General features: G+C 44.4%; 1 protein-coding gene across 1 annotated transcript; it reads left to right on the forward strand.

Annotated features, from left to right (window-relative positions):
- Positions 1–51530: 51530 nt before the first annotated feature.
- On the forward strand, positions 51531–100436 carry BCL2L12 (BCL2 like 12). Its single transcript, XM_040327517.1, has 7 exons — positions 51531–51659; positions 66347–66530; positions 68759–69393; positions 73034–73183; positions 80832–80941; positions 95624–95893; positions 100324–100436. The coding sequence occupies exons 2-7, from the start codon at positions 66358–66360 to the stop codon at positions 100369–100371; spliced, it is 1386 nt and encodes a 461-aa protein (XP_040183451.1). The 5' UTR covers positions 51531–51659; positions 66347–66357; the 3' UTR covers positions 100372–100436.
- The last annotated feature ends 19653 nt before the right edge of the window (positions 100437–120089 follow it).

Below are 120089 nucleotides of genomic sequence, written 5' to 3' on the forward strand. Positions count from 1 at the left end.
CTGCCACACACAGCGTTTTGCTTTTAGGCCAAAAATTTTGGTCTCATCTGACCAGAGCACCTTCTTCCACATGTTTGCTGTGTCCCCCACATGGCTTTTTGCAAACTGCAAACTGGACCTCTTATGGATTTCTTTCAACAATGGCTTTCTTCTTGTCACTCTTCCATAAAGGCCAGATTTGTGGAGTGCATGACTATTAGTTGTTCTGTGAACAGATTCTCCCACCTGAGCTGTGGATCTCTGCAGCTCCTCCAGAGTTACCATGGGTCTCTTGGCGGCTTCTCTGATTAATGCTCTCCTTGCCCAGCCTGTAAGTTTAGGTGGACGGCCATGTCTTGGTAGGTTTGCAGTTGTGCCATACTCTTTCCATTTTCTGATGATGGCTTGAACAGTGCTCTGTAAGATGTTCGAAGCTTGGGATATTTTTTTATAAACTAACCCTGCTTTAAACCACTAGATTTTAGTTAGGGATATCAGAGTAAAGGGGGCTGAATACAAATGCATGCCACACTTTTCAGATATTTATTTGTAAAAAAAAATTGAAAACAATTTATAATTTTCCTTCCACTTCACAATTATGTGCCACTTTGTGTTGGTCTATCACAGAAATTCCAATAAAATACATTTACATTTTTGGTTGTGTAACATGACAAAATTTAGAAAATTTCAAGGGGTATGAATAGTTTTTTAAGGCACTGTAGATTTGGCTATTCTATGTATGGATAGATTCCGCCCAAATGAAATTACAGACAATCTGGTCTTTTCTTAACAAAACATGAATTAGGGATAAGGACTGGTGTGTTACAAAAAATGTAAAGGAATGACATTTTTATAAGATTTATTCTTCCCACAAGGGTGAGTGGTAGGGACTTCCATTCCTGACATTTAAGGGTTAGTTCAGCTGATATAAATAGAGAAGACCTCTTGCGCTACTGGTGAGTATATATAAAACCTGAGGGAACAAAAAACAAAAGCTGCTAAATCTAATGGTGTTCACTAAACACATAAGACATGAATGAATAAATACAAACGATCCTCTCACTGTGCAATATGGTGATAAAGTGCTATATAAAAGGCGGCTATTATATAATACACACGTGAATAAAATAAAATATATACAAGTGATCTAAAAAAATAAAGTGCTGCTGTGCAAATATAATGGCCCATATTCTCAAAGGGCTTACGACGACGCAACGCAATGTACGCCGTCGTAAGTCCTAATCTGGGCCGTCGTATCTATGCGACTGATTCTTAGAATCAGTAACGCATAGATATTCATTAGATCCGACAGGCGTAAGGCTCTTACGCTGTCGGATCTTAAATGCAATTTTTTTTTTGCCGCTAGGTGTCGCCTCCGTCGTTTTCCCCGTCGAGTATGAAAAATACGCGAATTCCTGAACGTACGCGCGGTCGACGCAGTGAAGTTACGACGTTTACGTTGGATTTGCGACGCGTAAAGTTGCCCCTACTATATCAGGGGCAACCAATGTTAAGTATGGCCGTCGTTCCCGCGTCGAAATTTTTAAATTTACGTTGTTTGCGTAAGTCGTCCGTAAATGGGGCTGGACGCCATTTACGTTCACGTTGAAACCAATGACGTCCTTGCGACGTCATTTGGAGCAATGCACCCTGGGATATTTTTTTCCTGACGGCGCATGCGCAGTACGTTCGGTGCGGGAACGCGCCTAATTTAAATGCTCTACGCCCCCTACCCGGCTCATTTGAATTAGGCGGGCTTGCGCCGGGGGATTTACGCTACGCCGCCGCAACTTTACAGGCAAGTTCTTTGTGAATAAAGCACTTGCCTGTAAAACTTGCGGTGGCGTAACGTAAACCAGATACGTTACGCCCGCACAGTTTTACGCCCATGTACAAGAATCTGGGCCAATAACTCTAAGGCCGCGTACACACCATCGATCCAAACCGATGAAAACGGACCGAAGTTCAGTTTCATCAGTCCAAACCGTCCGTGTGTACGCCCCATCGGTCTTTTCGTCCTTCAGACAAAAGTTAGAGAACTGGCTTTAAAATCGAACCGATGGAACGCTGACCGATAGGTCCAAACCGATGGTTAGTACACAAAAGCAACGGTTCAAAACCCACGCATGCTCAGAATCAAGTCGACGCATGCTTGGAAGCATTGAACTTTGTTTTTTTTCAGCACGTCGTGTGTTTTACATCACCGCGTTCTGACCCGATCGGTTTTTGGAGTGTGTACGCACATCAGGCCATCAGTCTGCTTCAGCGGTGAACCGATGAAAACGGTCCGTCGGACCATTCTCATCAGATGGATCGACACTGTGTACGCGGCCTAAATGATGCAAATGAACTGCAACTCAGTGCAAGAACTGTTAAGTATGGCCGTCGTTCCCGCGTCGAAATTTTAAAATTTACGTTGTTTGCGTAAGTCGTCCGTGAATGGGGTAAACCGCAGTGAAAATGCACTGTCTTACTGTGCCCTCCGCTTCTCCCGGTCTGCGCTGGCCTCAGTCACCCTAGACTTTTTTATTTGTAAGGTGAGAGTTCTGGGAGACTGGTGGAGGAGAGTCACCATGGTTCAATATTACAAATAGGAAATATTTTCATTAGGAATTTGGAAACATTGGAGGACCTACCCTCTCATCAAATACATGGGAAATTTTATTTATCTTCTGCATATACCATCATTGCATTATTGAACCATCTACTATTGTGTATATTGGTGCATTTTTGTGGCACTATCAGCACTTTTATGTAGTTTTTGCACTGAGTTGCAGTTCATTTGCATAATTTAGAGTTATTATATTTGCACAGCAGCACTTTATTTTTTAGATCACTTGTATATATTTGATTTTATTCACGTGTGTATTATATAATAGCCGCCTGTTATATAGCACTTTATCACTATATTGCACGGTGAGAGGATCGTTTGTATTTATTTATTTATTTATTCATTAGTTCAGCTGATGTAGTATTAGGTACACATTGTCTGTCAATTAGGAGGGAAGGGTATCCTGAATCTCAATCCCCAGATATTTAAATTTAGTGACCCAAGTCAAGGAATCTGGAAAGGGAAGGAGGGGGTCGGCTGGGACAAAGGAAACCGCAATGATTTGCTCCAGTTAATCTTGAAGCCTGAGAATTTACGAAAGCGGTCTATGAGTTCTAGAACTGCTTCAAGGGAATTGGAGGTATCACGTAGATATAATAGGGTGTTGTCTGTGTATAAAGAGAGTTTCTCCATCAAAGGACCAACCGGGAGATCTGAAATCCTAGACGAGGAGCCCAGGGGACAACTGGCAGGTTTCAAGATTACAATATACCATATAGCCAATCACACACACTCACACAAAACCTTTGTTTTACAAATAACATAACAACACAGCATTCCTAGAACACTATGGGCCAGATTCTCGTAGAATGGCGTATCTATGCGGCGGCGTAACGTATCCGATTTACGTTACGCCGCCGCAAGTTTTTCAGGCAAGTGCTTTATTTACAAATTAATTTATTCACTTGCCTGTAAAGTTGCGGCGACGTAGCGTAAATCGCGCGGCGGAATTCAAATTTGGCGGGTAGGGGGCGTGTATCATTTAAATGAAGCGCGTCCCCGCGCCGAACGAACTGCGCATGCACTGTCTGTAAAATATCCCAGTGTGCATTGCTCCAAATGACGTCGCAAGGACGTCATTGGTTTCGACGTGAACGTAAATGACACCCAGCCCCATTCACGGACGACTTACGCAAACGACGTAACTTTTTAAAGTTTGGAAGCGGGAACGACGGCCATACTTAACATTGGCTGCGCCTCATATAGCAGGGGCAACTTTACGCCGGGAAAAGCCTAACGTAAACGTTGTAACTTTACTGTGTCGGCCGCTAGCTAATTTGCATACTCAACACGGAAATCGACGGAAGCGCCACCTAGCGGGCAAATAAAAATTGCAGTTACGATCCGACGGCGTAAGAGACTTACGCCTGTCGGATCTAATGGATATCTATGCGTAACTGATTCTAAAAATCAATCGCATAGATATGACGGGCCAGATTAGGACTTACGACGGCGTACATGGCGATGCCCCGTCGTAAGTCCTTTGAATATCTGGGCCTATGGGTTTTGTAAAACAAAAACATGGTGCAAAGTGTATCCTTTCAGGCACCCTGCCTCTGTTTGAAATCTCTAGTGGAGCTATTTGTAGAGGGTGGCCAGTGATGAAGAGTCACTGCTTCAACTAAGTCACTTGTTTGTGCATGAATTAAAAATTTGAAACTAATTTGAAATTCAAATCTCCTACAAAAGGCCTTTTACAGGCCATGGTAAAAAGAAAAGAAAACCACACAACAAAGGCGCAAAAACTCTACTTGGATAGATTTCATACTATTTATGTGAGAGATTTACTATTTTACTATTTACCAGGGACGTGCAGTCAGGGAAGGCAGGTGAACACAAAAAAAAAAGAAATTACTCAGAACCCCCAAACATTTATATATTGTTTTAGCAGACACCCTAGGGAATAAAACGGCGGTCGTTGCAACTTTTTATTTTACGTAGTATTTGTGCAGCAATTTTCAAACACATTTTTTTGTAAAGAAACTGTTTCATGAATATAAAAGTAAAAAAAAAACACTAAAGTTAGCCCAGTTTCTTTTTTCTTTTTTGTATAATGTGAAAGATGATGTTACGCCAAGTAAATAGATACCTAACATGTCACGCATTAAAATTGCGCACACTTGTGCCGAACTTCCGTACTTAAAGTGGAGGTTCCATCAAAAAAACAATTTTGCTTTCAACTGTAGCTTACACCTAAAAAAGAAAAAAAAATTTTTTTTTACTCACCTGGAAATGCCTGTTGCTATGCGGTGCCACGAAATCTGCCTTTGAAACCACCTAGGATTCTGACATCATCTCCCTCTAATGCTCCTGGGAAATGTGTGTCATCATTTCCCAGGAGCGGATCGGCAGCGGATTGTAAAATAGTAAGTGACCGGATTTATATTATAAAAACACAGGATGAAAGGACATACATTTAAAAAATGCTAATTGTGGTTGGAACTCCACTTTAACCACTTAAGCCCCGGACCATATTGCTGCCTAAAGACCCAAGGGGTTTTTACAGTTCGGAACTGTGTCGCTTTAACAGACAATTGTGCGGTCGTGCGACGTGGCTCCCAAACAAAATTGGCGTCCTTTTTTCCCCACAAATAGAGCTTTCTTTTGGTGGTATTTGATCACCTCTGCGGTTTTTATTTTTTGCGCTATAAACAAAAATAGAGCGACAATTTTGAAAAAAATGCAATATTTTTTACTTTTTGCTGTAATAAATATCCCCCAAAAACATATATAAAAACATTTTTTTTCCTCAGTTTAGGCCGATACGTATTCTTCTACCTATTTTTAGTAAAAAAAATCGCAATAAGCGTTTATCGATTGGTTTGCGCAAAATTTATAGCGTTTACAAAATAGGGGATAGTTTTATTGCATTTTTATTAATTTTTTTTTTTTTACTACTAATGGCGATCAGCGATTTTTTTCGTGACTGCGACATTATGGCGGACACTTCGGACAATTTTGACACATTTTTGGGACCATTGTCATTTTCACAGCAAAAAATGCATTTAAATTGCATTCTTTATTGTGAAAATGACAGTTGCAGTTTGGGAGTTAACCACAGGGGGCGCTGTAGGAGTTAGGGTGCACCTAGTATGTGTTTACAACTGTTGGGGGGTGTGGCTGTAGGAATGACGTCATCGATCGTGTCTTCCCTATAAAGGGAATGACGCGATCGATGCGCCGACACAGTGAAGCACGGGGAAGCCGTGTTTACACACGGCTCTCCCCGTTCTTCAGCTCCGGGGAGCGATCGCGACGGAGCGGCCCCCCACCCGCTAATAGGCGAGGACGTACCTGTACGCCCATGTGCCTGTACGTGCCATATTGTGGACGTATATGTACATGCGGGGGTCGGGAACTGGTTAAGAATCTTCATAGGCAACATTTTCAAATGTTTTAGAGGTTACCTGTTTAGAGTTACAGAGGAGGTCCAGTGCTAGAATTATTGCTCTCGCTCTAGCGTTCAAGGCATATGTAACCTGTGTGTATCTGGCTCTGATACTAGCTAGATACTAACTAGATACTAGTTGCCTCACCAGCCACTGACCTCACCACATGTCCCTGCTATTTACCCAGGAAAGCAGTGAAAGAAATAAACATTTAAAACTCTTTTAGGACTCATTTATTACAATTGCTATAGTCCCCCCCAGTGGGATAGAGCAGCCTGCAGAAATCAACTAAATGGTAATCTTGCAGGGATTTTCTGAAATGCTTTAGTCCCCTTTCACATTGAGGCGCTTTAATGCTAAAAATAGCGCAAGCAAAGCGCCTGTCGGTCGTTAGTGAAGTTAAAAGCACCCCGCTAGTGGCCAAAAAGAACGATGGTAAAGAGCCGCTAAAAATTGCGGCACTTTACTGCAGACACCCGGCACTGCTCAGTGTGAAAGTGTCCTTAAAATGGCAAATTAATGGGCAGAATAACCCGAAGACTAATCGAGGATCTGGGCTTACATTAAAATCTCCACCCAATATCAGCTGACCTTCCCTCAAGGAGAAGAGGGATTCTTGGACAAAGTCCAAGAAGGTAAGCGGCTGGGTATTTGGGGTGTACACAGCTGTACAGGTGATGTTGCATTCTAAGATGGTGCCCTTAAACACATACCTGCCATTAGGGTCCGCCAGATGTTCAGTTGGGACAAAGGGGCAATGTTTATGAATAGCTATGGCCACCCCCCTGATTTATGGCGCAGTGAGTTACTCAGGTACCATAATTTATATAACTAAGTAGGGAAGCGAGGGACCGAGTCAGTGCAAAAGTGTGTTCCTTGTAAAAATAGTACATGTGCCCACAGGTGTTTCGTCTCAAGCCACAACTTACTGCGTTTTGAAGGGCCCAGACCACGGACATTGTACAATACGATTTTCAGGGAGGCCATGGTGAGAGAGGATTCAGGGGATCAACCAGGTCCCCGTCAGAGAGAGACCCACAGCATATCGAACCAGGAATCAGGGAGCACTAAGAAAACAAAAAACAGGGATAAGAACGTAAAAACTTAGAAACAGTCATAGCATAAGAAAGTGCATGAACATTCCACAAGTCAAGGAAACAGTAGAGGCCTGTGAGTAGCGTAAAGTCCCAAATACTGTGGACTGATGAACAGCAAGGCTTTTGGAGATACTTTTATAATCCTTTTTCAGCTTTATGCAAGTAGACAATTCTTAATCGTATCTCCAAAAGCCTTGCTGTTCATCAGTCCACGGTAAGAAAAATTGTCTATAAATGGAGAAAGTTCAGCACTGCTGCTAAGAGTAGCAGCAGTGCTGAACTTTCTCCATTTATAGACCATTTTTCTTACCGTGGACTGATGAACAGCAAGGCTTTTGGAGATACTTTTATAACCCTTTCCAGCTTTATGCAAGTCAACAATTCTTAATCGTAGGTCTTCTGAGAGCTCTTTTGTGCGAGGCATCATTCACATCAGGAAATGCTTCTTGTGAAAAGCAAACCCAGAACTGGTGTGTGTTTTTTATAGGGCAGGGCAGCTGTAACCAACACCTCCAATCTCATCTCATTGATTGAACTCCAGTTGGCTGACACCTCACTCCAATTAGCCCTTGGAGATGTCATTAGTCTAGGGGTTCACATACTTTTTCCTTCAATGATAGCAATCCATCCAGGCCCTGACGCAGCAATTGGGATGAGGTCCTGTAAAGATGACTGCAAGAGCACAGCGCAGACTGCTCAATGAGGTGAAGAAGAATCCTAGACTGTCAGCGAAAGACTTACAAAAGTCTCTGGTATATGCTAACATCCCTGTGAGGCCTCGTACAGACGACCGGATCTATCCGCTGGGATTGATCCGCGGATCAGTTCCAGCGGACAAATCCGGTCGTCTGTACGGCCTAGCGGATATTTTTCCGCGGAGATTCGTCCAGCCGATCGATTTCAAGCGGATAGAAATTTCTTAGCATGCTAAGAAATCTATCCGCTTGAATCGTGTCCAGCGGATTGATTCGGTCGTCTGTACAGACTCACCGGATCAATCCGTCCGCTCCCATCCCTCGAATGCGTCGTAATGATTCGATGCATGCGTGGAAGTAGTTGCCTTCCAGCGTCACGCACATCGCCGCGTCATTGTCGCGGCGACGGCACGACACGTCACCGCGGATGTATTCCGCGCGGATTTCGATCTGATGGTGTGTACAGCCATCAGATCCAAATCCGCCAGAGGATTTATCTGCTGGAAACGGTCCGGCGGACCGTTTCCAGCGGATATCCTCTGGTGTGTACAAGGCCTTAGTGAATCTACGATACGTAAAAAACTCTAAACAAGAATGGATTTCATGGGAGGATACCACAGAGGAAGCCACTGCTGTGCAAAAAAAAAAACATTTCTGCATGTTTACAGTTTGCACAAGAGCACCTGGATGTTCCACAGCAGTACTGGCAAAATATTCTGTGGACAGATGGAACCAAAGTTGAGTTGTTTGGAAGAAACACACAACACTATTAGGTGGATTAAAGTAGCCCGCCGCATCTTTGCGGCGGCTTAGCGTATCGTATTTACACTACACCGCCGTAAGTTAGCTAGGCAAGTACTGTATTCACAAAGTACTTGCCTGCATAGCGTGAATAGGCCGGCGTAAGCGCGCCAAATTCAAATGAGGATGTGGGGGGCGTGTTTTTTGTAGATTGATGTTTTTTACGAACGGCGCATGCGCCGTCCGTGTACATATCCCAGTGTGCATTGCGGCAAAGTACGCCGCAAGGATGTATTGGCTTCGACTTGGACGTAAATTACGTCCAGCCCTATTCACGGACGACTTACGCAAACAACGTAAAATTTTCAAATTTCGACGCGGGAACAACGGCGATACTTAACATTACTAGTCCAGCTATTTGATGGAATAACTTTCCGCCTGAAAATGCCTTACGTAAACGGCGTATCTTTACTGCGACGGGCGCACGTACGTTCGTGAATAGGCGTATCTAGTGATTTACATATTCTATGCCGAACGCAATGGAAGCGCCACCTAGTGGCCAGCCTAAATATTGCACCCTAAGATACGATGGCGCAAGCCGTCGTATCTTAGATAGGTTTAAGTGTATCTCAGTTTGAGAATACACTTAAACTTAGGTCGGCGCAGATTCCGAGTTAGGTCGGCGTATCTAACTTGTGTCACCAGGTGGGTTTAGTTCCCAAACTGCCACATGACGCCATTGTGGGAAGGGATTTCCCAAAATTCTGGGAACTCTGGGACTGCCCAGATTCCCCAGTAGGTGGTTCTTCTGAGTCTGAACCATCTACTCCAGAAACCAACAACTGTGAGGATTCTCCTGAGTTTCCATTCTCAGTATTAGCAGGGGAAACACCAGTCCCTAGGGAGGAGCCTGCTACCTCAAAAGAGGAACAGCGGCCGATAGGGTTTGATGACCTCGAGGTGCACAGAGAGAACTGGACCCCACATTGCTAAGAGCCTGGGAGAATGTAGTGAAGATAGATGGGTTAGTTAACCCTCATGAGAGGGTTGCCCTCCCTTACTTCATTATTGAAAGGGACCTGTTATATCGAGTGTCACAGAGGATAGAGGACACCATTGAGCAACTGGTAGTGCCTAAACCGTACCACAAGATGGTGTTGGAACTGGCTCATGGGCACATTCTTGGGGGACATTTGGGAGCGGAAAAAACCCGGGAGAGGATCACCCAGAGGTTTTATTGGCCTGGGATCACTAAAGAAGTGGAATTGTACTGCTCTTCCTGTCCAGTGTGTCAGATTACTGCACCCATGCCAAATTTCCGCAGTCCGTTGGTACCCCTGCCCATTATCGAGGTCCCTTTTGAGAGGATCGCCATGGACTTGGTTGGCCCCTTACTGAAATCCACTAGAGGGCATCAGCACATCTTGGTAATAATGGACTATGCCACCCGGTACCCAGAAGCGATTCCTTTCCGAAACACCTCTGCTAAAACAATTGCCAAAGAGTTATTTCAGGTTTTCAGCCGTGTGGGTCTTCCTAAGGAAGTCCTAACTGACCAGGGCACCCCGTTTAAGTCTAGGGTGACCAAAGAACTTTGTAAACTCCTGAAAGTGACCCAATTACGTACATCAGTATATCACCCTCAGACAGACGGGTTAGTGGAAAGGTTTAATAAAACCTTAAAACAAATGTTGAGGAAGGTGGTGGATAAAGACGGAAAGAATTGGGATTATCTGCTCCCTTATCTGATGTTTGCAGTAAGAGAGGTTCCCCAATCGTCCACAGGGTTCTCTCCGTTTGAGCTACTGTATGGGAGGCACCCTCAGGGCCTACTGGACATTGCCAGGGAAACATGGGAGAGTGAGAGTTCACCTCATCGAAGTGTGATTGAACATGTGGCCCAAATGCAAAACCGAATTGCCCAAGTGATGCCGATTGTGAAGGAACATTTAGCCCAAGCCCAATTGGCTCAACAAAGGATTTACAATCGTGGGGCCCAGGTCCGTTCCTTTGCACCTGGTGATAGGGTGTTGGTGTTGGTCCCCACGGTCGAAAGTAAATTCCTAGCCAAATGGCAGGGTCCATATGAAGTGTTGAAAAAAATGGGAGTGGTGAATTATAAAATTAGCCAACCGGGAAGACGAAAACCCGAGCAGCTCTATCACGTGAACTTGCTAAAACCATGGAAGGATAGAGAGTCCTTGGTCGCTAAGACTACCCGATTTTCTGCTCCATTTAATCTGGCTGTCCCTGAAGTTGGGATAGCGGAGACTCTATCCAAAACTCAGAAACAGGAGGTTAAAGAATTTGTGCTCCGTAATAAGGAGAAGTTTTCAGACCTGCCAGGTTGGGTCTCCGGAGTTGAACATGACATTATCACCACACCAGGGGATAAGGTCAAGTTGAAGCCTTATAGAATTCCAGAAGCCCGGCGAGAGGCAATTCGCCAGGAAGTAAAACAAATGCTTGAGCTGGGGGTGATAGAAGAGTCAAATAGTGATTGGTCAAGTCCCATTGTCTTAGTGTGCAAATCAGATGGAAGTTGGCGGTTTTGTAATAACTTTCGCCGCCTGAATCAAATCACTAAGTTTGACACCTATCCAATGCCCCGCATAGATGAACTGATTGATCGCCTAGGCACTGCCCGGTACATGACAACGTTAGACCTGACCAAGGGTTATTGGCAAATTCCTCTCTCGGAGTCGGCCAGGAAAAAAACAGCATTTGTAACTCCAGACGGATCTTTCCAATATCGGAGGATGCCTTTTGGGTTACAAAATGCTCCCACCACATTCCAACGCACCATGGATAAAGGGTCCAGAGGTGCGGGGTGCTGTGTAATGTAAAGGGGTCTAGAGGTGCAGGGTGCTTTGTAATGTAAAGGGGTCCAGAGGTGCAGGGTGCTGTGTAATGTAAAGGGGTCTAGAGGTGCTGTGTAATGTAAAGGGGTCCAGAGGTGCAGGGTGCTGTGTAATGTAAAGGGGTCCAGAGGTGCAGGGTGCTGTGTAATGTAAAGGGATCCAGAGGTGCAGGGTGCTGTGTAATGTAAAGGGATCCAGAGGTGCAGGGTGCTCTGTAATGTAAAGGGGTCCAGAGGTGCTGTGTAATGTAAAGGGGCCTAAAGGTGCAGGTGCTGTGTAATCTAAAGGGGTCCAGTGATGCAGGTAGCTGTGTAATGTAAAGGGGTCCAGTGGTGCAGGGTGCTGTGTAATGTAAAGGGGGTCCAGAGGTGCAGGGTGCTGTGTAATGTAAAGGGGTCTAGAGGTGCTGTGTAATGTAAAGGGGTCCAGTGGTGCAGGGTGCTGTGTAATGTAAAGGGGTCCAGTGGTGCAGGGTGCTGTGTAATGTAAAGGGGTCCAGAGGTGCAGGGTGCTGTATAATGTAAAGGGGTCTAGAGGTGCTGTGTAATGTAAAGGGGTCCAGAGGTGCAGGGTGCTGTGTAATGTAAAGGGGTGCAGGGTGCTGTGTAATGTAAAGGGGTCCAGAGGTGCAGTGTAATGTAAAGGGGTCCAGAGGTGCTGTGTAATGTAAAGGGGTCCAGAGGTGCAGGGTGCTGTGTAATGTAAAGGGGTGCAGTGTGCTGTGTAATGTAAAGGGGTCCAGAGGTGCAGTGTGCTGTGTAATGTAAAGGGGTCTAGAGGTGCTGTGTAATGTAAAGGGGTGCAGGGTGCTGTGTAATGTAAAGGGGTCCAGAGGTGCAGGGTGCTGTGTAATGTAATGGGGTCCAGAGGTGCTGTGTAATGTAAAGGGGTCCAGAGGTGCTGTGTAATGTAAAGGGGTCCAGAGGTGCTGTGTAATGTACACAATAGTGACAAAGAGATATTTAAGGATACAGAGGTATGCAGGGGGCACAGTGGGGTGTTTTTACATTTTAAAGTGGGGGGTGCCAGATATAGGTTCCGCCCCGGGTGCCAAATGCACTAGGTACGCCCCTGGTGGGCGGGGACATATTTGATAACGTCATATATGATAAAACATGTCAGAGCGGAGCCACGCACTGATGTCACTGCGTTAACGTGACCCCGGTAGCACGGGTGTACGTTTGTTTTTGTTTTTTCTGCCGGCAATTCTAAATCCGTTTTTTTCCGTGTATTGTGCTATATTTTTTAGTAAACCTAGCAGTTACGTTACTTCACTATTTAGAGCCTCCCTTCTTCTTTGCGGTACTCTATGTGATGCTGAGTCCAGGAGCAGATTGCCTTTTGGAGGGACAGCCACCTACCTGAGGATTTCATCTGGACGGGACACACATAATCTTGAGCCAAGTGAAGATCTGCTGGGAGTGGAGCAACGCATAGCCTCTGGGATTTCTCATCACAGGGTGGATGTTCATGCCTTCTTGACCTCATCTAACAGGGGGTCCAACAACTCTGGTAAAGGCACTCACTCACCTTTCTTCCTGGTGTGACCGTGAGGAGCAGTTTCTTTCAATCAACTTTCAATCAAATTGGTGGTGGACTTTTCTTTCACTTTATTACAGCTTTTTTAAAGGGAACTATTGTGAATTGGACATTCATATTTATTTAATGATTTTAGAAACATTTTTCACCAATCAGTTGGGATTTTGTGTGGTATATAGTCTTTATCCCCTGGAGGGGCATCGACCTCTATTTATTTAATTTATATATACCCACTTTTGCACAATTTTTCATGTTGTGTAGACTATTTAGCGCAACTTAATTTCCCTTTCTTTTCCACATTTTGTTACATGAATATCACATGTTTTTTTAGGTGTTGCAGCTCTGTTTATTGATTTCAATATCATCACATTTTTATATTCATCAATTTATTTCCTTAGCGCAGTATATTTTTCCTTTGTTGATTACGTTTATTATAACAGTTTGCAAATAAATACCATATTTATCTGCATATAACACGCACTTTTTTCCCCTTAAAATCAGGGGAAAATCGTGGGTGCGTGTTATACGCCGATCCCCGCATTCTCTGAGCGCCGCCGACATAGACCGAGCTGAGCTGATCCTACTGTGTACCCGGCTAGGCTCGGCTCCGCTCGCAGTCACGCCGGACTGCGAGAGGAGCCGAGAAAAGCCGAATACACAGGAAATCCGGCTCTGTATAGCTCGGCTGAGGCGTTAAATTTAAAAATACATAATGCTGCAGTTTTGGGCAAGGTGCAGATGGACACTTATAAGGCTGGATGGACTCTGTGCAAGGCTGCAGATGGATGCTGGACAAGGCTGCTGATGGATGCTGGGCAAGACAGCAGATGGACACTGATAAGGCTGCATTGATGGGCATTTAAAATGTAAGGCCCGGATTCAGAAACAATTTACGTTGGCGTATCTATTGATACGCCCTGTAAATTCTAGCATGCGCCGGCGTATCTTCTTTCTGTATTCAGAAAGCAAGATACGCCGAAATTTGACTAAGATGCGCCGTTGGTTAAAAACGTCATTTACGTGGGGTCACATTGAATTAACATAAAACACGCCCACATCTTCCTATTTTGAATTAGGCGGGCTTACGCCGGCCCTCATACGCTACGCCGCCGTAACTTAGGACGCAGGTTCTTTCTGAATACAGAACCTGCCTCACTAGGTTACGGCGGCGTAGTGTATCTGAGATACGCTACGCCCGCACAAAGTAACGCCGAGCTTTCTGAATCCGGGCCTAAAAAATTTTTCCTTAAACTTCCCTCCTAAACTTTTTTTTCCTTTAAACTTCCCTTCTAAGCTTGAGGTGCAGTGTATATTATTTAGTCTGTAGTGAAGTTATAGAGTCCACAAACTATTATATGTATATTTGAAAATTGATCATTCCTGATGTACTGACTGCCTATCTCATTTATTGAGGCCCTAAAATTCCAGAACAGTAGAAATATCCCCCAAAATTACCCTTTTTTGCAAAGTAGACAGTCCAGGGTATTTAGTAACCGACATGGTGAGTATTTTGAAGTTGTAATGTTTTGTCACAATTTTTTGTGCATTGTGTCTTTCTCAATATATGTATAGAATTTATCTGTAGCCCACAATTATTTACTTATTTTTTTTAGTAAATAATTCAATAAATAATAAAAATTAAAAGGCACAATGTATCCTAAATTGGTTTTGCCTTTCTCTAAAACTGTTACTTTGCTCCACCTACTGGTAATTTAATAGAACTGCATCTGTAACTTTTTCTAAAACCACAAATACAATATATTAAATAGTACAGTAATATTCTCTGCAGTCATATAGTTCTGTATTTTAAAAATATAATAAGAATATTTCAGAACACCCTAAAACCCATTGGGGAGCTTTCTGCGTGCTACATATTGGTGGTAAGGGGAAGGTTGGGGGGAAATAAAGCAATTGTGACTTTTTCCGGTAGTATGACCCCTTAAAAATGGCATGCGCCTAATTCAGGAAAGCGTAATTCTGTTTTGGGAAGCTTACTAATATGTTTGCCAGATTCAGTCCTTTTTACTGCCATCACTTTTACAATCTGTCGCTATGGCTGTGACAGAATCAGAAAGAATTATGACCCGCTCGCTGACAAGCAAACTGCTGGTAATTAAGACCGATTTTGAGTTGGCATACAGATGGATGCCAGTGCTAACAGCGGGGCATTTTGTATTGGGAGGCTTTCATGAATGTGACACTTCCTGCACAGGTTTTTTGGTTGCTAGAATGCCGACTGCCACCTTCCTAGCAACTGATTATTAATACTCATTCAGCTGCTAAATAGGAGATTCCCTGGCCCACAGCTAAATGTGTCAGCACCATTTGTTGTGTGAAGATACAACATGTCATAGATAATCTTTATGAATTCCACAGAATGTGTCTTCAGTACAAGTGAGGAAATCACAAGACATTTTTCAAGTGGGAACACTGACAGCAGTCAAGACATAACAGGGGTTTTAAGCAGTGGTGGACGCTCATGCCGGTCCACCCCCTAATCCATGCATCTGGCCCCTAATCTACATGCAGGGCGCCGGACGCATGGATTCCAATGGGGTATTTTATTTTTAGAAGCACATGATTACAGCCTGAGGCTCTAATTGGCTTAAAAAAGGGTGGCTTGGGGCACAGATTGCTGCCCCCCAAGGCCAACCAGTTGTGTTACATTAGCAAATGAATTTTTGCTAATGTCTTCCTGTTTCTCCTCCCCACCAATCAGGAAGCGGGTCCGAGACCCGATTGGCTGGGAGTCCTAAGACCCGATTGGCCGCAGGTCCTAAGTTCTGATTGGCCAGGAGGAGAAGCAACCACCCGGAACTCGGGAGGAGACGCACAGGGGGGAAGCCTGTATGGCGTAAGTACAGGGGCTGGTGGGGGGCCTGGCGGACGACTTGCGAGCGATGCGGTAATCGAGCGATGGGGAAGCGGTGCTTAATCGAGGGAGCGCCGGGGGGGGGGGGGGGGGAGGTCTGTACAGTTGGCTGGCTGGCTGGTGGGGGAGTGGGGCTGGATGGCTGGGGAGGCTGCGGGCCACCCCCCTTCCAAGAAAAGTGAGCTCTAGCCACCACTGGTTTTAAGCTTTCCTCACCCTATCCAAATGAATAAAGAATGTCAGGCGTTACACTTTAGGTTGGATTAGAAAGGCAACATCAACTGGCAGGATAAAGGCAGATGGGGAGTTTAATAGAGAAGAGTCATTTCCAACAAATAGAGCGCTCTGGAATATTACACATCTACTTAGATCTCAAAACCAACCTGCTTTACACCATATATAATTTCAGGTGTGCATTGAATATGGTATGAGCCCTGGTTCACACTGGGTACGATTTGGAACGATTTGAGATGCGATTTGACATGTCAAATCGCATCTCAAATCGGCGGCAATTGTCGGCAATGGCACTGTCCTAATCAGTGCGACGCCGCATCTGCGATTTCAAAAAGTAGTTCCTGTACTACTTTTTGCGATTTCGGGCCGCGATTTACATTAAATTGCGGCCGAAATCGCGGCAAAATCGTGGCAAATCGCGGTAAAATCGCGCATTTTACCGCGATTTTGAATTCGCAGCAGTGTGAACCTAGGCTAAAAGAGTTAGTTCACCTTGACCAAAAAACTGCCCATGCAGGTGAGGGGTGCCTATAGATGGGGGAAAAAAAAAACTTGCAGCTCTGACCAAAGTTGAATAATGCCTTTGCTATGGGTGAAGGCCATATACTTTCTGAAGCCTGACTGAAAAACTCCCTATCGTATATCATCCCATCTTGCTTTGTTGCTAGAGTGTTGATTAGAGACTCCTAGCTCTTATGCCACGTACACACGATCATTTTTAATGGTCTAGAAAAAATATGTTTTTTTCAACCCGATTCTTGTTAAGCCTGCCTTGCCTACACACGATCGTGAAAAAAAAATGCTTGTGCAAAGCGCGGTGACGTACAACACTTACGACGGCACTATAAAGGGGAAGTTCCATTCGGATGGCGCCATCCTTGGGGCTGCTTTTGCTGATTTTGTGTTAGTAAAAGTTTGGTGAGAGACGATTCGCGATTTTCAGTCTCTTACAGCGTGACAAATGTGCCATCTCCATTACGAACGCTAGTTTTACCAGAACGAGCGCTCCCGTCTCATAACTTGCTTCTGAGCATGCACGTTTTTTTTGCGTCGTTAAAGCCTACACACGTGAAAAACGATGCGAAAAAATAGAGCATGTTCTAAATTTTTAATGCCCATTTTTCACGTCATGAAAAAGGCTCTGGAGCCTATACACTATCGTTTTTAATTACATTAAAAAATATATATATATTTTTCACATCATGAAAAACGGGTGTGTGCACTGTTCACTTCCACTGAGCAGTGAGCTATTTCTCTGACTCAAACCACCTCACATACGCTTTCTCTCTGCTGGTGCAGTAGCTCTGAGTTCAGCCTTTGTGAGATCGCTCCTGTGATGTACATAAATAGCCTATACTTGTAGCAAGGGCATTTTTCCACTTTCCTCAAAGCTGTCTAGTTTGTTTTTTAATCTACATGTGCCCCTTACCAACAAAGGCATTTTTTTAGTACAGGTGAAATATACCTTTAAAGCGGAGTTCCACCTTAAAGTGGACTTCCGCTCATCAGATTCCCCCCCCCCTCCGGTGCTACAATTGGCACATTTCGGGGGGGGGGGGTAGGATACCTGTCAAAGACGAGCGCTCCGGTGCCCTGCATGTAGATTAGGGGCCAGATGCATGGATTAGGGGGTGGACCGTCAAAGACAGGTATCCTTCCCCACTTCCGGGAGTCCGGCCTGACTGCATATGGACTGCATACAAGACGGCCTGAATTCTCCTGGGAATTGACAAATATAAGTCTTTGTTGGTGTATAATGGAATCTGATACCACTCTTCATGCAAAAATAATTCCAGTTCTTGCAGAGATACTGAGGCAGAAAACTCTCCAAAATTGAGCACATTGGCTCTATGATATTGCGGTCTGGCTACTGCGGTGCCCAGGGAAGGTGCAAGACTTTGTCTGCATGCTCATCAAACCACACTTTGACAACACCAGCTTTGTGAATCTGAGCATTACTGTCTTGGTAAATGGCGCTGTCTTTGGGATACAATATCTGCACCATGAGGTACACATGGTTGCCCAAAATTTGTATATAGTCACTGGCAGTGACTATATCTTTCAAGGTGATGATGGGGCCTGCAAAATACCATGATATGGCTGCCCAAACCAGGATTGTACCACCACCATGCTTTACTGTTGGCACAGTCCTGGTCGTAAGCTTGGGATGGTGTCCAGCAGGGGCGCACTGACCATTCGGGCACTAGGGCACTGCCCGAAGGCCCCATTCCACTAAGGGGCCCCATCAGGGTTGCCAGCCCCAGTAAAACCAGGTACAGTATGTAAAAATCTGTGTTTTTAAAAAAATCCCAAGATTATAGCTGCCCCGCCTCTCCAGTACCTTTTCAATGTGTGTATGTGTATTCTCTGTGTGTGTGTGTGTGTATACTGTGTGTGTATATTGTGTTTCTGTGTGTGTATACTGTGTATGTATACTGTATGTGTGTGTTGTGTATACTGTGTGGCCCCATAATCTATTGCCTGGGGGCTCCATAATCTCCTATTGCCCGGGGGCCCCATAATATCCTATTGTCCGTGGGCCCCATAATCTCCTATTGCCCAGGGGGCCCCATGAGTTGTCCGTCCGCCACAAGTAAACACGTTATGGAACTTCTGGTGGGTCCTCTAGGATAGATAATTTTAGGTCACCTGGACCACTAGAACATTCCATAAATTCTCAGGACACCTATTTAACCACTTCAATACCAGACACTTAAGCCTCGTACAAACGCATGGTGTACGAGGCTTTGAGGTTTCTCTTTGAGAAAACTGCCCAGAATCTAGGCGAGAAAAATAGAGAACCTGCTCTCTATTTTCTCATTGTGATTCTCGGCAGTGTTTTCCTGCCGAGAAACCCGAGCGTGTGTATACTTACCTGTCTCCATGGAAACCCGTGCATGCTCGAAATTACTTAGACTCATACGCGGTAGCTTCCAAGGCATAGATAGGGTGAAGCAAGATGGCGGCAACAGCATCGAATGTAACAAGCGCATGCTTATTGTAGTTGATGACATTACCACGTTCGTGCTATTCAAAAGAACGGCGGTTCTTTTGAATCGTACGTCTGTACACTCAGCCAGCAAGAAAATCTTGCCAGGAATCTCGTCAGGAAAAAAACGTTGTTTTCCCGGAATCCCGGCCGTGTGTACAGGGCTTTACCCCCCTTCCTGCCCAAGCCAATTTTGAGCTTTCAGTGCTGTTGCTGTTTAAATTACAATTACGCGGTCATGCTACACTGTACCCAAACAGAATTTTTATCATTTTGTTCCCACAAATAGTTTTCTTTTGGTGGTATTTGATCACCTCTGCGTTTTTTTTTTTTTTGCTAAACAAATAAAAAAAGACCGAAAATGTAAAAAAAATAAAGTTTTGCTTTCTGTTACAAAATGTTGTAAATAAATACGTTTTCTCCTTCACTGATGGCCACTGATAAGGCGGCACTGACGGGCATTGATAAGGCGGCACCAATGAGGTGGCACCAATGAGCGGGCACTGATGGGCACTGACAGGCACCGACGATGGCACTGATGGGCCCTGATGGCACTGATATGCATCACTGATGGGTACTGGTAGGGGGCACTGAGGGGTGGCACTGATATGCAGCACTGATGGGCATTTATAGGCAGCTCTGATGGGCACTCATGGGTGGCACTGTCAGCATAATGCAACCACCTCCCAGCATTCATTTTGCTATAGGCCAGGCTGTAAGTGGTTAAGCATGAGGCTAAGGGGGGTCTTTGCCTTTTGCCAGAGGAATATCTGAAGAACAAAAATTAAGGCTGCAGCTGTTATTAATCCAGTTTGAGGTGTCTAGTGTTCTTTGTATGTTTGGAGTTTATGCCGCCTACCGTCCTATGTTGCATCACTTCTGCTTTCAACGCAAAACATGTCATCACTTTCACACCTGCAATTTGCAAATCGTGTCGTGTTTCCATAATTTTGTCCAACCCCTGTGTGTGTTTGTGTATATGTGAATTACTGCAATGCACTGTCCGTTGAAGTGTGTTGCCATATACAGTTAATTGCACCCCAATGTACTGCGACATAACTACTTTATTGCTTTATTACATACAGTAGGGCAAAAAAGTATTTAGTCAGCCACCAATTGTGCAAGTTCTCCCACTTAAAAAGATGAGAGAGGCCTGTAATTGTCATCATAGGTATCTCAACTATGAGAGACAAAATGTGGAAACAAATTCAGACAAATCACATTGTCTGATTTGGAAAGAATTTATTTGCAAATTATGGTGGAAAATAAGTACCGGTATTTGGTCTCCTCTACAAACAAGCAAGATTTCTGGAGCTCACAGACCTGTATCTTCTACTTTAAGAGGCTCCTCTGTCCTCCACTCATTACCTGTATTAATGGCATCTGTTTGAACTTGTTATCAGTATAAAAGACACCTGTCCACAACCTCAAACAGTCACACTCCAAACTCCACTATGGTGAAGACCAAAGAGCTGTCAAAGGACACCAGAAACAAAATTGTAGACCTGCACCAGGCTGGGAAGACTGAATCTGCAATAGGCAAGCAGCTTGGTGTGAAGAAATCAACTGTGGGAGCAATAATTAGAAAATGGAAGACATACAAGACCACTGATAATCTCCCTCGATCTGGGGCTCCACACAAGATCTCACCCCGTGGGGTCAAAATGATCACAAGAACGGTGAGCAAAAATCCCACAACCACACGGGGGGACCTAGTGAATGACCTGCAGAGAGCCGGGATCAACGTAACAAAGGCTACCATCAGTAACACACTACGCCGCCAAGGACTCAGATCCTGCAGTGCCAGACGTGTCCCCCTGCTTAAGCCAGCACATGTCCGGGCCCATCTGAGGTTTGCTAGAGAGCATTTGGATGATCCAGAAGAGGATTGGGAGAATGTCATATGGTCAGATGAAACCAAAGTAGAAATGTTTAATAGAAAGACAACTCATCGTGTTTGGAGGAGAGAGAAAGCTGAGTTACAACCAAAGAACACCATACCTACTGTGAAGCATGGGGTGGCAACATCATGCTTTGGGGCTGTTTCTCTGCAAAGGGAACAGGACGACTGATCTGTGTACATGAAAGAATGAATGGGGCCATGTATCGTGAGATTTTGAGTGCAAACCTCCTCCCATCAGCAAGGGCATTGAAGATGAAACGTGGCTGGGTCTTTCAGCATGACAATGATCCCAAACACACTGCCCGGGCAATGAAGGAGTGGCTTTGTAAGAATCATTATAAGGTCCTGGAGTGGCCTAGCCAGTCTTCATATCTCAACTCCATAGAAAACCTTTGGAGGGATTTGAAAGTCTGTGTTGCCCAGCGACAGCCCCAAAACATCACTGCTCGAGAGGAGATCTGCATGGAGGAATGGGCCAACATACCAGCAACAGTGTGACAACCTTGTGAAGACTTAGGCCCCTTTTACACTGGGGCGGGAGCCGCGGTGGCTGTATAGCGCCGCTAAAAATAATGGCGCTATACCGTCGGATTTGCCGCGGGATTCGCCTGCTAGCGGTGCGGTATTAACCCTGCTAGCGGCCGATAAAGGGTTAATACCGCCCACGATGCGCCTCGGGCTTTCAGTATGCAGTGCAGGAGTTTTTCAGGTGGTATAGCAGCGCTATTTTTAGCACTCTACTGCCTGAAAAACTCCTCAGTGTGAAAGGGGTCTTACAGAAAACGTTTGACCTCAGTCATTGCCAACAAAGGATATATAACAAAGTATTGAGATGAACTTTTGATATTGACCAAATACTTATTTTCCACCATAATTTGCAAATACATTCTTTCCAAATCAGACAATGTGATTTTCTGGATTTGTTCCCACATTTTGTCTCTATGATGACAATTACGGGCCTCTCTCATCTTCTTAAGTGGGTGACTTGCACAATTGGTGGCTGACTAAATACTTTTTTGCCCCACTGTATGCTCGGTATGTTGGTTTGTACAGTGCTGAAAAAAATCTGCATTGAAAGCCCAGTCAAAATGAATGGCCTGCCTAAGGCCGGGTTCACATATGTGCGACTAAGATTTCTGGCTTGGTGTTCATTGCGCTTCTGTTCACTGTTCAGGTGCGATTCAGGTCCGAATTTTTGCCTGAATTCACACCTGAACTGAACCCAAAAACTCACAGGACCCTTTTAGAAGCCGCACATGGTCCGCTCCAGACCTGTGTGAACCAGCTTCATTGAGAGCCGGTCACACTCGCATGTCATGCATATTGGATGCGGTGAAAACCGCATCCAATTTGCATGTATGTGAACCCAGCCTTACTCAGTACATGTTGTAGTGCATTGCATTATTGTGGAGGTGGAAGATGTGAGGGTTGAGGGTGATGAATCAGTCCTCTCTTACCTGGATCAGGTACAGTAGCTGATAGGGAAAAAACTGCCAGCACATAAAATAACACGATGACTCATTTGAAACAATTAAATTATAGAGGACACAAGGCAGACCTGCAACATGTTGATTTCAAGGAAGTACCTTAGGACACCCTACTATGAATCAGGAATTCGATCACTTACATTACCTTTGTACTTGTCACGTAACTGCACAGAGCATGTCACCATGAGCGATGTGTCAAAGTGTCTGGAGCTGTTGAAGTTAGTCTGTGTTGCTTTTGGCAAATGATCAAGAGGGCAAGAACTTTTTTTACTGTACTGGTGTCATAAAGAGCTAACATTGAGGGTACATATCTTCTGTGTATACCAGGTAGATTCCATATAAATATCCTGGCTCACCTTAATAGGGCGAGGAAGAGTAGTAAATGCAAGAAGGTCAATTCTGGCACTTGCTTCCTCAGGGGAAAGCAGGTTCTGATCCAGAGTCTAGTCTCAGGAGGGGTACTGCCCAGTGTCATCTTAAGAGCATTATAGACCCCCGGGCAATACAGTGCACTGGGGCCCTGTCTACACAATCACACACGAGAATTTACTGACAAAAATCATAAAATTTACTGGCAGAACCACATTTTTTACTGCCACTGCAAAAAAAGTACCTAAAATTACCGTTTTCAGTGCCGAACAATGCAAATGTCAGTATTTAAACTATAAACATATAGCTAGTGCTATTAGCAATGTGTTTAAGTTAAACAAAAGTAAAACAAAATAAAAAAAATGTCTTCATTGACATGAACGTTGGGTTACTATAACCCAGCCAGCACAGAGTTTCCTCTTACATCAGAGTCTGCAGGATTCCCCCTTACAGTGAAAGGGAACTCTTATGTAAAGGGGAACGCTGCAGATCATGATCTAAGGGGGGAACTCTGATGTGGAGGGGGGCTCTGGTGACCAGAGACCACCTTATATCAGAGTCCACTGCTTTCTCTTTCCCACTTACATCAGGGTCCGCAGACTGAGTTCACCCTTGCATTGTAAGGGGGATTCCTGCAGACTCTGATGTAAAGGGGAACTCTGATGTGGGGGGCACTCTGGTGACCAGAGACCACCTTCAGTAGAGTAAATACACTAAGGTAAGGTGGGTCACTAATATAGGAGGGGGAACCTTTATATCAGTGCCCCCTTACATTTTTGCATTCACTCCCCCCTTACATCAGCAACCCCCCGCACTCTTGGAGGACCGGATCTTCTCTGTGATTTCCGCAAACTGGGCATGGGCAGTTCTAACCCGTCACTCTCCACAATTTTTTTACTGGGGTTGCTGGGCAGCCGGTGGGGCCCCCCAGGCAAGCGGGGCCCCCGGGCAACTGCCCAGCGTGCCCAATGGAAAAGATGGCCCTGGTACTGCCATAAAATAAGGTGTCGCTTACAAAAATGTATTTACTGTATCACACAGTGTTATGTATAGAATATGTAGGGCAGTGTACATAGGTCAGTAATATGTTGGGCAGTGCACAGAGGTCAGTAGTATGTAGGGCAGTGTACAGAGGTCAGTAGTATGTAGGGCAGTGTACAGAGGTCAGTAGTATGTAGGGCAGCGTACAGAGGTAAGTAGTACGTATGGCAGTGTACAGAGGTAAGTAGTATGTAGGGCAGTGTACAGAGGTCTGTAGTGTGCTGGATAGTGTAAAGAGGGCAATAGGATGTATTGTAATGTACTGTACATAAGCCAGTAGTTTGTAGGGCAGTGTACAGAGGTCAGGATGTACTGCAATGTACAGAGGTCAGTAGGAGGCTAGTAGTAAGTAGGGCAGTGTACAGAGGTCAGTAGTATGTAGGGCAGCATACAAAGGTCAGCAGGATGTAGGGCAGTGTATAGAGGTCAGTAGTATGTAGGGCAGTGTACAATGGTCAGTAGTTTGTAGGGTAGTGTACAGAGGTCAGTAGTATGTAGGGCAGCGTACAGAGGTCAGCAGGATGCAGGGCAGTGTATAGAGGTCAGTAGTATGTAGGCCAGTGTACAGTGGTCAGTAGTTTGTAAGGCAGTGTATAGACGTCAGTAGTATGTAGGGCAGTGTACAGTGGTCAGTAGTTTGTAGGGTAGTGTACAGAGGTCAGTAGTTTGTACGGTAGTGTACAGTGGTCAGTAGTTTTTAAGGCAGTGTACAGAGGTCCGTAGTATGTAGGGCGGTGTAAAGAGGTCAGTAGGATGTAGGGTGGTGTAAAGGGAACAGTAGGGCAGAGAACAGGGTCAGCTTTGCACACATTTGCAAATATACTGTACATGCGTAAGCTGCAAATCCTCTTGACGGCACTCCAGTATTATATGACTCTTGAGAGCCTCCACAGTTAAAACACATGCATTATAATGGATGGGCAGAGGGCAGGTGAACCTGGAGGGAGCCCACCACTCCTTAAGGGCACAGGGGCACACTGGACACCCAGCATATAGCACAATGGCAGCAAAGGTGTCCAGTGGGCCCCCTCACCAGTTTTCCAACAGTACAAACAAATGGCCACTGCCCCACCTATAACTGTCTTCATCCAAGCCAGAGTAGAATGAAAACTCCTTGTACAAGCTTTAACTAGACACTGACAGAAGTCATAAAAGTACTTCTGATGAGAAAAGGTGTTTAGCAGTCTATTACCGCGTACAGACGATCGGACATTCCGACAACAAAACCGTGGATTTTTTTCCGACGGATATTGGCTCAAACTTGTCTTGCATACACACGGTCACACAAATGTTGTCGGAAATTCCGAACGTCAAGAACGTGGTGATGTACAACACTACGACGAGCCGAGAAAAATTAAGTTCAATGATTTTGAGCATGCGTCGAATTGATTCCGAGCATGCGTAGAATTTTTGTGCGGAATTTCCGACAGCAACTTTTGTTGTCGGGAAAATTTGAGAACCAGCTCTCAAATTTTTGTTGTCGGAAATTCCAACAGCAAATGTCCGATGAAGTATACACACGGTCGGATTTTCCGACAACAAGCTCACATAGAACATTTGTTGTCGGAAATTCCGACCGTGTGTATGTGGCATAAGATTACTAAAATAATTGCATTTCCATGTTCTGTGTACTCTGGGAGACCAAATGTAGTGAATGTAACGCAGTTAATGAGCATTTCGCAATACGAGCACTGTTTTTTGTTTAAATCCTGACTCGTTTTGCGAGTGTTGCCTCGCAAAATGAGCAGGATTCAAGCCACAGTGGTGTGCAGTACCACGTTCGGCCTGAGGTGGGGGGGAGCTGGAGCCAAGCAGAGCTGATCGGAGCCGTTCGGCTGAGTTCAGCCGAGCTGCCCTCGGGCCTTTCTGAGACTCTCCGGCACCCACCTACCTCTGGCCACATGCGGTATTGCATGCCATGATTGAAGTCAATGCGGAACAAGTTATTTTAGTTTTCATCGACTTTTATGGGGAAACTTGTTTGATATGCAAGTGCTTTGAATTACAGGCATTCTCCTGGAACGGATTATGCTCTTAATCCAAGGTTCCACTGTATTTGAGTATGATGCTACAAGCTTGACACACCTATTTTTGGGCAGTTTCTCTCATTCTTCTTTGCAGGACCTCTCAAGCGCCATCAGGTTGGATGGGGAGCATCGGTACACAGCCATTTTCAGATCTCTCCAGAGATGTTCAAGTTTGAGCTCTGGCTGGGCAACTCAAGGACATTCACAGAGTTGTTTCATAGCCACTTCTTTGTTATCTTGGCTGTGTGCTTAAGGTCGTTGTCCTGTTGGAAGATGAACCTTCGTCCCAGTCTGAGGTCAAAAGTGCTCTGGAGCATTTTTTCATCAAGAAAGTCTCTGTATATTGCTATATTCATCTTTCCCTCGATCCTGACTAGTCTCCCAGTTCCTGCCGCTGAAAAACATCCCCACAACATGATGCTGCCACCACCATGCTTCACTGTAGGGATGGTATTGGCCAGGTGATGAGCGGTACCTGGTTTCCTCCAGACATGACACTAGTCATTCAGGCCAAAGAGTCAAACCTTTGTTTCATCAGACCAGAGAATTTTGTTGCTCATGGTCTAAGAGTCCCTCAGGTGCCTTTTGACAGACTTCAGGCAGGCTGTCATGTGCCTTTTACTGAGGAGTGGCTTCCATCTGGCCACTCTACCATACAGGCCTGATTGGTGGAATGCTGCAGAGATGGTTCTTCTAGAACGTTCTCCTCTCTCCACACAGAAATGCTGGAGCTCTGTTAGAGCAACCATCCAGTTCTTGGTCACCTCCCTTCTCCCCCGATCGCTCAGTTTGCCCGGGCGGCCTGCTCTAGGAAGAGTCCTGGTGGTTCCAAACTTTTTCCATCTACGAATAATGGAGGCACCTGTGCTCATTGGGACCTTAAATGATGCAGACATTTTTCTGCACCCTTCCCCAGATCTGTGCCTCGATACAATCCTGTTTCAGAGGTCTACAGACAATTTCTTGTACTTCATGGCTTGGTTTGTGCTCTGACATACTCTGTTTACTGTGGGACTTTATATAGACAGGTGTATGCCTTTCCAAATCATGTCCAATACCCATAATTTACCACAGGTGGACTTCAATCAAGTTGTAGAAACATCTCAAGGATGATCGGTGGAAACAGGATGCACCTGGGCTCAAATTTGAGTGTCATGACAAAGGCTGTGAATACTTATGTACATGTGATTTTTTTATTTTTAATAAATTTGCAAAGATTTCAAACTTTTTCACGTTGTCTATATGGAGTATTGTTTGTAGAATTTTGAGAAAAAAAATTATTGAATGCATTTTTGAATAAGTCTGTAACATAACAAAAGGTGAAAAGGGTGAAGCACTGTGAATACTTTCCGGAAGCCCTGTATATTGGTAATCTTTAAATACAGAAACCTGGTGGTTGAGTTCTGCAGACACTTCAGTAAGATAAAAACCAATGGTGAGAGGTGGGTGATATTGGTGTAGCACTCACCCCCGAAGAAGCCGCTGGTAATTGATTGGGCCTGTACTCTGCTCTAACACCCCCAATAATTTGGTCTCACTCCCCTTGACACAGCTGTGGTGCAGTGCTGGTGTGAAACTCAATAATAAAAGACAGGTGAATAGACACAGACACAGGAGAATTAACAAGCCTCACAACAGATTGTGTTAAAGAAAAAGGTAGATTTACTAGAACAGGTTTTATCGTTAACATGGAACCACAATTGGTATACAATAATGAGACAAGTGGTTGTAAGTGGCAATCGCCTGAGAGCCACCTGTATTGCTTCAGCAGGAGTGTCTTCAAGTGGGACTAATCCTCAGGCAACAACCTCAGCACTGGGCACCTTCCCACTTCCAGCACACCATGTAGACACTATGAAACCCACTATGCGGCACACAGTATTTGGCAAGAATGATATATCACAGTATAATTAACTCAATATTCCCCCTACAGTCTCTAGTAAGTGGTAACAGTACTGCAAGGCCTTGCCGTAAGAATACAGTATAGTCTCTGGTCTTCTTTCTTCTGTCTTCTGCTAGCTATTGTGAGACAACGATTGTAATCCAAAGGGTTCTCTGATTCATAAAGCAATGTAGAACAACATAGAACAGTAGCTTAAGTTGTGAAAAGTATCTATGTACTCCTTCTTAGAAATGTACCTCCAACGGTAGTCACTAAATAATTAAATCAGGCTTGAGCCCTATGCACAGGTGACTCTATTGAACTGAACTGTTCCGTGGAACTACCAGTCCCAGCAACACTAAGCAATCAGTCTAGGTGTGTGAAAAGCAGTACAAAGTTCTGGGCATCAGCCCTCTCACCACACGAGGCTCAGACAGATGGATGCCTCCGCTCCACAGGATCTCAGTCTGTTTGCTGCAACCACACTGTCACGTTTTTCTGTTTCACAGATGACCGGGAGTCCTCAGTTACCTCCTTCAAGGGTCTCTGGTTCGACCACACTGCTGATCCAGCACGCTGTGGTGTAAAGCAGAATCACAGGCTGCTGTTCTGCTCCACACGATGTAGGCCCGAGCTCTATAAAACACACACATACAGAGCTCTGCTGGCAGGCCATGCGTCCCAGGCACAAGAGACCCAAGATGGCCACCACAAGGCCTTTTATATCCTACCCAGCATGCACTTCAGCCCCGAGTGTTCATGGGTAAGTTCTTTGCATAATATTTCACCGTGCTCTTGAAAAACAAAATAAATGAAGTCCATTTCTCGTTTTAGCCACTAGATGGTGCCAAGTACCAATTTATAGCATTAGTCATGAAACAACACTGCACAACATTAACATAATATTAAAAGGCAAAAATGCCTGCGCTACATTGGCTTTGTATTGTACGCCAAAAGGTATAAGATCTGGTTTCACTAAGGTTCACAAGCATGTGAATGTAAGCTTCGAGGGCCAGTCCACATAGCATTATTTGGGGGGGGCCTGATGGGGACACGTGTGTGGGGGCCCAGATGGGAACACGTATGGAGGGACCCGGATATGGATACATCTGGTGGATCCCTGATATGGACTCATGTGTGGGGGGGCCTGATGGGAACACATGTGTGGGAGCCCCCTATGAGGACATGTGTAAGGGGGCCCTGATATGGATGTATGTGGGTAAACACATGTGCAGGGGGGTTCTGATCGCAGCACAAATGTGGGGGGCTCTGATGTAGAAACCAATTTGTGGGAGACAAATGTGCTGGGAGACTGATAGGGACAATGATTTTTGGGAAGCCTCTGAATAGGACCAACTCTCCTGCATCTTAAATTGTATTCTATTCTGCTGCTGTGGATTCATGTATAAATAACAGATGTTTTTTGACCCACAAATGAGTGTAAAATATATGATGTGGCCCTTGAAGTGAATAGTTTGAAGACCTATATTCTGCAAGATCACATACAGCCTCAATAGCATCCTCTGTTGTAGAAACATCAAAACTTGCATGCATATCTACTGTATCTGTGGGTGGGACCAATTGGTAGGTACCTAAGGTGAAGAAAAAGGCACACCAAGTAGAGTGGCACAGTTATTATTTGGTTAAGTGGAAGTAACAAATAACAGGTGGAGAACAGCAGCAAGGTATTGGCCCAATAGTCTCAAGCAAGTTGATAACAGCGACTCACTGACACCGGGGTCACCGGTACTCTCAGCAATGTGATTGGCACAATGGAATAGTCCCGTGTGGTATGAACTTATTTTTGTATGGAAAATGTCATCTGGTAAGGATTGACCTAAGATTATATTTTTTCAGCGAACATACATTATTTCAATAGCCATATGTCATTGTTCTTTTTATATAAACATTTACTTTAGATGGCATGTTAAAATCTTTGTGAGTTAAACACATGTTTGGAGGGAAATGTCATTACAGTTCCTCAAGAATGACATCCTTCCTAATACAAGTGCAATGATATCACCTAAGGTAAGGTGACCAGATTTTTAAAATGAAATCCGGGGACATATTTTTTCTTTACTAGTAATGGCGGCTCTCTGCCCGTCGCCGCCCGCCTCACAGCCTCTCAAGTCTTACTCTTCGGGCCCCGGCTACTACTGGATGGGGAGCGGAGGAAGATCACTCCGCCAGGGAAGGCAATGAGATAATCAGGTGGCTGGCCAGGATTTGAGCCAAGGCAGAAGAACATGCGAGTGAAGCTGAATGGGCATGCACCCGAAACTGAAAAAATATTCCCTTCGATCCGACCAGCAAATGATCATCAGAAAGGGGCACAGATAATGGGAAAAATACACCCCCCTAAGCTAGTAGGCACGGCGGAGCGGGGGTGTGTACTGTAATTCTATTATTTTTTTTTTATTCTGCACTGACTGTCTTTGAAATTGCCCCTGCCTCCTATTAAATCCAATCTGGGGACAAAACCAGGGACAGACTTGGTCCGGGAACAGTGTCCTCAATCAGGGGACTGTCCCCTGAAACTGGGGATGACTGGTCACCCTAACCTAAGGAGACACTGGATTTGTTTGGGTCCTCCTCCCCTGTCTAGTAATGACCCTGCAGAAGAAAAATCACCCTGGAAAGGCCTCATAAAAAAATGTATCACCTCCCCAGCCACCCTCTATAAAGTCTCCTTCCAGGGATTGGCCGAGGCATGTTAAATATTTATACAGGACTTTGGACTCTCCCTACACTATATTTTGGAAATGACTCCCAGAAGCAAATAGAAGAGATCAAATACCCAGCTTTGGAAGCCCTGACCAGACAAAAATAATAGATCACTGCTACAGTGAAGCCAAAAACAAAATTTAGCCCACCAACCTAACTAGAGGAGGGTGCTACAGATGTTTGGGTTGAAAAAAAAAGGAACAAAGACTGCATCCCTATTTCTCTACCCTACTGGGTTCAGGTACTGCAATACAGCTTAAAAAGCACACCCCTAGACGGAGCCGGTGTTTGTCGGTGTGCTCTGAGACTGCTACCTGGGCCTGGCCACCTCTGAACAGGTAAAGGAGACCTCAGTTTTTTCCAGGGGCCCATTTGGGGATGAGCACTAAAATTTTCTAGCTTTTTTTGAAAGGATAAATAAGTGATGTTTCTGAATACTATACAGACTCAACAAGACCAAATGGCCTAATTTATTAACCTTTAAAAGTTTAAATTGTTTAATAAACAAGGCCCAGTCTGGAATCCTATCTATCTATATATCTTTCCAATCTTATCCTACTTTATTTTATTACTATTATTTTTTATTTATTTTTATCTTATCTTTTATCTCATGTTATCTTTTATTTTATCTAATCTAGTCTAATATTATAAAATATTATAAATCCCATCCTCAGATTTATATCATTTGAATTGGTTATTATATTTTGTATTCTTTTTATCTTGTGGTTTCAGAACTTGTACGACCAACAGAACACAAGGAAGGAAGAGTGGAAAAATTGTAAGAAAAAAAATTGTGCCCAGCAAATATTTTACAGATAAAAAAAAAATCTTGAGTACAGTGAAAGCTCGGATTGCGAGTAACGCGGTTAACGAGCGTTTCGCGAAACGAGCACTGTATTTTTAGCAAAATGAGCAGGATTCAGGCCAAAGCGGTGTGCAGTACCGCATTTGGCCTGAGGCAGGGGGGCAGGAGCCGAGCGGAAATTCTCAGAAAGACACAGAAATACTCCGTTCCCGAGCCTTTCTGATATTTGCCAAGGTAAGCCGAGGCGTCCTCGGGCCTTTCCGGCTGTTTCTGAGGCTCTCCGGCGCGCCCCCCACCTCTGGCTGCATGCGTTATTGCATGCCATTGAAGTCAATGCAGAACAAATTATTTTTGTTTCCATTGACTTCAATTTGATATGCAAGCACTTTGGATTACGAGCATTCTCCTGGAACGGATTATGCTCATAATCCGAGGTTCAATTGTATATCGCAATCACATTTACATCTGAGAAAGCTTTTCCCAGTGTATTTCATCACTTGTTTCCTCTCACACTTATGCAGAAAGTGTTATTCCCGTTCTAACAGGGCCATAAATGATGACTAAGTCTAACCCGACTGATAACTGTTACTGACAAATGTTTCAATCATCTTGTACCTGACTGACAACAATTGAATGTTTATACCAGAAAGCAATTTGATCCCACTTGTATGTTCAGGTATACAGTATACCCATATGATTTATCCGCAAAACAGGATTGGGTTATTTGTACAATTCCCAATTTAAAAAAAAAAAAAAAATTGTAATTTTATTTTACTTCATTTTTTAATTTTAACCCTTTATTTTACATATATATATTTTTTTATCACATTTATTTCCTATTACAAGGAATGTAAACATCCCTTGTAATAGGAATCACTGTGACAGGTCCTCTTTATGGAGAGATGTGGGGTCAATAAGACCCCACATCTCTCCTTCAGGCTTACAAGCATTAAATCGGTGAAAAAAATTCACCGATCTAATGCGGACAGCCGCGATTGCGGCTTTGTTTACTTCCGGGTACCAGGCGTGATGTCATAACGTTGCGCCCGGACCTCCGAGGGTCATAGAGATGACTGGTGACCATCTGGTCACCAGTCATCTCTATGCTTTCCCAAGGAACGCCGGCCGATTCGCTCTCTGGGCCCCCGATGGCACGGGAGAGCCCGGAGAAGCACCGGATGGCGGCGGGAGGGGGGGATGTCCCCTCCCCCCGCCTATAAGAACGATCAAGCGGCGGAACCGCCGCTATGATCATTCTTATGTTGCACAGAATCGCCGACTGAAGACGGTGATATCTGAATGATGCCTGTAGCTGCAGGCATCATTCGGATATCACCGCACAAAGCCGAGGACGTCCATGGACGTCCTCGGATGTCAAGTGGTTAAAGACGTTATCACAGGCATATTATAGACACCCTGAGGAGCAGTGATTTTAATGATGCTTGAGCCTAGGTTCACACTGCTGCGAATTCAAAATCGCTGTAAAATGCGCGATTTTACCGCGATTTCGCGGCCACGATTTTGCCGCGATTTCGGCCGCAATTTAATGTAAATCGCGGCCCGAAATCGCAAAAAGTAGTACAGGAACTACTTTTTGAAATCGCAGATGCAGAGTCGCACTGATTAGGACAGTGCCATTGCCGACAATTGCCGCCGATTTGAGATGCGATTTGACATGTCAAATCGCATCTCAAATCGTTCCAAATCGTACCCAGTGTGAACCAGGGCTCAATAAAAAAATAAAAAATAATGAAAAATTCCTCTAAATATTGTACCTGCTGGGTGTCTATTGTATGCCTGTGAAAACGTCTTTGAGAACCCGGGTCTTGCCCGAGGGAACATGTATCAATGGAAAAAAGTTTTAAAAACAATAGTTTTTTCAGGAGTCCTGAAAAAAACGACCGTTTTTTAAAACTTTTTTTCCATTAATACATGTTCCCTCGGGCAAGACCCGGGTTCTCAAAGACGTTTTCACAGGCATACTATAGACACCCAGCAGGTACAATATTTAAATTAATTTTAATTTTTTTTTTATTTTTTTTTATTTAAGCATCTTTAAAATCACTGCTCCTGAAAAAAACGACTGTTTTTAAAACTTTTTTTCCATTGATACATGTTCCCTGGGGCAAGACCCGGGTTCTCAAAGACGTTTTACGACAATAACTTGCATATTAAGCTTTAAAATTAGCGCTTTTGAATTCAAATGTTCGAGTCCCATAGACGTCAATGGGGTTCTAAATGTTCGCGTGAACGTTTGGTCTGTTCGAAGGTTCTGGTGTGAACCGAAATGGGGGGGTGTTCGGCTCATCCCTACTTTTGACCGTTGTGCACGTCTGATCTGCAACTACAGGAAAGTTTGGTTGAAGTTATTGTTGCCAAAGTAGGTTCAACCAGTTATTAAATCCAAGGGTTCACATACTTTTTCCACATGCACTGTGAATGTTTACATGGTGTGTTCAATAAAAACATAGTAACATTTAATTCTTTGTGTGTTATTAGTTGAAGCAGACTGTGATTGTCTATTGTTGTGACTTAGATGAAGATCAGATCACATTTTATGACCAATTTGTGCAGAAATCCATATCATTCCAAATGGGGTTCACATACTTGTTCTTGCAACTGTAGGTGGGTGTCAGGGGGTCTTATATAGAGGTAGGTGGCAGTTTTTTTTTACAGAGGTAGGTGTCCAGGGGTCTTATATACAGTATATCACAAAAGTGAGTACACCCCTCACATTTTTGTAAATATTTTATTATATCTTTTCATGTAACACTGAAGAAATGATACTTTGCTACAATGTAAAGTAGTGAGTGTACAGCTTGTATAACAGTGTAAATTTGTTGTCCCCTCAAAATAACTCAACATACAGCCATTAATGTCTAAACTGCTGGCAACAAAAGTGAGTGCACACCTAAGTGAAAATGTCCAAGTTGGGTCCAAAGTGTCAATATTTTTTGTGGTCACCATTATTTTCCAGCACTGCTTTAACCCTCTTGAGGAAGGAGTTCACCAGAGCTTCACAGGTTGACACTGGAGTCCTCTTGTTAGAGACCTTGCACTCCTCCACCTTCCATTTGAGGATGCCCCACAGATGCTCAATAGGGTTCAGGTCTGGAGACATGCTTGGCCAGTCCATCACCTTTACCCTCAGCTTCTTTAGCAAGGCAGTGGTCATCTTGGAGGTGTGTTTGGGGTCGTTATCATGTTGGAATACTGCCCTGCAACCCAGTCTCCAAAGGGGAGGGATCATGCTCTGCTTCAGTATGTCACAGTACATGTTGGCATTCATGGTTCACTCAGTGAACTGTAGCTCCCCAGTGCTGGCAGCACTCGTGCAGCCCCAGACCATGACACTCCCACCACCATGCTTGACTGTAGGCAAGAAACACTTGTCTTTAAACTCCTCACCTGGTTGCCACCAACACACGCTTGATACCATCTAAACCAAATACGCTTATTTTGGTCTCATCAGACCACAGGACATGGTTCCAGTAATCCATGTCCTTAGTCTGCTTGTCTTCAGCAAACTGTTTTTGGTCTTTCTTGTGCACTATCTTTAGAAGAGGCTTCTTTCTGGGATGACAGCCATGCAGGCCAATTTGATGCAGTGTGCGGTGTATGGTCTGAGCACTTACAGGCTGACCCCCCACCCCTTCAACTTCTGCAGCAATGCTGGCAGCACTCTAATGTCTATTTCCCAAACACAACCTCTGGATATGATGCTGAGCACGTGCATTAAATTTCTTTGGTCGACCATGGTGAGGCCTGTTCTGAGTGGAACCTGTCCTGTTAAACCGCTGTATTGTCTTGACCATCATGCTACAGCTCAGTTTCAGGGTCCTGGCAATCTTCTTATAGCTTAGGCCATCTTTATGTAGAACAACAATTCTTTTTTTCAGATCCTCAGAGAGTTTCTTTGCCATGTTGAATTTCAGGTGATGAGTATGTGAGAGTGATAACACCAAATTTAACACACCTGCTATCCATTCACGCCTGAGACCTTATAACACTAACAAGTCACATGACACCGGGGAGGGAAAATGGATAATTGGGCCCAATTGGGACATTTTCACTTAGGAGTGCACTCACTTTTGTTGCCAGTGGTTTAGACATTAATGGCTGTGTGTTGAGTTATTTTGAGGGGACAGCAAATTTACACTCTTATACAAGCTGTACACTCACTACTTTACATTGTATCAAAGTGTAATTTCTTCACTGTTGTTACATATAATAAAATATTTACAAAAATGTGAGGGGTGTACTCACTTTTGTGAGATACTGTAGAGGTTAGTAAGTGTCTCAGGGTTCTATATAGAGGTTGGTAAGTATTTGGAGGTTTTATATAGAGGTCAGTATGTGTCTGGAGTCTAATATAGCGGTTGGCAGGTGTCAGGGGGGGTGTGTCTTATATAGAGGTCCGACGCTTGAGCCCGCCACCGCACACCATTGCCAACAATTGGTTTAGTGTGCAGCAACTGGCTGTGGTTAGTTCCCAAGATGCTTGGCGCAATCTTCAAAAACTGTGTGCAAGTGTAACTAGAAGAATTGATGCTGTTTTGAAGGCAAAGGGTAGTAATTTGGATTTATCTTCTGTTCATTTACTTACCATTGTGTTAATTGATACAAAATTAACTATTAACACTTCTATTTCTGAAAGCATTCTTTTTCATACCTGCCTAAAACTTTTGCACAGTACTATAAATCACCTGTTTAACCACTTCAGTACTGGGCACTTTAACCCGGGGAAAATCCGATTGCCTCTCGGGGGATCAGGAAGGATTTTTTTCCCCTGCTGTAGCAAATTGGATAATGCTCTGCTGGGGTTGTTTGCCTTCCTCTGGATCAACTGTGAATATAGAATTGGGTATATAAGATTGTACGATTTTTTTATTTATTTTTTATGGTTGAACTGGATGGACTTGTGTCTTTTTTCAACCTGACTAACTATGTAACTATGTAACCCCCTCATAGCCTAGGCCAATTTTCAGCTTTCAGTGCTGAAAATGAATGACATTGCTGCACTATGAATGATAATTGCTTAATCATGCAACACTGAAACAAGATAAAAATGTTAATATTTTTTTTAAGACAGATAGAGCTGTCTTTTGGTGGTATTTAATCACAACTGGAATTTTTTGCTAAACAAATGAAAAAAGACCGAAAATTTTGAAAATTGTTTTAGTTTTTCTTAGTATCTTTTATAAAATGTTGCAAATAAGTAATTTTTCTTCTTCACTGATGTGCACTGATGAGACTACACTGATGGGCACTGATGAGGCTACACTGATAGGCACTGATGGGCAATGATGAGGCTGCACTGATAGGCACTGATGAGGCTGCTCTGATGGGCAATGATGAGGCTGCACTGATGAGGTGGTACTGATGGCCAATGATGGGCACTGATAAGCTGCACTGATAGGCAACAATGAGGCTGGACTGATGAGGTGGCACTGATAAGCTGTACTGATGGGCCATGATGGACACTGATGAGGCGGCACTCATGGGCACTGATAGGTGGCACTGATAAGCTTCACTGATCACCAGGGGTTATTGTAGAGCTGGGCAATTTTTGGCCCCCAAAAAAATCTGCGATTTAAAAAAAAAACAATTCTAATCAAGTTTTTTTTTCTCTGATGGACACCGTGCCGGTCCTAAAGAGCTGCGGGCAGGAGTGGCTTCAGCCTAGTCTGGCGCGATCCTGGGAGAAGGCTGCGGACTAGGCCAAAGCCGCTGCCTCCCCTAAAAAATCCTGCTCGCTGCGATCCTGGGAAAAGGCATCGACTTCGGCCTAGTCCGCGGCATCCGGCCTTTTCCCAGGATCACGGAGAGCTGCGGGCAGGATTTTTTAGGCGAGGCTGCGGCTTCAGCCTAGTCCGTGGAGCGCCAGTCCTATGAAAAAAATAAATAAATTTGTCCTCCCAACTCGATTCAAGATTCAAATCGATTTTTTTCCCTAGCCCTAGGTAATTGATGATCAGTGCCCTCATTATCAGTGTAAGCAAAGTACTGACAGCCTCGCTGGGTATCAGCTGTTCTTTCCTCAAACAGACGTAGCATGTGAGGAAAGGACTGCTGGTAACTGGCAAGTCTGTTTACACTCCTAGGGAGTACTTCTTACTGTAGGGGGGATGGGCTGTGTGTCACATGACACTGATCTCTGCTCCGAGTACACGGAGCGGAGATCAGTGTCATTGTCACTAGGTAGAGCGGGGAGATGCTTGTTTCCACAAGCATCTCCCCGCTCTATCTCTCCGTGTCCCCGCGGCGATCTAGTCCGTGGGACCCACGGTTGGGCTCACGGAGAAAGCGGCAGGGTTGCGAGCGTGCCTGCGGCGCGCGCGGCCACACAGCAGCATCCTAAAGGGGACGTACCTGTACGTACCTATGCCTGTCCGTGCCACCTTGCCAACGTAAATATACAGGAGGCGGTCCTTTAGCAGTTAAAGCAGAACCCTTCTAGTTTTTTCCTTCCCATGTATTATTTGCTATTTTTAAGTCTGAAAATTAGGTTAACAAAAATCTCAATTCTAAAATGTAATTAAGGTCTTTTCATGGGCGTCTTGCTTTCTGATCAATAGGGGATCTGTTCACCGATTGGAGCAGAGAGGGGCAGATGACAGGTCTGTGTCCTCAGTTTATGCAGAGTAGACATAGACAGACCCTGCTCTGTTCTATGGCGGCCGGGTGTAAACAGATTCCACTGTCTCCGATCCGGTCTCCCCACACGAAACAGGCCTTATCGGACCCAGAGGTAGGTGGGTGAAAACAGCCACAAGTCCATTTACACCTGCTGGTCTATAGGAATGCGTGGACCATCCAATCAGGTCTGCCTGAAAAACTAACAGGTGGACCTGATCAGATCACCCGAGTGAAAGGGTCCTAGAAAACATTTGCAAATTAAGAATGTTTTTTTTTTATTATTTAAAAAGGGGTAAAACAGAAACAGCTTTCATTTATAATAATAATAAAAAATAAATACTGTGAGCACTACCGTAAATAAAGAAATATTGTGGAAATTCTAATACTGCAACAATGTATTTATGAATGAAGTTTGTTTGCAGGAGGAGCCACTGTGGGTGCTTTGGAAACACGCCAATGGATTCAGCTGTCAAAATTAAAAGCTGGTTCTGTAATTATGCGGAACATAAATGCATGGGACAGCCTTGTTTGTTATTCAAAGTACTGTCTAACTGGTTTCGAACCAGCAGCCTAAAGCCGAGTACACACTATCAGTTTTTACACACTTCAGCCCCAGCGGGATGAATGAAAAAAAACTGAAGGGCTTGGGAGGAGATCCTGTACTAACAATCCAATGTTGGTACCGTGAACTCCCCGCTGAGCTATTGTGTTCTGACAGGGAGGGGGGGGGGGGTTGGTCAGCATTGGCTGATAGCACTGATGGTTTGGCTGCTGACGGCTCCCAGGTAGCAGCCCTCAGACAGCAGGTACTGGACACTGAGTACAAATAGGGCCTAGCAGCTAGCTTGTGGATGTGTTGCTCAAACACCTAGCAACCCACATGATAGCCCTTTATGACAGGCTCCCCATTCCTCTCCCCACCCCGTGATTCGTTGCACCACCTGTGAGTAAGGTGCAGCATGGTGTGGTGGGCAGTGAACACACAGGGGCAGATCCACATACATCTGCACCGTGCGCAGCGTATGTAAGATACGCTACGCCGCTGTAACTTACTTTGCTTTGAATCCTCAACGAATTTGCGCCGTAAGTTACGGCGGCGTAGTGTATCTCTCGCGGCGTAAGGGCGCGGAATTCAAATGGATCTAATGGGGGCGTGTTTTATGTTAATATGTCGTGACCCGACGTAAACAACGTTTTTTTAGAACTGCGCATGCGCCGTCCCTGGGGGTATCCCAGTGCGCATGCTTGAAATTAAACCGGAACCCGCCAATGCTTACGACGGTGCCGTCATTCTACGCAAATTCCTATTCGCGAACGACTTACGCAAACGACGTAAAAAATTCAAAATTGTACGCAGGAAGGACGGCCATACTTAACATTGAGTATGCCTCAGTATAGCAGCTTTAACTATACGCCAGGAAAAGCCGAACGCAAACGACGGGGAAAAAAAGCGACGGGCCGACGTACGTTCGTGGATCGCCGTAAATAGCTCATTTGCATACTCAACGTGGATTACGACGGGAACGCCACCTAGCGGCGGACGAAAAATTGCATCTTAGATCCGACGGCGTATGAACACGTATGCCTGTCGGATCTAGCCGAGATGCCGTTGTATCTTGTTTTGAGGAATTTTGAAATTACGCCGGGGTATCAATAGAATAGAGTCCAATAGAATAGAGTGCAAACTGGGAGTAAGCAATATATTGTAGAAAAGTTTAACACAGAACAATCAGGTCCGGTGGGAAGGCATGCCCATCCAAAGCCACTTACAAACTGTAACAACGGTGTATAGTCTTGAAAGATGCCGACAGTATCTGCAATGAGAAGTGGAATGCGGCCTGTCTAGTCCATACTCAAAGAAGTGGCTTCCTGGAGAGAGGCAGAGGTAGTCTCTGCATTGTCCCTACTTGTCCGGAACCTTTCCCTATATCTAAGCACTGTCCCTGTCAGACGGGGTATAGGGTTGCCAAACCCAAACACTTTAGCAGCGCACAGCAATTTTTCTAGAGTATAAACTATACATATATTTTGCAATTAAATAACATTTCTAATCATATGAAGTTAATCACAAGAGTCCCCCTTTACATCAGAGTCCAAAGAGTTCCTCTTTTACATCTCAATCTGCAGAGTTCCCCTTTTAAAACTAAATCTGCAAACAACTCCATTCAGCAACCCTGCTGGGAAGCCATCGTCCAGTCTGAATAATATGTCCGGGTTTCATGCACTTTGACACATGATTCCAAACCCGAACTGTCCGGGTGAATACCGGACAGGTGGCAGCCCTACCTGGGTACCTGTCCCTACATTAGCCACTCAAATAAAGCGTGCCAAATCTGGGAGCTGGCATCTTTAGGAGACTCTGCCTGACCAAAGATGACCACCAAAGTCACATGGGGCGCCAGCATCCAATTGGACAGCTGTTTCTCTGTGACCACAGGAAATCAAAGAGCAACCAAGTTCCTCACAACCTCCTTTCCCATCTGCATTGCTGCTTCGCTCGAGCACCAGCTCCAGAATGCAGACTGTACCTGCCTACAGGCCCAACGGAATCAGGAATCTGGCAGCTGCACACAGAGGACAATTCCCAGTGCTGGAATGTGTAACAGGTGGAGTGTGATCCAAAATCCATACACTAATATAAAGACCAATGCTAAGTTTACGCCAGTACAGTACAATTTAGCCCATGCATTTTTTGCCCATTCTTGCTTGCTACGTAAATGGCAGCCCATTCATTTTAGTGGGCTGCCCCACCTATGGGAGAGAAGTCCCTGACCCTTGCGGCTTGGCACACATGTTTTTCAATGCATGGGGGTGTCATTAGAAATCAATGGCACCCCCACTCGTATGCTAAAGACCTACATGTTTCTTTGTGTGTCGGGAAAGGGCATGATTTTAGGCATGTTCCCAACATGCATAGGGTTGAACCAAGCCTAATACTTTTGCCAGTTTACATATATCTAAAGAGACATTTTTTTGTCATCTGAATCCGATTGGGAATTTCCCTTTCTTTAGGCTAGGTTCACATTGATGTGTGGGAAAACATTGCATGTGATTCACACAGGAATCGCACTGCATTCTGTGCACATCACTTGCGATGTCTGTGCGGTGCGATTTCAGCCATACATTTTGTATGGCTGAAGTCGCATCGCATCTGCACCAAAATGGTGCAGTACCCTTTTTTCTCCCGCACCTGAATCGCATCACATGGGTGTTCACATGCCATCTGTCTCAGGGTGTCGTTAAAATAATTTTGACACCCGCAGCAGGATGCATGGACGCTGTGCGATCGCTTAGAATGCAATGCAAGGAAATGAAGTGAATCTCGCACACTGCATTAGTGTGCCCTGAGACTTACTGTCATATAGAACAGGAAGTGAGAGTAAATCTCCCTTTGTCATTTGGTCAAATGGGAAAAGTATGTTTCCCTACATGGGGACAAAGACAGCAATAAGGACCATTCTTTCCAAAAAAATATTAGAAAAAGTGTCTGGCTTTAGATACACTCTAACTAGTAAACATATTTATTTTGTTTAGTATATCATACCTAAACCTCCCTGGCAGTATGATTCTTTCAGATTTTTGGTGCTGAAAGCGGTACAATTGTTTTGCATGGAAATTTGGCGTTTTACATTGTAGGCCTGTAATTCTTAGGCCCCGTACACACGATAGAATCCATCCGCTGAAAAATCTCAGCAGATCGGTTTCAGCGGATAGATTCTATGGTGTGTACATTCCTGCGGATATTTATCCGCGGAAATTTCCCAATTCCAGCAGATAAAAATTTGTAGACATGTCTACAAATCTATCCGCTTAAATTGGCTCCCGCGGATCGATCCGGTGGTCTGTACAGACTCACCGGATCGATCCGTCCGAAGGGATCCCCCGCATGCGTCGTAATGATTCGACGCATGCGTGGAATTCCTTTTATGACAGCGTCGCGCACGTCGCCGCGTCATCGCGGCGACGGCGCGACACGTCATCGCGAGGGGATTTCGGCGCGGATTTCGATCCGATGGTGAGTACACTCCATCGGATCCAAATCCGTGGAAATCCTCGAGAGGATTTATCCGCGGATACGGTCCGGTGGACCGTATCCGCGGATAAATCCTCTCGTGTGTACTAGGCCTTAGGAATAACTCACTTAAATCTGTCCAAACAAGAGTCTAGTAGACATCCCGGGTATGATAAAGTTTGAAACACAAAATCATAAATTATAATATAATAAATAACTATAAATAATTATAACAAATAATATTGTAATTATAATAAAAATTATTCAATAATGTAATCAAATCAAAAACTGACATTTTCTCAGTTGCAGAATTGTCGCTGTCATTACTTTCAGTGTTTGATGACGAATTTCCCCACAAATCACTATCGCTCAATTCTGCAAGTGATTTTAATTTATTATCGCTGTTTTCTAGCTGCTCTAAAATCACTTTTATCATAAACGGACACTTTTTGGATGCTATGGACAATCTCCAGTTTACAGGCAGAAGGAACAGTTTTTATTATATAAAACTGCATGCAGGACACGGGGCAGACCACTAGGGACAAAGAGGATGTGTAATTATTTGAAACAGTACTGTAATCTGTAAGATTACAGTATACTGTATCTATACCAGTGTCGCCAACCGTCCGTATTTTTGCGGACAGTTGGTAAAAACGGGCACTTTTTTCCCCCATTCGTAAATGTCCGTGGTTGCGGGAATGTGCCAGTAAAAATAGCCGAGACCAGTTCGGCTTGGAACTGTGCATGGAGATTGGAGGCAGGGGGTGATTGGAGGCAGGGGGTGATAGTGGCTGCGGTGGCACCGCAAAGGGGGATGGAGGCAGGGGGCAATGGAGGGAGGGGGAGATTGGAGGCAGGGGGTGTTAGTGGCAGGGGGTGATTGGAGGCAGGGGGTGATCGTAGCACCGCAGAGGGGGATGGTGGCACCGCAGAGGGTGGGGGATGGAGACAGGGGTTGTTGGTGGCACCGCAGAGGCTGGGGGATGGAGACAGGGGTTGTTGGTGGCACCACAGAGGGGGATGGAGGCAGGGGACGATGGAGGCAGGGGGTGATTGGAGGCAGGGGGCCTGGGGGAGATTGGAGGCAGGGGGGAATTGTGGCACCGCAGGGGGGGTGAAGGCAGGGGGTGTTGGTGGCAGAGGGGGATGGAGGCAGGGAGTGATGTGACTAAATAATTTGCCCTTATTATATCAAAAATAACAAAAATATGTTTTTTTGCTGGTAGATTTTATCTGGTAGGTTGGCAACACTGATCTATACTGTGTTTTAACTTCCCCTGTATCCTGCAATGCAATCCCGAGTCTGGCTCGGAGTTACCGCTTTTGGTATGTAAAATTCACCCCGAGCCAGTCTCGGGAATACCGCTAGGCAGGTTAACAGGGGACACAGAGGAGGAAAGAGGGACAGGGGTATTTAACACTCAATGAATGACAGTCTTGTCACATGAGGGATCAGTAGGAATGTTAATGTTTTGCAAACAAGAAATACCATAGTTTCCTGTTAAACTTAACCTGTAATTTGCTCATCCCGGAAAAAGAAGTTCATTACCGCAGGTACTGTAAGCAGCTTGCATTTATCTTGTCTACCCTGTCTAGGCTCCTTGATCTGCATATCTCTTAAAGTGGAGTTCCACCCAGGAAAACAACATTTGCCCAAAAATCTTTAAAAAAAATGAAAAAAAAATGTATGAAAAAAAATTATACTCACCCGAAATACCTGTTGCTATGCGGAAGTTCGTAATCTGCCTCTTCCGTAGCCGCGGTCCGTCTTCTTCTTCATCTTCTCCTAGTGAATGGGGCGCGCTGCTTTCTGGGAACTGTGTGTGTTCTCAGAGAGCAGCCGCCCATTCACAAGTCGGCGCGGGACTCGCGCATGCGCAGTAGGAAATGGGCAGTGAAGCCGTAAGCCTTTACTGCCTGTTTCCCCTAGTGTGAATGGCGGCACGGGACCTGCATCGATCGTGGGATCGGCATTGGGGGGCCATCAGCGTGGGCAAGTAGGACAGGTAAGTGTCCTTATTAAAAGTCAGCAGCTACACTGTTAGTAGCTGCTGACTTTTAAAAAAAAAAAATTGCGGGTGGAATCCCACTTTAAAAGGTTAGTAAAGGAGAAAAAAAATTCCTTTAAAATAACAAACATGTTATACTTACCTCCACTGTGCAGTTCATTTTGCACAGAGAGGCCCCGATCTACATCTTCTGGGGTCCCTCGGCGGCTGTCCCTGGTCCTCCCCGCAAGAACTGACCACAGTCATGCGAGAGCTCGCATGGTGGTGAGTAATTGCGGGCACGCTCCCGTGATACAGCGAGCGGCCATAGCAGCATCAGACCCGCCATTTCTTCACTGAGAACCGAGCCACCGAACACCGCCGATGGCTCGGTTCTCACTCCTCCCCAATGTCAGTCAGCATCTCTCCTGCTCTGAGCCTCCATGCTCATCGGAGCGCTTAGCTGTGAAGGGGCGGGGAGCGGCTATCTCAGTCATGGCAGCTGGCAGAACCAGACTTCGGAAGTTGGGATGATGCGCCGCCTCGACTGATAACAGTGACATGTCACGTGTCACAGGAGTGCAAAATTAATTGCACTCTGTGACCCAGAGAAGAAGCCCAGCCTAAAAAGCTCAGGCTGGACTTCTCCTTTAAGAGAAGCGAGCAAAGTCCTTTCTTGTATTAAGAGAGGTATGGACTAAAGAGAGAGAGATATAATTGTGCCCCTGTGCAAATCATTAGTAAGACCTCATCTGGAATATGCAGTTCAATTTTGGGCACCAGTTCTCAAAAAGGACATCGGAGAACTGGAGAAAGTGCAGAGAAGGGCAACCAAACTGATAAGAGGCATGGAGGAGCTCAGCTATGAGGAAAGATTAGAAGAACTGAATTTATTCACTCTTGAGAAGAGGAGATTAAGGGGGGATATGATCAACATCTACAAATACATAAGGGGTCCATATAATGAACTTGGTGTTGAGTTAACAACAAAGCCTGGGGAAGGCCCAGGGAAAAACCAAGCCTACTTACCTACCAGCTTGCACTTGAGTTATTCACGCTAAGGTCATCACAGAGGACAAGGGGGCACTCTTTACGTCTAGAGGAAAAGAGATTTCATTTCCAAATATGGAAAGGTTTCTTCACAGTAAGAGCTGTGAAAATGTGGAACAGACTCCCTCCAGAGGTGGTTCTGGCAAGTTCAGTAGATTGCTTTTAAAAAGGCCTGGATTCTTTCCTAAATGTATACAATATAGCTGGGTACCAATATTTCTAGGTAAAGTTGATCCAGGGAAAATCAGATTGTCTCTCGGGGGATCAGGAAGGAAATTTTTCCCCTGCTGTAGCATATTGGATCATACTTTGCTGGGGTTTTTCGCCTTCCTCTGGTTGAAGGATTGTGTATATGGGATTGTATTTTATTATTATTATTTTTTTGTTGAACTAGATGGACTTTTTTTTTTATCTATGTAACTATATAAGAGGTGTGTCCTATGCCTACATACTTTTGCTAATAGGTGACCCTCAGACGAAGGTTGAACTTTATTTATATATATATATTTATATATATTGTATACAGTTTAGCTAGATCTCACTGCAGAGCGTTCCTAATAAACTACAGGCAGGCAGTTGATTCAGGTAGCTGCAGTATATTCAGTCAGAATACTGTATCCTGTGTGCAGTGTGCAGCTAAACCTCACTGCAGAGCGTTCCTGTTATTCTCTTCCTAATATACTACAGGCAGTAAAAAACAAAAACAAATTTCATTGACTGTTGTATGTTTTTTGAGTGACTGAGAGATGGATGTCTGGCTGGGCAGGGTCACAGGTGAACCACTACATTCGGAAACCCCTACAGGGGCATGGCTACACATACGATATACTACACTCTGTGTGAACGAGGCCTAACTCCTGTTTGTGTGACTGGCACTGTGGCCAGCCAGAGACACTGCACCACATGTTTCACCTCACTGAGTAGCCTGTGTGTGTGTGAGGGGAGAAGGTGTGCAAACACACAGGAAGTGCTACTGCCTGAGGCGGCCATGTTTGGTGCAGGGTGGAAAACGTGGCCCTGGGCAGGTGACCCACACATAGGGTTGCCAACTTTCTAAAATGGAAATAAGGAACGGGGGGAGGGGGGGCGTGGGCGGGGATGTTTTTTCCTGTGCAAAAAATAAGACAACATTTTAAGGAAGTGTAGTGCAAACAGGGCCGATCCTAGACGGGGTGCGAGAGGTGCAGTGCACCCAGGCGCCACAGAGGTGGGGGCGCTCAAGCGCCAGAGTGCTCCCCTCTCTCTCCCTCCTCCTCCATGTCGGTGTCCAGTGCCGCTCTCTCCGCCGCTGTTTCCTGGCTAGCTGAAGTCTGTCCCCCTTCATCCTGTCAGAGATCGGAGCGGCTCACTGTATCTGTTTGGGGGGGCGCAGCGCAGCATTTAGTGCCAGTGTCACTTGCGTTTCATGCGTCTTGTTGCGGCTCAGGGATGGGCAGCGGCTGCACGGTGATTGGAGGTGTCATGTGCGGTGACAGGGGCTGGGTTGTTCTGGTGGTCCCGCCTCTGCCTCGCTATGCGAGTCAGCGCCGTCATCCTCTCCTCCTCCGCGCCAGACTGGATCTCCCTTTTCCCCTATTGTGGCAGACAGTCTGGGACTGTAAGGAGGTCAGTAAGATTTATCTTATCTAGTTTGCAAAACCTGGAGAGGAACTTCCGAACCTTGAACACTACAACTTGTATTCATATACTGTATTGCCTTTTCCTCAGTTTTTAGGCATTGAATGACAAGGAATCATGTATAGTCTTTTACATGTAATATAAACACAATAACTTTTACTTGTAAGTGTATTGTGGTTGTTGATACTGAGATAGTCTATTTTTCTCTATTCCCAGTGGTAAACAGCTTTAGCAATTGTCTCCACTTCCCTCCTTTACCCCCACCTGTCCCCCCAATGCTTCTCCTGTCCCCCCACTTATCCGCAATGTCCCTCTGTCCCCCACTTATCCGCAATGTCCCTCTGTCCCCCCAATGCTTCTCCTGTCCCCCCACTTATCCGCAATGTCCCTCCTGTCCCCCACTTATCCGCAATGTCCCTCCTGTCCCCCACTTATCCGCAATGTCCCTTCTGTCCCCCCACTTACCCGCAATGTCCCTATGTCCCCCACTTATCCGCAATGTCCCTCTGTCCCCCACTTATCCGCAATGTCCCTCTGTCCCCCCAATGCTTCTCCTGTCCCCCCACTTATCCGCAATGTCCCTCCTTCCCCCCAATGCTCCTCCTGTCCCCCCACTTATTCGCAATGTCCCTCCTTCCCCCCCAATGCTCCTCCTGTCCCCCACTTATCCGCAATGTCCCCCCTGTCCCCCACTTATCCGCAATGTCCCTCCTGTCCCCCACTTATCCGCAATGTCCCTTCTGTCCCCCCACTTATCCGCAATGTCCCTCCTGTCCCCCCACTTATCTGCAATGTCCCTCTGTCCCCCACTTATCCGCAATGTCCCTCTGTCCCCCCAATGCTTCTCCTGTCCCCCCACTTATCCGCAATGTCCCTCCTGTCCCCCACTTATCCGCAATGTCCCTCCTGTCCCCCCCTTATCCGCAATGTCCCTTCTGTCCCCCCACTTACCCGCAATGTCCCTATGTCCCCCACTTATCCGCAATGTCCCTCTGTCCCCCACTTATCCGCAATGTCCCTCTGTCCCCCCAATGCTTCTCCTGTCCCCCCACTTATCCGAAATGTCCCTCCTTCCCCCCCAATGCTCCTCCTGTCCCCCCACTTATTCGCAATGTCCCTCCTTCCCCCCCAATGCTCCTCCTGTCCCCCACTTATCCGCAATGTCCCCCCTGTCCCCCAATTATCCGCAATGTCCCTCCTGTCCCCCACTTATCGGCAATGTCCCTTCTGTCCCCCCACTTATCCGCAATGTCCCTCCTGTCCCCCCACTTATCCGATATGTCCCTTCTGTCCCCCCCACTTATCCGCAATGTCCCTCCTGTTCCCCCAATTATCCCCAATGTTCCTCCTGTCCCCCAAATTATCCCCAATGTTCCTCCTGTCCCTCCAATTATCCCCAATGTTCCTCCTGTCCATCCAATGTCCCTACTGGCCCCCTAATGTCCCTCCTGTCCCCCCCCCCCCACTTATCCGCAATGTCCCTCCAATGTCCCTACTGGCCCCCTAATGTTCCTCCTGTCCCCCCAATATTCCTCCTGGCCCCCCACGTATCTTCAATGTTCCTCCTGTCCTCCCAATTTTCCTCCTGTCCCCTCAACATTCTGCCTGACCTCCCACTTATCCCCAGTGTCTCTCCCATCCTCCCAATGTTCCTCCTGTTCCCCCACTTATCCCCAGTGTCCCTTCCAATGTTCCTCCTGTCCCTCCAATATTCCTCCTATCCTCCCACTTATCCTCAATGTCCCTCCTATCCCCCCCACTTATCCCCAGTGTCCCTCCCATCCTCCCAATGTTCCTCCTGCTCCCCCCCATTTATACCCATTATCTCACTTATACTAAATGTCCAGCCACTCCCCCCACTTATCCCAAATGTTCCCCTCCCCCCACTTATCCCCACTGTCCCTTCTGTCCCACCACTTATGCCAAATGTTTCTCCTATCCTCCCATGTATCCCTAATATCCCCCACTTATCCCAAGGTGTCCCTCTCTCCTCCCACCTATCCCAAACATCCCCCCACTTAGCACCAATTTTCAAACTCTTCCCCAAGTTAGAAATTAGCACATTGCCAACCCCCCCATTTAACACCAATGCCCAATGCAGTCTCTGACCATCTACTGTACTATGTCTGCAGTCTCTGACCATCTCCTGTACTATGTCTGCAGTTTCTGACCATCTCCTGTACTATGTCTGCAGTCTCTGACCATCTCCTGTACTATGTCTGCAGTCTCTGACCATCTTTTGTAGTGTTTCTGCAGTCTCTGACCATCTCCTGTGCTATGTCTGCAGTCTCTGACCACCTCCTGTATTATATCTGCAGTCTCTGACCTTCTCCTGTACCATGTCTGGGGACTCTTTCTAACAGAATCCCCCTCTGTGTGCATCAGAGAGACTCCATCCAGGTTTCATTATTGTACACTCTCCCTTTATTTTCTTTATTGTTAAAAGATCATGGGAAGATCCCAGGGTAACAAAGACTTCTTAGGGCAGCATCCCTGTGTTTGAGTCATTGCCATAGAAACATGTGTAGAGGGGAGGAGTTTGTAAGATGACCACGCCCATGTGGGGGCGCCAGAAATATTTCTGCACCCAGGCGTCTGTGACCCTAGGATCGGCCCTGAGTGCAAATATCTTTATATAATTATACTTCCATAACTTTTTCTTTACTTTCCTTACCATTTTATCTGCTACTCTCCCCCCCCCCTTTTTTGCTCTCCTTCTGCTCTCCTTCCCCTTTTCTCTGCTATCCTTCCCTTTTCTTTGCACTTTCCCTTTTCTTTGCTCTCATGTTTTCTTTGCTCTCCTTCCCCTGTCTTTGCTCTCCTTCCCCTTTTCTTTGCTCTCCTTCTGCTGTCCATCCATTTTCTTTGCTCTCCTTCCCCTTTTTATTGCTCTCCTTCCCCTTTTTATTGCTATCCTTCCCTCTTCTCTGCTCTTATTCCCCTTTTATTTGCTATCCTATCCCTTTTCTTTGCTCCTCTTCCCCTTTTTTTGCTCTCCTTCCCCTTTTCTTTGCTCTCCTTCTGCTGTCCTTCCATTTTCTTTGCTCTCCTTCCCCTTTTTTTGCTCTCCTTCCCCTTTTTTTGCTCTCCTTCCCCTTTTCTTTGCTCTCCTTCCCCTTTTCTTTGCTCCTTCTGTTGTCCTTCCATTTTCTTTGCTCTCTTATCCCTTTTCTCTGCTCCTCTTCCTCTTTTTTAAATCTCCTTCCCTTTTCTCTGCTCTCCTTCCCTTTGCTCTCCTCCCTCTGCCCCTCTTTCCCTTTTTTCTGCTCTCTGTCCCATTTTGTTGTCTCTTCTTCCCATTTTATTTGCTCTCCTGATGCTCTCCTTCCTCTTATCTGCTGCTTTGCCTAATATCCCTTTCCTTTGCTCAACCTTCCCCTTTCCTCTGCTCTTCTCCCCTTTTCTCTCTTCTGCTTACCTTTTTTTCTCTTGTGCTCTGCTCGCTTTCTTGCAGCAGCAGCTAGTTTTCTTTCTTCTTCGTTTTCTTTCTTCTTCTTCTTCTTCTTCTTCTTCTTCTTCTTCGTACGGCGGGCGGGGAATGCAGGGAGGGGTTACGTCATGACGTCATCGGCACGGCATTGCGGAATTGGTCAGAAGGCGGAGGGGAGGGGACGCCGACGCACAGACAGTCACTAAATGATGAAAGTGACGAACACCAATAAGGTACCGCGGAATACGGAACAAAGTGTGTTCCGTATCAGTTTGATACGGAACAGCACTTGTCTGTTTAAAATACGGGACGATTCCGTATTTTACGGAACGGTTGGCAACCCTACCCACACACAACCCTCATTACAGGGTGCGGTGGTAACCCAAAGGCCTTGTTGAGACTAGCAGTTGAGCCTTGTGTTATAGCACTCCCTCAACCCCACTAAGCTGCAAATGGCAGTGAACTGGGATTTTCACATGCTGCAGTTGCAATCCTTCGCTTCATGTCCAGGACATAAATGAACATGTTGCGAACATGTCTGTCAAACGCAACCCATTGGAGTGACTAGGTACCACAAATGCCCGCAACTGTGTTTGTTCATCAATATTGGGGTTAAAACAGTCCCATCGCCTACCCACTGACTGGCAATTGTCTCCAGGGTCGGGACAAGGGGTGGCTGCCCTGGGCACTGTTGTTTTAAGTGTGGGGGGGCTGTAAGGAGATTTGTGTTGGGAGAGGCAATTTGGTGGGGTGGCGCAGGGTCCGAATTGTTAGTAGTTGGGATTTAGGGGATTTGTGTTAGAATGAGGGAAGAGGATTTGTGCTATGAGGGAGGATTTGTACTAGAAGAGGTGATATGGTGAAGGAGGGAGGAGAACTGTGCTAGAAGGGTACATTTTATTTTGGGAGGGTGGATTTGTGCTAGTAGGGGCCATTTAGGGGGTGGATTTATGCTGGGAGGGGTACTTTGGAGTAGGGGGAGGGAAAGAATGAGTACTTTGAGGGGTAGAGGATTTGTGCTGGGGGGTGACTTTTTTTCGGGGAAGGGTAGTTTGGGGGAATTCATGGTTATGAGGTAAGCATGCAAATAAATGCTCACTTTTTTGGGGGGATTTTTGCTGGCACATAATGCTCATTCATCTTGAATGGGGTTGCTAGGTTCTAGGTGACCTTGTCCCGGCACTGATTTTGTGTGAAAGGCGACCTGAACACTGATCGCTTTTCAGAGGCGTGGAGGTTTTAGATGCACGTCTATACCTAGCCATAAGGTATTGAAGAGTCTGGCTTAGTATGACAGCCAGATATCTAGCATTTTCAAGACACAAGTTCAGTCACAGTGGCCCCTGGATTTTTCTCAGTAGAACCTTATTGACAGAAAGCTCCTGGTGCTTATTATGTAGTACATGACACTCTGAGGGAAGCAGTCACTGACAATAGTATTTTCTGTCACAGGAGAGACTCTGGCAGGACTTGGTACAGCAAACTTTTCACTCCCCCTCATGACGTCACCGGCCGGGCCCTGCCTGTAACCTGACCGGGGCTGCCTCTCCCGGGACGGACTGCGCACGCGCACGGATGCTCAGCTTAGAGTCCTGGAGAAGTTTTCGTGACTCTTTGATGGTTTCGGTCCGGGAGTACGGAGGAGGAGGAGGCAGCCCGGGATCGGTGTGGAGAAGAGGTATGTACGGGACACGATTCTCCCGGTCTGTGATTGTCCTTTCCGGTATACTGCAATCTAACACCAGGGATGATCACTGACTTCATGTTATCAGTCGGTGTTTGCTGTGATCGGTAGTAGACGTGTGATCACCATTGACTGAGCTTGGAGCAACTGTGTATGGCAACCAATCAGCTTCCAGCTTTCATTTTAAAATGTAACAAAAGCAATAGAAGTTGGTTGCCATGGACAGCTGCTCCAGTTTTAGGGCTCATTCACACGTCAGTGTTTTGTGACCTTGCGGAAAAATCGCAGATTTATTTACAAGTTCACAAAACAACACCTGTTTGTTGTGCTTGTGTCGCTATTCATTGTTAAGGGCACCCTGAGCCCAGCAAAAAAAACGCATGACAGGACGCGCAGCAAAACGCACAGCTGAAAAGCTTGACCAGGTGCGTATGTTGCACGTATGGAAGCCTATTGAAATCAATGGACTGCCCTGTGCGTGTGGCATCACTAAATGCCAAATGGGAATGCAGACTGAGGGCTCGTTCACACTTGTGGCAGACTTTACCATCCCTCAAAGTGATCTGGGGTGGATTGCCTTTCAGAGAGTGGTTGACAGGTGATATGTCGCCGTCTGTTTTACCCCTGAAAAGGGCGCGCAACCACGCCACAACTTCCTGCCTTGCATTCATTTGAATGGGTTGCGCTTGGCGGTGGTGCTGCCCACTAGGGATGAGCTCCGGCATGCTCGCACAGTGCACGTGCAGAGCCCGCCAGGAAGTCTGCACGGCGCTGCACTAACCACAGGCAGGGAGACATTTCCCGATCTCTGTAGCCGAGCATCAGGAATAGGTCTCCCTGCCTGTGATTAGCGCAGTGCTGTGCTGACTTCCTGGCGGGCTCTGCACGTGCACTGTGCGAACACGCCGGAGTGCATCACTACTGCCCACTGAACGAGATGGGGTTTTAATTTTTGCTTTGGTGTGTGTACACCCTGAGCCAGTGCCGATCCTGACCTCCCTGGGGCCCTAAGCAAAATGACATGGCACATTAAAAATGAGAAGCGGGGGCGCTGACGACAGTGACATGTCACTTTAAAGAAAGTTGAGAAGCGGGGGGAGGGGGTGTTCTGCTGTTGGAAATGACCCAGCCAGCGAGTTTAGAAGCGGGGTGAGGGGGCGAAAATGACTTCTCACCAGGCGGGGGCCCTTCGCAGCTTTGCGGGGCCCTAAGCGGCTTGCATAGTGAGCCTATAGGGAGGATCGGCCCTGCCCTGAGCGGCTGCTTGTTCTTTAGGCGGGCTGTCAGGGGGCGGTAAAACCCACTGCCATAGGCCCCTTGCACACGGAACTGTCTAGAAGCAGTGCGCCCCACCAACTTTCACACTAGTGGAACTTATCATGCGACTTTGGACGTGTCAAGTTGCGCCCCATTCTTTTCAATGGCACACATTCAGATCGGTAAGACTAAAGTCCCAGCGATTTTGAAAAGATGCCTTCACTACTTTTGTGCGACTTTTGACAAGACTGTGGTCCAGAGAGTGTAAAGTCAGATCAAAGTTACACTGGAAATTGTGGGACTTTGGCGTCCGCTCAGCGGGAGATCTCTTCCTTTGATCTCCACTGAGCCAGCAGATGACAGGTCCGTCTCTGCTCACTGAGCGGGGAGGGGCCTGTCGAGTGCCGCTGATTCCTATGAAGAGGTCGGATGAAAACAGCATGTCCGTTTTCTTCAGATCTGATCCGATCCACCAGGACGGATGGTGAGCGTATCGCCATACGTCTGATTGTACCGGAGCTGATTTCATCGGACATGGTCACTGCTGACATCCGTCACTCCTTAGACCTGCACGGAGCGTCTGTTGAGGTCCGCCAAAAAAACGGACAGGCTGACCTGAACGGCCCGCCCGTGTGAAAGGGGCCTTAGATGGCAGATGGGGCTGTTTACATGCTGCAGCCGCAATGCTTCGTCCCTGTGGCAAAGTTCACTTGACTTGTAGTGATCAAATGCTAAGTAAGTAGAGGAGCGCTGCAAACACCCTGGAACCGCGTGCAAAGCACACCATTGAGGCACATTTTTCAGCACAGGTTCACATTGAGGGCGAGTTTGAAATTGGCAATGCAGGCCAACTTCGGGGGGATTTGACAGATATCTGTGCTTGTTCATGCACATATGTCTATTCAAGTCACCAAATAAGGATGAACTCCAGCGTGTTCGCATAGTACACGTGTAGAGCCCGCCAGGAAGTCTGCATGGCGCTGCCCTTATCACAGCCAGGGAGACATTTCCCGATCTCTGCAGCCAAGCATCGGGACAATGTCTCCCTGGCTGTGATTAGCGCAGCGCTGTGCAGACTTCCTGGCGGGCTCTACACGTGTACTATGCGAACACGCTGGAGCTCATCCTTATTCCCAAATACAGGAACTACTTTTGGTGATTCGGTGCAGTGCCGCAAAGTCGGCATCGCACCGATTTGGACGGTGCCGTTGCCAGCAGTTTGACATGTCAAAACGGCCCGATTTGAACTTGGGCTAAAATAGGTGGTGAGGAGGTGTCGCATCTCTTCCTCACCACCTATGAGTAGCCTCTGGAGAGCAATCAGAATGCACATCAGGCTTTGGAGGCAAGGGAAATTTAGATGCTCGTCTAAATCTATCCTAATTGTTATTTTTTTTTACAAATCCATTCTATATGTAGATTAACATCTAAGCGTTGCTGCAGGATGCATTCTATGCGGACATGGCAGCTTGTTCATTTGAATGATGCGGTTCCCAGTGCAGAGGCGATTTCCTGTGTGTGGGGTGCCTTTTAGAAATAACTAGGGTTGTCCCGATACCGGTATCGGGACCGATATCGAGTATTTGCGGGAGTACTTGTACTCCCGCAAATGCCCCTGATGCATGAATAGAATACTTGCCCCCGCCGCCGCAAAGCCGCCGCCGCGTTAATCAGCGTGCGGGGAACATTACAGCTTTCGTTTGAATAGCTGTATCCGCGCCGCGTATAGACACTCCCCCTTGCGCGGGATTGGACAGATGATCTGTCCAATCCCGAGCAAGGGGGAGTGTCTATACACGGCGGGGATACAGCTATTCAAACGAAAGCTGTAATGTTCCCCGCACGCTGAATAACACGGCATCGGCGGCATCATCCAGGTATGGGGGACATGGCTGCATTATGTGGGGGGACATGGCTGCATTATGTGGGGGGACATGGCTGCATTATGTGGGGGGACGTGGCTGCAATATGTGGGGGGACGTGGCTGCAATATGTGGGGGGACGTGGCTGTAATATGTGGGGGGACGTGGCTGTAATATGTGGGGGGACGTGGCTGTAATATGTGGGGGGACATGGCTGTAATATGTGGGGGGACATGGCTGCATATGTGGGGGGACATGGCTGCATTTGGGGACACATTTAAAAAAAAGTATCGGTATTCGGTATCGGCGAGTACATGAAAAAAAGTATCGGTACTTGTACTCGGTCCTAAAAAAATGGTATCGGGACAACCCTAGAAATAACGATAACCCCAGGAATCTCCTAAATTGCAGCACCCTTTTGCCTGCGGGTGGTTGCAGGTGGGAGAACAGGTGCAGTCCCTCAGCGGCAGCCACTTGCACCTAAGGTTCACATCTGTGCGTTGCTGTGGGGCACATTTGCATGGGCACAGCAGCCTATTTAGTTGAATCGATTGCTATACCTACGAGGAGCGGGGTAAGAGGTTCCCGGCCCTTTTCTGAAACCACAGATGCATGGAAGCCTTATGGTGCTCTGGCACCATGCGTTTCTGTGCATGGGAAAACACAATGCGTGGGATGCCATCAAGAATTAATGGCACCCATGCACGTTTGCTAAACTGCATCGAATTCAGACTGTGGATTCAGGAACACGTATGGTTTACAAACTTTACATGCATTCTGCAGTAGTGTGAGAACGGCCTTGGCTCGCATTCACACTAGTGTAGTGAGTAACCATTTGTTGTTAATGGCCCATCAAATGTAAATGCAAGAAGGGTGGTTTTAATGTGCACATGAGAATGTCCGTATGCGTTCAGGAACGTATGTCTGGAACGCAGAGCTAAGCACTTGGTCTGCAGGTAGCCTTCCATGGCCAAGGATGGGATTGTTGTCAGTCTCTGTGTGGGGCGGTAGCAGTTTGTTTTCAGCAGACACTTATTATTACTGTCTGTCTGCCTAGCTGAGCTGCCATTAGACTTTGTATCTTGTGGAATCCGGTTGGTCACATTCCTGTCATAGCTGGGGACTCTGGTAATTGTAGAACGCTGGCCGGCCACACACCGGCAAGAATTTAGTTCAAAATTTTTTATTTTCAAGACCTTTGTTTGGTTTTCCCATAGATAGTGGGGTCAAGTCAACAATTGTTTTTGGCCATATTGAAGCCTCATGCACACTAGGCTCTTCTGACAGGAGAAAAGCAGTGTTAAAAACGCGCCTAAGCCCAGGTTCACACTGGGCTGCGGGAATTGAAGGCGTGCGAGTTCAGCTGAACGCGCACAATTTCACTCCCACTTGTCGATCCCAATTTCGGCCGCAATTTCAGAGACGTCTGTGCAGGTTTATGCACAGATATCAATGTAAATTGCAGCCCGAAATCGAAAAAAGTAGTACAGAAACTACTTTTTTAAATCGGTGCAGCGCCGCAGATGGGACGGTGGCATTGCCGAAGGGCCATTTGAAGGAATTTGGGGCCTCAAGCAAAATGGACAACGACAGGGCGGGGTTGAGAAGCTTCGGGATGTGCTGCTGTCGGAATTGACACCCGAGTCTTTTTAAGTTCAGAAGCGGGGGTTGGGGATTCAGCCGCTACCGAAAATGGCTTCTTAGTTCATCCACCTTCCTCCTCCCGTGCAGCGAGTGAGTTGCGAGGGACGGGGTCCCAAGCAATTGGTTGGTTTGCCTGTCCTGTCGCAACGGCCCTGCATGATTGCCGGCAAATGCTGCCGAGTTGACAGGTCAAATCGTACCAATGTGAACCAGCTGTGTTTTGATGCGCTCAGGTGCATCAAGTGTTTAGGCATTCATTCATTTCATTGGCCAGAATTGTAACTTATTCTAGCTGCTGACTTTTAATAAGGACATTTACTTGTCCTAGCCACCAGCGATGTCGGCCCCCGCCGAGGCAGATCTTCGATCCTGGCAGCTCCAAGCGCCGCTATCCATCCGTACGGCTTCACTGCCCGTTTCCTACTGCGCATGCGCGAGCAGCGCGGCACTTTGTGAATGGGCCGGCTGCTTTCTGGGATACACACAGTTCCCAGAATGCAGCGCGCCCCGTTCACAAGAAGACACCGAGTGTAGGAGGAGGAAGAGAATCCGCCGCGGAGGATGAAGAGGCAGATTCGGCACTTCCGCATAGCAACAGCTATTTAGGGTAAGTAAAAAAAATTTTTTTTTTTTTTTAGATTTCTGGTGGAAATTTTTTTTTTCAGGTGGAACCTCTACTTTAAACGTTAAATGTGCCTAGCATTTAAATGTGTTAAGACGCATTGGAAGTTTTTTCTGCCCAAATGCTCTTTTGAACGTGATTTTGCCCCTGCCTGTAAACACTTATGTATCCATGTACACATAGGCTAACATAGAGAGGCGTTTAGTCCTGGTTCACACTGGTGCGATTTGACATGTCAAATTGTCGGCATTTGCCAGGAATGGCACCGCCCTAATCGGTGCGATGCCGCACCGATTTCAACAAGTCGTTTCTGTACTACTTTTTGCGATTTCAAGCAGTAATTTACATTGACATCTGGGCAGAAACCCACACAGATGTCTCTGGAATAATGGCTGAAATCAGAATTGACAACCGGGGGTTAAATTGTGTGAGTTCAGCTGAACTCTCACGGCTTCATTCCCGCAGCCCAGTGTGAACCTGAGAGAATTTTAAATAAAAAGGATTAGAGGTTCACAGAATTTACATTTTGGTGTAAATGCAAGTTTAAAAAATATATTAATAATCTTAATGGGTCCTGTGCACATACATGTGTTTTTATCCTTTTTTTATTCTTTATTTTTTTTATTTTTATGGATCTAAAGACAGTTGTATTGTTCTCGATGGGTCCTGTGCACATAGATGTGTAAACTTGTGCTGCATTCAGGAAAAAAAAGGTAAACTCCCTCCATCTGTGGTGCAGCGGTTGGTACATATTTTACACTGTACGCATGTAAATATTTGTGATTACTTTTACATGTGCACACTGTAGAGTTTATTATTTACTTTATTGGAGTACAACAATCTCCTGCATCCTGGCAATGGCAATTTCCTTGAGAAACCACCGGCGTCCTAGCAACAACATATTTTATTTTTTTGTAAGTTTACTGCCCATTACATGTCTGTAGGCATGAGTGTGTGTGTGTATATGTATATGTGTGTGTGTGTGTGTGTGTGTGTGTGTGTATATATATATATATATATATATATATATATATATATATACACACACACACAGGGCTTTTTTTCAGGGGGAACTTGGGGGAACTCAGAACTTATATAGACAATTATTTTATATATATATATATATAAAATAATTGTCTATATTTTTTTTTTAAACCTGTTGGCACCTACCCAGCGTTGTAATATTTTAGAAGCTGACCTTTTTATAGTGTTAGGTGCTGGCTGTGAAGTTGTCTTTACACCTGGTGTAGTATTTCTGTGTGGAAAGTTTGCTTTGCAACTTTTGTCTTTTTCTCAGAATCCAGTTCTTATGATAGTAGAAACAGGTTTACTGACATTCTTCTACGGTGCAAATGGGTGAAAAACAAATATTTTCGAGTAATCTGGCTCTACTGTTAGAAGAAAAATGTCTTGCACTGTATATTTTACTGTTTTATATTTCATGTTGACATAAAAAGATGACGTATGCATTTTAACTTGACTGAGTGACATGATCCCTATGACATTTCTGAAAATGACTGATCTTTCTGTATACAAATGGTTTTAATGGTCACACATGTGAGAGAATTAAAAGAAAATAAGGCCTGTAAAGCGACTTTAAAGGGGTTGTAAAGGAACATTTTTTCCCCCCTAAATAGCTTCCTTTACCTTAGTGCAGTCCCCCTTCACTTACCTCATCCTTCCATTTTGTTTTAAATGTCCTTATTTCTTCTGAGAAATCCTCACTTCCTGTTCTTCTGTCTGTAACTCACCTCCGTAATGCAAGGCTTTCTCCCTGGTGTGGAGAAAGCCTCTTGAGGGGGGAGGGGGCGAGCAGGAGTGTCAGGACGCCCAATAACACACAGCTCCTGTCTCTATCTGCAAAGTAGAGAGTGTCCTGACTTGCCTGCTCGCCCCCTCAAGAGGCTTTCTCCACACTAGGGAGAAAGCCTTGCATTACTGTGTGGACTTACAGACAGAAGAACAGGAAGTGAGGATTTCTCAGAAGAAAAAAGGACATTTAAAAGCAAAATTGAAGGATGAGGTAAGTGAAGGAGGACTGCACTAAGGTAAAGGATGCTATTTAGGGAAAGACATTTTTTTCCTTTACAACCCCTTTAAGCCCTCATTCACATTGGCCCGATTTTTTTTTATGCGATTTAACCTGTCAAATCTCATGACATCTGTGCATGAAGCTGCACAGACATCTATCGAGTAGCATCTGAAGTCGTGCTGATCTGCTACTTTAAAATCGTGCTACTTGAGTGAAGTGAAGTGTAGCATCAATGTCAACCAGGGCCAAGCACCCTTTCACATGGGCTGTCTGATCAGATCCGCCTGTCAGTTTTTCAGATGGACCTGATCGGGCCTGCAGTCTCTTCTATGGAGCAGCGCATGTCAGCAGATGCATGTCCACTGACACCTACTGCCATCCGATCCAGTCCTGTCCGCCAAAAACAGACGGATGGTGATCCTATTTTCCATCCGCCTGGAGGAACGGATGGGATTGCACAGGCGGTCTATTTCCATCCAAATGCCCCATAGAGGAGAGCGGGACTGTGCCTGAGTTCGCTTTGCACAGCGGAGTGGACAAGACCTGTCAATCGCCTACTCATCGGGGATCAGCGGAGCGATTACCCCGCTGAGCAAGCGAAATCCGCTATGTGGATGCACACGTGTGAAAGGGGCCTTAGGCCTCATGCACACATTGGGGTTGATTTACTGGAGAGTGCAAAATCTGGTGAAGCTGTCAATGGTAGCCAATCAGCTTCTAACTTCAGCCTGTTCACACGATAAGCCCACTCGGATCCGCCTGTCTTTTTTTTTAGGCGGATCCAAGCAGGCCACCCATTGACTCCTATGGGCAGGCGGGTGTCAGCGGAGATGTGTCCGCTGACAACCGTCTGCCATCCGATCCGCTCAAGACAGACGTATGATGATACATTTAGCCACCCGTCTGGCGGATCGGATGGGATCTGATGAAAACAGACATGCTGTCTGTTTTTCGTCCAATCTCCACATAGAAATCAGTGGCGCTCTGACAGGTCCCTCCCTGCACAGTGAGCAAAGACAAATCTGTCACCCACCAGGTCTGCGGAGATCAACAAAGCTAGTGGAGTCCGCAGAGCGGATCCGCCCCATGGGAAAGGGGCCTTGGGCTTTAACAAAAAACTGGAAGCCGATTGGTTACCATGCACAGCTACACCTCATTTTCCACGCTCTAGTAAATCAACCCCAGTATGTTTAGTCCCTGTGCATGAGACCCCAGTGTTTAGGTGCTGGAAGGCACAGGCCCTGCTTCTGGCAGCCTATAAAACTCTATGGGAGTCTTAAGGCTGCTGTAGCTGGACGGGACACCAAGCAATACTAACGTTTAGGGCAATTTGTGCCCAGGGAAGACTGCTGAAAATGCAGACTGTGTTCCAGGCATTGGTCCCTGGGCGCATGCTGCCCTAAACTTTTGTACTACTCAGTGCACCGTCCAGCTGTAGCAGCTCTCGGCCTCTCATGGAGTTCCACAGATTGCCGGCAGTGACGCTGGATGGTGAGCCTGTGCTTTCCACCCTCATCTTAATGCTGGAGCCTCATACATCGGGATTTAATGCCCAGTATGTTACCTTTCTTTCTGATCTTTATCTGTCAGTTATTATAATGCAATTCGATGGGTATTTATTTACTTTGGGCATATTTTCTGCTTAAAGAGATTCATATACACAAGGCCGAAAGCTAGCCATACATGGCTTGAATTTCAACATATTCCTGTAAGTCAGCCGAAATGTGAGGTGTGAGTGGCCATGCTGACATGTGGAAGCTTAAAGCGATTTTAAAATATTTTTTATTTTTATTTAAAGGATTGCAGGCAGGGTTTTTATACAGTAACAGAAGAGACCCTAGTGGCTCTGGACACAAGGCATTTACATGTAATCGCTCCATGAGCGATTACAAACAGCCTGCATTAGCTGTGGGAGCTGTCAGCCTCCCATTGCTTTCAATGGGTCTACTGGAGCTGCTAATCGGCTGGAACCCCCCGTCTCTCCTGTATGTAATCACTAATGGCCCCATTCACAGGTGTGAATAGGGCCTTAGCTGACTACAATATCTGTCTATGCAGCTACAAACTGTGCTATGATCAGCAGCTGAATGGGATAAGCTGGCATTTTAGTGCCTAGCTTCACATGCTGCAGAAAATAGCTTGGGAAGAACTCCTTAAAGCTTGCGGACGTGGGCGGTAAAAATAGGCAGTTGAGATGCATTTTTATTGACCTGCTCAAGGTGCACAGGCAGCTGGATTGGGTTGTAAACATGACACGCAGCAATTATCCACCCTGTCGAATTTAGCGAGGAGTACCGCCACTGAGTGGGACTTATTCAAGTGAATAGAGCTGTACTGCAACTGTGTGCATGTGGTTGCGGTGCGGGTTTTGCAGGGTTAAACCAGGAAGTGAGGCAGTGACATATTGCCGCCTCCACCACCTGTCGCACACCTTTTATAGAAAAAAAAAAAAAAAAGCAATCCACCAAGTATTACTTTTCAGAGAAGCAGCATAGGCTGCTGCAAGTGTAAACTTAGCCTATCTGACTGCCCAAATTTTTATTTATTTTTTGCAACAAAGACGCTAAGGAGTTCATTATGGTCATTGCTGAAAAACGGCTTCTGTGACAATATGGTCGGGTGAGCGAAAGCCGTGTCACAAGGAAAACTCTTTTTATTGGCTTTGCAATCTAAGTTCATATATCGGTTTAATCTTTATAGCAGTTTCGCCTGCACTGGTACCATAGACCTTATGGCTCTACTGTTGTAAAATAGTGGAGGTGTGATTGGGAATTTGTAACTGGCTCCAAAGGGAAATCACCTTTGTTGTAATATGATGACATCATCACTTTGTCTTGTTATGCTGCTTTTTCTACTGTATTCCTGTCCATGGGTAAAATTCTGATGACCTCTGCATATACACCTACAGTAACTGTCCAGTGCAGAGGAGCCCGCTTCTATATTGTTTTTAGGGGGCTGTTCCTTATCCAGCACCAGCATTATAGGACATTGAGCAGCTTTAGGCCTCATGCACACTGGGCCCCTGATACATGAAGTCCTGGATGGTGTTCAGGTGCAGTTGGAAGGTACAGACACACTGTCCTGCCACTGTTGCCGGCAGCCTGTAAAAATCTATGAGAAGCTGACTGCAGCTGTGGCTGGACGGTGCACCCAGTAGTTACGCTTAGGGCAGTATGCCCCCTGGGAAAAAATGCCCAAAATGCAGACTACTTGCTTTCCTTGCCTATGTCCCGTAGTGCATACTGTCTTAAAGCGGAGGTTCACCCTAAAAAACAACTATGTACCATGCCATCCAGCATACTAGCGTCAGCTACAGTATGCCTTTTTTTTTCTTTGCGCTGTACTTACAGTTTAATCGTTTCGTTTCAGACTCCCGCGGGAAGTAGGCGTTCCTATGAAGAGGGGAACATGATTGACGTCTGGCTATGGCTCTTCACAGCGCTATACTGGGCCTGCGCACAGACTAGGAGCTGACTGCGCAGGCGCCGTATATATCCGAGTCCTATTTCGGCTATTTTCGGAACGCGTGACGCGCCATAGCCGGACGTCAATCATGTTCCCCTCTTCATAGGAACGTCTATTTCCCCGCCGGAGTCTGAAACAAAACTAAAGGATTAAACTGTAAGTACAGCGCAAAAAAAAGGCATACTGTAGCTGACGCTAGTATGCTGGAATGGATGGTAGATAAAGAAAACAATTTTTTTAGGGTGGACCCCCGCTTTAAAAGCAAATTTTGGCGTTTTGTTTTTGTTTTGTATATATCGTACTTGCCTAGGTCATAGTTAGTCAGGTTGGAAACATGGATTGTGAAAATAGATACTTCCTACAAGAATGAGAATTAATCACTGTTATATAGTACAATGCCATATACCCACAGTTGAAGGTAAAAAAAAACAGAAGAGCATGCTCCAATTTGCTACAGCAGGGGAAAAAATCCTTCCTGATCCCCCGAGAGGCAATTAGATTTTCCCTGGATCAACTTTACCTATAAATGGTCGATGCAGCTTCAGTCCCCCGCCAGCTCTAAGCCTGAGAACAGAGCGATCAAACCCTGCTGATCACTCAGTTCTCAGAGCTCCGTGAGCAGAGAGCCAGTGACTGTCAGTCTGGCTCTCTGCTCTGGCCTCCCCACGCTCACTGAAGTGCCGGGCGGTGGAGGGGTCGGGAGCAAATGCAGCCGCTGTTCAGGTATTCTAATGTGGCCATCAGAATAACCGCTGCTGGAGATTCCTGCATCCGTGTTGTATAGCATGGATAAGGGAATCTGTTAGACCGCCTTCACACTGGCGTCCTGATCAAGTCCGCCAATCAATTTTTCAGAAGAACCTGATCAGATGGTCCATGTATCCCTGTGGACTGACCGATGTTTATACCAGAGTTGCAGGAAAGAAATTTTGCCCAATTTCCCCCATCAACACAAACAACGTTGATGCAAGAATCGCTCCTGCTGGGCCTTGTCTTCTCCCGGCAGGATTATTGCTAGTGACTATAGCAACCGCTAGTGATAATCGCAGATAAAACCTGGCATAGTGGTTGATCGATCAATTTGGAACATTCAACCTGCCCGTACATGGTTCGAATCTCTGTTGGTTGGAACCGTGTACGGCCTGCGTTGGTTTATGTTCGCTCGTCCCGATAATTCATGCGCCACCCAGCTTTGTAAATGCAAATACGTATTATATGGCCATAAATGTCACTCTGTGCATCTGTTACTAAAAACTACAAAGGTGTTACATTAATATTATGCAAACTTTTATGTTCAACGGTTTCGCCACAACAAGGAAGTATTTTCAAGAACAAATATGCAAAATGTATTTGCTGTCATCATGAAGTTGCACCCAGTGCCATTAATATTATCATTCCAAGTGCCAAGATTTATTTGCATGAGTCATACTATACCAGGGATGTTCTGTGATGATAATTATTGATCTGTGTCTCCTCCACCTGTGTAATAAGGGAATTTCGTAGGCCCAGCCAGTCTCTGGTGTCACTTATAGACATTATGCCATAATGGAAACATGGATTGTGCAAATAGATACTTCCTAAAAGAATGAGAATTAATCACCGTTTATAAATGTCATTAATAAACCAGTTTTGCCTGTTAAAGCTGAACTCCAGGAAATATCCTTACATTGGGGCTCCCCCGCACTACATAGGGTTAAATACTAGTCTCGGGGTAGAAAAATAAGCTGTAATGCTGGGTTGTGGACATGCCTCTGCTGTCCTTACTGTCCTCATATACAATACAGGACTATTGGTCCTCCATTGTATGTGATGATGTCACAGTGCGACCGCCAGCCACAGCACCTTAGAAAAGAAGTATCAGTGGGCCAGTAGACTTAAAGCGGGGGTTAACCCAAAAAAAAACATTACATTGAGCCGAGTTGTGAGAATGACATTAGGCTGTTTTTTTTTTATTTCCTTGCCGTACATACCGTTTTATCTATATCTTCACCGCGGCTTCCGGGTATGTAATCTGCAGGACTGGGCGTTCCTATTCACATGCGAATTGATTGACATGCTTCCCACCGGCGCATACAGCGCGTCACGAGTTGCCGAAAGAAGCCGAACGTCGGTGCGCAGGCGCTGTATAGAGCCGACTCGCATTCCGGCTTCTTTCGGCAACTCGTGACGCGATGTATGCGCCGGTGGGAAGCATGTCAATCAATTGGCATGTGACTAGGAATGCCCAGTCCCGCAGATTACATACCCGGAAGCCGCGGTGAAAATATAGATAAAACGGTATGTACGGCAAAAAACAGCCTAATGTCATTCTCACAACTCGGCTCAATGTAATGTTAGAATTTTTTTTTTTTGGGTGAACCCCCGCTTTAACAAGCAGTGCGGGGGAACCCGTTTCAGAAAAACAGGACGTGTGCCACTCCGGGCACCTTTTATAGATCTCTCCCATTGTCTCTGGCTGGAAATAGCCCGTCCCTGCTTGGTACACTAAATCCAGTAAGCAGAATGTCCCAAATGCCGCACACCAGCATACCCGACAGTCCCTAAGTAAAAGCAGCCTCAGCCCCTGCGTTGGGAGGCGTGGTCTGAATGGAGCGGGGCTGAGGCTGCTTGACTGTTGGGCATGTTGGTGTGCGGCTTTTGGGACATTCCTATTTTTTTTTTTTTTTTTTAACAAACGTTTTTATTTATCTCAAAAGGAAATAAATAATATGTATAAAAAGGAAAATAAGCAAAAAAATAAACAAAGCATACTGTAATAGATGGAAGAATTACATCCAGAGAAACAAATACATGTACCTTGGGCCTAGTTCCCTATCTGGTTTAGCAAATAACTGACAGTATAAATTGTCCTGGGGGGGGGATGCTAGTGGCGCCCAACATTAATTAAGCTTAGGAAGAGAACATCAAGATTGTCAGGAACTTGGATATTAACCCACGGCTCCCCATATCTTTTTGAACTTTAGGGCATTTTGGCTCGTATTTGTATGGGACGTTCTTCTAAAGGCCCGTACACACGATCAGATTTTCAGACGGGAATTGTGTGATGACGGGCTGTTGTTGGAAAATCTGACTGTTTGTATGCTCCATCTGATTTTCTGCCAACAAATCGATAGCATGTTGGATAGCATGCTTTAAAATTTTCCGACAACAAATGTGTAGTGTCGGATTATCCGATTGTGTGTACAGAAACTCCAAAGTACAAACACGCATGCTCAGAAGCAATGCTCACCATAACACAGCATTATCAGAAGTTGCCCAAATGGGGGAGCTAAAGAGCTGAAAAACCACGTAGTTTCGTGTTTGTTGTCTGACAATTCTTTGCTGTTTGTATGCAAGACAAGTTCATGGCCAACGCTCTTCAGACAAAAGTCCTACGCTTTGTCCGTGGAAAATCCGATCGTGTGTACCAGGCTTTATATTTATTGAAAGCAGTGCGGAGGGCTTAATGGTTTTATAATTGTATTTTTGCAGAATCTCTCCTAGATGCATATAAATGGCTGTGCACTGCTGTCCTTGGGTATATGGTGGTTCTATTGTAAGCACAAGTACAGCCTAAAGACATATGTGAAAATGACAAAGGTTACGATAACACCGCCATTGACCCAAATAAAGCCATTCAATTATTGTCGATGATGCACACTGCACCTAGGCGGGGAAAAGACGCCAACTTTTATATTGAACATACTCAGCCTCCCATGTACAAGGACTCTAAGATAGGAACAATTTGACAGTCCATCTGTAAGTGAGACCTTGCTATTATTGTGTCAGTCATGTAAATCTGTGTGTTTCTATATTTTAGTGCATTAATGTATGATGGATACAAGTGGCATACCTGCAGATGATGGCGGCAGCCTGATTAAGGTGAAGGAGGAAACAAAGTGTGTTTTGGAAGCCTTTTTAAAACGATCTCTCAGTCAAGATGAGGCGATACACCTAGGACATGTGGGGGGCGTATATCACGATCCTAAGAAGTACTCGCACAGGTAAGCCTATTACTGGATCTTGTTCACACAGCAACTACACAGACTATGATCCCAAATGTGCAAACATTTTACACCCCCTAGCAGGGAAATGAGGCTAGATGATTTGCAGTTGTGTAAGTGTTGTGCTTATAGTTATAGCATGCATTTTAGAAGAATTTGTACATTTTGTTTTTCAATTATAAAGTTAAATATGTTATTGTGGGGCACATTGCTTGCAGAGCACCTTGGCAGCCCCTAAGTCTGGGAAGGAGGGGGGGGGGGGGGTATTCTAATGTGTAAATACTAAATTTACCAATGGAAGTTAAAGCGGGAGTTCACCCTAAAAAACTATTTTCTAACATTACATTGAGCTCACTCTCGACATTGACAGTATGCCGATTTTTTTTTATTATTTTTTTTTTGCTGTACATACCTCGTATAGCTATTTTCTTACCCGGCTTCCGGGTAGTGAATGCCGCGGGAGTGGGCGTTCCTATGCAGCAGTTAGGGATTGACGTGATGACAAAAACTAACCCCCCCCCCCCTGTCGCATAAGGAGCGTCACGAGTTGCCGAAAGAAGCAAAACGTCGAGTCGACGCTATACGGCGCCTGCGCACCGACGTTCGGCTTCTTTCGGCAACTCGTGACACTCCTTCACTCCTTATGCGACTGGGCGGGGGGGGGGGGGGGTTGTTTTTGTCATCACGTCAATCACTAACTGCTGCATAGGAAAGCCCACTCCCGCGGGATTCACTACCCGGAAGCCGGGAAAGAAAATAGCAATACGAGGTATGTACAGCAAAAAAAAATCGGCATACTGTCAGTCGAGAGTGAGCTCAATGTAATGTTAGAAGATAGTTTTTAGGGTGAACCCCCGCTTTAAGCTTGGGCTTTCCCCCACCTGCTTCCTATGCATTACCGTGTGATTTGAAGGGCAGTCTCAATGACCAAGTAGGTGGTGCATTAGGTAGGACTCTGGCTCTGTCCATTCACATAACTGAAACATCGTAACTGGTATTTACGATGCTTCAGTTTATGAATGGAGAGGAGCTTCTGTCTCCTGTCCATTCATTTTCAGTGCAGCTGAGGCTGCTGAGAAAGGGACTGAGGAATCTGTGTCCTTGGTCCCTTTCTCTGTCTCAAAGGTATGATGTCAGAGGTCTGTTAAGACCCCTGATATCTCGCCAAAGCTCCCCAACAGGGCTAAAAAGAAATTGCAATAAATGAAAAAAAAAAAAATTGTAAAAAATAATAAATAAAAAAAGAAATAAAAAATACACTGACACCATCCACTCCCCCCCCCCCCTAAATAATAATACAAAAAAAGCATTGTAAAAGAAAAAAATACACATGTGCCACTGTCACATGACATTAAAAAAAGTATCGGTAATCGGAATCGGCGAGTACTTGGAGGGGAGAAAGTATCGGTACTTGTACTCGCTCTTAAAAAAGTGGTATCGGGACAACCCTAGTGTTTGGCCGGTATAACTTCAGCTTTCTGCCCCCTTTTTTCTGTTATAAATTTTTTTTAAGTTATAAATTCTGTTATAAATTTTGGACAGATGTACAGAAGATAAAACTGCAGATAAACAAGTAGAACTTATGTAGGAGGATTTATTTAATCTCTGTGTATCACATGAGGCCAGTCACTTTACTGGAAAGAAAATCGCTCCATTCTCCCAACAACACACAGTCAGTGTTGATAGAGGAAATCCCTTCCGCAGAGCCATTGTGTTCTCCCAGCGGGAAAGCCGTCCCTGCTAGGAGAACACAATGATTATTGCTGGCAGCTATGATAGCCACTAGCAATAATCGCATGAAAAAATCTCACAGGCTGGTTGTACCCAAGTTGATCAATCAACTTGGGTACATTCAGCCTGCCCATACATTGTTCGAATCGTATTGTCCTGCTGAACCGACCGATATAAGAACCATCTGTGGCCGGCGTAATAAAAAAAATCTCGACCTATGAAATTTCTCGACCGCGTCACTTCCAGTGCCGCTACGTCAGCAAACGGGGCTGTTCGCGGGGCTTTACCGTGCATGCACGACTTCACCGCTGCTTTATCGCGCATGCGCGGGCGCTATTTTCGGGTCCAGTGACGCAGGCGAGACTTTTCTTAAGTCCAGGATTTTTTTAGAACACTGACTTAAGTTGAGGCCTTAGGAAAAATAAACACTTTGTCATTTATGTTTGTTATTATTTTACTGAACTACTGAAAATAAGTGTTTTTGCATTCCTGATTAGAACAAATCAGGAGGAAATAAAAGATGACGTTACAAAAAGAGGCAAAAAAGTTGAACCCAGAAGAACTAAAGTGTCTGGAAAGGATAAAGATGAAAGGAGTCACAGCCTGACATTTAATGAGGCGCACTCTCACAACAATAGTGGGAAGTGGAATGACCTTCTTGATGAGATCAATCGGGTGGAAGAGACCAAGCATGGCTTCACAACTAACTTTAAGAAGCTCTTGGGAAAGCACAGTCAAAATAAGGAGAAAGCAACTACTCCAAAGGAGAAGAATGGAAGCTTGCATAGCAAATCCAGAGGTTCTATTGAATCTGTACTAGAAGATCACAGGAAGGATGTAGCTAAGGGGGATTCATTGAAACGCCCCAAATCGCCCAATCCTCTGCTTGCCTGTACAGTGGCGGCATCCACAATCTCTCTTTCTGATGAAGACCAAAAACCAAATGACATTGAATCTCATGAGAAGCAAGGGACTCAAAGAAAACTTAGTCGGCCTTTCTCTTTTAAGAAATTGAAGTTTAAGAAAAAGATAAAAGATGAAAGCTCAGCGACAGATACAGCACCAGTGCGTCCTAACTTCTTACCGGTGACGCCTTACTTCGAGTCAGAAGGCTCTCCTCATTACAAAACTGGTACGATTTATATATTTTTATTTTGTATATCTTTTATTTTTAGTTGGCACATGACTTATTTCCATCATTACATGGTTTCCCTGTTCTACTATATTACAGTAGTCAAAAAAGAGAAAAATACTAGAATGTAATACCAGAAATAATGCAGCGACCTCATCTTGTAACTCGTCAGTTGCAATTCATAAAAACTTTGTTCTGGAGTTTCTCTCCAGGACACTCTTTCAGACAATGCCTGTGCAATGTAGAGGATGTCACATTTCAAGGATAAGTTCATGTTGCGTCCTAGCATTAAAGGGGTTGTAAAGGTACGGTACAATTTTTTTTTTCCTATATAGCTTCCTTTACCTTAGTGCAGTCCTCCTTCCCTTACCTCATCCTTCGATTTTGATTTTAACCACTTGCTTACTGGGCACATAAACCCCCTTCGTTCCCAGGCGAAATCTCAGCGTCCGGCACTGCGTCGCTTTAACTGACAATTGCGCGGTCGTGCGATGTGGCTCCCAAACAAAATTGGCGTCCTTTTTTTCCCCACAAATAGAGCTTTCTTTTGGTGGTATTTGATCACCTCTGCGGTTTTTATTTTTTGCGCTATAAACAAAAAAAGAGCAACAATTTAAAAAAAATATATATTTTTTTTACTTGTTGCTATAATAAATATCCCAATTTTTTTTTAAAAAACTATTTTTTTTCTCAGTTAAGGCCGATACGTATTTTTCGACGTATTTTTGTAAAAAAAAAAAAAAAATCACAATAAGCGACTGGTTTGCGCAAAAGTTATAGCGCCTACAAAATGGGGAACAGAATTATGATTTTTTTTATTATTTTTTTTTTTACTAGTAATGGCGGCGATCTGCGATTTTTATTGGGACTGGGATATTGCGGCGGACGTATCGGACACTTTTGACACAAATTTGGCGCCATTCACATTTATACGGCGATCAGTGATATAAAAATGCACTAATTACTGTATAAATGTGACTGGCAGGGAAGGGGTTAACACTAGGGGGTGAGGAAGGGGTTAACTGTGTAGCCTGGGTGTGTTATAACTGTGTGGGGGGAGGGGGGTGACTGGGGGAGGGGACCGATGCTGTGTCCCTATGTACAAGAGACACAGATCGGTCTCCTCTCCTCTGACAGCACGTGGAGCTCTGTGTTTACACACAGAGCTCCACGTTCCTGCTGTCACCTACCGTGTCACCGACGATCGCGTGTACCCGGCGGACATCGCGGCCGCCAGGTACACGCATCGGGTCTTCGGCGATGCGTCGGGACAGTTTTTACCCGCCGCGCGCCACCCAGTGGCGCGCGCGGGTAATGCACATAAAGGCCGTTTTTAAACGGCCACTTGGCACTTGAGAGCCGCGCTGCGGACGTATTTCGTCTATAGCGCGGATCTCAAGTGGTTAAATGTCCATATTTCTTCTGAGAAATCTTCACTTCCTGTTCTTCTGTCTGTAACTCCACACTGAAATGCAAGGCTTTCTCCCTAGTGTGGAGTGTCGTGCTCGCCCCCTCCCTTGGACTACAGGAGAGTCAGGACGCTCTCTACGTTGCAGATAGAGAAAGGAGCTGTGTGTTAGTGGGTGTACTGACTCTCCTGTAGTCCAAGGGAGGGGGTGAGCACGACACTCCACACCAGGGAGAAAGCCTTGCATTACTGTGTGGAGTTACAGACAGAAAAACAGGAAGTGAGAAGAAAAACAGGAAGTGAGGATTTCATTGTGCAGATAAGTTAGTCTTAGACCCCCATACACACTATTTGATTTTCTGCAGATTTTTGTCTTCGGATTTACCAAAACCATGTAGTGAAGGGCCTGCCGGATTGCATATAAATTGAAACTTTTTTTTTTTTCAGTTTAAAATAAATTTATTGAAGAGCAGTACAGTACAAGTTAATGCCACCAGAACATCCTGGCAAAAATGAAATGCATACAATACATGTCAAAGTATTCATGTCAGGTAAACAACCATCACTTGGAAATAACTAGGTCACCCTCCCACTCCGTATACTAGCAATCACACAAAAACAGGTATCCCCGATAAGTGCACTTAGTTCTATTGCCCATCCCGACACCCCCTATGGCCACAAACTGTGCCGGGGACAGGCTAAATCAATAAATTCAGGAAATACACTCTAAAAGACAGAACCCGTCTCGCGGCTCCAGAATAACTGAAATCTCCAGAGTCGCGTGAGACAGCCGGTCCGTTTCTCTGTCCCCCCCCCGCGCGGCTTCCAGCTGTTTTAGTGAAATCAGCGGTGATGGGTGCTTGTAACTCTCCCACACACGATCACCGCTGACTGTCCCCGTATCCTCCTCCAGTCCCCCTCTGTTCTGCTGCTGTCCCCGTCCGTTTTCGTCTGTGTTCCCCTCCATGCTGCTCTGCCTGCTCGCCCCCCTCAAGAGGCTTTCTCAACACCAGGGAGAAAGCCTTGCATTACTGTGTGTAGTTACAGACAGAACAGTAAGTGAGGAATTCTCTGAAGAAATAAGGACATTTAAAAGCAAAATGGAAGGATAAGGTAAGTGAAAGAGGACTGCACTAAGGTAAAGGAAGCTATTTAGGGAAAATTGTTTTACCTTTACAACCCCTTTTTAATGATCAAAGAGAAGCTTTATAAGTACTGAAGGAACACTGCTTGTATGTCCTAAAGATAGTGTAGTGGTTATGGTGAATGGCTTTGGTGTGGGCTTAGCAATTCAGCATTCCCACGCATTTTCTGCAGGAAATGCATTTTCTAGTTTTAATTTTAATTTTATTCCGTATGTTTTTTGGCTCTGCGTAACTTCTGCATACTTTAAGCTATTAAGACTATTTAACATTTTTAAATGTTCAGCTCCTTCAGTTAATGATGGGACTTCAACTTTTTTTCTACTATTTATCCTTTTTAAAATATTAAGCTTTTAGACACTTTTTTTTTTAAACATGGAAGTCAATGATAGCATGTGACAGTTTTTGACGGGGGCAGTTTGACGGCAGTTTATTGGTGGTAATATGATGGGAGAAATTTGATGGGGGCAGTTTTGATGGTGGTAATATGATGGAGGCATTTTGATGGGGGCAGTTTTGATGGTAGAAATGTTATGGGGCAGCTCCTGCAAAAGGTAATTACTTTTAAAAAGATGCTAATTAGTGGGAATGCTGATTTTCACTTCAACTTTTTCTTACGGATTTAAGCTATTCATCCAGTTAGCTTTAGCTGGTCCAGGCTCTAGATTGATCCCAACTTTAATCTTGGGATCCACCCATATGCTTGAAACGACAGCTAGATCAGCCTACCAGCGAGCCAGCCGATCCCACCCCTCCACTGTCTGGTGCTCCTGGGGCAGAGCAGAGAGCTGGTGACTGACAGCCACCAGCTCTCTGCTCACTGAAGACTAAGAACTGATTAATCAGCCACCTTTGATCACTTGGCTCTCGGTGTACAGGTGGCAGGGGACAGATGCAGCATTGGTCTGATCCACCTAGGTGAGTATAAATGTTTTTTTTTTTTTTTTTCATACCCCGCACTTCTCTTTTTCGTAAAACTGAATTCCATTGCCCCAGTAGAGTGCTCAGACAGTAAAGGAGGCAGATGAATTTCCTGTTTATGTCAACAGTTTATTAGAAGGTTTAGTGAATCTTTGTGCATCTTTCACAGGTAAACTTGAAGACTCTGAGATATATTCTTTGGCTGCAAAGAAGCTCGAGACTTTGTTAAAACACAAGAAAGTGAAGAGCCCTTTGGAACCTCAACAACCTGTCGGGTATTCCGAAAAGGTTCCAAGGGCCCCTCCTGCAGCTGGCGCTGGTAAGATGATTTAATTAACCTGACCTGTTCTAATGTGCATATCTGCCTTCACCATACTGTATCTGCATATCCATTTCTTTCTTCCTACTGGTATGTTGCCATACAGGTCCATACGGGTGGCACAAAAGGCCGTTGACCGTATTGTATTGCCCACCCGACTTCTAAAATTGCAGCTGAACGGTGTAGTACACATGCCTTGCTTCAAGGCATTACAGCCGCTGCAACTTTAACTCGACTTTCACAGGTGACACTGCCTGTCAAACTCACCCATTGAGGTCACTTCTTGACAGTGGGCGATCCTTAGAATTTTAGGCGGCCCACAGCTACCAACCCCCCTCCTCAGCCCCTACTTCATACCTTTCTTCTATTAGAGGAAAATATCACAAGATCACCAATGAAAACCCCTGGATAGTAGCCCCCGCTGTCAATGCGCACTTATAGCGGCTTCTATGACGATCTTGTGAGATTTGTAGACTGCCAATAAACTAGTGGTGAACCCAAGGAAAGAAGCCAAATGCATATGGGAATTATTTTACATGTCAAGGGATTTAAAGTCAGTTTTGTGATTCAGGCACGACTGTAAGACTGTGACAGCAACCTGCCTGCTGATTAGACAGTGATGGAGAAGCAGTATACTGATGGGTCACCCTCTCCTTTTGTCAGCACATGTGCACTGACACAAAGCCTGATTGGTTCTGATATCCTGATATGAGTGATGCTTTACAGGGGACTGATGTCAAACCAAACTTGGGTACTTACCTTGCCTGCATTGAAAAATACATTTTTTATGGCTGCACAGTTTTATTAACTGCCATTTTCCTGGAATTCCATTTTAACAGGGGATAAGTGATTAGCGCTTCCGCCCAGCAGCACTACGGCTGTCAGTTTGAATCACAACCTGTGCATTTCCTGCCTGGAGTTTGCATGTTCTCCCTGTGCTTGTTTGGGTTTCCTCTGGGTACTCCAGTTTCCTCCCACACTCCAAAGATATGCTGGTAGGTTAATTTTGATCCTGTCTAAATTGGCCCCAGTATGTGTGTTAGGGACCTTGTATTGTAAGCTCCTTGAGGGCGGGGACCGGAGTGAATGTGAGATATATACATACATACATACATACATACATACATACATATACACACACACACACACACACACACACACACACACACACATATACACTCTTGTGCTCATACCCTGGCAGAATTTATGAATTTTTTGCCCATTTTTTTTAGAGAATATGAATGAGAACATAAAAAAAATTCTTTCATTCATGGTTAGTGTTTGGCTGAAGCCATTTATTATTTAACCACTTCAATACCGGGCTTTAAAACCCACCTCCTTCCCGGGCCTATTCTGCCACTTCTTTCCTACATGTACAAATCCTCATTATTTTGCTAGAAAATTACTCAGAACCCCCAAACATTATATATGTTTTTTTAGCAGACACCCTAGGGAATAAAATGGCGGTCATTGCAACTTTTTATCTTGCACCGTATTTGCGCAATAATTTTTCAAACGGCTTTTTTTTGTAAAAAAAATGGTTTCATAAATTAAAAAATAACAAAACGGTAACGTTAGCCCAATTTTTTGGTAAAATATGAAAGATGATGTTACGCCGAGTAACTAGATACCTAACATGTCACGCTTTAAAATTGCGTACACTCATGGAATGGCGCCAAACTTCGTTACTTAAAAATCTCCATAGGCGACACTTAAATTTTTTTACAGGTTGCCAGTTTAGAGTTACAGAGGAGGTCTAGTGCTAGAATTGTTGCACACGCTCTAACGCACGCGGCGACACCTCACATGTGTGGTTTGAACGACGTTTACATACGTGGGCGGGACTTACGTGTGCGTACGCTTCTGAGCGCGAGCTACCGGGGACAGGGGCATTTTAATTTTTTTATTATTTTTTCTTTTTTATTTTACTTATTTCTTTATTTTTTACACTTTTTTTTACATTTTTTTTTTTTTTTTTTTTTTTCAATCGCTTTTATTCCTATTACAAGGAATGTAAACATCCCTTGTAATAGGAATGTGTGTGACAGGTCCTCTTTAAGGAGAGATGCGGGGTCAATAAGACCCCACATCTCTCCTGCAGGCTGGAAAGAATGAGATCGTGAAAAAAAATTCACAGATCTCATTCAAACTAGCCGCAATTGCGGTTTGTTTACTTACGGGGACCCGGGCGTGACGTCATCACATCGCGCCCGGGCCTCCGACGGTCATAGAGATGACTGGTGACCAGATGGTCACCAGTCTTCTCTATGGCAAACATCCGGCGGACGGCGATCATCTCTCCGGGCCCCCGGTGGGACGGGAGAGCCCGGAGAAGCACCGGATGGCGGCGGGAGGGGGGGATGTCCCCTCCCGCCGCCTGTAAGAACAATCTAGCGGCGGAACCGCCGCTATGATCGTTCTTACGGTGCGCAGGATCGCCGCCGCTAAAAAATTATATCTCAATGATGCCTCCGGGTGCAGGCATCATTGAGATATCCCCCCCGCAAAGCCCAGGACGTCATATGACGTCCACCCAGGATAACAGGTCCCCGTTTTGGACGTCATATGACGGCGTGCGGGTGTCAAGTGGTTAACAACTGTGTTTACTCTTTTTAACTCATAATGACAAAAGAAACTACCCAAATGGCCCTGATCAAAAGTTTACATACCCCAGTTCTTAACCACTTAAGGACCGGACCAATATGCTGCTAAATGACCCAAGGGGTTTTTACAATTCGGCACTGCGTCGATTTAACAGACAATTGCGCGGTCGTGCGACGTGGCTCCCAAACAAAATTAGCGTCCTTTTTTCCCCACAAATAGAGCTTTCTTTTGGTGGTATTTGATCACCTCTGCGGTTTTTATTTTTTGCGCTATAAACAAAAATAGAGCGACAATTTTGAAAAAAATGCAATATTTTTTACTTTTTGCTATAATAAATATCCCCCAAAAACATATCTAAAATTATTTTTTTCCTCAGTTTAGGCCGATACGTATTAGTCTACCTATTTTTGGTAAAAAAAATCGCAATAAGCGTTTATCGATTTGGTTTGCGCAAAATTTATAGCGTTTACAAAATAGGGGATAGTTTTATTGCATTTTTATTATTTTTTTTTTTCTACTAATGGCGGCGATCAGCGATTTTTTTTCGTGACTGCGACATTATGGCGGACAATTTTGACACATTTTTGGGACCATTGTCATTTTCACAGGAAAAAATGCATTTAAATTGCATTGTTTATTGTGAAAATGACAGTTGCAGTTTGGGAGTTAACCACAGGTGGCGCTGTAGGAGTTAGGGTTCACCTAGTGTGTGTTTACAACTTTAGGGGGGTGTGGCTGTAGGACTGATGTCATCGATCGAGTCTCCCTATAAAAGGGATCACTCGATCGATACGCCGCCACAGTGAAGCACGGGGAAGCCGTGTTTACATACGGCTCTCCCCGTTCTTCAGCTCCGGGGAGCGATCGCGACGGAACGGCTATAAACGAATAGCCGCGCCGTTGTCCCGGATCGCTCCCCGAGGGAATCCGACCGCCGCAAGGACCCCCGACCCACGTCTAGGCAGGGACGTACAGGTACGCCAATGTGCCTGTACGTGCCATTCTGCCGACGTATATGTACATGCGGCGGTCGGGAAGTGGTTTATATCGTGTATTGTCCCCTTTAACATCAATGACAGCTTGAAGTCTTTTGTGATATTTGTGGATGAAGCTCTTTATCTTCTCGGATGGTAAAGCTGCCCATTCCTCTTGGCAAAAAGTCGCCAGTTCCTGGAAATTTTTGGCTGTCTTACAGGAACTGCAGGTTTGAGATCTCCCCAGAGTGGCTCAATGATATTGAGGTCAGGAGACTGAGATGGCCACTCCAGAACCTTCACTTTAGTCTGCTGTAGCCAATGACGGGTCTACTTGGCCTTGTGTTTTGGATCATTGTCATGTTGGAATGTCCAAATACGTCCCATGCGCAGCTTCCTGGCTGATGAATGCAAATGTTTCTCCAGTATTTTTAAAATACTAAAATAGTTTTGACCAAATTTCCTGTGCCTTTTGTAGCTCACACATCCCCCAAATCATCAGCGATCCACCTCAGTGTTTCACAGTAGGATGGTGTACCTTTCATTATAGGCCTTGTTGATTCCTCTCCAAATGAAGTGTTTATGGTTGTGGCTAAAAAGCGAAATTTTGCTCTCATCACTCCAAATGACTTTGTGCCAGAAGCTTTGAGGCTTGTCTCTGTGCTGTTTGGCGTATTGTAAGCGGGATACTTTGTGGCATTTGCAGAGTAATGGCTTTCTTCTGGCGACTCGACCATGAAGCCCATCTTTATTCGAGTGCCTCCTTATTGTGCATCTCGAAACAGCTACACCACATGTTTTCAGAGAGTCCTGTATTTCACCTAACATTATTTGTGGGTTTTTCTTTGCATCCCAAACTATTTTCCTGGCAGTTGTGGCTGAAATTTTAGTTGGTCTACCTGACTGTGTTTTGGTTTCAACAGAACCCCTCATTTTCCACTTCTTGATTAGAGTTTGAACACTGCTGATTGACATGCTCAATTCCTTGGATATCTTTTTATATCCCTTTCCTGTTTTATACAGTTCAACTACCTTTTCCCGCAGATCTGTAAATTCTTTGACAATTATTTTGCTTTCCTTATGACTCAGAATCCAGAAACATCAGTGCAGCACTGGATGAAAGATGCAAGGGTCTGTCAGGAGTCCAGAAACTCATTGACCTTCCTTTATTTATTTATATATATATATATATATATATATATATATATATATATATATATATATATATATATATATATATATATATATATATATATATATATACATATATACACACACACACACACACACACACACACACACTACAAGCAAACAGATCACAGGTGATGATGGTTACTTTTAAAAGCCATTCAAATCAATTTTTTTTTAACTTGTGTGCATGTTATCAGGCCAAAATCGCCAGGGTATGTGAAATTTTGATCAGGGTCATTTTGGATAGTTTCTGTTGCCATTATGATTTAAAAGAAGTAAACACAATTGATTTATTAATAAATGGCTTTAGCCAAACACTAGCCATGAGTGAAAAATGTTTTTGTGTTATCATTCATATTCTCAGAAAAATGGGCAAGAAATCATAAATTCTGCCAGGGTATGTAGACTTATAAGCACAACTATGTGTGTGTGTGTATGTGTGTGTATGTATATATATATATATATATATATATATATATATATATAAATGTGTATATATGTGTGTGTATATATGTGTGTGTGTGTGTGTGTATGTGTATGTGTATGTGTATATATATATATATATATATATATATATATATATATATATATATATATATATATATATATATATATATATATATATATATATATATATTGGAATTAATTTAAATCGGCAGCACAATTTTGGCAGCAATTTTTAGTTCCATTTAACCACTTAAGCCCCGGACCTTTAGGCAGCTAAATGCCCAGCCCAGGTTTTGCGATTCGGCACTGCGTCGCTTTAACAGACAATTGCGCGGTCGTGCGACGTGGCTCCCAAACCAAATTGGCATCCTATTTCCCCACAAATAGAGCTTTCTTTTGGTGGTATTTGATCACCTCTGCGGTTTTTATTTTTTACGCTATAAACAAAAATAGAGCGACAATTTTGAAAAAAATTCAATATTTTTTACTTTTTGCTATAATAAATATCCCCCAAAAACATATATACATTTTTTTTTCCTCAGTTTAGGCCGATACGTATTGTTCTACCTATTTTTGGTAAAAAAATCGCAATAAGCGTTTATCGATTGGTTTGCGCAAAATGTATAGCGTTTACAAAATAGTTGATCATTTTATTGCATTTTGATAATATTTTTTTTTTTTACTACTAATGGCGGCTATCAGCGATTTTTTTCGTGACTGAGACATTATGGCGGACACTTCGGACAATTTTGACACATTTTTGGGACCATTGTCATTTTCACAGCAAAAAATGCATTTAAATTGCATTGTTTATTGTGAAAATGACAGTTGCAGTTTGGGAGTTAACCACAGGTGGCGCTGTAGGAGTTAGTGTTCACCTAGTGGTGTGTTTACAACTGTAGGGGGGTGTGGCTGTAGGACTGACGTCATCGATCAAGTCTCCCTATAAAAGGGATGACTCGATCGATGCAGCCGCCACAGTGAAGCCGTGTTTACATACGGCTCTCCCCGTTCTTCAGCTCCGGGGAGCGATCGCGATGGAGCGGCTATAAACGAATAGCCGCGCCGCCGTCCTGGATCGCTCCCCGCGGGTATCCGACCACCGCATGTAGCGCGGGGGGGGGGGGGGCATATGCCTGTACGTGCCATTCTGCCGACGTACATATACATGCGGCGGTCGGCAAGTGGTTAAAGCACCACATATTATTTTATTACAGGTACTTCTAAAGCACCATTGATTTACTCAGGGCTAAAAGTGAGTACACCCCTGAGTGAAAATGTCCAAATTGGGCCCAAAGTGTCGATATTTTGTGTCCCCACCATTCTGAGTGGAACCTGTCCTGTTAAACCGCTGTATTGTCATGGTCACTGTGCTGCAGCTCAGTTTCAGGGTCTTGGCAATCTTCTTATAGCCTATGCCATCTTTATGTAGAGCAACAATTCTTTTTTTTTTTTCAGATCCTCAGAGAGTTCTTTGCCATGAGGTGCCATATTTTACTTCCAGTGGCCAATATGAGAGCGTGAGAGCGATAACATCAAATGAACACACCGCCCTCAATTCACACCTGAGACCTCGTAACGCGAATGACTCACATGACCCGGGGCGGGGGGGGGCCCAATTTGGACATTTTCATTTAGGGGTGTACTCACTTTGGTTGCCAGCGGTTTAAACATTATTGGCTGTGTGAGTTATTTTGAGGGGACAGCAAATTTACACTGTTATACAAGCTGCACAATCACTACTTTACATTGTAGCAAAGTGTAATTTCTTCAGTGTTGTCACGAAGGATGAGCTCCGGCGTGTTTGCAAGGCCCACGTGCAGAGCCGGCCAGGAAGTCGAGACCTGTAATTAATAAATGTTTTGCCTTCCCACCCAAGCTCAACTAGCAGTAAAAGATGTATGTATGTATGTATGTATGTATGTATGTATGTATATAATATATATTACACACACACGTTGAGTTGAGAGGTATCTTGATATAGCGCGGTCTTACCCCGAAGGGTCCCCGACGCACTTGACTAGGGCCAATTTAGACGTGAGCCAATTAACTTGCCAGCATGTCTTTAGAGCTTGGGAGGAAACAGGAGCACCCGGAAGAAACCCACACAGGCACAGGGAGAACATGCAAACTCCAGGCAAATAGTGTCGTGGTCGGGATTTGAACCAGCGACCCTTTTGCGGCTAGGTTAAAGTGCTAACCACTACACCACTGTGCTGCCCCGTAATCAAAAACAATCACATTGTGTATTTGTTTTTCATTAACCATTCACATAAATATTGGCGTAAGTATTTCTTTTAATGAATGCCTGCCTCAAAAAATCCACTTCAAACAGATGTCCTTATTTTGTTTTTTGAAATACCGTTAATTGATTTGTTTTCCTATAACTGTTTGCTTTACCTGTATGTCATTTTTTCATCTATACAATTCAGAGAACAATAACGTGACTGCCAACGACAAAGCAGATGCAGAAGACAAAGAGGAGATAATCCGTAAATTGGTGGTTTTGCTGCAGGAACAGGCTGTTGTAATCAATGAAAAGGTAAGAGCAAATGCATGGATCACACACATTTGTTTAAAGCTGGCCATACATGAGACATTTTTTTTTTTTGTTCAGCCAGCAGGTTGAATGAAAGAAAATTACTTGATTCCCCCCATCCATAAACTCAATGTGACAATTAAAATGGGTAATAGGCGCAAAGGAAAACACACAAATATTAATTCAAAATGTTCTTGGTATAAGTCTCATAAAAGAAGTGTATACACTTGTATCAGCTTAAAGGGGTTGTAAAGGTAAAAACAAATTTCCCTAAATAGCTTCCTTTACCTTAGTGCAGTCCTCCTTCACTTACATCATTCTTCCATTTTGCTTTTAAATGTCCTTATTCCTTCTGAGAAATCCTCACTTCCTGTTCTTCTGTCTGTAACTCCACACAGTAATGTGAGGCTTTCTCCCTGGTGTGGAGAAAGCCTCTTTAGGGGGCGAGCAGGAGTGTCAGGACGCCCACTAACACACAGCTCCTTTCTCTATCTGCAAAGTAGAGAGAGTCCTGACTCTCCTGCTCGCCCCCTCAAGAGGTTTTCTCCACACCAGGGAGAAAGCCTCGCATTACAGTGTGTAGTTACAGACAGAAGAACAGGAAGTGAGGATTTCTCAGAAGAAATAAGGACATTTGAAAGCAAAATGGAAGGATGAGGTAAGTGAAGGAGGACTGCACTAAGGTAAAGGAAGCTATTTAGGGAAACATTTTTTTTCCTTTACAACCCCTTTTAAGATCCAGAACGCAGCTCACTCTAGTAAACAGACAAGAAGAAAAGAAAAAAACACCACATATGCCTCGTTTCCACTGAGCGGATCGGTTCGGTACGCTATTTTGGGTGTTTCCATTATGAAAGTGTGCCATTAAACCGAACCGTACCGGACCATTCTGGGTCCTGCTTCAGATGAGGGGCCATAGGAAATGGAACGGTTCCATTAGGGCGGAGATGCAATACATTCCACTGATTGGTGGACGCGCTAGGCATTTTTTCTAAACCCTGAATGGTCCCTGACGGTCCGATTTGCAGTGGAAACGCTCACGAGAATAGACCTGTCCCATTCTAACCGCTCCAAATTTACTGGCCCGTTCTGTTCAGTGGAAACAAGGCATACGTGTAGTATTTAGGTGCAATTTTGGCCCCCATAATGGGTTACTCACAAAAGGTAGTATACAGGCTCTTCAATATAGGTAAATTTTCAGAGGTATGCCTGTCCATTCCTCATGCGCTGAGCAGCTGTGTATCTCACACTGTGGAGGAAACAGGAGCTGTAACCGGATGGTAGATACAGAAGCCCTTGAGCGGTTCCAGGGTGGTGAAGAGGGTGCTAATGTCACAGGGCCCAGGATGCGCACGGGAGCCACCAGTCACGGCATGACCCCTTTAAGAAACGTCACGATCTGCCTTTTCTAAAGTGCGCATGCGCCGTAGACATCGGCGCACGTCTTTATTGTAAATATCTCCTAAACCATATTTATTATAGCAAAAGGTACAAAATATTGCTTTTTTTTTTTTTTTTTTATAATTGTGGCTCTATTTTTGTTTATAGCGCAAAAAATAAAAACAACAGAGGTGATCAAATACCACCAAAAGAAAGCTCTATTTGTGGGAAAAAAAGGACGCCAATTTTGTTTGGGAGCCACGCCGCACGACCGTGCAATTGTCAGTTAAAGTGGTCAGGGGCTTATGTGGTTAAAAATGTTCTCTCCTCTTGCCTATCCTGCCTAACCCATATAAAATGTCTGTACTTGCCTAGTTTTTATCCGGTCCAGTCACATGATCCTGCAGCTCTGGCTCCCTTGTGTCGGTGAACGAGGAGAGGACGGAGCACAAACAATGGCTGGGCCATGGGAGCCGGGCCATCAGGCCTCTAGGAATTCATGGCAGTTGAGTGCTACCTTAAACAGAGCTGCAGGATCACATGACTGGAGGTGATTAAAAATAGGTAAGTATATCGATCTTTTTTTATACAGGTTATGCAGGATAGGTAGGAGGGTGGCGGAGGGAAAGTTTTAGGAATGGATATATTTATTATTTTCCACATTAAACATTTACCCTCCAGGCCATTTTTTGCCATATTGCACTGCGTTACTTTAACTGACAGTTGCATGTGCAACGAATGTACCCAGATAAAATGTATGTCCCTTTTTTTTCACAAATGGAGCTTTCCTTAGTGGTATTTGATCACCTCTGCTGTTTTTAATTATTTTGCGCTATATATATAAAAAAAAAACAGACATTTGAAATAAAAAATATTCTTGACTTTCCGCTATAAAAAAAATCCAATGAGAAAATTAAAAAAAAAATTGAATTTCTTTATCAATTTAGGCTAATATGTATTCTGCTACTCGTTTTTGGTAAAAAATAAATAAATCCCAATATGCGTATATTGATTGGTTTGCGCAAAATTTATAGTGTCTACAAACTGAGATTTATGGAATTAAAAATGTTTTATATTTGTTTGTTTTTTTTTTTTACTAGTAATGGCGGCGATCACCGACCTTATAGTGGGATTGCGACGGACAAATCTGACACTAAGTGACACTTTATTGAAACCAGTGACACTAATACAGTGATCAGTGCTAAAAATATGCACTATCACTGTACTAAGGACACTGGCAGGAAAGGTTTTTTGACATCAGGGGCAATGAAAGGGTTAAATGTGTTTCCTAGGGAGTGCTTGCTAACTGTGGGGGAGGTGCTTGTGCTGTGGGAAGGCAGAGATCTGTGTTTCTGCTTAGTAGAAGCACAGGGTCACTACCTCCCCTTCTTACAGAACGGCAATCTGCCTTGTTTTAGATAATTGTTCTGTTTTTGGAACAATCGGCAGGTCCCGGCGGACATTGCGTCTGACAGACCCTCTGATTTGGCTCCTGCTGTATCCAATCACAGCGGGAGCGGGTCACTGGCGGGGCGTGTGCGTTCCCCAGGCCCAGAGGTGCAAAATCACGTACAGTATACGGTTGGCAAGCGGTTAAAGTGTATCTTAAGGCTATTTTTTTTTTTTTTAAGTCTTGAATAGATTGGGAGTTGGTTAGATCCTCTGCCAAGTTTTTATTGCTGTCTGTGTCCTATTTGGCAAGATTCGCCACTTCAATTGTATTTGAGAAGGGAATTGAAGGGATACCTAATTAGCGGCAGAGGTGAGGGAAAATCTTTCAATGAAAGAGAGAACAGTCTAAGTAGGCAATAAAACGCAAGTTGGGAGATTCTTTCTAACTTCCTGTTTTATCTCTGAGACAGGAAGTGAATGTAAATGTCCCCCGTGGTACACGGACAGCAAAAAATAAACAAGCAGGGGTTTTTACCCTTCCCTGTTTATTCCAAAACTAGCAAAAATGAATTTCTATACATATACACCAAAAAGTAACTGTAACCAGGATTGGGACAAGCTATAACACTACGATATGTACCGAACGGTCATTTTTATTCCTCTTTGTTTAACCTCTTCAGCCCCGGAACATTTTTCTGGCCATAGACCAGGCCATTTTCGCGGTTCGGCACTGCTTCGCTTTAACTGACAATTGCGCGTTCGTGCGACATGGCTCCCTAACAACATTTACATCCTTTTTTTCCCACAAATAGAGCTTTCTTTTGGTGGTATTTGATCATCTCTGCGTTTTTTATTTTTTGCGCTATAAACAAAAATAGAGCGACAATTTTGAAAAAATTCAATATTTTTTACTTTTTGCTGTAATAAATATCCCCAAAAATATATAAAAAAAGACAAATTTTTTGCTCAGTTTAGGCCGATACGTATTTTTCTACATATTTTTGGTAAAAAAAAATGCAATAAGCGTATATTGATTGGTTTGCGCAAAAGTTATAGCGTCTACAAAATAGGGGATGGAATTATGGTGTTTTTATTATTATTATTTTTTTACTCGTAATGGCGGCGATCTGCCATTTTTATTGTGACTGTGACATTATGGCGGACACATTTGACAAAATTGTCATTTTTAGAGCGATCGGTGCTATAAAAATGCACTGATTACTGTGAAAATGACACTGGCAGTGGCTCTGAAGGGGTTAATTGTGCCCTAGGGATGTGTTCTAACTGTAGGGGGTGGGCTGTGTGTGACAGGACAGTGATCACAGCTTCCGATTACAGGAAGCTGTGATCACTGTCCTGTTGCTAGGAATACTGGGGAAATGCGTGTTTACATCAGCATTTCCCCGTTCTTCCTCTCCATGGCACGATCGCGGGTATACCCGAGGACATCCAGTCCGCGGGACCCGCGGTCAAAGTCGAGGAGCTTGTGGCGGGTGCGTGCGTCCACAATGCCGCTATCTTAAAGGGGACGTGTATATATGCGTTTTTTTGCCTGCCCGTGCCATGCTGCAGACGTATATCTGCGTGCGGCGGGCAGCAAGCAGTTAAATTGTCTTTTAAAAATCTAATAATAATTCTGTAACTGCTCAAAGACCCTGGAAGTATAATGGTAAACCACAACCCCGGTCACTTTTGCTGGACTGCTTAATCTGCATGTAAATGTGGCCTAAAATATAAATAATAGCATGCGAAATATAAAAAAAAAATCAGAGGGTTGAATGAAAAAACTGACCTCTCCGGTTAGGACCGCTGTACTAACAATCCAATATTAGTACAGCGATCTCCCTTGCTAAGCTATTGTATTCTGACAGAACATTCCAGTCAGCGCTCTTAGCCATTGGTTGAGAGCGCTGATTGGTAGCTGGTTGGCCGCTGGTTTTACAGCAATGCACAGAGGAAGGCAGAATGGCTGGCTTCTGCCTGACCGGCTGCCATACACACGCCAAATGTCTGCCTGTTTTTATTGAACTGGACAATATTGCCTGACATTTGGCCTGTGTGTACTAGGCTTTAGGGGTTGATTTACTCAAGGCAAATAGACTGCATTTGCTCCAGAGCTTAGTAAGTGCAGGAAAGCTGACTTCCATCATCCAATCATGTGCAAGTAAAAATGCTGCTTTTTTAAATTTTGCTTGCTTGTGATTGGATATTCTTTGCAAAGTGGCGCTTTGCCTCATTTACTAAGCGCTGGAGCAAATGCCTTTTGCACAATCTATTTGCCTTTAGGGAATCAACCCCTAAGAGCTGCCATGCCCTGGATATTTTGCTCGCTGGGGAATACATCTAGGCCCAGATTCACAGAGAGCAAGGCACACATGATGCCGCCTTAGAGTAACCAATGTACGCTACGCCAACGCAGCGCAGAGAGGCAAGCAATGCATTCAGCAAGCCAGTGCTCCCAACGATGCGCCAGCGCGGCGTGGGATTCGAAGGCGTACGCCGGCGTAGGTGGAAGTGGGCGTGACCCATGCAAATGATGGGCCGAGCACCAGACAGATACGTATCACGAACTGCGCATGCGCCGTGATGTGGACGCATCCCCCTGCGCCTGCTCACAACCACATCTGAAAAACTGCCTAAACTACGCCGGATCACTGCGTACAGCGTGAACGTAACCTACGCCCAGCCAGACACACATCCAACGTAAAATAAGCCGGCTTGTGTTCCCTGGTGCAGACCTTTGCATGTCTGCTGCTGGGTTGTACCTCCTTTATGGGGAATAACTTTGCGCCGGACGTACAACTTGCGCGCACCACTCGTAGCCTGCGTCGGGCGCACGCAGGTTCGTGAATCGCCGTATTTCCCTAATTTGCATGTTTGAATGGCTAATCAATGGGAGCGGCACCATGCACCCAGCCTAAATGTGCGCCCACCCTACGCCGGGCGTAAGCAAGCTACGTCGGCGGGGTGTAGCCTGGTTTTAGGCGCATATCTGTTTGTGGGTCTGGCGCACAGATACGACGGCGCACATTTGCACTTACGTCGGCGTAACTTGTTATACGTCGGCGTAAGTGCTTTGTGAATCTGGGCCCTAGAAGATTTTTGTATTTATTATTATTATTATTATTATTATTATTATTATTATTATTATTATTATTATGGTACTTGTATAGCGCCGACAATTTACGCAGCGCTTTACATATACAGTTGCAATAAAAAGTATGTGAACCCTTTTGGAATGATATGGATTTCTGTACAAATTGGTCATAAAATGTGATCTGATCTTTATCTAAGTCACAACAATACACAATCACAGTCTGCTTAAACTAATAACACACAGAGAATTAAATGTTACCATGTTTTTATTGAACACACCATGTAAACATTCACAGTGCAGGTGGAAAAAGTATGTGAACCCTTGGATTTAATTGAATTGAACCTCCTTTGGCAGCAATAACTTCAACCAAACGTTTCCTATAGTTGCAGATCAGACTTGCACAACGGTCAGGAGTAATTCTTGACCATTCCTCTTTACAGAACTGTTTCAGTTCAGCAATATTCTTGGGATGTCTGGTGTGAATCGCTTTCTTGAGGTCATGCCACAGCATCTCAATCGGGTTGAGGTCAGGACTCTGACTGGGCCACTCCAGAAGGCGTATTTTCTTCTGTATAAGACATTCTGTTGTTGATCTACTTCTATGCTTTGGGTCGTTGTCCTCTTGCAACACACATCTTCTGTTGAGCTTCAGCTGGTGGACAGATGGCCTTAAGTTCTCCTGCAAAATGTCTTGATAAACTTGGGAATTTATTTTTCCTTCGATGATCGCAATTCGTCCAGGCCCTGACGCAGCAAAGCAGCCCCAACCCATGATGCCCCCACCACCATACTTCACAGTTGGGATGGGGTTTTGATGTTGGCGTGCTGTGCCTCTTTTTCTCCACACATATTGTTGTGCGTTTCTTCCAAACAACTAAATTTTGGTTTCATCTGTCCACAGAATATTTTGCCAGAACTGCTGTGGAACATCCAGGTGCTCTTGTGCAAACTGTAAACGTGCAGATTTTTTTTTTGGACAGCAGTGGCTTCCTCTGTGGTATCCTCCCATGAAATCCATTCTTGTTTAGTGTTTTAAGTATCGTAGATTCGCTAACAAGGATGTTGGCATATGCCAGAGACTTTTGTAAGTCTTTAGAAGACACTCTAGGATTCTTCTTCACCTCATTGAGCAGTCTGCGCTGTGCTCTTGCAGTCGTCTTACAGGACGGCCACTCCTAGGGAGAGTAGCAGCAGTGCTGAACTTTCTCCATTTATAGACAATTTGTCTTACTGTGGACTGATGAACAGCAAGGCTTTTGGAGATACTTTAATAACCCTTTCCAGCTTTATGCAAGTCAACAATTCTTAATAGTAGGTCTTCTGAGAGCTCTTTTGGACTCCAGTTGGCTGACACTTCACTCCAATTGGCTCTTGAAGATGTCATTAGTCTAGAGATTCACATACTTTTTCCACCTGCACTGTGAATGTTTACATGATGTGTTCAATAAAAACATGGTAACATTTTAATTCTTTGTGGGTTATTAGTTTAAGCAGACTGTGATTGTCTGTCTATTGTTGTGACTTAGATGAAGATCAGATCACATTTCATGACAAATTTGTGCAGAAATCCATATCATTCCAAAAGGGTTCACATACTTTTTATTGCAATTGTACATTCACATTGGTCCCTACCCTCAAGGAGCTTACACTCTAAGGTCCCTAACTCACATTCATATACTAGGGCCAATTAACCTATCAGCATTTCTTTGGAATGTGGGAGGAAACCGGAGTACCCAGAGGAAACCCATGCAGGCACAGGGAGAACATGCAAACTCCAAGCTGCTAGGTGAGAGTGCTACCCACTACACCACTCAGCGGTTACCACTACCTGTGACTGGAAGTCCAACATTTTAACATCTGTAAAAGTAAAGAACCCCTTATGCAATTTGAGATCAAACCTCCTTTTGTTCAATCTCAAGTTGTGGCCCTTTGGGATCTTTATTACAGTTACTGTAGTCACATTTGATATCATTTATATATGTATAAATAGAGCATTCCCTAGGACTTTAAAGTGGATGTAAACTCATGAAAATGAATTCATGAAATTTGAGCTGGGCACATATATCTGCAGTACAGTAAAACCTTGGATTGCGAGCATAATTAGTTCCAGAAACATGCTTGTAATCCAAAGCACTTGTATATCAAAGCATTTTTTTTTACAGGGTATAAAAGAGAAGAGAGGCACCTCTAAGTGTAGCAATAAGTTGCTAAATGTTGTACCTTCATTAACCACTAGCCGACCAGCTGCCGCAGTTATACAACGGCAGGTCGGCTCGGCTGCGCAAAATCATGTAGGTATACGTCGTTTCGCATTTCAGCCATTAGGGGCGCGTGCAGAGCGAGAACCGGGAGCTGTGTGTGTAAACTATGATGTCTCTATGATGAGAGGGGGTGTGTGCCTTTCCTCCAATTAGCAATGTTAGCCATCTTGGCTGTATGCCGAGACATCACACTCTGTGTTAAACAGGAAGAGAAAATTATCTGAAGTTTCTAAACAGTATATAAATGCGAAGACAGCAGATATGGATGTAAAGCTTATCTAGGAAAATTTTGTTTAATCTCAGTGTATAATCTGAGGCTGTTCACGTCACTGGGTGTGTGGAGGGTTTACATCCACTTTGTACCACACACAGAAAAAAATCTTCAAGAAAAAACAAACAACTTTTATTGCATATGTTTAGTAAACAAGTCCCCATAAGGGAAGTTGGACACATAATAATAGCTATAGCCCCTAGTGATAATCACTGTCTTCTCCCGGCAGGGGGCACCCACCAAGAGCAGACAATTGCTCTGCAGGAAGGATTCCCTGCTGGCATTGTCTGTGTTGATGGGGGAATTGTGCAAATTTCTTACAGGAAATACATTTGCACTGTGTATGGCTTGTCTTAGTCCCTTAAACAGGGCTTTTTTACTGAACATATGCGATTAAAAGTTGTTTGTTTTTATGTGGAGATTATTTTCTTGGTGTGGTACAAAGTCCTATTTAGCTTTGTGTCTTAGGGAATGCTCTCTTTATGCATATGTAAGGAATGTGGTACCAGTCGATCCAACCATAAACACAGGCGGAGGGTTTGTTGTCCCCCTCCCCCATTCTTCATGATAAGATTATACGTTGTGACTTTATCATTACATTCAGCTGAGTTGTCAGCATGACAATTTTTTTTATTTTATCCCCGTACATACCGTATTTTCACCGCCGCTTCCAGGTATGTCTTCTGCGGGACTGGGCATTCCTAATTGATTCATTGACAGGCTTCCGACCGTCGCATACTACGCGTCACGAGTTGCCGAAAGAAGCCGAACGTCGGTACGCAGGCGCCGTATAGAGCCGATTCGCAGTCTGGCTTCTTTCGGCAACTCGTGACGCTCTGTATGCGACGGTCGGAAAACTGTCAATCAATTAGGAACGCCCAGTCCCGCAGAAGACCTACCTGGAAGCGGCGCTGAAAATACGGTATGTACGGGGATAAGATAAAAAAAAACAGCCGATTGTCATTCTGACAACTCGGCTGAATGTAATGATAAAGTCACAACGTATAATCTTTTTCTCCAGAGTAAATAATTGTAATGTATGTAATCAGTTCTCATAGCTGAGGTCCATCTTCCCCTTGTTTTAATTATGTTGCCCTTTGCTGCACTCTTTCCAGTGCAAAGACATCCTCCCTGTGGATTGGTGACCAAAACTGAACTGCAAAATTAGGATAAGGCTGAACCAGTGTTTGTCTAGGGGTAGAATTATTGATTTTTCTTTTGAATTATAGGTCCTTTTTTTCCGCCAATTTTTTTTTTTTTTAAAGTCAGCAGCTGCTGACTTTGAGGCCCCTTTCACACTGGGGCGGGAGGTGCGGTGGCGGTATAGCGGTGCTATTTTTAGCGGTGCTATACCATCGGAATTGCAGCGGTATTTGAGTGCTAGCGGTTTTAACCCCTGCTAGTGGCCGGCAATGCGCCTCTGTATAGCCGCGGTTTCCCATTGATTTCAATGGTGAGGAGCAGTTAACACACTGCTCCAAAGATGCTGCTAGCAGGACTTTTGGAACGGTCCTGCTAGCGCACCACTCCATTGTGAAAGCCCAATGTGATGGCTGTACATAAATGCTATAAATAGCAGTATTAAGGCCGAGATACCTGGCACTATAAAAGCAGCAGTAAAAACGTTTTATTTTTGTATGGCCATCAACCGTTTATATACTGTGGGTTACTTTTAAATAAAACGATCGTAACGGAGAGCACTTAGATCGTCTTTATTACTATTTTTCATTTATTGCCTTGGATCATCTGGTTCCACTGTTGCACCGACTGCCGGATTGACTGACCACCTTCATCCCATGTGTGGATACAAGCGTATTGGACCTTCTGTTCATTCAGAAGTCCACCATATCTGGTAAGAACAGACCAAAAAAGGGTTTGGTGGTGGAGGAACAGTCACTTTGAGCATTCAGTGCTTTTGAATCGCTTTTCGTCACGAGGCGTCTTCGCCCTGTATTGTTGAAAACCCATCCATCTCTTCATATATGTTTACGGACTCATTTGTATATTGCGCTGCACTAATTTACTTTTTCTTGCATTGACACTTACCTGTCCAGGGCGCCTGCGATGCCGGCACACAAAGCCGATTTCTCACTCGGCTCCCGTCTTCGGTAAGGGAATCAGAAAGTGCGTTTTCCCTTCCTGGTTCCCTACTACGCATGCAATATGAATGGTCCCTGCTGTCTTCTGGGACCTGTGTGTCTCCCAGAAGACAGGGGGGGGGGTTTGCGCCGGACGTGGCATTGATACCTGCAGATATCTGTGCCCGGAAGTGGGAGACCGGTATCTTCTCCCCCCATGAAAGCTGCCAAATGTGACTAATACCAAATGTGACAGTGGAGGGGGGGGGGGGTGGATTTTGAAAAGTGCAAGTTCCATTTTTGGTTGGAACTCCGCTTTAAAGAATTGTGATAGCTTTGTTGGCTGTGATTTGGAATTTCGTGCTACTGCTAAGCAATTCCAGATCCTTTTCCATCAAAAACTTCAGTTGCCTTTTTCCAAAGCAACTTTGAATGAGGTCTGTGTAGCAAAATTGCCAGTTACAGTAAATCCTTGGTTTGAGAGTAACTTGGTTTGAGAGCGTTTGGCAAGACAAGCAAAATGTTTTAATAAATTTTGCCTTGATATACAAGCGATGTCTTGATATAAGAGTAGCGTCATGTCACAACTGAGTATAAAAAAGGAGAGGAGCCTCTAAGTGTAGCAATATGGTTACATTTAATGAAGGTACAACATTTAGCAACTTTTTGCTACACTTAGAGGTGCCTCTCTTCTCTTTTATACTCTGTAAAAAAATTGCTTTGATATACAAGTGCTTTGGATTACAAGCATGTTTCTGGAACGAATTATACTCACAATCCAAGGTTTTACTGTATTAGTGGTCAGACCTTTATAGACATGGCACTGTTGATTAAAAAATAAGGAAATAAAAACCATTGCACAAAACAAGTGGAGATGTTGCCAGAAGCAACCAGTCTTTTTCCAGCTGCCATGTTTCTAAATCGGGCAAAAAAATGTGGTTGACCATCTGACACGATTGCTGCATGAGTAATGTTCCAAGCTCGTGCTTCTTCTGTTCCTCAGCCCTGATGGCATTGTGCAGGTACTCCTCCCCATTGTAATGACCTGGCCTATTCTTTTTATAGAGATGCGGAGCCCAGGGCCTGCAGCTGCATTCTGATTGTCACCAGGATGGAAGGATGAGCGTCATTTACATCTAAACAAATGCAAATTCCTGCCATTATGATTCATATAATTGCCTTATCTGGGGGGACAGAGGATTGGCTTTTTGATGAAAACAGAAAAAAAAGTTATGCAGAGAGGCAGCATGTCCATGAGTGTGGCTCAGCAAGGGGTGCAAGACGAATTGCGATCTACGGGAAATTGACTTGACAAGTGTGGTGTTATGCAAACAAAAAACTACAAACTTACCAACCTTCAAAGTCGGACTCCAGGGTACCTGTATAGAGTGGATTTTATTTTATTTTTTTTAGAAACGAATGGAGAAGACCTTATAGAGTGGGTTTTTTTAATAAAATGGAGAGACTATTATAAAGTAGATTTTTTTTTTTTTTTCTTTTTTTTCTAAAGCCTCGTACACACAATCGGTTATTCCGACAACAATTGTGTGATGGAAGGGTTTTGTCGGATAATCCGACCATCTGTATGCTCCATCGGACAATTGTTGTCGGAATTTCTGACAACAAATGTGGGATAACATGCTGTTAAATTGTCCATCAACAAATGTGTCCTGCCTGATTATCCGGTCGTACACACGATCGGATAATCAGACAAAACACATTTGTTGTCGGACAATTTGAGAGCATGGCTAACCAACATTTGTTGTCGGAAATTCCAACAACAATTGTCCGATGCTGCATATATAGACGGTCGTTTTATCAGACAAAACACATCTATCACACAATTGTTGTCGGAATATCTGATCGTGTGTACGGGCCTTAAGGAAATCTCTACCACAAAACAATGTACAATGGAACCTCGGTTTAAGAGTAACTTGGTTTGAGAGCGTTTTCATTTGTGAGCAACTTTTTATTTTATTTTAATTCTGACTCGGTTTGTGAGTGTTGACTCGGAAGAAAAGCATAATTCAAGCTAAATAGGCCTGCAGTACCTCATTTGGCCTGAGGTATGGTGGCGCAGGAGCAGAGCCAACGTGTCCTTGGGCCTTTTCGGCGCTCTCTGGCGCCCCCCACCTCTGGCCGCATTCGGTATTGCATCCCATTGAAGTCAATTCGGAACAAATTATTTTCATTTCCATTGGCTTCAGTGGGGAAAACTCGCTTTGATATGCGAGTACTTTGGATTACAAGCATTCTCCTGGAACAGATTATGCTCGCAATCCGAGGTTTAACTGGATGTTCTCCGACTCACTCATGCCCCGACAACTACAAGCAACCTTCCTTCTAAAAGCCATCAATCCTGTTTTTGGATGCTCTTGGGTTTTTGGAGTACCAGCAGACACCACTGAACACGTTTTTGTCAAGAGAAAAGTGTTCAGAAAAGCAAACACAATAGAAAAACCTTGTTAGTTGTTGTTTTCTTCACAATCGGCCCATGCTAAAGATGTCTTCAGCCCTCTACCTTTTTCCATAGTCTGAGCACAGACAATGTGTGACTATTATGTTTAGAGATCTAGCAGTTGGACTGTGCCCTCTGACTGCCTGCAGTGCTTGGACTTGAGGCTGACATATTGGCGTTAAATACAAATTCTAGACTCTTTAATGTCCTGGTGTTATTTGTATTCTTATAGAAATCTTATTGGACGTGGTTTTTGCTATTAAGCATGCTTATAAGATTTTAAAATACAAAATGGCAGTCATTACAACTGTTATAAGTGTAATTGTTATTCGATTTCATACTTTAGCAGATTCTTTAAGACGTTACCACCTTGCATTATTCTTTCTTTTAAAATAGTACCTCATTCTTGCCATTGATTAAAAAAGAATAACTGCTTGTCACCTAGGAAGCCTAATGTGTCTTACACACCACTGGAAAATCTGCGATGAGAGCTTTTGGCCCGGGATTCCCGGCTGTGTGTGTGCTCCATTGCAGTTTTTCCGACGGGAAAACTGCCGGATAAAAAAAAGAGAGCAGGATCTCTTTTTCCTGTCAGGAAAAAATCCTGGCAGGAAAACCGTTCGTCTGTACGCTTTTCTGACAGGGAAAAAAAAGTGCATGCTCGGAAACAATTTTGACACATGCTCGAAAGCATAGAACTTAATTTTGTCGGCTCGTCGTAGTCTTTTACATCACAGAATTCTTGGCAGTCAAAAGTTCACCGGACTTTTGTGTGACCGTTTGTATGCAAGGCAGGCTTGAGAGGAATTCCGTCGGGTAAACCGTCGTTTTTTTTATCCGATGGAAAAAAAAAGGTTGTGTGTACGAGGCATTACTCGCAAGGCCTCTGGCTACCAATCATTACATCAAAGAGTTGACACTTTTGTTTCCATTCCTTTACAATAGCATACAAATATGATGCAAAACATTTTTTTGCTGACTTAGGACCGCATAAGCAGAATTTCATTCATTCAGATAAAAAAAAAAAAGTATTTTTGAAAAAGTTGAAAAAAATATGTAATGCAACTTCTACAGTGTATGGCCAGCTTTAGAACACACCATTGACTACAACAGACCTTACTAGGGGTGCTTATATGGGGAACAATTGTGCTCAATCAAATTTTCTTGCTTAATGTCTTTTATTATTAAATATTTTCAATTTACTTGAAAGAGAGGGGCGAAACCCCAACATGGTACATCTTGAGATCATTACACATTTCAACTACTTGATCAAATTCCCAACTTCCAAACTCTTATTCTCAGAGTAGGCTCCTACACCATCCTGTAAGAGAATTATTGTGTTGCATAAGTAGATGGCCATTACATTTTATGGGGTGTACCAAAGTGCCGTAATTATATTCGCTGCACCTCAAGATAAATCCAGAACTCTAGGAATGGTCACAAATCTGATATTGTGAAAAAAGTAGGCCAGTGTGTGTTCCGTGGTTGCCCTCGTTCTGAACCCACTGCACTGGAGAATGAGAGGGATGTTGCACAGGACAGAGTCATGTGACTTGAGACTGCAGTTTGAGATCCTTGCATAAGTCTAGCAATGTGTCTTCATAAAAAACTCAGAGGAAGAGAAGTTGAGCAGACTTTCCAGTTTGGCAGCATGCCCTTTTCTATTCTTGAAGTTATTGTCCCTTTCTTCAAATTTTTTAAAGGTATGATGTGTAATAAGATTTATTCTCTTGTATTTTCTTGTCTAGATCAACAAAGATCCCTTCCTCAGGACCACGCTCGCTAGAATGTCATACGGCAGCTTCTTTCGACTTGCAGAGGTTTTCACAAGCCAGGCCGAGGTTGAGACCACTCAGGTTGGTGCGAGCGTGAGCCCTGAACTGACTAAAATCGCCCTGACGATGGAACTGACGAGGAAAGTAGCAGGAATCAACAGTCATGCCGTTCACCAACTTATGGGCTACAGCCTTCAGTACATGGACATGTTTGTACCATGGCTGCAGAAACAAGGAGGCTGGGTAGGTATTTCTATACTACATTGTCTGTAGAGAATTGGATGCAGCTCTGTGCTTGTAAAGTCACTCCTGTTCTTGCTTAAAGTGCTTCTTAAGGCTGAAGTTTTTTTAGCCCCCCCCCCCCTCTCCGCTTATACTTACAAGAGCCCGATCCAGTGACGTGCACGAAAGCAGAATCTCTACCGGGTCTCTCCCTCCTCATTGGCTGAGACACAGCACCGGGAACCAATGGCTCACGCTACTGTCAATCGTAGCCAGTAAGGGGGAGAAGGGGCGTAGCCGATCTGTGCTGTGTGTGGCTTAGACACACAGGTGGCTCGGGAGCAAGCATGCATGAGTGCCTCCAGAGCAAGCCACTTGCTACAGGGGGATGGGCAAGGAGAAGGGAGGGTGGGGTACCCGAGAGAGGAGGATCAGGGCTGATCTGTGCAAAACCATAACAATAATTATAACAATCACTATTTTTCATTTGAGATGCATTGGATAACATTTTCTATTGTATTAGTAGAACTATAAGCAAAACCTTCTTCTTTTTTTTTTTTTTCATTTTGCATATCCAAACACGTAAAATAAATACCTACAAATTAGGGGAATTTCTTGGGGGCCCACAGGTCACCAGAACTAGTGTCCCCATTGGAAGATTTCCCTTCTACTTTTCTGGGGACAACCCAAAATTTGGGATTTTCTTTTACTTTCACTTTTAATGATAATAGTAAACAGGACAAATAGAGGGGATGCATCTCCAGATCCGTGCAGTAGCGTCTTTTGGCAAGATTTTTGCTACTTGGCATCACCTGGGATCTTCTGGAAGAATGATGGTCATCCTTGCCTAGGCATTACTGAAGAAAGGTAAATATTTCAACTAAGGCTCCTTTCACTCTAGTAGACCAATTGGGTCAGTCAGTTTTTCAGGTGGATCTGATCAGACCCTTCAGTCTCCTCTATAAAGCGGTGGGTGTAAACAGACATGTGTTTGTTTACACCCACCAACATCTTTTCCGATTCTGTCTGCTAAAAAGCGTGTCATGATCCTACGGGGTAAAAATGACCGCACCAACCAAGCAGATACTGGCTGGAAAAAGCGCCCAGAGGCGATTCAGTTCGCATGCGTTGCGCTATACAAGTCATTCATTCATTCATTCATTCATGTCTGCTAAAAACCGACATATGGGGATCCATTCCCCATTTGTCTGGCGTATCGGATGGCAGTTGGGTGTAAAGCGGATACCTGGTTTTGGTAGGTACACGCTCCCACTTCAGGTGCTATCATATCCCCCCCCCCGCAGCCATCTGGAACACATCGCAGGTCCCACCAGGCTGCGGGACCATTCACGTATACGCGGCTTGCCCAATGGGAGGCCAGTTGGGATGCAGAAGTCACAGCCGGCTTGCCACACTAAACATGATGGCACCAGGGCCCTGAAGACCAGCAAAGAACTGGCCCAAGTGAGGACAGTGCTGCATCCCTGGACAGGTAAGTGTCCTTTTTTTTTTAGAAGTCAGCAGCTCCAGTATTTGTAGCTGCTGTCTTTTTTAAGTTTTTTTTTTTTTTTTTTCAAAAAGGCTTCAGAACCTCCTTTTACATAGCAGGTGAGGTTGAAAAAAAGACACAAGTCCAAGTCCAACATCAAGTGTATGATTATAAGTCAGTATAACATTGTATATCTACGTATGTTGTGGTCGTTCGGGTGCTTCTCTAATTAGTTTCTTGAAACCATTAATGCCCCCCCCGCTGAGACCACCGACTGTGGAAGGGAATTCCACATCCTTGCCGCTCTTAAGCCCTGTACACACGGTAGGACTTTTGGCCAACCAACTTCAAAATCTGCAACTTTTCAAATTTGTCCGACCGTGTGTACGCTCCATCAGACCAACTTTTTCTGGTTTCATCCAACAAAAAGTTGGGTCTGCGAACGGACCAACTTTTCGGCAACAAAAGTCCGATGGTGCTTTGTGTGACCGTGTGTACAGCAATCCAACCAACTTTTGGACAAAGTGCAAATACGAATGCTCAAAACCAATGTTAAAAGCAAAAAACAATAGCAGAAGTTAACCAAAGGGTGGCGGTAAAGAGCAGAAAAGAGCAAAAAAAAACACATGATGTTAGGAAACTTTTAGAAAAGTTTGCAGAAAAGTCTGACTGTGTGTATGCTATGGGTGTGGCAGGACAAATCAATTAGGACAAAAATCCAAGGGAAATTTTGTTGGATGTCCTACCATGTGTATGAGCCTTTACAGTAAAGAACCCTCCATGTAGTTTAACGTTAAACCTCTTTTCTTCTAATTTTAATGAGTGGCCACGTGTCTTGTTAAACTCCCTTCCTCAAAAAAGTTGTATCCCTATTGTGGGATCACCGGTATGGTATTTGTAAATTGAAATCATATCCCCTCTCAAGCGTCTCTTCTCCAGAGAGAATAAGTTCAGTGCTCGCAACCTTTCCTCATAACTAATATCCTCCAGACCCTTTATTCGCTTTGCTGCCCTTCTTTGTACTCGCTCTATTTCCAGTACATCCTACCTGAGGACTGGTGTCCAGAACTGGACAGCATACTCCAGGTGCGGCCAGACCAGAGTTTTGTAGAGTGGGAGAATTATGTTTTTTTATTTATTTTTTCTCTGGAGTTAATCCCCTTTTTAATACATGCCCGATATTCTGTTTGGTTTGTTAGCAGCAGCTTGGCATTGCATTCCATTGCTGAGCCTATCTACTAGGGCCCCCAGGTCCTTTTAGGTTCTCCCCCTCAGTGTATAGATTGCATTCATATTTTTGCCACCCAAATGCATTATTTTAAATTTTTCTACATTAAACCTCATTTGGCATGTAGTTGCCCACCCTATTCATTTGTTCAGATACTTTTGTAAGGTTTCCACATGCTGCGGAGAAGTTATTGCCCTGCTTAGCTTAGTATTGTCTGCAAATACAGAGATTGAACTGTTTACCCCATCCTCCAGGTCGTTTAATGAATAGGATTGGTCCCAGCACAGAACCCTGGGGGACCCCACTACCCACCCCTAACCATTTTAAGTACTCCCCATTTATCACCACCCTCTGAACTCGCCCTTGTAGCCAGTTTTCAATCCATGTACTCACCCTATGTAGTCCATGCCAACGGACCTTATTTTGTACAGTAAGGCCCCATGCACACGAGAAGCAATTACAAACACCTCTAAACTCACTTTTTTAAAGGCAAAAACCGGTGTTTAAAACGCCTGTTTTTGCCACGAATTGCGCAGCGTTTTGCCACGATTAGCAGCGTTCTACCGCGTTTGCGGCTGTCAGCGCTTATCTCAAAGACATTGTAGACCCTCCCAAAGTTTAAAACGCAAAAATAAAACACTTCTGAACCCAAAATTTTGCGTCTGAAAAAACGGATATAAACCCAACTGCTTTAAAAAACGTGATTGTGTGCATGGACACATAGGATAACATTAAATGTGTTCAGGGGCAGTTGAAAAAAATGCCCAAATGCCTCTGAACTCGAGTTTAGCAGCGTCTCGTGTGCATGGGGCCTAAACGTTTAAGTTGATTACCGTATATACTCGAGGCCCTAATTTTACTACAAAAAAATGGGAAAACGTATTGACTCGAGTATAAGCCTACGGTGAGAATGCAGCAGCTACTGTAAGCGGAAAAGAGGGTCAACTATGCCCATTTGCACACCTTACTGTGCCCATTGCAGCCTTACTGTGCCTATTCTTACTGTGCCCATTGTAGCCTTACTGTGCCCATTGTAGCCTTACTGTGCCCATTGTAGCCTTACTGTGCCCATTCTCACTGTATTCTTGACAGGCTGCGGGCATCCATTTTTCAAAAGTCGCAGCTTCCTCCTGGTCCTATTCGTTCCGTGATAGTCAGTGTACCTGTCGGGTCGCGGGCGTCCATTTTTTAAAAGTCGCGGCTTCCTCCTGGTCCGTGATAGGCGTTTGACACTGTGTTCGGCTACCGCCTATCACGGAAGTACTCTCATCCTCGGACTCAGTTTTCTAGCAGACACAGTGTTCAGTGTTCCGCCAATCACGGACCTTCTTTCATCCTCCGACAAGAGGATGTCCATGATAGGTGGAACACTGAACACAGTGTCTGCTGGGAAAGTCTGAGGATGAGAGAACCTCCATGATAGGCAGTAGCAGAACACCATGTCAAACGCCTATCACGGACCAGGGGAAAGCCGCGACTTTTGAAAAATGGACGCCCGCGACTCGACAGGTACACCGACTCGAGTATATGCCGAGGGGCTATTTTCAGCCCTAAAAAAAGGGCTGAAAAACTCGGCTTATCCTCGAGTATATACTGTAGCTTGCCCTGCATAGTCAAGAATTACACCGCTGCAATGTGAATTCTTGTTTGCACAAACCTATAAACATGTCTTTAATTTTATGCTTGTGGTTGACCCAACCAGATATTAAATATTTTCTTTCTTCTGTCTTCCAGGAAAATATCGTGTCTAATGGAGATATTGCTGACTTGCAGATTGATTAGTGAATATCTACCTCAGTTGCAGACCCTGTCTAATGGGAAATGAAAGAAATTCTATTTGTCTTGTTTGGACTCTCCCGAAGAAATGACTTGCACTGTTTTTTCTACATTTGGCACTTCCTTTAAGGTGGTTTAAAGGAAATCTATTCTGCTATGACCTGTGAATGAGACCTCAATATGAAATCTCAGGAAGAAAATCTGCCAAACTATGAAATATTTAAAGATTTGATAACTAAGACTTTTATTACATGTTGGCATCTGCTGGCATATGCCGCCACTTATTTTTTAACAGTAATTCATATCCTCCAAGTGAGGCGGGTGGAAGCTTTATTTTTTTATTCCACTGTTGACTTGATTTTGTGGGTTTTAAGATTGTACATTCATACCTCTTTAAAGGTCTGGGTTATCCAACACTGATGTTTTTGGGTTCTGCCTGAGCTGGTGAGTTCAGTCACCTACAACTTTCTTATATCTTGAGGGGACATTAGTGGTGAGATGTCCGCTCCAGATTTTCTGGCTCTATCCACTTTAAGTGATTCTTACTGTTCCATGTGGGCATTTTCATTTATTTTAGGGCTTTTTCACCCTTAAGGTGGAGTGTGGTGCCCTCCAATGCTGAGATAGCTTTTCAGAAGCTATTTGAGGACTGTCATCACCACCCGATTTAACCCTGTAATGCCACACTACTGCACCGCAATCGCATGCATTGCATGTGGTTGCAATATGGCCCAATTAAACTCAACGGGAAAGTATGACAAGCAGAGCCACTTAACTGTAAAGCTTGGTGCTCCACTCTGAGCACTGTCTTCTTCCAAAAAGTAACAAACAGAAAAGGGGGGAAAACGCTGCTCTCCCAACCAACGCGTGTGACCTCTGTGACTGAGCCCTGGTGGGCGTGGTGAAACGCATCGGTGGGCATGGTTTAGGGAGACGCATAGGCTGAGGCCATTCTTTATCTCCATCTCACGCGCACTGGTTGGGAAAGTGGCATCTCTTCCACTTTAAAGAGGTGCCGCTTGTCAAACTGTGCACCCCGAGTTTAAAATGCCATGGCAGCGAAGCAAACCATCATGGCTGCGTCACGTGTACAGCCCTGTCCGACTATATTATGAGAGTTTTTGGAAGGGTGGTAACACTGCAGCTTGGCCGCGTGTTTTTACCACCCCCTGGCTGTCTGAAAAAATCCTATCAGTATAACAGTAGGAGTACTGGGCCTCTTTCAGCTGTAATAGGAAAAGTACGCATCATAACTTAATGGGGCAGAACCAGAACTGCACACAGGGAGATGCCACCAGTACAGAAACTCCACTCACCAGCATCCACTTGTGAATCCAATATCTGTTTTGAATGACTAGAACCTCTATCCAAAAGATGCACATACAAACCCGAGTCAGAGGTGTAAGAAACACTGTGCAGATAATTTGCACTCCAGTCCAAAAAAAAATATTTTACTCTGTTTTACTCTTATTTGTGTTTTTTAAATGTATTCCTACCAAATTCACAGAATATAATGGGCGGCTCAGGTTCACTAAAATAGGTTAACCAATCGGCTTCCATGTGTTTTTTTTTGCAAAACTTAATTGAACAAGCTGAAGTTAGAAGCTGATTGGCTACCATGCACAGCTGCACCAGATTTTGCACTCTCCGATTTTAGTAAACCAACCCCACATTATTCCTCTCTCTCTCTCTCTCTCTCTCTCTCTCTCTCTCTCTCTCTCTCTCTCTCTCTCTCTCTCTCTCTCTCTCTCTCTCTCTCTCTCTCTCTCTCTCTCTCTCTCTCTCTCTCTCTCTCTCTCTCTCTCTCTCTCTCTCTCTCTCTCTCTCTCTCTCTCTCTCTCTCTCTCTCTCTCTCTCTCTCTCTCTCTCTCTCTCTTCCCCCCCCCCAATGTTTCTCAACTCCAGTCCTTAAGTACCCCCAACAGGTCATGTTTTCAGGATTTCCCTCCGATGAAACGGCTGTGGTAATTACTAAGACCCCTTTTACACGACTTGCAAAGATCTGTCTCCGTATTTCAGGCAGGTCTGAGCGGGCCACCTATTAACTTGTATGGGCAACTGGATGTCAGCTGAGATGTGTCCACTGACACCCGCCTGCCATCTGATTAGACAAGATCCACTGAAAACAGACGGACGGCTCACCATCTGTCCAGCGGATGGGATTGAATGAAAACGGGCATGCTGTCTGTCTTAATCCGAATATCCCATAGAGAACAGCGTGGTTCTGACAGGTCTGTCCCTGCACAATGAGCAGAGACAGGAATCGATGGAGTGTTCCCCAGCTGAGCTAGCGGAGTCCGCTGAGCGGATCTGCCACATGTGAAAGGGGTCTAAGGCAGCAACTGATCAAATCAAATGTAAAATGATGGAACACATGACCTGTTGGGGGGTACTTGAGGACTGGAGTTGAGAAACTTTGGTCTACAGGAAGCATTGCATGCTAAGAGTTGGGGACTTGGAGGGCTGTTGCACAGAATGCATAGCATAGTTATTTAGACATTATAAAGCTCTGTTTAATGTACCTTTTTTCATTTGCATTTCTTAAACGTCTTTGAATGATTTTTGCCTATTGCCTAGATTTGGCCTTTCAAAGAAACTTGTTGCAATCGGCTGTTTTTTTCTAGGTGAAAAAGGAAAAGCCCTCTAAAGCGAACCTGTAGCCAAACTTTAGACATTTGAGTATTTAAGTGCCTGGTTTAAAATAAGCCCTCACTGACCTCTGTAGCTGCAGTCGCTGTGGAGCAATTCCTCCTCTGTTTCCACGTCAGAAGCACAGAGTTTACTCAGTAGCTTTGCTCACCCTGCTACCAGCTCCAGGCGCTCCTTCTCTGTGTTTACATTTGAAATTAAAAGGCTCTAGGGCTTTCAGGTGACTGCTGGGAGGGTGAAGTGGGGTGAGCCAAGCTGGCTTACACAAGTATTTTAATGCTTTTGCTGTTAAATTTGATAAGTCATGCCACTGTGCCTGCAGGGATTGTGCGGGTTTCTTGGCTTTTGTAGTGCCCACTGCAGTATGTATTATGGTAAGGCACTAAGGGGATGTAAACAAGCTCAGGGCTGCAATAGCTTTGTTTACATTTTTCAGCGGGGTCTGAGCTTTGTATTAGAAGTTATGTGGGTACCTGGTCACTTCCACATGAGGTGTGCCCTCTTTCTAGTCTCTGGGCCCTTAAGAAGGAGAGCTGGATGGGAATGTCCATCCCCTGATATCTGCAGCCTCTGAACCTGGAAGAGTTTAGATCTGAGCAATTGGGGTTTACATCTGTCCAATCCCAGAGGAGGTATTAAGGGTCAGAATTACCCCTGATATCCCCATAAAGACAACCTGTCATTCCCTGTATATTGTCACACAGGGGGCTTGTGAGTGCCCTTGTGATGGCAATAAAGTAGAAAAATTAATGTGTTACTTAAAAAAAAATAAGGAAGCAAATGAGCAATGCTCCGCCTTTTGGGAGGAGCTTCACTTTTAAGTAACATAGATATAAAAAAAAGAGAAAATTTGAGGGCTTCTGCCCTTGGGTACATGCGCACATCTAAGACGTGAAATGTTGGGTATTCCTGTGTGCGCTGGATTAAGAGGAATAATTATAGGGCCATCATTTATTATTAACATTAAATTGATGCACTGTGAAGGTTTTTATAGTGTCACCTTTTGACAATTTTAGGTTTTGAATTTTTTTGCCATTTTTTTGGTGCACGTGATTTTGGGGCCTCATATTTTTTGCTTTATATTTAACAAAACATTTTGAGATTATATTGTGATTGTGTGCACTAAAATAAATGTAAGTATTTTTTTACTTTAAATATAGATTTTGATAAACCGCTACATAAACATTGTGCAACATAAAATTGCAACTGCCATCCTTTTTTTATTCTATAGTAGGTCATAAAATATATATTATTGTTGGGGTTTTAAGAATGTTTTCAAGTCAAAAAGCACCTTTAGACATTTTTGTAAAAAGGGGGATAAAATAGTCTGGTAGCAAAAGGGTTTAGGGCTTGTAAAACGTGTGATCATCAGCGCATTGGAACTTTGTTTACATTTACATTGTTTACCTTCAGTCACTGTAGGAGGGTTGAGACAAAACATTTAACACTGAGTGTTTACAATGGTCAGAATGTGCTCATTGATGTTAAACCTTTATCCCCAAAGGAGGAAAAAAATGTTTAACTGCTTAAGTGCTAGCTGAAGTTGAGCTTTTTTTCCCCCACAAATAGAGCTTTCTTTTGGTGGTATTTAATCACCTCTGCGGTTTTTATTTTTTGCGCTATAAACAAAAAAAGAGTGACAATTTGAAAAAAAAATTGCTATAATAAATATCCCCACCCCCAAAAAAATAAAAATAAAACGAATTTCTTCATCAGCTTAGGCCAATATATATTCTTCTACATATTTTTGGTAAAGAAAACACACAATAAGCATATATTGATCGGTTTGCGCAAAGCTTATAGTGTCTACAAACTTTGGGAATGATTTATGGCATTTTTATATTTATTTTACTAGTGGTGACCTGCGTTTTTTTGCGGTTTTGCAACGGACAGATGGGACCCTTTTTTTTGTTTTGGGACCATTGACATTTATACAGCGACCAGTGCTATAAAAATGCTCTGATTGCTGTGTAAATGTCACTGGCATGGGAGGGGCTAAAACTAGGGGGCGATCAAGGGGTTGTAACGGTAAATGTTTTTTCACCTTAATGCATCCTATGTTGTTTGGCTACACTGGATGGATCGAAAGCAGCGCAGTCATTGACTGGCGCTGTTGTCAATCACATCCAATGACGCGGCGTGCCGTGGTGCTGGGCCGAGTAATACAGTCGGCAGCTATGGTTGGCGCTGTATCACTGGAGCGCGCCTGCAAGAGCTTTCCACCATGCAAGCTTTCTCTTATGAAGGGGGAAAGCTCTTGCGGGGGCCAGAGACAGCCACCGAGGGACCCCAGAAGACGTGGATCGGGGCCACTGTGTGCAAAACAAGCTGCACAGTGGAGGTAAGTATAACATGTTTAAAGTTAAAAATAAATAAAAATAATGGTGTTCCTTTAATTGTAAATTGTTCCCTCAGTGTGTTCTAACTGTATGGGTATAGGATTGACTAGGAGAGGAGACATATCTTTTTCCTGGAACAAACAATATGTCTCGTCTTGCCTGACGGCACAGGGATTTTTGTGCTGGCACACAAATCCCTGTGCTGTCGAACGTGCACAGGATCGTGCCTGCCGGCCACGCGCATCGGCGCCCCTACCGTGCAGCAGGCACATGTGCGCACGCCCTTTGGTGGCGCTAAAGGGAAGGACGTACCCATACAGGATTTTGCTCACGGGAGCCATTCTGCCGCAGTAAATCTGTGTTAGGTGCTCGGGAACCAGTTAGTTTGTCAAGTTCATCTTAATTTACTAGTCTGGTGCATCTGTGCATAGTAACCAATCGGTTTCCATGTTTTTATTGTCAAAGCCTAATTGAACCAACTGAAGTTGAAAGCTGGTTACTATGCGCCGCTGCACCAGATTCTGACCACTTATGTTGTTGTACAGTTGGGAAAAGTTGGTGAGTTTGGAAGTAAGGATGGAGTGTGGGTGGAAGTCAGTCTGCTGGTGTCTGGTGTCTGTGTTTATGCTCGTTTTTACTGTGTGTTAAGAATATGTAAATATTTGAATGTCTATTTCCTGATCATAGTAACATTTTAAATGTGACTCCAGCTCTCTGGCAGAAATTGGGGTTGATTTACAAAATGCAAATGGACCGTGCACTCTGCAAGTGCAGTTGCACTCATTTTCCCCAAAGCTTAGTGATTAGGTATTCTTTACAAAGTGAAGCTTCACAATCGGGTGCAAGGAAAAAAAAAAAAATGTTGTTGCACGTGATTGGATGAAGCAGAGCTTCACTACATTGACTATGCTCTGGGGAAAAATGAGAGAAACTGCACTTGCAAAGTGCACAGTCTATTTGCTTTTAGTAAACCAACCCCACCAAGTCCAAAGCTCAGTATTGACCCACTTCGTGTCCAGCAGTCCCTACAGCTATACTAGCAACTGTTATAGTAGCCATTTACAGGGGGATATTTGCTTGTCATTGAACAGGCTGCCTGACCACTGATTCATTTATCAGTCTTACCCTAGTGGCTCTGACCTCCACGTTTTCTTATCGCCTTCCAATAAGAGCCAATGCATATTAATGCATGGGTATATGTGCGCTGTGGTGTGCTGCTATTCATCTTGAATTGTACCCCGACTCACATATACAGTAAACAAGAACACATTTGCACGAAAGCTCACCATAACACCCAGGTGGGAATACATTAGACTTGGTAGTATGCTGTGTTGCTAAAAATAATTTGGGTGTGTGGTGTTGTTTTTTTTCATGTGCTCAACACGTGTCATTGTACCTCCATACTGTAAATGGGCCCATAGTATGGGACTACAACGCACAAGTTACACCATACTGAACTGTAACCAAAATTTGAAAAATACTCCTGTATGAATAAATTAAATAAACTTACACAAAAGGGTGTATTTATATAAAAAATAAAATTGGAACAGCAGTGTGAATGTTTGTTTTTTCTATGCAAATAATGAATCTCCATTAGGCTATTTCCTAGGCTGGTTGAATGTTTTTCGTTGATTTAAAATGGGAAAATGCTGAATTTGACCACTAGATGGTGTTAAGTATAACAGAAATTGTCTAAGATACGCTTATCCTGCCTCCTGGATGATGACGCAGCACCTTCTGTGGCTAGCCGTCATATATACAAAACCTGAGCCTCTGTCCCAGAATGATTGTGCCTCCAAAATTGCACAGTAATCCCCAGAGGTTACTAGAGAATTGACCACAAGCCATTTTGTCCGGGCTGATGAATATCAAGAAATTACTTGGTCGCTATCTACAGCAGGGCACTACAAAGTCTGGTCTGCAGGAGTATGGAACCTTCAGGTGGTTGTTCACGTGTATCCCACATATAAGGCAATATTCGGGCATCCAAAGAAATTCCCAAATGTCCATTATGGGATGCCCAAAAAGATAAAAAAAAAAGTCATAAAATATGAAATCTGTCTCTAGTCAACGCATGAAGGGGCAGATCCACATAGATCTGCACCCGCGCAGCGTATCAGAGATACGCTACGCCGCCGTACCTTACCTGGCGTTCTTGCAAATCCTCAAAGATTTTGCGCCGTTAGTTACGGCAGCGTAGTGTATTTCTGGCGGCGGAATTCAAATCGGCGCTTAGGGGGCGTGTTTCATTTAAATGAAGCGCGTCCCCGCGCCGAATGAACTGCGCATGCTCTGCTTCGAAGTTTCCCGCCGTGCATTGCGCGAAATGACGTCACAAGGACGTCATTTTTTAAACTTAGACGTGACTTACGTCCATCCCGATTCACGGACGACTTGCGAAAAAAAAAAAAGAAAAGATTCAAATTTCGACGTGGGAACGACGGCCATACTTAACATGGCAAATCTAAATATACGCCACAAAAAAGCAGCTTTAACTATATGCTGGAAAAAGCCGACTAGAGACGACGTAAGAGAATGTGACGGCCACGCGTACGTTCGTGGATCGTCGGAAATAGCTAATTGGCATACCCGACGCGGAAAACGACGCAAACTCCACCCAGCGGACGCCGAAGTATTGCATCTACGATCCAAAGGCATACAAAGCCGTACGCCTGTCGGATCAAACCCAGATGCCGTTGTATCTTGGTTTGAGGATTCAAACTAAAGATACGACGCAGGAAATTTGAAAGTACGCCGGCGTATCAGTAGATACGCTGGCGTACTCTCACTGTGGATCTGTGCCGAAGTGTCTATATGAGGGTGACTCTAGGCATGATTTTTTTTTTTTTTTTTTATTGGCTTCCTGCATGCGGGCCGTCCAGCTGTACTGTGCATCTCTCTGCATTTTAGTGCACCAGGGAGGGTGGATAGAGCTGCATGGCACTGACCTTTATGATACTGAGTCTCTGCTTTCATTCATCCCAAAGGTGTTCTTTCGGGTTGAGGTCAGGACTCTGTGCAGTCCAGTCAAGTTTCTCCACCCCAAACTCGCTCAGCCAGCCATACAAGGCAATCTTAAAGTCTGCAAAAGACTTGAGACTGGGCCCGGAGTTTACCTTCCTGCAGGACAACTGCCTTAAACATACAGCCAGAGCTACAATGGAATGGTTTAGATCAAAGCATATTTATGTGTTAGAATGACCCAGTCAAAGTCCAGATCTAAATCCAATTGAGAATCCGTGGCTTGAAAATTGCTGTTTACAGACGCTCTCCATCCAATCTGACACAACTTGAGCCATTTTGCAAAGAATAGGCAAACATTTCACTTTCTAGATGTGCAAAGCTGGTAGAGATATCCGGGCTGAATACAAATGCACACCACACTTTTCACACATTTTATTTGTAAAATAAAATTGAAAAAAATTTATAATTTTCCTTCCACTTCACAATTATATGGCTTTTTGCGTTGGTCTATCATATAAAATACATTTACGTTTTTGGTTGTAACATGACAAAATGTCAACAAATTTCAAGGGGTATGAATAATTTTCATGGCGCTGTAGGTGTCGTCATAGATGATACACATGCTAGAACAATTATTTTTTTCTTTTAAGCTAAGGTAAGGCCTCATGTACATGGACATTTAGCAGCTCCTGTGTGGTGAACCAAAAAATCTCTGGTGCTTCCCTGCACCCAGGGAGCCATACGTGTTGCATACAGCTTTCAGTACAAGTGGAAGGCTATATTGGTGCATCTCATAAAATTAGAATATCATTAAAAAGTTCATTTATTTCAGTAATTCAAAAAGTGAAACTCATATATTTTATATACCGTATTTATCGGCGTATACCGCGCACTTTTTCCCCCTGAAATTCAGGGCAAAATCGTGGGTGCGCCGATACCCGCGCTGAGTTTGAACTACTGCGCCAGCATTTACCGAGCGCAGTACACTCGTGTAGAGTCGGGCAGGCTCGGCTCCTCTCGCAGTCACGATCTGGACGTACAGAACGTGACCGCGAGAGAAGCCGAGCCTGCACGACTATACACGTGTGTACAGTGTTCGGTATATGCCGGCGCAGTAGTTCAAACTCAGTGCGGGGAGGACACCGCAGAAGGACCGCCGGACCCGACGTGGAGGACACCAGCCGCAGACGGACGCCGGACCCGACGAGGCAGCCGATGGATGCCACGCAAGACACCAAAACTGTAAGTACTAAAATCTTTTTTTTTTTACAGGAATGCGGGTCCACTTTAGGGGTATGTGCTATACGCCGGAGCGCGCAATACCCCGATAAATATAGGAGATGCATGACACACAGAGTGATATATTTTAGCATTTCTTTATTTTAATTTCAATGATTATGGCTTACCACTAGGGATGGTCCAAACACCCCCCTGGTTCAGTTTGCACCAGAACACCCAAAAAAATACGTATGTGTAGCGCTAAAATTAATAAATGAATATCAAAATACCAAAAAATGTGTATAGTAAAAAATAAAACACATATAACATTAATAAATGTTAGACACAAATTGTGAAACATGTGAGATTCCTCTGTAGCGAGGGGTGACAACAGTGCCAACTGGCACGTGAACTGATGCACCTAAGGTGGTATCAAACATAAAAACAAAGTCCAACAAAAACTCCTAAGTGTGATGATCCGAGGTATGTAGCAAAGTTCATCAACATCCACAAGTCATTCAAGTGAAAAAGTGAATAAATAGAAAAAGCGTGACTCCTTTAACGTGACAATCCCATCACCGGAAAAAGTGCAGGCTTACCGGAACTTGTTGACCACTGGTGGCATATGCCAAAAGAGGTCAGTCAAGGCTTTATATGACGATTGTCAAACAGCAATCCTTGGCAGGAAGCGTAGGTCCAACTGGTGGGTAGGTCCTTATATGGAATAGGTCCCCAGGAGTAAGCCGGAAGCTATACTGATGTTGGTATCCCAAAACCAATTGGCTCAGTGTGTTAGTGGTGCATAGAGAAAAATAAAGAGAAGTGGCCACATAGCGTAACTCCGTATAAAAGAAAAAATACGTGTTTATTCACAGCTAACAAACTTACATTTGGCTGGAAGTAAAAGAGCTCTTGCATGTAAATGGGGCGACAGTGGAGTCCTCCCGACGCGTTTCGTGGTCAAAAGCACATCGTCTGGGGTGACCCCGACCCCAGACGATGTGCTTTTGACCACGAAACGCGTCGGGAGGACTCCACTGTCGCCCCATTTACATGCAGACAATTTCATGGTAGAGGTCTGCGCAGACTTTGGACTTGATAAAACACAGTGGACCAACACCAGCAGATGCAATGGCTTCCCAAATCATCGCTGACTGTGGAAACTTCACACTGGACCTCATGCAACTTGGATTCTGTGCCTCTCCCCTCTTCCTCCAGACTCTGGGACCTTGATTTCCAAATGAAATGCTACATTTTCCAAAGTTCATGATGATTTGGGAAACCATGTCATCTGGTGTTGGTCCACTGTGTTTTATCAAGTCCAAAGTCAGCGCAATCTTATGTAATATTCAAATTTTCGGAGATACTGAAATTTGGGTTTTCACTAGCTGTGAGCCATAAAATATATGAGATTCACTTTTTGAATAGAATTTCTGAAATAAATAAACTTTTTGATGATATTCTAATTTTATGAGATGCACCTGTATGTGGCCGTGCTTGAGTAAATGCCAATTGTTTCTTCGTGGTTACAAATTATTCAGGACCTATTTTTTTCTGCATACATATGCCCATTTAAAATGATGGTGCTATCCACGTACCCACAGATATAACTTCACCCCCCAACTCCTTAGAACTAAGATGGATCTACCCCAGTGTTTCTCGACTTATCCTCAAGGCACCCCAACAGGTCATGTATTCAGGATTTTCCTCAGATGAAACAGTTGTGGTAATTAAGGCAGTAAAACTGATCAAATCGCCTGTGCAAAATAATGGAAAGCCTGAAAACATGACCTGTTGGGGGGCCTTGAGGACTGGAGTTGAGAAACACTGATCTATCCAACTATGCGACCAGACGTCTGTCTTGGCTAGGCAGGGTGAATGCTTTGAAAATTGATGCTCTACCTCGGTTTTTATACTTGTTTTTATACTTGTTCCAAACAATTCCTATTCGCATACCTTCCTCATTTTTTAAGAAGCTCTGCCAGATGTTCTCCAATTTTATCTGGAAAGAGACCTGACCTAGGACACGTTATGAAACACTTTCGCTCCTGAAGACTCTGTTCAATTAGAAGGCCATATGAACCTGATCGATCTCCATGCTTTACCGTGGACACCTGCTGTCCACCTGAAGGGCTCATTACTCCCTAGCGACCTCACCCGTCAAACAATACAAATATGGAACCAACTGATTTCCTTTAGAACGATATCTAAGCCCATGGGGTCCCATCACCACTTGTTTGGGACCCCGGCCTTTCCTCCGGTTATGCATGGGACGGGGCTCGGACCCTGGCAAAGAGAGGATCATTGGCGACTTGCCCAAGCTTTTCGCACAGACCCCTCCTTGACTGCAGACACCCCTTCCCGATCATTCTCTCAACGTCCAGCACACTGGCTTCAGAGGCAGCAAGCGATATCCTATATACGTACCTTTCCATCTTTATCTGTTATCTTATTTATCTAACTTTGAGAACATGCAACTACAGACAGATCCCCCAACACATGTGGTCTCCCAACTTTATTCTCTAATACACACCGCCTCCAATCCTGACCTCCCTCTATACTAGAAGACCTTGGAGTAGAGCTAGGCCACGCCATTTCACCCACACAGTGGCAAAAATGCTTTATCTTGCCACATAAACTATCTTTAGCCACCAGGAATCAAGAAAAAGGGGTTAAATTGGTGGTATAGATGTCCTTTGACCATCCATCGTATCAATTCAACGCTCCCAGACACCTGTTGGCGATGTTTGACGTCCAGGGGTATCTTGCTCCACATCTGGTGGGATTGCCCTCCTGTAAGGAAATTCTGGCAAGCAATCTTTGACCTGTACTCCAGACTGATGGTGACATCAATCGCACCTTTACTTGGGGTTGCCCTTCTATCTATGCTCCCTGGGCCACTCAAATCAGTAAAGAAAGTTGTATTGCACCATTTCCTGGCTGCGGCTAGGATGGTAATACATAGACACTGGAGATTGATGACCGTGCCTTTCTTGAGGGACTGGGTAATTGAAGTGGACCGAATTAGAGACCTGGAATGAATGTTGACACGAGAAGTAAAGATGAGCAATTTTCTAATACTTGGATCTCATGTTCCGTTATTTCACGGGGTTCATCTCGTGGGCTGAAGGGGATCGTGTTCCTACCACCGCTTAGCCTAGATGGACTGTCCCCTATCCATATCTTTTCTTCTTTAATACTTTCTCTTCCTCTTACTTTTCTCAATTCCTCTTGACATCTTTATGTGCTCTTCGAGCAAACGACCCACAACAATTTGTTTTGCCACAAGGAAATTATGTGATCCATGCAGCATACCCTTTGTTAAGAAACTTTGATCAATGAAATATCCTACGCCTTAGTATGTCACTATCCAAGTATCCACCACCCATAAAGCAAATGGTGGTGTTTACTAAGTTCAACTGAGCTATATGTTATGTTATGGACATACTTTGTCATTATCGTTCAGACTTAAACTTCTGAGTATGGCACAATTTATATATAATATAAGTGTTATGTATACAATATTCTAATTCTTGTGTATGATATGTAACTACTAATTTGTCTGTTATGCTTTCTTACCTAATAAAATAGGATTGAACTAAAATGATGGCGCTGTTAACTAATCTCAAAATTCAAAAATGTAATTAAGGAATTTGTGGACTGATGTCATCTTGGCCCAGCCAATCAAGACATATACAATTTGGTATCTAGAAGAGAACTGGCCAAAGATGTCTGCGACCAGGGAGGGAACACTGGGACATTGCAGAGTGGAAGGGGAGGGGAGTTTAGTTCCACTAAAAGCCCAATCTAAGTTAGAATAAAGTCACCAGACATGCTCTGCACTTCCACCTCAGAGGACAGATACAAAGCATATTGCTCTCGTCACTTTCCACCCTGCGCCACGTTGCGGCGACAGAGTTTATCCAAGTTGGGACACACCAGGGTGGCTGATTACCCAATATTGTTATCAGCATAACAGATTAAAGCAATGATTTCCCAATGTCAATGTGGCCATGATCTGTGTTCCAATAATTTGATTTTAAAATCACACTCTTCCTGCAAAGATGTGATTATGCAGATCCCCAGAAGCTAGAATAGGACATGCTGGGACTTCAGCATCTTGAGGTAGGGATACTAGTAAATACTATACAAAATATTTACTGTATGTGTCGATCATTCCACATGCCGTTATAGCGACACCAGCCACAATTACTGAGACAAGACTGGATGGGTCAAGTTCACCAAATTCTGCTGGTGCCATGGATCCTATCGATATGGCTATAAAGAAGAGGGTTTACCCTCGAAGTGTGCAAGCCAATTTGGATACTAAACGGCATCTCCATCGTGTTGGAACACTGGCTTGAACTAACCACTTTGCCATGAGCTAGTGGCTTGATGTGTTGTGAACTTACATGGTTTGTGAGAACATTTTTTTTATTGATTTGTAATAAAGTATCCATGGATGCTCTAGGCCAGTACGCGCTCTGTTTGTTTTTCTTGACTGTGCCCATTTTACACTGCAACACAACATTGGAGGAGTCAAAACAGACAACTTTCTTTGTAGTTAGCGCTTTGTTCTTCCTGTGTTTGTGTGGGTTTCCTCCAGGTACTCCAGTTTCCTTCCACCCTCCAAAGACATGCAGACAAGTTCATTGGCTTCTGTCCAAATTGACCCTAGTATATGTATGTATAGGAGATGGATTCCTTTGATTGCAAGCACCTTAGGACCAGGACTGATGTGAATGTACACTAAGTAAAGTACCTGTAATAAAATGTTTTCTAGTCTTTCGTTTTCCCGTATTTGTAATTTAGTGTGCACTGTAGCCTGAAGATGTTGTTCCTGACAGGAGAAGAGTCCAACATGGCTACAACATTTGCTGCTGCAGCCCTTTCTCAACATTTTGATATATGTCACGTAATCTGAAATAACTCAGTACTGGGAGCGGGTGAACATTTCCACCAGACGGAACAAGCCTGCCCATCTTCCATAACAAGCTACAGTTGGGTGAATATCATACCGTCCCTACAAACTCTATAGACCAAAGATTCTGGAAATCTATTTCTGAGACTCCAGAACAACTTACTCGAAGAGGTGCTGGAAACTTTAGACTTAAAGTGGAACTGAAGGCATTAAAAAAAATGTCATAGACTGCCAGGATACAGGACAGGCTGGAAGCCCATGACGTTGTCTGGGAGACGTGGCGCCCCACTATAACCAGGTAAACGAGCTGATTCGATGATACCTTTCTCTCTCCCTTTTTAGCTATCTCCCTTTCCTTTTTCTCTTTCTCCTTTCTTTCTATTTTCCTCTGTGAGTACTTTTGTGACTCACTTGAGGTTTAATGTTTTGCAAAGTCCTAATGTATGCTTCTATGATTTAGCACAGGGGTCTCCAAACATTCTAAACAAAGGGCCGGTTTATTGTCCTTCAGAGCTCTTGGAGGGCCGGACTTTGGCCAGCAGGACTGGAAATTTACCTGGCATCATTATTATTAAACATCTGGTATTAGGGGGAGGAATAGTGCCCCATTGCTGGTATCGTAGGGAGGAATAGTGCTCTATTAGTTGTGTCAGTGGGAGAAATGGTGCTTCAATGTCGGTGTCAGAGGGCAGAATAGTGTCTTGTATCAGTGGGAGGGATAGTGCCCCAAGGGCCGAATAAAGGCAAGCAAAGGGCCGCATCCGGCCCTCGGGCCGCAGTTTGGAGACCACTGATTTAGCAGATTTAACTTCAGGTATGTGCTTACTACTGCTTAACAGTGCAGCGACAAACCATACTTCTCATTGCTGGAAGGTCTGTAACGTTTGCAGATTTGTGTCCTATTTTGTACATCTTCCCTCATGCTACATCCTGTGCTTTTGTATGTTGTAAGCAATTACTTTCAATAAAAAGTTATTTGAGAAAAAAAATGTCATAGAGTAACAACTTGACATCAGTTGCTGAACAGCAAGCTCCTTTGCAATACCATGGATCATTCACCTTCTCCTGCTAAACACTATAAGACGTATACAATGCGCAGGCCTGTCAAAAACTTTTAAAAAGGTACAAAATGGTACAAAAATGTACTTTATGATCTTTAAACAGAAATAACGACATACAACAATACTTCTTTTTCATTTCCATTAACGGGTGAACTGGAGATTGCGCCTGTCGTGTGTTTCCTGAGACCTGTTCCCCCCTGGATCCTGTGAGGTTTAAAAGGCCGCGGCTGGGCTATAGCCGACTGCACAGTTTGCTTGCCCTTCGGTAAGCGGCCTCCATATTACTGGTGAAGGGATCACTTCAAATCAGGGCTGGACTGGGACAAAAATTTGGCCCTGGACTTCATCCAGACTGGCCCACTTTGACAGGTCTCTCCCATGGCGGCTGGACAACTATCCCGGCCACCCAAGCCCCCTCTCCCCTTCACTAGCCACTAGCTGTTCTATTTATTAGAGTAGAACGGCTGGTACTGGTACTCTTATAGGCAGTACCAGTGGGGAAGCTAGACATTATTTCACCCGGGGCAAAGAATCAGTTTGGTGCCCCCCTTATGGGACAAGATTAGGCAGAAGTGAGAAACTCCCAGGCCATAGCTGTTGAGTCAGCTGCCATGCTCCTTTGTCGTCCCCTCTGCTCCTCCCCCTGCTTCTTTGTTCCCCCCAGGTGAGTGCTGTGGGGAGGGAGAGGAGGTGAGCACTGCGGGGAGGGAGAGACAGAGGAGCGGAGGGGGGAGGTGGTCCGCTGTCACTGAAACCGGCCCACTAAGCCATCGGCCCACCGGGAAACTCCCTGTAGTCCCAATGGCCAGTCCATCCCTGCTTCAAATGTTATCATCAGTCACTTTGGTGGTGTGAATTCCTAGGATTCTATCTTGCATGAACTACACTCAACAGGAGATCCATGCTGAAATTTTCATGCTGATTTATTTCTGTCTATGGACTTGTTTTTTATATATCCTCATAATATTGTATAGAGTTTGTGGCGCGGCTTTGTTCCCCGTTTTTAATACAGTGGCAGCTGATTTTTTTTTTGTGGGGGGCGGCAGCAAACAACCACCCCCCAATCGACCGGTGGCACCTCCCCCCACTGTTTGCTGTTCAGTCCGGCACTTAACCCATCTAGGCGGGTGGCTCCTCTGCTCTTCCTAGGCGTCCAATAGGATTGCCTGTCCTTTCAGCCAAGTGGGTGATGGGTGTCAAAACCTGCTTTGTGATTGGCCAGGAGGAGGATCAGTGTTACAACAGTGAATATTCATTCGCTGTTGTAACACACCTGGGTGGGCTGTGAGCACACTCTCTGCGCCCCAAGCCCACCCTATTTTTAAGCCTATTAGAGCCTCTGGCTCTGATCAGTGCCTCAAAAAAACATTGGGCCAGATCCACAAAGAACTTACGCCGGCCTATCTATTGATACGCCATGTAAGTTCCTATGATGCGCCATCGTATCTTTGTTTTGTATCCACAAAACCAGATACGACTGAATGTGGGCTCGATCCGACTGACGTACGTCTTAGTACGCCGTCGGATCTTAGGTGCATATTTACGCTGGCCGCTAGGTGGCGCTTCCGTTGATTTCCGTGCAGAGTATGCAAATTAGCTAGATACGCAGATTCTCAAACGTACGTCCGCCCGGTGCATTTTTTTATGTCGTTTACGTAAGGCTTTTTTCGGCGTAACGTTACCCCTGCCTCTATGAGGTGTACGCAATGTTAGGTATGGACGTCGGGACAGTGTCGAATTTTACGTAGTTTGCGTAAATCGTTCGCGAATAGGGCTTTGCGTAAGTTACGTTCACGTCGTCTAGGCATTGAGCGGGCGTAATTTAATTTGAAAATTCGACGTGATACTGAGCATGCATGCGCATGCGCCGTTCGAAAAAAGCGTCATTTACGTGGGGTCATGCTTAGTTTACATGAAACACGCCGGCGTAGTGTATCTGAGATACGCTACGCCTGCCTAAAGATAGGCAGTTCTTTGTGGATCTGGCCCATTGAAATCAATGGGCCCGGCGGCGTCCTGAAAGGGACCGGATGCATGGATAGGGGGAGGCAGCGATGGATGGGGGGGTGGCCGTGCGCCCTTATTGGATGGGCCATCCCTGGAACAATATCTCAGGGCTATGTGCAAAACAACATCATTAGCCAAGCATTTAATACATAATGGAGATTATCAGAATAGTAAAACAAATCAGCACAGACAGAAAAAAAAAGACCTGAGCAACAATGGCCAAAAAGGGAAGTAGCCTGTCGCATGTATGGCAATATAGAACATTTTGAAGTCCTCCAGGCCCAGAATAAATAAAGGGATATGGATTTTATGGGGTTAGAATGTGTTTAAAAGTGGCAAAAGTCCTATTTTCATCCGTTTCATCTGTTGGCGGATAAAAAACGGTCATTAATGCATCTCTATGGAAAAACGATGGAGGAGGGAGAAAGGGGGGGGGGGAGAATGTTGGGGATGGTGGGACTTTATATGAAACATCACATGTGGGTAGGTTGAATCAAAAAAGAGCATACGTTTATTAAATAATATAATTGAGCATGGTGCATTGGAGGAATCTAAAAAATCAATATAGGGTACATAAAATAGCATATAACATGATTGGTAATCACATACATAAAATATCACATGATTGGTAGTCACATAATATCATTGATAACATAATAAGAACACTAATATACACGATAATTGATGAACCAGCAATAAACTCAAAAAAATATAAAAAATTGTATACAATTAATTGATTCAACCACATAAAAACCCATGGTAGGTACATTACTGCTGAGATATGGTATCAAAAAAAGGGGCTCGACGCGTTTCCTGGGCTTAATCCACTCATCAGGAGAAGGCTATACAGTAAAGGCACCTAAAAAGAATAAAAGATTGATAATCAATGGTAATTGACTAAAATAAGGAAAGAGAACAAAAGAACTTAGTCTCAGTGCTCTTACCTATAAGTAGAATAGAAGAGCGTAAATCATGGTATAAAATGTAGGAAGCATTGAGGGTTGGAGGACACCCCCCAGGAGTTGAGGTGATGACCATGTAACGACATGGAGGCCAAAAATAATGAGTGAATGAGCCTCTTGTAGGAGGAAAACATTCTTCCAGGATTACAGTGGTTGGTGGGGCATCTAAAAAATGAATGGAAAAGATAATGATGATAGTTTTAGTATGGTAGTGAGTAGAGACTAGCTAAAATTAGTGAGAAGAAGGCATTGCTGCAAATATGAAAAAGCACACAACACCACCAAGAAAGCCCCAAGTGTAATGGAAAAGGGAGAGAAAAATAGGGGTATACAGCAATGGAAAAAGTGAACCACCATAGTGCCGGAGGGGGAGGTCACGGCAGCAAATGTACCTGGCATATGGTGAGAAGTGGAGAGGCTGAGGTGAGTGCTCCATAGTGGTGTGATGGTGAAAAAGTGGCCCATTTGTCGGCAAGGTCCCACCAACGCCACGCTGGCATGCAGGGAGAGAGGAGGCGACCTAGACCGAGCGACTAGCGCTCTTTAAATAGGCGCCTGTCCTCCCTTGTGTTGCACGCCAGATGGAGAGACGTAAGCTGCTGTGCGGCGTCAAGAGATGACGTCACCGCTACGGCGTGTGAGCGTGGCCTCGACGCACAACGAGTGCGAGCCCCCAAACCCACGATCAATGATCGAAAGGAAGGGGGATAGCCGCGGTGTGCGTCGCAACTCCCGGGAGTGAGAAGAAACACCCCCCATAAATAGCTTCATAAAAAATAAATAATAACAAAAACCAAGTATAACGTTTACCTACGCTGACACTGGATAACTATCAACAGAAGGTCATGGAACATTAAAAAGTAAAGGATGTGTGTTTCCATCCCTAATACGTTGTGAAAACAAATATGTATATCAAAATAATACTTATAGAGGTGGGACTTTTTGATGAGACCATGACTCAGAGGTACATAGGTCTCCATCCCATGTAATTGATGGAGGAGGGAGAAAGGGAGGGGAGAATGTTGGGGATGGTGGGACTTTATATGAAACATCACATGTGGGTAGGTTGAATCAAAAAAGAGCATACGTTTATTAAATAATATAATTGAGCATAGTGCATTGGAGGCATCAAAAAATCAATATAGGGTACATAAAATAGCATATAACATGATTGGTAATCACATACATAAAATATGGAAAAACGGATGTAAACAGATGATCATCCATTTATGTCCGTTTACACCCGCATCCGTCAACATCCTTTTTTTTAAATGGATCAAAGCCCTATTTTTGTTCCATTTAGAAAATTAAACAGGTGTAAATGGACAAACGGTCTGTTTTTGCATTGGTAGTGGATGTAAAAAAAACTGATGTAGAAACTGATGAGAAATGCCCTGTACACACAATCAGGTTCGTCTGATGAAAACGGACCGTTTTCATCGGTCGAACCGATCGTGTGTGGGCCCCATCAGTTTTTTTCCCATCGGTGAAAAAAAATAGAACCTGTTTTAAAATTTTCTGATGATTAAAAAAAACGATAGAAAAAAACGATCGTCTGTGGGGAAATCCATCGGTCAAAAATCCATGCATGCTCAGAATCAAG

Source organism: Rana temporaria, chromosome 10 (genome assembly GCF_905171775.1).
Source record: "Rana temporaria chromosome 10, aRanTem1.1, whole genome shotgun sequence".
NCBI classification, from domain to species: Eukaryota; Metazoa; Chordata; class Amphibia; order Anura; family Ranidae; genus Rana; species Rana temporaria.

Excerpts from the sequence above, each read along its gene's own strand:
- BCL2L12 (XM_040327517.1), top strand. The coding sequence starts at position 66,358 with ATGATGGATACAAGTGGCATACCTGCAGATGATGGCGGCAGCCTGATT. Across the intron at positions 66,531-68,758 it reads CCTAAGAAGTACTCGCACAG|AACAAATCAGGAGGAAATAA; the intron begins GTAAGCCTATTA and ends ATTCCTGATTAG. Across the intron at positions 95,894-100,323 it reads TGCAGAAACAAGGAGGCTGG|GAAAATATCGTGTCTAATGG; the intron begins GTAGGTATTTCT and ends TCTGTCTTCCAG.